We start from the raw sequence: 143,803 nt of genomic DNA, 5'->3' as shown, positions 1-143,803 counted from the left end.
GGACAACAGAGGATGTCATGGCTGGATGGCATCACCGACTCGATGGACATGAATTTGAGCAAGCTCTGGGAAATGGTGAAGGACAGGGAAGCCTAGTGTGCTGCAGTCCATGGGGTCACAAAGAGTCGGACATGACTGAGCAGCTGAACAACAGGCACTGATCTCAGGAACCAAGTACCCAAGTACCCAGGTCAAGGCCCAGCTCTGGCTCATTACCATTTCCATCTGAGACATTTGAGACACAAGAAAAGCTGCCACACTGCAGTCAGGGAGGGTGGCCTTTCAATTTACTCTGGTTCTTAGAGATCAAAATCCAGGTATTTCTGATACCTGAAATCTCAGGTTTCCAAAGACCTGGCTGGTAACCAGAGAGACCAGGTCTGGGAGACAGAAATACACAGAGCCCCTCTCTTCCACCCTGGCTGCTTCTGGAGCATCCTTGCAGTTGTTCATACATCCTAATCTCTACTCCCCACCTCTGGGGATCACTCCAACCACAACTTCTTCCTACACAAATACCAGCCCATGGAGTAAAAGCAGACACACGCACACACACAGTGACACTGTTCACAGGAGGAAAACAATAAGGGAAAGCTGAAATTAACTAAATGCCCATCACTGCACCATGGTACTTCCTTAAGAGGGATCTTTCTGCTGAATGAAGCAGATGTGTTGGTAACACTTAAATGGGTATATGAAACTGCTGCTGCTGCTAAGTCAACTCAGTCGTGTCCGACTCTGTGCGACCCCATAGATGGCAGCCCACCAGGCTCTGCCGTCCCTGGGAAACTAAATATAGTTAAATGTAAAGTATACCCCAATAAAGTTGATTTTATTATTAAAAAAAAAAAAAAGAAAAACTTTAAATTAAGAGAAAAAACTAAAATAGGCACAAAGCTTTAAGTTGCATGAACTTATTAGAATATCAAGAAACCGCAAATGACCTCTTTGCCCTACACCAGAGGACAGTGGTGACTACTAACCCCATGGAATGGTACAGAAGCAGGAAAGATGAAAATCCCTAGATTGACAGCAACACAGGCTACGCTTGGGATGCAAAGTGAAAGGCCACGGTAGACTATTACACCATTCCTACACTCAGATTACAACACACCCCTCCCCAGATGCACGCAGGGGAAAGGTAGCAATGGAAAAGCACCAGAACTTAGACTGGTAGACTCATAGCACCAGCCAGATTCTCAGAAAGGAGAACTCAGAACTCAGGAAACCCTGGGCCTGAGTGTCTAATAAGCTGCAAGCTTCCGTGGCACCCCCGAACTGGCTGAGCCACCCTGAGAAAAGGGCAGCCCAAGACTACTTCAAGCACACTTCTTTCCCCGATGCAGTGTGAAGAGGAGCGGGCCCTGTCGTGTCCCTGCCGCCAGCTGGCAGGACGACCTTAGACAAGTCTCTTTTTGCCCCTGAGGGACTCAGTTTCCTCAGCTATAAAATGGGCTTCCAGGCAGGGCAGTGAAGCGGCTTGGAGCCCATCAGACAGCCATGGGTTTTAGCAGCTTCCCCACTTCCTCAAATGTGGTATCCAGTGCTTTACCACTGGCGGGAGGTTACAGAGCAGCTGTTGCACGCCAGCTTCAGGCTAAGTCCCACAGAACCCTCCCGACATGCTGAGAGGTGATATCACAGTTATCTCCACTGTTCAGACAAGGGAGAGGTTCTCAGTCACGCAGCTGAGAACAGACCAAGCCAGGACCCAGACCAAGCTGTCTGATGCAAACACCTTTCACACTCCCTCGCCTATAGAAGGCCATCCCTAAGTATCTGCCGACTGTCCAACTTGCCCTGTGTTGACCTGCTTGGTGACTCCCATCTCTAGTGGGTCTATCTTATCTCCTCCTGGCCAGGACTCACCTTCAGTCCAGCACAAACACTAACCAAGAGAGCCACTTGTGGACTTCCCTGGTTGTGCAGTGGATAAGAATCCACCTGCCAATGAAGGGGACCCGGGTTCGATTCCTGGTCTGGGAAGATTCCATATGCCACGGAGCAACGAAGCCCGCGTGCCAAAACTACTGAGCCAGTGCTCAAGAGCCTGTGAGCTGCAACTACTGAGTGTGCGTGCTCCAACTACTGAAGCCCGCTTGCCTAGAACCCAAGCTCTACAACAAGAGAAGTCACCACAATCAGAAGCCCTCACACGGTGACTAGAGAGTAGCCTCACTCTCTGCAACTAGAGAAAAGTCCACACAGCAATGAAGACCCAGCAGAGCCAAAAATAGATAAATAAATAAAACTCTTTTTTTTTTTTAATAAAAGAGAGAGCCACTTGCATTCCCTACTTGCTGTGACAGATTTGCCTCTGACCAAGGGGAGCCACGTATGCCAAAATGTTCCCCCTAAAGATGCCTGGTGACTCCCTCATTAGAACTTCAGTCCTCTCGGGCAAGTGTCCATTGAAACATTGCTACTGGTTACCCAGCAGCGCCCAACAGCACCACTTAATACTGTGTGGTTGCGGGGAAACTGTCTTCCCTCTCTGAATCCAGCTTTCTCAGCTGTGAATATTAACTTCCTCACTGGGGTCGCCGTGAGGACTAAATGAAAGGATACATACAAAATGCTCACTACACCGCTGGGCTCTGAGTTCCGGGCCTACAGTAAGGACCCAGTCCAATAGTGGCTATCATCAGTATCACAATCTGCAAAATAAGTTAACTCTGTCATGGTGGGGGGTGGGGAGTGGGGTGGGTGGGTAATCAGATGGCACAGGTGAAAGGCTCAGCACAGCACTTGGCATGCAGTAAGTACCCGGTAACCATCAGAGGTCAGAGTGCCAAGGGGAGGCTCTTAACAGGAGGGGCAGGTCCCTTGCAGACGTTAGATACCTGCAACCTCCCGAACCTCCAGATTCTACTCTGGGCCAACCCTGCCCCTCAGCACCCAGAATATGAAGGGAGGGAAGATGTGGGCAGAAGCCTAGACTAGGGATCAGATATTAATCCTGCCTGTGCAGATCTTCCTCCTTTCACTGTGCAACCTTAAGCAAGTCGGCTAACCTCTCTGGGCTGCAGCTTCCTCATCTGTAACCCATGGGTTGGCGCAGGCCTGTCTGGTGCCTTCTGATTCAGCATTGCAGGAGCCTGACTCAGAGTCCAGCAACTGGCTCCAGAAGGAATTCTCCACCCACCTTTTAAAAATGATAATAACAATAGCTCCTGCTTGGAGAGCTTACTATATGCCAAGAACAAGGTGGGGCACTTTTAAATCTTGAGTGAGGCAGATGGAGAAACAGAGGTACAGGGAAATGGCAGGTCTCCTTTCAACAACCTCCCCCACCCCCTGGCTAGCCCAGCCAGAAGGAATTCTAGTCAACTCCAAGGAAACTCTCCCTCCCCCACCAGGAAGCAAACCCTTTCTGGCCAGAGCTCCAACCCAAAACTTGGTGTCACCGGGCAGGAAGAGATCTCAGGAATCAGCTCCTGCACACACACACACACACACACACACATACACACACACACACACACACACACACACACACACACACACCCTCACATATGGGGACATGGAGGCCCAGAGGGGACAAGGGTCCAGGGACCCCCTCTATAGCCTCTCTATGCAGATACCCTTCTCGGAAAATAGCTGTAAAGTACATCTCTCTAGATCCCCAGCTGTGGGCCCCTACACCCCCATCCTATCATTCACACACATCGGGGACAAAGGAAAGTTAAGTCTGGGATTCAGCAGCCACCAGAACCCCCTCCCCCTTCCTCTCGGCTCCTCTTTGTGTAGGGCAGAGGGGGAGGGGGCTGCCTGAATGAACCTCAGATTTAATGAAGGGAAGAGGGAAAGGAACGGGGGCCGGGAAAAGGAGAAGGGGCCTCCCCGCCAGGGTCTGGCTGACGCTCCTCCCCTCTGCCGGCAGCAGTGCCAACCCGGGCTGGCTGCTCCCCAGGTCCCCGAGCAGATGACCAGGTAGTCCCTCCCCCCAGACCCCACCTCCCTCGGTTCCTGGGTGTCCCCACCCAGAGTCGGGCCGGTGTTGGCAGTAACCCGCAAGACGGACTCAAGCTGGCTCAAGATCGGCTTAGAAAGGCAGAGAGGGTCTTCCTCCCCACCCCCAACTTCGGCCCTGGGGCCTAGGAGGGAAAGGTCTGGGGTTCACTGGAAAAGTGCCCAGGAGTCTGGCCTGAGCCAGGGACAAGGCACAGAGAGACTAACAGACCGGACGGGCAGACAGACCCTGGCGGGCAGAGAGACTCGGAACCGTGAAGACAGACAATGACAGATGTTATGAGGCTTCGGACGGACAAAGACAGTCGAACGAACGAACGGACAGATATCAGACACACACAAAGGGACAAACGAGGCAGACGGGCAGGGACAGACAGCCTGACTGACACACAGACAGACAGAGGACACCGGCGGAGAGGGGCAGGGACCGGCAGGCACACAAAGGGAGCGTCGGGGAGGCAGACGCGAGACGCACGGCCAGGACGGCTCCTAGTTGAGCCAACTGGGGCTGCAGCGCCCATCCCCGCCCCGGGCTCTGGGCCTCAGTCTCCCCAGTTCCCTGGAGGGGCGCCCGCCCAGGGCACTCCCTTCCCCCCGCCCCGGGGCGCCCCACCCCTTCCCCCGCGGTAAGCCGATCGCCGGACACCAGCCGTCTCCGGCGCCCGCGGGCCCGGGATGGGGGTGGGGGGACTCGAGGAGCCGGGGTACCCGAGGAGCCGGGGTACCCGAGGAGCGAGGAGGCGGGGTGCGGGCCCAGAAAGACAAGTTTGGAGGAAGGAAAAAGAAGAAACTATTTGGAGGAAGAAGATAGGACAAAAGTGCGAGCCCGAAGAAGGGGCAGGCGGCGCGGGCGGGCGCCGGGGTCAGGACTCACGCAGCTGAGCAGGGAGCAGGCGCCCAGGCAGGCCCCCATGTTTGCGGCGGCGCGGGGCGCGGGGCGCGGGCCGAGGGGCGCCGGCTCCTGTCCGGCTCCAGGCGCCGGGGGCTGGCCCCGCCCCTCGGCCCCGCCCCGGCCCGGCTCCGCCCCACCTGCCGAAACCGCTCACGGCTTTCCGGCGGTGTTCGGGGCCTCCCGGGACTCACCTGGGGCAAGTGCGCTGGGCGGGACCGTAAGGAAAGTGGGGGTACCGGGGATTCCAGCTGCCGCGCAAGCCGCGCAGCTGGACTCACGTCCGGATCCAAAGTGATGGTTTGGAAATAGGGACAGCTGGGTTCGATTCCCGGCGAGGCAGCAAACACGACCTCAACAACACTTCTCCCTACCCCAAGAGTTGGTCACACGGGACTCCTCGGCGTTTGGCATAGAGCCTCTGCCCAATACCGAAGTGTTGCATGATTGGACAAAGAAATGGGCAAGTCACTTCCCCTCTCTGAGCCTCAGTTTCCCCGTCTGTGAAATGAGGATACCTTCCTCAAAGAGCCAGGTGTGCGCTCCCCGCCCCGGCTTCTAGGACGCAGCCTCGCACGCTTTCATCTGTCCTCCCCTCCATCCACCTGCTCTTCAAGCTCGACTGACTCCTGGCTTGGGCCACGTGCTCCCCAGAGCCCCCTGCTCTTGGTGATTCATCACTCCCCAGGAACGCCCAAACCTGGCCCCCAGCTCAGGAGCTCAGAGGGATGAGTGGGTCCCATTCCTGCCAGACCATCCCGCAGAGAGGTGGGAGAAACCCAGAAGTAGGGCTCTGTAATTACACTTGCTTCACCCTCCAGCCCTCTCTCCTCACCCAACCACAGATGGGATAATGTTAGGGAGGAAATCTGTGTGCCTCGAAGCTGGCCCCGGGGTCAGAGATCTGGGCCTGCCTGCATCCTTGATGACTCACCGCGCGCCAGCCTGAGCCATTAATTGTGTTACAAACATACCCTACACTTTCCTTCCTCCACACTTTTGCTCACAGGCTACCCTCCCCCTGAAAAGTCCTTTTTATCCTCCTCTCAACCCTTCAAACTCTTGGTCCTATCCTGTATCTTCTTGGTGAAGAGGGCAGCCACTGCCCTGAAAACACTACCTGGCCCCAGTAGGGATAACTAGCCTCCTGCATCTCTAAAACATGGGACTCCTCTGTGGCCTCACAAATAACTAAAGTTACCACACAGCTAAGCTCATGACAAACTCTTCCACCTGTGTGCCGCGTGCTCAGCCTTGTCTGACTCTTTGTGACCCTGTGGACTGTAGCCCGCCAGCTCCTCTGTCCATGGGATTATCCCGGCAAGAATACTGGAGTGGGTTGCCATTTCCTCCTCCAGGGGATGTTCCAGACCCAGGGATCGAACCCGTGTTTCCTGTGGCTCCTGCATCAGCAGGCGGAACCTTACCACTGAGCCGCCTGGAAGCGCTAAACTCTCCCACCTACATGGTCCCATTCAAGCCCTCCAGTAACCCTGAGAAATAGATTAACTCCCACTTCATCCCATTTTACAGATGAGGAAACAGGTTCAAGGAAGTAAAGTGACATGAGAGATGTAAACGGAGCACTTAATAAAAATCAACTGGGACTATTGTGGTTGCTACTATTGCTACTCAAAGCCACACAGCTCAGAAGGGCAGCGCTAGAAGACCACCCAATCTGGCCCCAATCTCAGAACCCAAGGCCTGTCCCTGACATCCTACTGCCTCTGGGTGAAAGCAGATGTGACAATACCCAGTGTGCCTCTTTTTCTGTCTATTCATGTCTTCAGCCCTAGTCTGAGACCCTTAAGCGACTTTGAGCCACCCAAGGACTGTTTGATTCACCTCTGGTGGGTCCCTCCCCTGACCTGGGCACAGCACAGGGCCTGGCACAGTAAGGCAGTGAAAGGGCCCCAAATGAATGAACTCATTCTGAATGTTTCCCACAAGCCCAGTGTCCTCATTCTGCCAGTCAGCAGTCTGAAGTGAATCCTTCTCATGGACATCCACCCCAGGGTCATCTCCTTTTGACACTTCTGCCCCAAGGGTCAAATTTTCCATCCCTCAACCCCTCCCTTTCCAAGACCCGGTCTAGTAGAAAATGGCCAGTGGTCCAGTGGCTAAGATTCCGTGCTTCCAATGCAGGGGGCACTGGTTTGATCCCTAGTTGGGGAACTAGATCCTGCAAGCTGCAGCTAAAAATCCTGCATGCCACAAAGAAAAGATCCCACAAGCTGCAACTAAGACTCAGCACAGCCAAATAAGTAAATAAAAATATTCTCTAAAAAAAAGAAAAGGAGGTGGGAGCGGGGATCGGGATGGGGAATACATGTAACTCCATGGCTGATTCATATCAATGTATGACAAAACCCACTGCAATGTTGTGAAGTAATTAGCCTCCAACTAATAAAAATAAATGAAAAAAAAAAAAAAGAAAAGGAAGGCCTTCCCTGGTGGCTCAGTGCTAAAGAATCTGCCTGCCAATGCAGGAGACACGGGTTCAATCCCTGATCCGAGAAGATCCCACAGACCTCGGAGCAACGAAGCCCGGGCACCATAACTATTGAGTCTGTACTCTAGAGCCTGGGAACCGCAACAAGAGAAGCCGCCTAGAAGAGAATCCTGCTCACTGCCACCAACAGTAGCCCTGGCTGGTTGCAACTAGAGAAAAGCTAGCGCGGCACCAAAGACCCAGCACAGCCAAAAATAAATAAATATAAAATAAATCGCCCAAGACCTCAGCAAGCAATACCTGACACCCTGGTTCTGTCACCGCCTCTCATACCCTCTGCCGTCATGGAGGTCACTTCTCCTCTGAATTGGGCGTGATTATCCTGCTTAACCTCATAGAACAGTTGTGAGTGTCTGGAAAGCATTTTAAGAAATAGGCAGTCATCTGAAAAGAGGGAGGGATTAATATGCTTGCAAGTGTAGAGAGACAGCCCCTTCTGACTTTTTTTAGATTGAAACTTTCCAGAACAGGAAAAACAGAGGTCATGCCCTCACCCTACCCACGAGGGAGGCAAACTGGGCTCTCACATCCCTGCGTTGCCCTGCACAGAGGTGCAGACCCCTCCCCACCCCGTGCAATAAACTCACTGTGTTGCTTTGTCCTGGTGCCTCCTCCTCTGTCAGCCTCATCCTTCTCATCTGTAAAATGGAGATAATTGTTTCTGCTGCAGTTATCTCAGGGGACTAGTGAGGAGGTGGATAAAGAGGCTTCATTCCTCGGTATCCTGACCAACCCAACCACCCTTCTCCCAGTCTTAAATCTCTTGCAAGGGACCAGAATCACTCTGTCTTTTACACCTCCAAGGGCAAGATTGGAGTCAGCAGCTGTGTGATTCTGGCAAATCACCCATTCTCTTGGAGCCTCACCGGAGGGTTGGGATTCAGGATCACCTCAGCTCTTCCAACCATATAATGCCATGTAAACTATGTCCATTGAGAGAAAACTGCAGTGATCATTTGGTCCATCCCCCTGTGCCCATCACCCAGCCGAGACAGATGCTAAACTCTCCAGATCCCAAGGAAGCAGGCTCTGGCTTCTTGGGCCACTCACCCCAAGAGTTCTCTTATCTGATCTCACTGGGGCTCAGTTTTCAAATGTGCAACATGGGAATAATTCCCTGATCAAGCCCCTGGTGCCCCCTAGCATCCTCCCAACCATCCTTCCCATCTCTCTCACCATCCTCCCGTCCATGGGGACTCAGATGCACTCTGGCTTTGAGCCTCCTGTCCCCTTGCCTTTCGCTCTCTGCACTGGCCTCCACTTCCTGCTTCTGACCCATTTACAGAGCAGGGCTGAAGCTATTCCTTATGAATATTCATGTAGGTAATGAGGGCTTAGGATCTGGGGAGAGGCATTAACGAGACACCATCCACCTACTGTCCCCACACACAACCCCCTGTCAAGACTGCCCTCCCTCCCAACGGGTGCTTGGGAGTTTGAGGCAAAGATTGAAGTAACTGCAATAATAATATTCACAGCAACCATTTTTAAGTGCTTACAACATACCAGGCACCCCACTAAGGGCATCTCCTATAAGATGCTTTAAAGATGGGAACTATTTTCCCATTTAACAGATAAGGAAATCGATGCTCCAAGAAGTAACACTCACATAAGTCATATGTGAAACACACAGTGTTTACATGCAGAGCAAGGATGGAATCCAGGTTTTGTCAGACTCCAGAACTGGTACTCTTAACTTGTGCCACATATATGCTTGGGGCCAAGCTCAGGAACACATGGTCATGGGGCCACACCTGGACCTCACATTCCAGCAAATGTGCTCACAGTGGTCTTCAATGACCAAGGCTTTAGAAAAGGGCTCAGGTGCTGGAAGTAACTCCATCTGGATAATGGGAAGACAAGTAGACGGGTGTGAGACACAGTGTGTATTCACAGACCCACACACACAGTGTACCTGTGAGTCTAGAGGGTGTGGATGCAGGTAGAATGTGTTGTGTGTGCCTGACAGTGAGTGTGTGTGACACAGATGCCCCTGAGGTTGCCCGGAAATGCACCGTTCTGCCACTGTTGTTCCTTTTCCAATTGACCAGGGGGCCTGCTGGGTAACAGGTCAGGGCATGTGGTGTGGTCAACACAGTCCATGCCCTCCTGGAGCGACAGTCTGGTGGCTTTGTACCCAAATTTGGCTACACTGAAGAAGGAGCCTTTGTGGGAGGCCTTCTTCATGGGATGCGGCTGGAAGGTGAGGGACAAGACTGGGGGGAAAGCAGAAAAGTAGGACATGCCGGGAGAGGAGCTACTGGGGACCCCCTGACACTTGCCAGAGGTAAGGGACTCTCCGAGGGTTACAGGTCTGAAAAGTCTCTGGATGCTTCCCTCACAGATATCAAAAGTCTGCCACAAATGCACATGGAGGCACTGTGTGTGTGTGTGTGCACAGGTGATTATGTGTGCTATTTCTATATGCGAGTTCACGTTAATAAGGAGAGGACATGCTTGAATTAGAGAACATGGGAGAATCATGTGTGGTGTGTGTATATGGGTTTCACATGTAGGGGTGTGTGTGTGAGTGTACGTGAGTGTGTGGACAGCAAGGTCTATTAGTGTCAGGGAGAAGGGGGAGGGAAAAGAGTGTCATTCAACCCAGGCTCACATTCATGAGCCTCAAAATGCATCAAAAAAAGATGGATGGGTGGAGGGTTAGAGAGATGATGGACAGATGGATGGATGGATTCAGATGGACTGATGGTTGAATGGAAAGGGAGATAGATATGTGATAAAGCAAAGATTGCAAAATGTTCATTGTAGATTTCAGAAGGTGAGGATATCAGTGTTCACTGTACAGTTGTTTCAATCTTTCTGGATGCTTGAAATTTTTCATAATAGAATGTTAGAAAGCAATGTACACACTAAGAAGGCTGGATGTCGAGTTCCAGGGACTCGTGCACAAGATGGAAAGAAGAGGACTCTCATTGTACAATTTGAAACTGTTTCCCATCGCCAGACCACACAGGACTGTGAACTCATCTTTTATAATTCTTGCAATTATCTTATGAATCTCTCAGTTGCATTGGATTTGTGTGTTTGTGCATGTTAAATATATTAATTTATTAAATAAAAACGTGTGTAGCACACCACAACTGTGGCCAACCTGTTTCAGCATGTCTTCATGTTTAACTAACCAAGAGCCTCAAAAGTCAGGTTCGGGCCTCTCTTAGCCTGTGAGCGTCCCTGCTGTGCGGTGTGTGCATGTGGGCTTATGTGTGTGTGTGCATACAAGCACATGTAGGGGTGTGAGTGCACGTGAGTGGGTGAGGCTAACGCCCATGGGAGCGCCCACCCAGGAGCTCAGCCTCCTCAAAAACCCCCTGAAGCCAACACTGTTCCGGGAGAAGGGAAGGGCAACCACCAGCCCCAGGGCAGCCTTGGGGAGCAAGAACTCTGTCATCTAAGGCTTGGAAACGCTCAGGCCAAGTGGCGTCCCCTGGCCAGTGGTAGGAGTGTGGGCGGCAGAAGCTGAGGCATTTCCCCGGGAGAGCGGGGCAAGGCAGGGTGTCCGTCGCCCCCAGAGCGCCTCCCTTCCTCCCCACACTCTTGCTGCCTCCTGTCCAACCGCTCTTCCTCCTTTGTGCAGTGCCTGTAGGCTCAAAGGGTCAGCAGCTCCTATTGCACAGAAGGGGAGACTGAGGCCTGGAGGGAGCAGAGTGGCCCAGGCCACACAGCAAGGTAGCAGCAGAGTCAGAACTGAGCTCCAGCCTGTGTCCTGTTCTCTGCGCCACTGCTGGCCACCTTCTCGTGTCCCACCTACCGTAGGGGGAGAGGGGAGCGGCAGTCACTGTAGGTGAGGGTCCAGGCCCAGCAGACCCAGCATGGAAGGCCCTAGAACGCCCCCTGCCTGTGTGGATCACATACAGGATCCAGGAGGCCACGTGGGCACCAGAGACAGCCTGACCGGGAGGCTGGACTTGTGTGCTAATCCCAGCTCTGCCATAGACCCTGTAAAAATGGCCTGGGACAGCTCCCTGCCCCTCCCAGGGCCTCAGTTTCTCCTGTAAACTGCTCTAGGTGAGCTACAGCAGTGGTTTTCACTTATTTGGAAGCAGAACCTCAAGCAGCAATGTGAGTTGCTGCCCCAATCAATATTCAGGGATGGCAAATAGGTATCCAGCCAGTGGACCCCCTCATTTCCCCTCCACTGAGGAGCTAAAGGAAGTCCCACCCAATCACAGAACCAGGGGTTAAGAGATCAGGCTCCGGCACAGAACAAGGCTGGGCCACTTACCAGCTGTGCACGGCTCTCCAAGCCTCAGCTTGCTCCTCTGTGAAAGGGGGTTAAACAGTATCAACCTCCTAGGGCTGTGTGAGGTTAAATGAAATAAGTCACGGCCAGTGCTTGACACGTGAAGAACAGATGAAAACTTCAGGCAAGGACTTCCCTGGTGGTCCAGTGGTTAAGAATCCGCCTTCCAAGGCAGGGGATGTAGGTTCAATCCCTGGTTGGGGAACTAAGATCCCACATGCCATGGGTCAACTAAGCCCGAGCATTCTAGATCCTGCACCCCACAACTAAAGAAGCCCCTGCATGCCACAATGAAGAACCTGTGTGCCGCAATGAAGACCTAGTGTGCAACCAAAATTACACACACACACACACACACACACAAAACTTCAGGCAACAGTGGCTGTTACTACTAGTCACCCCCAGATGAGAACCATGCGTAAGCCAGCTGGTTTCACTGTGAGTTGTATCTGTTGTTCTGGCCCCAAAGCCAGTGCATTTTGCAGCTGCTACCCCAGATTCCTCAGCCTGCCTATCTCTGCAGCTGCTCTGGAACAGCTGGGCAGGCAGAGGCTGCTTTGAGGCCAGGTCTGGCCCTGGGGAGGGGAAGCGGAGGACACCCTGTAATCAGGACGGGCCATGGAGCAGGGTCTGGTTCATCCGGACGACCTAGCCTCCGGGAGGCCATCATTAGCTCCCCTGCCTTGCCCCAGGCCCTGACCCGGCTCCTGAAACCCCAGAGAGAAGATGACAGGTATTTAGTCAAAGCCTTTCATTCTCAGGGCCGTCCTCCAGCTGCCTAGGGACACAGGCAGGGGGGAAAGTCTGCCTGATGCCAGGGGCCTCACCCCACCAGGCAGCCATCAGCTTCAGCAAGGACGGGCGCTTGGAACTGGGAATCCTGCGATGTTGGAGCTGAAGGAAACTCAGAACCACATAAAGCATAGAAATACATACCGTGGAATATTATTGTCTCTAAAAGGAGGGAAATTCTGACATGCCACAACATGGATGAACCTTGAGGACATCATGCTAAATGGACACAAAGGACAAAGAGTATATGATTCCACTTATATGAGGTCCTTTGAACAGTCAAAGTCATAAAGACATAAAATGGGAGCTTCCAGGGGCTGGGGAGAGAGGGCAATGAAGAGTTATTTAAAACAAACAAAAAAACACATCTAGTGTCTGCTCTTATTTAACAAGTGGGGAAACCAAGGCTGAGATGTGAAAGGAACTTACACGCATGCACACAGAGGGTGAGTGTTGAGAGACGCCCCCTGACTTTCTGATTCTTCCCAGGCAAGCCCCACTCTCACCCCCATCCCCACCCCCAGCTGCCCATTCCAATTCCTAAACCTGACTGCAGCTTCCAGCTGGCTCTTTGGCACCCCTTCCAGTGCAATTTCTTCCATTAAAAAAAAAAAAATAACTTTCCTCCTTTACTCCAGGTTTTTTCCTCCCAGTTATAAAATATTCCTGTCCCACAGGAAAGAGGGACCTCATCTGTTTGTTTCACCCCAGGATCCCATCTCCCAGATTCGCATCAGGCAGGACATGACCCAGGTTGAACACATGAATTTTAGGAAATTGGGAAAATACAGGAATATTTTTAAAAAAAGAAATCACCTGTGGTCTCCCACCTTCAACATGCTTTAATGTATCTTATTCTTTCTTTAAATTTATCTTATTGAAGTATAGTTGATTTACAATGTTGTTTTAATTTCTGTTGCACAGCAAAGTGATCCAGTTATATATATATAGACACATTCTTTTTCATGTTCTTTTCCATTATGGTTTATCACAGGATATTGAATATAGTTCCTGATACTATACAGGCTTCCCAGGTGGCACTAGTGGTAAAGAACCTGCCTGCCAATTCATGAGACTTAAGAGACATGAGTTCGATCCCTGGGTGGGGAAGATCTCCTAGAGGAGGGTATGGCAATCCACTCCAGTATTCTTGCCTGGAGAATCCCATGGACAGAGGAGCTATACTATACAGTAGGATCTTGTTTCTTATCCATTCTATATATACTAGGTTGCATCAGCTAATCCCAAACTCCCAATGCATTCCTCTCCCATCCCCTTTCTCCTTGGCAACAAATCTATTCCGTGTGTCCGTGAGTCTATTTCTGTTTCATAGATAAGTTCATTTGTGTCATATTTTGGAGCCCACAGATGAGTGATATCATATGATATTTGTCTTTCTCTTTCTGACTTACTTTGCTTAGTATTATAACCTCTAGCTGAATCCATGTTGCTGCAAATGACATCGTTTCATTCTTTTTATGGTTGAGTAGTATTCTATTGTATGTATGTTCCACATCTTCTTTATCCATTCTTCTGTGGATGGGCATTTAGGCTGTTTCCACGTCTTGGCTATTGTGAATAGTGCCGCATTGAACATAAGGATGCATGTATCTGTTTTAATGTAATGTATCTTATTCTAAGCACTATTAACACTTGTACACAATTTTAAAGAAAGATCAGCACTCACTACATGAATAGTTTTGTGTCCTGACTTTTTCATGTACCATTTCACCATGAGCATTTTCCTGGTCATTAAGATGTTTTCTTGGGGAGAGACCATGTGGGGTCTGGCGGAGCTGAATTTCTGGCAGTCCTCCAGTTGGGGGCTAGGTTGGAACTATGGAGCTGCAAAAGGAAACTTTACCCTGCCTTGTGCCCCTGGCGGCCTGGGAGTGGAACCTTCCCCTTAACGTGCCCGCCTGTATGGAGCATCCGTTGGAGGCTGGGAGGTACTGGTTGGGTCGGGTGTTCCTGCTCCAGTTTCCAACTTGAGTTTCCAGCTTGAGCAGCCAGCTGCTGGGCTGGCTCCCTCTGGCCATTTATGGACCCTTGTACTGCCCCCAAGGAAGATTTCTACTTCACTGGAGTCCAGACAGAGGCCAGAGTAGCTGACTCACTTGATACCATCAGAGCCAGAGGTATGCTAGCGGCTTCCAGCTCAGGTGCTGTTGAATTGTGGGTACTGGATAAGAATGAGACATTCATCGGCAGCAAGTTCTACAAGTATAAGCAGATGACCTCGTGTCTACAGGGTCCTGGGCTGTGGCACACACGCTGTCAGAGGAAACAAAGACTTCTGCATCAAGATCCGGGACCTTGCTCAGCAGATGGTTCTGAATCCAGACCGAGTTCACTCTGGGCAGGTCACCTGTGTTGTGGCCTCTCCCCACAAGGACTCCATATTTCTTTTCTTTAACTATTTTTCATTTATTGGTAACTCACATCATTCTGAATAGAATTTGAAGCCTTGTTTCAAGCAGAATTAGAAGCCAACCCAGTAATAGTTGAGATTTATGATACGCTTACTGTGCTTTTAATTTTGGCCATAGATCAGTTTTGAGCTATTACAGAGAGAACTCTTAGTGTATTCATGATACATAGTAACTTTCATATTTCCCTTTACTCTAGCAAGGGACTCCGTGTTTCTTTCATGCAGTGAGGACAGTAGAATTTTACTGGGGATACCCCTGTCCCAAGGCAGCATCTACCTTCCTACCTCCCTGGCTTGATATCTTTGGCAGAGAGAAGTCTTTGTCTCCAGTGATAAGAAGCGATTGTTCCTCTTGTGGACACCAAGAGTGCAAGCTGTGTCCCCAGCACAGTTGCACACTCCCGGGGCATCACTGGGCTGGTATTCTCCCCACACAGGGCCCTCTTCCTGGCCTCTGTCAGTGAAGCCTGCTCACCCAGGCTGCTCACCTTTCCAAGGTGTTTAGAAGCTGAGCCCACAGAGACTTTGTGAGCAGTGCTACTTGGTCCCTGCTCAGTCACTCCCTTCTTACTGCAGTGGGCTGGGACCATCAGGTCACCCACCATATCCTGCCCACAGAACCCCTCCTAAGAATGTCGCCAGGTAGATTGGATTTTAGACAGAAAACAAATCCCCCATAAGTATCCACTCCCTTTGCCCCTGTCCTCTCAGCTTGTGAGACAACACAAGAGCCTTATATAGTATGTGATTTTTGTTTTTGTTTTGCGATTTATTTATTTATGGCTGTCCTGGGTCTTCACTGCTGTGTGTGGGCCTTCTCCAGTTGCTGTGAGCTACTCACTAGTTTCAGTGCTCAGGCTTCTCATTGCAATGATTTCTTTTGTTTCAGAGCACAGGCTCTAGGCACACGTGCTTCAGTAGTTGTGGCATGTGGGCTCAGAAGTTGCGGCTCCCAGGCTCTAAAGCACGGGCTCAGCAGTTGTGGTTCATGAGCTTAGTTACCCTGCCACATGTGGGATCTTCCTGGACCAGGGATTGAACCTGTGTCCCCTGCACTGGCCGGCAGATTCTTTACCACTGAGCCACCAGGGAAGCCCTGTATGATATGTTCATATCCCAGATCTGTGCAGTTAATAGGCATCATCTCTCAGACTGGGGGAGGGCTGGATTCTGGGGTCCTGTAGTCACAGAAGAAAAACATCCTTGAACATGGATATGTATGTGTATGGGTAGATACATAGGTTTTTTTGGCAGGGGAAATAAAAAATCCATCCTGCATCTCTCTCAGACCCAATTCCCACCCCCCCAAAGTCAGCAAAAGGGGTTTTGTTTTGCTAAATAAAAAGTTTTTTTTAAGTCAGACCTTTTTTTGTTTGTTTGCTCTGGCACACCGCACAGCATGTGGGATCTCAGCTCCCTGCCCAGGAATCGAACCCATGCAATCTGTGTTGGAAGCGCAGAGTCTCAACCACTGGAGCACCAGGGAAGTCTCAACAGAAGGTTTCTTTGCTTCATATGTAGATATGCATGAGGAACTGGCCATGTCTGGATGGGGTATGAGATGTAGGCACGCCTGGGTTCTTGGAAGCAACTCATAGACTACTCATAAAGATAGGAGCAACTTTGTTTTTTTTTTTATAGAGTCGAATTCAGTTCTATCACAGGCAATGCTTCCATTCACATTCAGCCCAGCTCACCTTGCAGAAGAGCCAGGACACTCACCACAGTTTTGCTCATCTCCCTGCTGTTAAACTGAGCCAGAAGTCTAGTTTCTGGCTAAATAAGAAGTTTGGCTGACCTGTGTAATGTCCACCCCTTACTCCCATGGAGTTCTGTATACCCTCAAAAGAGATGAGTGTATTTCTGCCACAGATGCCATTGAGAAAAGTTTCAGGATGGAGAGCTTGAAGGCATTTCAGTTAAAAACGGACACAGACTGCTCAGGAATGTCCGCCACTGCCTGGGCTCTGACCCTCTTTGCCTCTGGGCCTCTGCCTCTGGATACAGGAAGGCTGGATGCTATCTGGGGGGACTCAACAGCACCGAGAGTGATTCTGTCCATGGGTGTCCTTCACTCAGAAGTCACCGTCTCAGCAAGGCTCCTGGGACCACTCAGCTTAAAGTGGCCCTTTACTCAATCACTTTATTTTTTTTCATGATGTGTATTACTATCTGAAACTATCTTAGTCCCTAATCTGTTCCCTAGTGTCCTTTTTAAATGCATTTAATGTATCTATCTATTTATTTGGCTCACCTGGTCTTTGTTGCAGCGTGTGGGATCTAGTTCCCTGACCTGGGATCAAACCCAGGCCCCCTACATTGGGAGCTTGGAGTCTTAGCCGCTGGACTACCAGGGAAGTCCCCTTCACTTGTGTCTTGTTTGCCTGCTTATAAAACTAGCCATGATGCAGTTTAAGCCCCAGGACAAGAGGAACGAATGGACCACTGGCACCTAGCATGCAGCTCCACTTATCAAACATTCATGGACCGTGTGCCAGGCAGAGTCCCAGTTCCTCAGAGCACAGCAGTGAATAAAACAGACAAAAACCTTTACATGTCACTGGGGAATGAATGAATGAAAGGATGAATGAACTGGATGAATGAATTGGACGAATGAATGAATTCACCTCCTGTTGTTAGACATTTAGCTCAGTGCCCCTTAAACTTTCCCCTGATTTCCTCTCAGGAAATGTCTTTAAATTCTCACATTTGATCATTCAAATAAATGTAAAGTTTGCATTCTACACAGAGTGACCAACTTGTCCTGTTTTGCCTGGGACTTTTCTGGTTTTTAGCACTGAAAGGCTCATGTCCCAGGAAAACCTTTAGTTCTGGGCAAACTGAGACAGCTGGTCACCCTAACTCTTCATTCTAATATATTCATGATTTTTAAAAACAGTTTTATTGAAATATATTCCATATACCATAAAATCCACTTGTTTTAAAGTGACAAATCAGTGGGTTTTAGTACAATCACAAGTTTGTACAATCACCACCACTATTTAATCCCAGAACATTTTCAGCACCCCAAAAAGAAATCTTGTGCCCAAGAGTCCTTCCATTTCTCTCCTGCTTTTGGCCATTTGTGGACAACAGCTCCTCCTGGATAACGCCCAGGCTCACCTGCCACTGCATGGACTCGCTGATGGACTCACTGATGGAATCTGTGAATTCCATCACAGTCTGAGGGAATCACTAGTTCTCGGGGCCACCTTCCTGGGCACACAACCTCTGAAGAACCCCCTGGTTAGGAAGGGCCCCTCAATTAGTTTAATGCTCTGCTGTCCCCACTTTGAAATTCTGAATGGTTTTTTTTAACAAAGGGTCTCATGTGTTTATTTGGCACCGGGACCTGTCCATTATGTAGTCTGTCTGGCTTGTTTACCTTCCGCCTCTCACACAGGTTAACACACTCCTTGACCTCAGAATCTGCCCTATCCTCTCGTGCCCTAGTGCCTGGTGGAAGCTGAATGAATGACTACTCAAAATGCATGAATAAAATGAAAGAATCACGGGAAGAAAGGAAGGAAGGGGGAAAGAAAAAGAGGAAAAGAGAAGGCATGGAAGGAAGGAACGAACGAACGAAGAAAGAAAGAAATTCACCTATTATACCTTGAGGAATAAGGTAGGAGGAATTTTCAGTGTAAACAGAAGTCGAAAGAACATTCCAAGCGAGGGGACAGCGTGGGCAAAGGCACCCATGGGTGAAAATTCCCGGAGGGCAGGAAGGACCAGGAGGCCCTGGGAAATGTGGTTGCACTGGCCTCAGCTGAACCCCAGGATTCCGGGGGGGTGGGGGTGGGGGGGAGGCAATGGCTGCTCTCTGAAAGAAGCTCTTTCCCTGACTGGGGGCAGGGAGAAAGCCCTGGAATCCAGAAGAGGGGTGCTAAATAGTGCCTCCAGAGGGATCTCTCCTGTCATGGGTGGTTGGAGAGGTCAGGCCAGGAAGTCCAGGGGAGCTGGTGGGGGTAGCATGGCTCAAATCTAGGCCATCAGGGCTCAGTGATCTTAATGACTCCAATGGAAATGCCTTTGCCACCACTGGGACAACCTCAGGGCTTTGACTCAGGGCTCTGCACCTCTTGCCTGGTGCCCTAGAAGCAATAAGGCTTCTCCGGGCCCTGGGCCCCCAGTCCAGCCCACCCTTGGCAGCTAGATAGTCCTCAGGGTCCCAGGACTAGTGAGAGGTTAGAAGAAGCCTCGGCAGGGGGGCCCCAGCTGCCTGCAGGGGTAGGAGATAATGACCTCTTGGGGTTTATGGGCATAGAACTTGGCCCTGCCAAGCTCAAGAGAAGAGGCCCAGAAGGCTGCAACCCGCTTCCGCCCCACGGAGTTGAATATTGCCAACCTGGGTCCGTCTGCTCCTCCTCTCACCTCCAGACCTCGAAGCCACCGTGGCTTTCTTTCTGGCCCTTGATGAGTCAAGTTCATTCTCGCCTCAGAGCCTTTGCACTTGCTGTTCTCTCTCTCTGGAATGTTCTGGATCCCCCAGATCCAAGCTTGCCCGCTTCTTATCATTAGTGGGGTCTTGCCTCAAACACCACCTCCTCACTCAGGAACGCTGGAAGGGTCCACTCCAGCTGGACCCATGGCCAGCCCTTCTCCACTCCATGACTTGTTTAATTTTCAGACTGCCAGGCTCAGAGTCCTACCCCCTATTATCTACTAGCTGGGGCAAGTTACTGAACCTCTCTGCTTCTATTTCCTCATCTATAAAATGGGGGCAATAATAACACTTATGTCATTATGTTGTTGGAAGGAGTAAGTGAGATGCACAGGCACATAGTCAGATTCCCTAAATGGTAGCCATTGTGACCATCACTGTCTGCACGCCCCAACTCCCCCTTAGAGGACAGCCTGTGTCTGGCTTGCTCATAGCTGCAACCCCAGGGCCCAGAAGAGTGCTTGGTACAGAAAAGCCACTTCAGCAATAGGTTTTGATGTAACTGATCTCTTTGTTTCTCTCTTAATATTTTTCCCTTTTCCTATTCTCCCCACTCCCCATGCAAGAGAGGCTGTTAAGCAGACTAAAGGCCTCCCAAGGCTAGAATGAGAGGAAGGATGGACAGTGACGAGAGCAGAGATATCGTGGGTGCTGAGAGGTCCCTGCAGGTGGCAGCCAGAGCCCAAAGGAGGACCTACCAGAATGACCCCCAGACCACAGTGTGACCCCAACTCAGCAGAACGATTCTTGTGCCCTCCACAGAAAAAGTGGAGAGGGATGTTGGCCCCTGAAGGCCATTCAAAGCAAAAAAGGACAGTGGTGTCACCAAGGTGACCCATGCAGACTCGTGGCTGGGAGACCCACAGGCCTATCCAAGCCTTAGCTCTATGTACATTCCTCTCCCCAACACCAACTCAGACACAACCCTGGGCTAACGAAAGAGAAAGTTCTACTTCTCACACCCTGAGTCCTGGCCTGGCAACCATACCTGGCCGTCAGCTAGGAAGTTGCATCACTGTGGCTCACTGACCTCTCTGAGTCTCAGTCTGTCATCTGTAAGGGGGAGGCAGTTTCTCCCAGATGCTATTCAGTTTCCAGGCTTGATAAAAAGCGTGTAAGAACTTTATGTGCTATCTCATTTAAGCCTCTCAAAACTCCTGGGAGATAAGAACTACTATATTCTCCGCCTGACAGATAAGGGAACTAACGCCCAAAAAGACCTGTAACAAAACAAACTTGCTGAGGGGGTGGAGGGGCTGGTCTGGCTGGAATCCGCCTCACCTAACCTCAGGCCCACCCTGGGTAAGCAGAGAGTGACAATGTTTTCTAAACCACAAAGACCTGTGCCAGCGACAGGAGGCAGCGGGAGGGTGGGGTGGCCCCGTGCCGAGCAGGAAAGAAGCGGAGTGTGACTCAGCCCTGGCCGGTGTGCTGCAGGGAGACGTGCGGTGTCTGCCACTTGGGGGTGTGGCGCGGCCCAGCCTGGTCTGAGTGGTCAGCAAAAGGGCAGAGAAGCCTCGCCCCCTCCAGGCCCCAGTCAGCTGCCCAGGGAAGGCACCTGACTGGTCCCAGGAAGCCCGGGTCAAGTGCCAGCTCTGCCTCCGGCGCTCAGAGTGACCTCTGCAAGCCCCTCCTCCCAGAGCCCCAGTTTTCCCACCCGGCTCAAGTGCGCAAGAACCTTAGCGGGAGGCTCGGTGAGCTGGCCGCGCTCCTAGTTCGGCTCTCTATTGCCCCCTGGTGGACAAACTGATGCATGCTCCCATCAGTTCCCAGGTGAGAACCTGCAGAATCGCCCCTCCCCACCCTGACCCTGAGTAGGTAGAGGCGGCACCCACAAGTCTCACTGTCAAGCCTCAGAGGAAGGCAAAGGTCCCAGGGAGATCTGGATGGGGCAGGAGAATTCCCAGGCCCTGGTTCTGCTCCTCAATCGTTGTGTGAGCTTGTACTCACCTTCCTCTCTCTAGACCTGCTTCTCTCTCTCTAAGGACGGGAGTTACAGGATGAAGCCTGATTTGGGAAGCAGAAGGCTTGGTTTCCATCCTTCTAAGGAGCTGTGTGTGTGTGTGTACTAAGTCGCTTCTGTCGTGTCTGACTCTTTGTGACCCTATGGACTGTAGCCCACCAGGCTCCTCTGTCCCTGGGATTCTCCAGGCTGGAATACTGGAGTGGGTTGCCGCACCCTCTTCCAGGGATTCTCCTGACCCAGGTATTGAACCCTATTGAATCCGTGTCTCTTATGTCTCCTGCATTGGCAGGCGGGCTCTTTAGCACCAGCACCACCTGGGAAACTCTTAATGAGCCATGTGAGCTCAGGCAATTTCTTGCACTTCCCTGGGCTTCAGTTTCGCCATCTGCACAACAAGCTGATGGGACCAAATGGTCTCAGGACCTCTCTGGCTCTGACATTTAGGGATCTGAGTGGGAAACACATGTTTATGGAGATTAAAAGGAGGTGCAAGGGGCCCCAACGAGAGCTTCCTTGAAGGAAGGACTAGGTAAAAATTATCTCCCAAGGCTTATAGAGGGTCACATGGCATTGAATATATATTCAGGTTTTTTTAATCTGACATATTTACTGAAAAAACCCTCACCTAGGACCAGATCCTGTACTGGTCACTGGTCACACGATAGCATACAAGACAGACACAATCCTTGCGCTTGAGGAAAAATTCACAGTCAAGTCAGGGGCACTGATTAGTAAGCAAATATTCACACTCTTGTCTGAACAGGGACCATAAGATTATGGACAAGTCATAGCCATAGCAGTGTTGGAAAATGAAACATCAGAAGGGAGGTGACATGTGAGCAGGGTTTTGAAAGGTGAGGATGAATAAAACAGGTGCTGAATTCTAAAATTAAACAATTTTTCCTGTCACATTGGCTTGTGCAAAGATAGCCATCTTGGTGAAAATTCTGCTTTTCCTGGGAAAGAGGGACAAGCAAGTTGTTGACAGAGACAGAAAAATCTAACAAACAAGAAGGGCTTCTTCTCTGGGTGCCTAAGTTGAAAATAGGCATCAACAGACGGTGACAAGTGAAGTGAGTCTGAGACACAGAGTGGGATGCAGAGAGGGGCTGAGGTCAAGGGTCAGAGATGTCTGGTGAGCCTTAATAATAAAAGAGAAACCTCATATTTTGATTTGAAGGCCTCAAAATGGCCAAACCAAACTAGCTGCATCTGTGTGGCCTTGAATTTGACAGAGTCATTGCTTCCAGTTTCTTTCTCTGCTCCAAGGCACAAACCAGCTCAGATTTTCCAGGGTAAACAGCTTCACCACAGTCTGTCTAGTCATGGGGCCTCTTTTGTTGGCAATGTCCCATGGGATGTGTTTGGATGAGACAAGAAAAACAGTACACCAAACCGGCTCACACCAGCTCACAGGAGTCAGCTGCTAGAGTTTTGGGAATTTTGCAATTTCAGGTTGTTGAAGAGTCACTGTTTTAAAAAATTAAATGATAGGAATTTACAATTAAGAGATATTAAAATACAGATAAACAAGTTCCTATTGTATAGCAAAGGGAGCTATATTCAATATCCTGGGATAAACCACAATGAAAAAGAATATATATATATAAAATTGAATCACTTTGCAGCATGACAGAAATTAACACATGGTAAATCAACTACAATTCAGTTAAAAAGAAGAAATGTTAAAATAAAGATAATACTCAAAACTCATGACTTCCTAATGATTTTACTACACTTTACTGTTCTTTTAAGGTTATCTGCATCCACTGTAGCTGAATAGCGGAACTCTGGCATAAAGATGTACTTCCGCACACCTCTTTCCAAGTCGGCTTGGTGATTCATTACGTTGGTAACTTGAAGTTGGCCACAGTGGGAATTGGCAAATGTTACAAATTGGGACTTGATTTGCTGTTTTGTTGACTTTCTAGATTAAAGAAAGCGATGGACAAAATATTAACAGAAGTGCTGAAGCTGAAAGAGGTCTCGGTTTAATGAATGTATTTAGAGGGGACTGAGAGAGAGAGTAGTATAACAGTAGATCACATATCAGATTTAATGACAATAAATTCATTGGGAGGACAGTTAGCCCAGAAGACTAGAATGCAGCTCCATGTCAAACTGTGGTTGAATTGCAACCACAGGTTAACTAGACATATGAGAGTTCAGCAAAAATTAAAACCTGGAGAATCAATTGACTACATGGAATTTACAATCAAGAGTTTCTACACTGTGCTGTTATTTGTACATCGTGTTCTGCACCTCCATTTTATCAGTAAAATTTATAATAAACATATGTGTACATGTATATAATGTATACATTTGGATTTCTGAAGAACCAGTTGTCAAATATTTGCTGGCACACCCTTGGACAGCCCAAGTTTAATAAAGTTCTTTGCAAAGCACATTTCTGAAACTGAGCAAAGGGCTCGTGTGCCAGCAATGCAGAAAGACAAACTCTGACAGAGGAAGTCTGCTGCAAAGTGAGGGTTTATTTCAGGGCATCAAGAAGGAGGGGGAGACAAGACTCAGACCCACCCCAACATGGTCTTTGAGTTAGGGATTCTTTTTAAAGCGGGAGAACAAAGGCTGAGATTAATCATGGCCTAGTGAAGGTTCTTTGTGGCTCAGCTGGTAAAGAATCCACCTCCAGTGTGGGAGACCTGGGTTGGATTTCTGGGTTGGGACGATCCTCTGGAGAAGGGAAAGGCTACCCACTCCAGCCTCCAATTCTAGCCTGGAGAATTCCATAGACTGTATAGTCCATGGGATTGCAAAAGTCGGACATGACTGAGTGACTCTCACTTTCAGTGATGGTTCTGTAGCATTTATTAATTAATTGTAGTTTCGGAAGTCAAGATGTCTCCAGTTTATGATTATTTGACCAAGTGATCCACAGCTGGGGTGGAGGTAGGGGTCAGTTGATGCATCTTACCCTGGAAAAACAACCTAAATTTGTACATTAATGAGCATATCTTGTAATGGCAACTGTAGTACATTAACAAAATGTTATTGACGACAGCAGTTTTAGTCATCTGACTCTGGTTGATGAGTGTTCAATTAGCACAGGATTGAGGTCAGAGGTAACAAGAAAGGGAATAAAGTTTTGGATAGAGAGATTAATCATAAACTCGGTAAGGGAACTTGGCTTCATTTTCACTTGGGGAAGCCCTCTCCACAATCGGAAGCATTTTCAAGACAAAAGACAGATGACTTCATGCTTCCATTGGGGACACTCCCAGGACGTAGGGTAGCTCTGTGGCTTTGGGATCTGTCCTCTTCAACGACGACAATAAGACCAACACGTTCAGGGGTTTTGTGGTACTTTGCCATTTTCCAGTTTAAACTTAAATACGGCTATTTGACTGCACCTAACAGCCATTTCTCAAGCTAACTGACACGACAGCAGGAATTGTCCTAAGGATGAATGTAGGGGAGGAAGAGAAATTACAGCCATTAGCAGAAAGGGCAGTTCCCCTTTCCCTCCACTCATCCCTTGGAGGCTACGTCATCCTTCTCTGCCCCTGCACACAGCTTCCTGCATCTTTTCTTTGGTGCAAACAGCAGTGAAGGTGAAGGCAGCTGGTTTACAGTCTACAAGTTTACCTGTTCTTAGGTCAGAGATCATCCTGAGTGGGTTGACAGGCGGGGCCATAATTCTCAAAGGATCTGATTGGCTGGCTTGGAGCATGTAGGCATTCCTGGACCAATCAGTCAAGGCCAGGGGTATGGGTGGGCGTGGCCAAGGATTCAGACCGGGCCTAGAGGGCCACCCTGAGTGGGGAGGGTGAGGCGGGGCTGTGCAGACTCTCAGTGATGTTTAAGGAGGCCAGTTGGATGCCCAGGACTCACTGGCAGGGCGAGTTTCCCTTCATTCCAGTTCGTGAGAAAGTCTTCTAGATTAATTGGCCACCACGTGGGGTCTCCGATCCATGCATGTAACTGACACCATTGTCAGTGAAAATGCCTTCATTACATATATGATGTTTTTCTTTGCAACAAGATTTTAAAAAGGAGTAAGTCTCTAGCTCAGACATCTATATAGTGAGCTTGGAATAAAGACAGTCATCTCTATGTGTCTGCAATCTGGTGACCATCATGGGGCTTCAGGGGTTGTCCATGGATCCCAGTCAAGGTGATGCTACATCATAATCATCTTTTTTCTTCATTTCACAAGAGGCCCCAAGAGCCCTGGGTCCACAGTGCCTGGTACATTCCTAGTCCAGCACCATGGCAACCACTGACAGAGAAGGCTCTCTGGAGCAGCCAGCCAGGGTTCAAATCTCAGCCCCCTTACTAGCTGAGTGATCTCAGACAAGTGACTCAACTTTTCTGTGCCTGAATTGCCTTATATGTAAAATGGTGATACATGACCATACCTCTCATCAAATTGTGAGGACTGAATGAGTGAATATAAAGTGTTAGAAGTGCCTAGCACATGGTAAATGTTTAACAAGTGTTAGGTATTATTGTTACCAGCATTTCACCATCAGCTGTGCCCTTGCAGGCCGGCACACAGCGTGGGTAGAGGAGCTGGCTTTGCCCTCGTGTCTATCATTCACCCCCAAGCCCGCAGGCAGGGTGGTATGTGCAGGGGGGAGCTGTGTGGAGTAGGAAGGGTAGGAGAGATTATGCAGCCCAGATGAAGGGCGGCTGGACCTACCCAGCTGGGAGGGGCGCTGGCTCAGTGTGAAGCTCAACAACCCAGGGGCCGGTGTCCCTCGGTGGTGGTGGGTCTAGGCATGCAGCCAGCTTCCCGGGTGTGAGACCTATGTAGCCCAACAGGGCCCTGCACTCAGAAGGGCCTCACTTGCGGTTTAGTGCTTGGAATTCTTACTAATTCTTATTTATTTTTCTTTTTTAATTTTCTTAGCAACTTTTAAACAAGGGGCCCACTTTGCACTGGGCCCCACCAATTATGTCACCAGTCAAGGGTTGGGGGTATGTGAGCAGGCGTCTGGGTGCGTATGTGAGGTCACATGTGGTTGAGTTACTGACAGGTTCCTGGACTGTGTAATCTATAGCAACTGATAAAGAGGCCAGATGAGAAATGCAGGCAAAGTTTTACTGGGACTTGTGCTGCAGCAAGAGGGAGCAAAAACAAGAAACAGTTTCCTTTGCTCACTCCCTGAAGGAGGGCAAGCTGGTTCCTTAAATGGGGTGAGGGTAGGGGTGGGTTCATGGGTCGGGTCAGAGGGGTGGCTTGGGTGGTCTGCTCACCCCCCTTGGTGGTGCTAGTGCAGGGACCATGCACAACACCCTGCTTTTTGCTCTTGACACCTCAGATGTAGCAGCTGGGTTTCTGGCCTTTTTGTATCTTGTTTTTCATAATTTGCCCCAACTGTGCTTGTACACAGTTATTTTTAGTCTCTTACAGTTTGTATTTTTTCGCTTGAGGAGACATTTGTCCAGGTATAAGCACTGCAACAAAGGTTCCTGGTCCCAGCAGTGTGTGTCTGCGGTGTCTCTTCCTCTGGACTTGGGGACTAGAATGCTGGTCTTTGGGAGAATTTCAGAAATACACAAAAGAGCTACAAAAAAGATCTTCATGACCCAGATAATCACGATGGTGTGATCACTCACCTAGAGCCAGACATCCTGGAATGTGAAGTCAAGTGGGCCTTAGGAAGCATCACTATGAACAAAGCTAGTGGAGGTGATGGAATTTCAGTTGAGCCATTTCAAATCCTGAAAGATGATGCTGTGAAAGTGCTGTACTCAACATGCCAGCAAATTTGGAAAACTCAGCAGTGGCCACAGAACTGGAAAAGGTCAGTTTTCATTCCAATCCCTAACAAAGGCAATGCCAAGGAATGCTCAAACTACATTTTGAGTTTGATTGCACAATTGCACTCATCTCACATGCTAGTAAGTAATGCTCAAAATTCTCCAGCCAGGCCTCAACAATACGTGAACTGTGAACTTCCAGATGTTCAAGCTGGTTTTAGAAAAGGCAGAGGAACCAGAGATCAAACTGCCAACATCTGCTGGATCATCGAAAAAGCAAGAGAGTTCCAGAAAAACATCTGCTTTATTGACTATGCCAAAGCCTTTGACTGTGTGGATCACCACAAACTGTGGGAAATTCTTAAAGAGATGGGAATACCAGACCACCTGACCTGCCTCTTGAGAAATCTGTATGCAGGTCAGAAAGCAATAGTTAGAACAGGACATGGAACAACAGACTGGTTCCAAATAGGGAAAGGAGTACATCAAGGCTGTATATTGTCATCCTGCTTATTTAACTTCTATGCAGAGTACATCATGAGAAACACTGGGCTAGATGAAGCACAAGCAGAAATCAAGATTGCCGGGAGAAATATCAATAACCTCAGATATGCAGATGACACCACCCTTATGGCAGAAAGTGAAGAAGAACTAAAGAACCTCTTGATGAAAGTGAAAGAGGAGAGTGAAATAGTTGGCTTAAAGCTCAACATTCAGAAAACTAAGATCATGGCATCTGGTCCCATCACTTCATGGCAAATAGATGGGGAAACAGTGGAAACAGTGGCTGACTTTATTTTGGGGGGCTCCAAAATCACTGCAGATGGTGACTGCAGCCATGAAATTAAAAGACACTTGCTTCTTTGAAGAAAAGTTATGACCAACCTAGACAGCATATTAAAAAGCAGAGACATTACTTTGCCAACAAGGGTCCGTTTAGTCAAAGCTATGGTTTTTCCAGTGGTCATGTATGGATGTGAGACTTGGACTGTGAAGAAAGCTGAGAGCCAAAGAATTGATGCTTTTGAACTGTGGTGTTGGAGAAGACTCTTGAGAGTCCCTTGGACTGCAAGGAGATCCAACCAGTCCATCCTAAAGGAAATAGGTCCTGAATAATCATTGGAAGGACTGATGTTAAAGCTGAAACTCCAATACTTTGGGCACCTGATGTGAACTGTCTCATTGGAAAAGACCCTGATGCTGGGAAAGATTGAAGGCAGGAGGAGAAGGGGATGACAGAGCATGAGATGGTTGGATGGCATCACCGACTCAATGGACATGAGTTTGAGTAAACTCCAAGAGTTATTGATGGACAAGGAGCCTGGCGTGTTGCAGTCCACGGGGGTCACAAAAAGTTGGACACAACTGAGCAACTGAACTGAACTGAACAAGGAGGTAACCACCCCACCCCAGACACAGGGAATAGCCTGTCTTCAGTTTCTCCCTACACCCCTGAGCCCACACTCACGCCCCAACTTCTGTCTCTGCAAAACTCCAGTGTCCCACAGCACCCCTCCTCCCGCCCCTGCGGGAAGATAGGAAGGGCATTTGGACCTTCTAGATCACCAGTCCCAAGGAGAGAGAAGCGGAAGCCATGCTGGCTGGGCTAACATTATGCACCATCATCTCCACATATGTCACCTCTGTCCTCCCTACCTCCCCAGACCCAGAGATCAGGGAAGGGTCAGTCTCCCCATTTCCCAGGTTGCTCTGTACCTCTTGATCAGGGCTTCTTATGGAGCGAGGCTGAAACAGGCGATCAGGAGTCCCTGTTCTGGGTCTGGCTTTGTCCCCAACTCATTCTGGGACCCTGGCTGCCCTCCTGGAAACCCCAAAAAGTTGGATGTTATAACCCCTAAATTCTTTTCAGCAGTTGCATCTTACCTAAGTCTTGGGTTCCCATGGCCTGTGACAGCCACTCTCGGCTCTGCACAGTGGGACCCTGACCCTGGGCCAGCTCCAAACCCCTGCCCAGTCTGACCCAGACAGTCACTGACTCCTGGATCTGAGAGCACCCAGCCCCCTCAGACAGATGGGAAAGTGTGGTCCTGAGAGGGAATGTGGTGGCGGTGGTGTAGCCGCTAAGTTGTATCAGACTCTTGTGACCCTGTGGACTGTAGCCCACGAGGCTCCTCTGTCCATGGGATTTCCCAGGCAAGAATACTGGAGCCGGTTGCCGTTTCCTTCTCCAGGGCATCCTCCCGACCCAGGGATCGAACCCACGTCTCTTGCATGGCAGGTAGATTCTTTACCACTGGGCCATGAGGGAAGCCCCTGAGAAGAAATAAAACACACCAGTTTAGTTGCAGAGCCCAGGCTCAGAGTAAATCTTCCTGCCAGACCACCTCACCCCACCCCACCCTCTCCAAGCCTCTGATGCCACACCCACCATCCCTGCCTCGAATTCCAAGCAGGATTCCATCTCTCTTGGGAAACCCAGCGCCAACAGCACCATCTCCAGCCCCACCTCCATCTTTCCTCCAGTCACAGAGGGTTTAAGGACATCACTGCATTCATCCATCATCGTACAGATGGGGAAAATGAGACCTAGAGAGGGGCAATAGCTGCTCCAGATCACCAGTGGGGGTACCAGGAGCCTCCTGACACCAAATCTTGTGGCTCCCCTTTATTTCCCATCTCCTCATCTTTTAACGTGGGACTCCAGACCCAGTTAAGCATCCAGAGACCCTGGAATCCAAATCCCTCCCTCCAGCACAGGGACCCCAAGGGGGCAGGGAACACTCTTTTTGGGAGTGGGGCTGGGACGGAAAGGTAACCCGGGATGGGCTCTGCCTCTTCTTTGCCAAAACTCCTTAGACACCCATCTCCCCACCACCATCTCCGCCCCCACCTCCAGGCTGCAGAAAGAACAGGCAGGGTGGGGCAGTCAGCCCTTCCAGGCCCAGAGACCCAAGTGTCCACCCTGGCACTCTTTACATCAGCCTCCCCGGCCCCCTGGATGACATAAGTACATTCCAGGCCCCTTCCTGGCTTCCACCAGTTCAGCTCCCTTTCACTTGTTTCATCTCCTGGACTTCTACCTAAAAATTTGTTTGTAGTGTTCTCTGTTGTAAAATGGCTCTTAAACCACATTGCCCCCTCATGCTATTCAGATGGGGAAACCACTCCAGAAGGCAAGTGGTTTGTCCCAGGTCACAGAGCAGAGGGTGCCTTGCCTGGGACCCCGTCTGCTGCCTCCCAGGGCATTTCTTTCTGCCCAGGGCTGCCTTTCAGATCTTTCCCTAAGCAGAGTCTGGAAGCGTGTGTGTGTTTGGGGTGGCAGGGGGCAGGGGGGTGCATAGAGGGCTTCATGAAGGCCAGGGGTGGGTGCCGGGTCAACCAATGAACTCTGATAGCAGACTTGTTTTCTGTGGGGGACTATCAGTGCCCTGGAAGGGGACAGAGGGAGCAGTGAGGCACAGCGTCTGCCCTCAGCAAGCTCTGCATCTAGGCCTGAACATGGGGAACACGAGTCCCTCCAAAGCTAACTCTAGACACCTCCCCACTCACACTAAGCTTCTCATCCCTGCCCACGAGCCCTCAATCTTACCATCCTGCCTTTTTCCTGAAGTTGCTGTATCTTCTCCCCACTTCTCCCTCCCACCCCAGTCCTTCTTGGCTCTCCTCCTCTCCCTCCCGCATCAGCGTTTATCCCACCCTGGTTCACAGCCAGCAGCCTGGAAAAATAGAGCACAGGCCAAACAAGAGAAGAGGTAGGACAGGCAAGTGGCCCAGCAGGACCAGGCTGCAATGCCCCCACTTTCCAGGAGGGGGCGCACTGTCCTCCACAGCCACCCATCCCTCCTGGAGCTCAGCCCTGCAGGTGCAACCCAGATTCCAGAGCCAGGACCAACATCTCCTCTTCACAGTCTCGTGGCAGGAAGGCAGGGATAAGTGGTCCCCAGCTTCCAAATGGGAAGACCCAAGTCCAGAGAAGGGTAATGATGGCTGGACACCTGGAGTCACACAGCAGGGATGAGGCGGAGTCCACGAGCTCTGCTTCTTCAAGTGCCATGGACTCAAAACTACCTACCTCCTCCTGGTCCTGGCCAGATCTACTCCTGCGAGTGGGACTCCATGCTGGGATGCTTCTGGAGCTCCTGGGTCCAGGGGTAGTTTTTCTTGGCCCACATATTCTTGAATTTTCTCCAAGATTGACCTTTCTTTTCCCAGGACCCCCTGTCCTGCTCCCAGCATCCTCTGCCTCAGCTAAACCATGGGGTTTAAAGGGGCTAAATAGTCCTGGGTGCCCCAGATATACATCAGCCCCCAGGGGGATCTCAGCTCTGCCAGGGGACTCAGGCAGGACCTGTCCCCCAAACACTCCCTTCTCTTTGGCTTCTGCCAAAGACAGCCCTGAGCCTCACTATGTACCAGGCTCTGCTCTAAGACATGGTGTGTTAGCTCACTGAACCCTCAGGTGAGGCACAGAGAAGGCAAGTGACCTGCCCACATGGCCAGTGCGTGGCAAAGCAGGACTTAAAACTCAGGAAGTCTGATTTCAGAGAAAGACTGTTAACCACTGTGTCAGAGACCTCTGGCCCCCTGACACCCATTCTCCCCTTTTTCTAGACTAACAGGCAGTCCAGAATAATGACCACGTTTCTCAGTCTCGCTTGCACATGGATGTGTGGCTAATTTCTAACCCAGAGAGAGGAGATGTGTGTAGCTGCCAGGTCATGCCTTTAATTAGGAGAGGTGTGTCCACTCTGCTTCTCCCCTTCCGGCTGTCTGCCAGCATGGCTGAGCAGACCATGACGGCTGCCACAGCCTCCACATGAGTGCCAGAAAACTCTTCCCTTAATATGAGTCAGATCGTGGTGCTGCCCTGCCCCAAAACCTTCAATGGCTTCCCATTCTTTCAGAAGAAAAGCCACTTCCTCCATGATGGGCAAGACCTTCTCCTGCCTAGCCCTAAGCTATCCTCCCTTCCCAGATAAATCAGCAGGAAAATCTTACCCTAGTTTAACTCTCCGCACTTCCCCTGCTTTCCCACTTCCTCTCCCCACACCCGACAGACTCTAATGTATTCACCAAGACCCAGCCCAAAGGGTAGGTGGGTATCATGTATGCCAAGCCTTTCCAGGCCCTACTGGCAGAATGGGCGGCTCCCTCCTGTGGGTTCTCACGGTCTGTGTGCAGCCTGCTGGAATAGTGACAGTCTTTCTGTATTGTCATAATCTGCACATGCATCCACTTCTCCCATCTCTCAAGAATGAGAGTTAAGTCTGGGATATCTGTTGGTTGTCAGTGACCTGCACAGGTCCAGGCATCACACCAGTGGCAGTCAGGTTCAATGAGTGAGAGAGAGAAGGATACAGGGTGTGAGTGCATGTGTGTGGTGTATGTGGGTGCCCTGAGTTGGCTGAAGGCCCAGGCCACGGACACAAGGAGGACACCTAGTAATAGCCCTATCCCAAGCCCCAGGCCTACTCTTGCCTGGAAAATCCCATGGATGGAGGAGCCTGGTAGGCTGTAGTCCATGGGGTTGCTGGGAGTCGGACACGACTGAGCGACTTCACTTTCACTTTTCACTTTCACGCATTGAAGGAAATGGCAATCCACTCCAGTGTTCTTGCCTGGAGAATCCCAGGGACAGGAGAGCCTGATGGGCTGCCATCTATGGGGTCGCACAGAGTTGGACACGACTGAAGAGACTTAGCAGCAGCAGCAGCAAGCCCCAGGCCAGGCCTGGTGCCCAGATAGACTGACCCTGAGAAAGGAGATGGGGGCCCAGGATGGGTGGGTGGAGAGGTATGGCTCCAGTAGGCTGTGGCCCTGCTGTCCTCTAGGGTCTGCTAGCCAAGGCAGACGGGCCCTGCCTGCCTGTTGTCAGGCATCCTGGCACTCGGATTTCAGTGACCGCCCCTTCAGTGACCAGCGAGTATTTCAGGCTGGGGCTAAACATCACCTGCTCCCTTGGCCCCACAACTTGTAGGGCAAAGGGGAATCTACCAGTCTATCCACTAAGGAGGGGCAGGGTTGGGGCAGAGATGCTGGAAAAGTTTGTCCCCTCATCCCTCTAGCCCCACCTCACCCTCTTCCCCACTTGGACGTTCCCTTCTTGAACTACTGACTGCCAAAGGTTGAAGGATTAAAGAGATTATCTGGTCCAACTCCTACCATGGAGTTGGGGACACTGAAGGGAAAAGACTGGCCCAAGTTTGCAGAGCAAGACAGGGCAAAGATGGTCACAGGGAAAGGCAATGTAGAATAGTAGTTAAGTCATACAAACTCTGATGCTGAAGCTCCAATACTTTGGCCACCTGATGCAAAGAGCTGATTCACTGGAAAAGACCCTGATGCTGAGAAAGACTGAAGGCAGGAGGAGAAGGGGGCAACAGAGGATGAGATGGTTGGGTTAAATGGCATCACCAAGTCAATGGACACAAGTTTGAGTGAACTCTGAGAGGTGGTAAAGGACAGGGAAGCCTGGCGTGCTGCAGTTGATGGGGTCGCAGGGTTGGACATTACTGAGCAACCGAACAACATACAAACTCCGAAGAAAGTATGCCTGGGTCCAAACCCTCACTCTCATGTGTAAACAGGTGATGGGGAAAATGCACCTACATCCCTGAATTGTCGTTAGGGTTGTAAGAGCTGAAAGACAGAAAGTTGTTAAGTCCAGTGCCCGGCACTTAGTAAGGGCTGCACGGACTTTAGTGGTCATCTTCTGCACCACACTTTACAGCATACCAAGCTTCTCTACACCCAGTCTTGTTTCCCCCCTTCCAGCAACCCTGAAAGGTAGATATTACAAGCCCCATCACACAGAGAAGGAAACAGGCACAGACACTGACAGGCCAAGTTCACACAGCTGATACGTCTCAACTGCCCACCAGTGGTCTTTCCATATCCAGCTCCCCGCCTCTGACAGTTCACACACTGGTTCATCAAATAGAGATGACGCAGCGAGCTGGCCCTTGGCTCCTGACGCCTCCCTGGGCTCGTCTTACCCCTGCACTGGATGACCCCGGTGCAGGGAAGGCTAACGTGCTCATCTGACTTCCCTCCTGCCTCTGATCCCAGGCTTCTAATTCTTAGTCTTGCCACCCCCCACCCCAGAAGGGGAAACCGCTTGCCACAGGCTCTGGTCCTGGTCGTGCCCCAGCCAACCCAGCCCTTCCCACAAAAGACTCTTTCCTTTTCTTATCTGGTGTCTCTGTTCACTACAGACCCCAGGGGTGCTGCCCCTCGCTGACTCCCAGCCAACCCCAAGATCCCAGGCCCCTCAAAAAAGGCCCAGCCAGGCTGACAGCCTTGGCTCTGTATCTGCTTCCTGGAACATGCCTGGCCCCAGACTCCCGAGGCCAACAGCAACTCCCTGCCAGGCCCCCTGCCATGGCCTGCCAGCTCTCCTCACCTAAGAACACAATCCAGCAGTCACATGTCTGCACCAGCCAGGTTCACTGGGCCTCCTGGAGCTGCTGAAACTTCCCAGAATCTTGGGCAAGCTACTCCTGAATGAAGTGCACTTGAGGGAGTGACCATTGAACCACCTGTTTGGCGCCAGGTCACATGGCACATGGACACGACCCAGAACGCAGGGTGGTGTGAGGTGCTGTTTCGTAAGCACTAGGTTTACCTTTCTAATTATACTTTACTTAATCCAATCTTAATCATCTGTAATTTTTCAGAGGCACATTTTTCATCTGATAGAAGAGTAATCTGGGGAAGGAGCCAGGAGCAGGCCCAAGTCTGGGATCTGGTTTATTTCCTGGGAGCCTGCCTGTCCCCAAAGAGACTCAGGCTACATCTGTGTGTCCAGAAGGGCACTTCTCCCCTGAGAGGACTTGGGGCCCTACTCTACACCGGAAATGGCCCTCAGGAATGGAATGAGAAAAGAAAGAGGACAGGAGATGGGATACTTTGGCAGGAAGAAAGTTGAGAGCAGTCGACGAGGTGGGGGTGGGAGGGGGACTTTTCAAACAGAGAGAATACTGACGAGGACAAGTGGCTTTCTTTGCTCGAGAGAGCTCGTTTGTCTGCTCTACAAAGCCTTGCCCGTCCCTGCACCAGGCCCTGTGGGCACAGGGGGAGCCTTCACAGGGTTTCTGGTTTAACAGGAAGACAGTGTGTGTGCGTGCCACGTCACTTCAGTCCCATCCGACTCTTTGTGACTGCATGTACTGTGTCCCGCCAGACTTCTCTGTCCATTGGATTCTCTAGGCAAGAATACTGGAGTGGGTTGCCGTGCCCTCCTCCAGGGGATCTACCTGACCCAGGGATCGAACCCGAGTCTCTGATGTCTCTGGCATTGGCAGGTGGGTTCTTTACCACTAGCGCCACCTGGAAAGCCTCAATAGGAAGACAGGTTCTGAAGCAAAAGGATCCCATGAAATTAGGATAAGTGCTATGACAGGGAGGTTTAGGGCTTCCTAGAGGCAAAGAGAGTTAAGCTTAAAAGCTGAAAAGTGAACAGGCATTAACTAAAAGAACAGAGCCTGGGAGTTCCTTGGTGGCCCAGTGGCTAGGACTCCACACTCCCACTGCAGGGGGCCTGGGTTCAACCCCTGGTCAGGGAACTAGATCCCACACGCCGCAATTAAAAAAATAAAAATAAAAAAAGAGATCCCACAGGCCACAATGAAGACTGAAGATTTTGTATGCCTCAACTAAGACCGGGGGCAGCCAAATAAATAAAACTTGGGAAATAAAATAAAAAAGAGTAGGGCCTGGGATGGAAGAGTATTCCAGGCAGATAGCAAGAGAGAAACATGGCACCCCTTCAAGGCACAAAAAGGGCAGAGCTGCTGCGTAGGGGCCACAGCATGGGGGCTGTGGGGCCTGCCTCTCCAAGCAGGCTGAGAAGAGAAATAATTAACCTTTGTAATTGCATTCCCAATTCAACCCCAGAGTCCTTGGGAGGTCAGCTGGGTGGGGACTGCTTTTTGCATATGGAGAAAGAGACCCAGAGAGATGGTGATCTAAGCCAAAGTTAGGAGGTAAATAACAAGGGCAGGATAGGAATGCAAGCGAGTCTCACTCCTGAGACCCTAAAGCTGGGGAGGCAAACAGATTCAATCACTCACTCATGCGTTCATAGACTCACTCCCTAGTGTTCAGTAGTCATTCTTTCATGCCTACTATCTGCCAGGCATGCCTCCTAGAGCAGCACTTAAGTAATAAATTATGCTCATGAAACAAATGAGATAAGGCTAAAAGAGTTTGGGCTGATTCTACCAGCAACAGGGAGGACAGCCGGTTTCTGAGAAGCAAGAGTGACTGCCCTCCACCAGGAGCTGCATCCCATCCGCCCCACCCCACCCAGCCTCCCACAAGAAGAGCCATTGTTCTCCTTCCAGGGAGCACTCTGCCACAGGCAGCAGTTTCTCAAAAGCAAAGCAGTGTTGAGTAAACCTCTGTCTTCTGCCATCATTTGTTCTCTCAGACTCACAGTATCCAGAACTCTAGGGGAACGAGGAAGTGATTTCCCAATGACAGAAAGAACACTCCATTCCTCCCACCGTGGCAGCTGTCCCCCCGACACTGTGAGTTCAGGAAGTGCAGAGCTGTGGCTCTCCTGTCCCCCCTGGGTCCCCACTGAGCCCAGCACAGTGCTGGGCACAGGCAATGCTCAATTTATTTAGAGACAGACAGAAAGGTAGAGATGAGGAAACTCCTCTGCAGCATCTGAAGGCCCCCAGTGACATCAAAGAGGAGAAATAGATATATTTGGATCCTCTCCTATGGCTCTCAAAGAGCCTTGGTTTATTCTTGAGCACTGCTGGGTCAACTGCCCTGGGGAGGAGACCCAGAAAGGAGAAGGTGTGGGGGTGGGGTCACCATTCATTGTTACTGTGTGTGAGGCTTACCATCTGTTATTTCTTTCCATCCTCATGACAATTCAGAAAAGTAGATGGCCTCCCTCCATTTGGGAAGAAAGGAGATTCAAAAGGGGGACGGCACTAGTTCAGGGTCTCTAGCTAGTAAGTGGCAGGCTTGGGATTTAGGAGCCAGGCCTCTTCCCAAAGATACTGCTTCTGAACAGACCATGCACCAAGGGAGGGGCATGAGGGTGCAGAGGGAAAGTCTGTCTAAGACTCGATTTCGTGGCAGGCAGAGGCAGAGAACCCCACCACCGTAACTAGCCAAAGAGGAAAATTCCCAGTTATTGGGGGTGGGCTGAGGGCGGTCAGCATCCACAGACTTAGGCCCCGAAGGGGCAAAGGGAGGGTCTCCACGTCCCTGGGTCACTGGAGCCTCCAAGCTCAGCTTCTTTGGCCTCTACCTCTCGCATCTCTTCTGTGCCAGCAGCACATCCCCTAGCGGAGGCGTCCAGATGGCAGGGAGGGCCAGGGAACAGCTGAAGATGCTGAGTAGGCCTTCGTCGCCCGCCTTCCCATGGCCCCATGGATCATCCGGTGCTGCCAGCCCATCTCATTGGTTCTCTCCTGGTTACTCATCTCTCCTCTTCTCCATCTTTCCAGCCTGTGGTTGCTGTGGAAACAGAACAGTGACATCACTATAGGGCGAGGGCTGGGGTGATGCTGCTCTTGGCAGGGACTGGTGCCTGCTGCCTGCTAGATGTTAAATCCACATCTGGATTTACCAAGGGCAACAAAACGGGGGGACAGGAAAAGGGACAGGGCTCACACATTCCCTCCCCTTGTCCCGCTTTCCCCCAGTGTAGTGAGCACAAGAGGGTGGGGAGGATGCAGTAATGAGAGGGATAAGGAGAAGGCTGCATATACCTAGAAGGGAGGGTAAAAGTCATGTGGGAAGGAGACAGGGTGTGGCTTGGGAGTCAATTCCAGTGAGCCAGGTCTGAGCATGTGAGGTGTGGGGCGGGCAAAGATGGGGTAGAGCTGCGAGAATAATGGGTCTGGGGTTTGTCTAGAGTTTCTCAAAGCACCGTGCTGCTCAGCTTAGACAGGGCCCACGAGAGGATGCAAAAGACTTCTGAAGATCTCTAGAGCCCCCTCCTCACAGCTACAGCAGTTTCCAATCCTGTCTCATAAATAAGAAAACTGAGGATCGGAGAAGCAAAGCAATCTGCCTTGTGTGGCCTGGCAGGTCAGGAGCAGAGCTGAGAGCAGGTCTCAGGAGTCCAGAACTAACCATGGAGATAATAATAATTATCCTATAATGATAATAACAGCAGCAGCATTGAACACTGATTCAGTCTACCCTGCTTAGCATTTTAAATGTATTTAAGAGCCTCCAACACCTCTATGTGGTAAATACTGTCATTTCCCCCATTTTGAGAGGAAGCTGAGACTCAGTGTGGCTTAAGTGAATTGCCCACATCCACATAGGCAGCACCCACTGGAATCAGAACTGGAACCCAGTTCTCTCTGCCAGCAGCTGCTCACCCAGCCCCAGCTCTCAGCACTGCTTTATAAAGACCATGTAGGGAGAGCGCTCTGGCCCCTGGCTCTCCAGCACTCCGTGTCTGAGAGAGGAGGCGGCCCTGTGTCTAAAGGTTGTGACCTTGGGTTAGAAACCATCTCGATCCCCTCCTCCTCCTGCACCTGCTCCGGCAGTGAGGTCACTGGGGCTCAGTGCCCAGCCCTGAGGCCTGTTCCTGCAGCTTTGGCAGAAATAGGCCCGCTCAGTTCTGGCAAGTGGACCTGTCCAGCAGAACCAAGAACTTGGGGGAGAAAGGGCTCTTCCTCCCTGGCCTGCTTCCCAGAACGTTAGGGGAAGAGAGGCAGATGTTCTCCACTTCCACATAGAGAAGCAGAGGTCCAGGGAGGTGGCCCGCCACACTGTACGTGTGTGGCAGAGCTGGAGGGATCCCAGGGCTTCTGGGCCCCACCCTGCAGATCTCTGCTGGCTCAAGTGCAGTTGGGCACCATTCCCTTCTGTTTTGCGTTTTCCTTCGTAAGTACGTGTCATGTTCCCAGTTGTTTCTCCAGAGCCTAGCCCAGGGCCTGGCACAAAGTAGGTGCTTTAATAACTGTTGGATTAAAAAATGAAAGGGTTCCTCTAAACCTCAAGTCTGCTCCTTTGTAAAAGGGATAATAATAACACCTACTTCAGGAACTTGGTTTTAAGTTCAATAAGACAATGCACTTAAAGCCCCCAGCATGCAAAAAACAGCAACACAAGATGGATCTTACTATTAAAAGTGCTTTGGAAACTGTAGTGTCAAACAAGGTAGATGAATGCCAGTCTCTGAAAGTGCAGGCTGCCTGTGGAAGGCTGCCTGCCGGTGGAAGGTCAGAGAAAGGACGGCAGCTGGGGGCCAGCGGCAGTCAGGCAGAACGGAGCTGTCCTTGAGCCTTGAAAAGCCGGCTGGAAGGACGGAATTTCGGAAGGAGAGTGAGGAGGCAACGGCCGACCGACGGGAGCAAAGGCTCGGAGCTGTGCGCAGAGGTCAGAAAAGCCTGGCGCACCGGCAGGGTGGAGGGGGGAGCTGGACAGCTGGGCGGAAAGGCGCGCGGTAGACATTCCGCAGGGAGGGGCGAGCACGTGTGGGGCAGACGCGGCGCGACCGACAGGGTCACGCTTTTGCCGGGAGCGGGCGGAGGACACACGCTGCCCCTGGTACCTCTCCCCGCCATCGGGCAGAGTGGGGAGCCGTGGGAGAGCGCGGGGTCTGGGACCAGCTAGACCAGGCTCGCCATCTGGACTCCCCACTCACCGTCTCCTTATTTCCTGCGAACTTGTCAGCCCCACGCTGAGTCTTGGCTCCCCTCAACTGTAAAATGAAGATCGGGATGATGCCTGCGCCGCGAAGAGTCGGCCAGTGCTTTCCCGGCGTGGGCATCATGCCCAAAGGCGAGTTTCCTTTCTCCTCTGGTCTCTCATCTCTGTTCTGACCCCAAGCTCGGGGAGGGACCAGGGGACAGATGTCGGTGGCCTGCGCCCCAGCTCGCGGGCACCGTGCCCCCAACTGCTTCCTTCGCAGATTCCGAAGAGCGCCTTGAGGTCAGGGAAGGGAGCAGGGCTTACCAGCCCGGGGAAGGGACTCGGACCTCGGGACCCGCGGTGACGTAGGCAAGCTGGGTGACACCGGCTGCCCCTTCGCCCCTCGGAGCAATGGGGGATGGGCGACCAGCCCCGGGCGAGAGAGGGCCCGCTTAGGGCTTCCTATTTCGGGCGCGGGGGTGTGGGCCACGCCCCCGTCACGTGACACAGGGGCCTTTTAAAGCGGCAGCGCGGGCTGGGAGCTGCTGATCCCAGAGTCCTTGCGCGCGTTCTCTGTCGTCTCTTTTGCAACCTAGCCCAGCTTCACCATGGTGGACGCCTTCGTGGGTACCTGGAAGTTAGTGGACAGCAAGAATTTCGATGACTACATGAAGTCACTCGGTGAGGACGGCTCGGGATGCTGGGCTTGGGATGGATGCTGTGTTAGGGAGGGGCTGGCCGCGAGCCCGGTCGGAGCAGTTCTCTAGCCCTGGCTAGATCTTGCATGCCTGCTGCATCCCTCCTGGTCAACGTTGGGGAGCCAGGGGACGCAGATAAGGTGGCAGCCTGGGCTAGGGCATGCGAGGCCTGTTGCGAGGGGGCTTTTTTTATTTTTATTTTTGCCTTCCCGAGGCGCATGTGGGATCTTGGTTCCCCAATCCAGGATGAACGGTTGCCCCGCTGCAGTGGAAGCGCGGACTCCCAACCACTGGATCGCCGGGGAATTCTGGGAGGGGACTTCAAGGGTCTGAACTTGGTCAGAGAAATTCGCAGGCAAGGAGGCGCCAGGGGGCAGCTGTGTCGGTTGATGTTGGGGGGCAGGGAGGCACTTTCGAGGAAGTAGGGCTTATGATCTGGAGGTAGGGGTGTGGGTAAAAGAGGAGCACTGATTGAAGGTGAGGAGGAAGGAAAAGAAAAGAAGCTTGGGCAGTTTAGGAACTGGAAACTCAACCATGAAAGGGAATAGAATGGATGGGAAGTGTCCTAAGTAGGTTGTCCCCAGGAGAAAGATGGAAGGGGGAACAGCTGTGAACAGGCTTTGAGGAGGAGGTAAGATGGGCCTGCAGAGTTAGCAAGAACCCCTGCTCCTCTGTGTTGGGTTAGTTAGGGTAGATTGTTGCTGGAGGTTGCCCCCTTTCTCACCAACTAGCCTAGTGGTAGGGTAGGGAAAGAAGCCCCATCACCAGCTGCAGCCCAAGGATAACTGCTCATTGGGGAAGTATCTGGTTAGAGGGTGCAGCAAAGAGGCCTGGAGCAAAGCCAAGACCTAGTAATGGCAGGGAGGGTCTTTGGCCTAGGCGGGTGTGGTGCCAGGATGGAGGAGAATGAAGATTCAAAGAATCTTGCAGAGAGGTCCCCGTGCCTTGGTTCAACAGATGGAGAAGCCAAGATCCAGAAAGAGTAGAAACTTGTCAAATCAATTCCACAGCAGAGCTGATGTGAATACCTAGATTTCTAAATCCTAACAACTCAGAGCAGTTCCCACTATAGGCCCTGGGGGTGGGAGTAGTAAGAACTGCTTAATCCATCAGTGACCTCAGCCCTTCCCCTTCTGATATGAGCTAGAGGGAGAAGGTCATATCACTTCTCTGGAATCTCCAGCTATGAGATTATCCCAGTTCCCCAAGCTGGGATGGGGAAAACTGGAATGTTCATGGTTGAGCTAGGTTCCACACCTTCCTCCCAGGGGACGGCTGGATTATAGCAGTTAACCAAAGAGGGAGGGGGTGGGGGCTTGACCCCAGGCACTTCCACCTGTTCCTGACCCCTGAAATAAGGACCACAAGTGTTGACTTTTGAGGCCAAAGTGCTCAACTGCCCCTCTATGCTAAACACTATGCCCAGTGACTCCAGGAAGGCAATAATTCTTGGAGAAGTAGGAGGCCCAGAGCAGCTGTTAGGGAAGATGGGATGCCCAGAGCTAGCTCCACACCCCCAATCCCCCTAAGTCTCTCCCAGCAGACATCAGAACTGAAGACCTAGGTCCCTGAAGTGAGTTCCACCATCCTTACTACCCTTGATCTCTTATTTTGTCCCAACTTGGGTTAGGTCTAACAATCCACCCAGCCTGTTTGTTGTACAGATGGGAAAAAATGAGAAGCCGTAGGGGAGAGAAGACCCTCCTCAGCTCTCAGTAAATAGCTTCAGCTTCATTTCTAAGTAGAATCCATCTCTTCCCGAGTCTCCTAATTCTGTAACTTGTTCTTAGCTCAGTTCCTCACTGACTCCACAGTGCCTTCCTTCCTCAAACACTCCACACCTCTGGGTAGGTCCTAAGTAAACACAGCTCCTTGTGCAGTGACAAGGTCCTGCTCTGTGCTGGGGAGTGGGATTAGCCTGACTCACTCTGATAACAGGTGCGTGATCAGTCGTGTCCGACTCTGCGACCCCATGGACTGTAGCCCACCAGACTCCTCTGTTCTTGGGATTTTCCAGGCAAGAATACTGGGGTGGGTTGCTATTTTGTTTTTCAGATCTTCCTGACCTGGGGATTGAACCTGCATCTCTTGTACCTTCTGCATTAGCAGGCAAATTGTTTACCATGCGCCACCTGGGAAGCCCCTGATAACAGGGGGCAAGGCCAAATCCCTCAGTGGCCAGGCAGGGTGGGCCAGCAGCAGCACAGCTGCAAAGGGTGCCTGAGCCCCTCTTATGTTAAACCAAAAGTTCTCAGAGGACGAAGAGGCCCAGCCTAGTTAGTGTCAGTGATCTCAGGCACACTTGGCGGCCTCAGGACCTGGATGAAGTGCATGCTGGGAGACAGGATGGCCCAGGAGGAATAGTGAACAGTTTTGGAGCCTAAATTCAAATTTAGATAAACCACTGATCCTTTCACTTTGGACAAGTCACTTCACTCTCAAAGCCTTGTTTGTAAATTGGGGATAATAAAGCCAACTCTTCAGGGCTCTTATAAACATTAAGTAAAACCACCCATGTAGCCAGGCACATCCAGGGACTTTCCACCCACCACCTCACCAAAGCCTCTGCCCTTGGAGAACAGCTCAGCAGAGACCGTTGGAAGAGGAAGTTGGAGGCAAAAGGCCAGATACTAGGGAAACCACGACCGGCAGGGCTGTTTGTTCCACGCTCTCTGCAGCATTGGGGAAGCCTTGCTGAGGCCGAGGGGAGTCCCCACAAGAGACCTGGACTGGAGGTCTGACTGCCTACCACTTCAGGCCTCTCCTAAAACTGCACACTGAGACCAACACTCCCTCCTAGATCATGAAGAGGTTTTGAAAATGTCTTTGTTATCATTTATGGGGGATGAGCACCAGTGCATCTCAGAGCAAAAGCTTTCAGAAGTGGAAAATCCTTGTCCATAGGTTCCAGAAGGCAAAGTCCACATTTCTTTTCTTTCTCCCTCCTGTGCTTGGAAAGCTACTCAGATGCCCTGGACAAGAGCCTTGGGCTCCAGCCTTTTTAGCTGAGCAGTAAAGTGAGCTCTGCAGTCGAACATTCTGGATTTGAATTCCAGATCTGTGACCCTGGGCTTCAACTCACTCTCAGTTTTTGCATCTGTAGGGATACTAGCATCAGTCCTGCAGGGAGACTGGAAGGACTGAATGAGACTTACACATGTGGTTTTTACCACACAGGAGGCACTTAATGGTAGCTTATTCTGCTCTCAGCTCTGCCACTGACTGCTGTGAGGCACGCTTGTCCGTTAAGTTTCTTATGTCTCGTGGAATCAGCAATGTCTCTTTACTGCACAGAGCTAACGGGAAAAACTGAATTACAAAACAGCCACACAACATCTTTTGAAGGTTCTCACCCGCCTCTTCTCCCTTCCCCACATTCTGGTCTAAGAGTTGGTCACTGTACCTTGTACCTGGCCTCTCACTCCAGCTCATGCTCACACCCTTCCCTCTGCCCTCAGGTGTCGGTTTTGCTACCAGGCAGGTGGCCAATATGACCAAGCCTACCACAATCATCGAAGTGAATGGGGACACAGTCATCATAAAAACACAAAGCACCTTCAAGAACACAGAGATCAGCTTCAAGCTGGGAGTCGAGTTCGATGAGACCACGGCAGATGACAGGAAGGTCAAGGTGAGTTGAGGAAGGGGCCATGGGGGATTGGAGGCCCTGAAGGGGAATAGGGCGGCGCCCTATTCTTGCACCTTGAGGGGTGGGCTGTTGTGGGGGATTGAAGCTGGCCTGTGGAGTGCTGGGATGTCCCAAGTGTTAAAGAAATGTGAGTCCTGTCCTCTTGTTCTCTTCCCTCTCTTCTTGGGAAGCATCTACCTATTGCCTGTGGGACTGAATTGCACAGAGCCAGGATATTCTGACCTCAGAGTCTACACTAGCTCCAGCTGGGTGACCTTGCACATGGCCTGCAACGGCTCTGGCATTCCTTCCCCTTCCATAGATGGCGGGGAAGTTATGTGGACATGGCTGTGACCTCAAGTACTTTAGGAACAATGCCCAGAAGTCAGGGTCCTCAACTGAACAGGTGATCCTGGCTGCCAGGAGCCAAGGAGACAGCTGAGGACAAGAGGTGGAGACCTACTCGGATGCTTCTTCAGCCTCCACCTCCCGGGCTTGGTCAGTGACCCTGAGAAACCATTTCCAGTGTTGCCAGCCTACAAGGAAGAAAAGTTATCTTCTGGATGGAGCACTGTCTTTGGTGTGTGTGTAGTATCTTCTTGCCAAGCCTCCACCCCTCTCCTTCGAGGGAGGGAGAGGGCATCCACCTCCAGTCTCAGGACTTGTCTTGGTAGCTTGTCTGCAGGTGGCTGTCTTGGCTGCTTGCCTCAAGCCTCCCAGCCCCTGAGCCAGGCATGAAGAGAGAAAACAAAGGGGTTTTGCCCTTGACATGGTGTTCCTTTAGCAGTACCTTTCCACTACACCCTATCTCTTCTTCCTCACAGCTGCCCCCGAGGACAGGAGAGGGTCTAGTATCCTCCCTGTGGAGGAAGCTGGAGCCCAGCCCAGGATCACATAGAAGCTGGCAGCATAGAGGGGATGGTACTCCAAAACCACAACCCACCTTGGAGAGAAGTGCTTACCCTACCATATACCTTTACCTCCTTGAGCTAGCCTATCTTTTTGAAGGGCAAGAACCCCAATTAAACCCAATAGTAGTTCTCTGGGATGCCTCGGCTAAAAGTAACTTGCTCTGAATGGACCAAAATCTAGAGGTATGGGAATGAGGAGGAATGTGGTGGTAAGGGTGCACGTCTACCACCCCTCAAGCCCCAACCACATACACACAGCCTCTTTAGATCTGCTGGTCAGTCAGGGTCCCCCAGCCTGGCTTAAAGCCCCCAAATTTTTAGAGAGACCTGGGAAAAGTTGCCAGATGAGAGCCAGCTGATGTAGGCTGGCAGCACCCAGAAGACGAAGTGGACATTGACCAGGGCTGTGGAACACCCCAAGGGACCCAGTCCCAGGACCTGGCAGTTGATGCTTACTTAGCTGGAGAGGAGAGGTCACATGATATGGACCAAGGGGCATAGGAATACGGACAGGACAGTCTAATTTTCCAATACCTTGCATCCCCAAGGTTCTTTTAGACACTATGTGTGATCACCATCAGGGAGTCTCAGGATTATTCCTCCTCACCAGTTCTCCCAGGGATTAGGCTGGTACCCACCTCCTGTATCTTAGAGGAACTGGGGCTGTGGGCATCACCCAGGGTGTGGGATAAGTGCCCATCTTGAAGGCTGGTGGCACCTCTCAGAGCCAGACTGTCTGACTTCACTGTACTGCCCGCTTCTCCCTTCTTGCCCAGCAGCTGAAGGCCCCCCTTCCAGCCAAGCAGCAGTGGTGAGCTAGATGGCTCATGGGGCTAGGCTGGAGGTGGGCTGGCTGAGCTCTGGTTCTCACACCATCGATAGTTTGGATCAGAGGCTAAGTCCTCTGTGGCCCCGGTGACCAGACCTCTTCCTGCCCCTCAATCCTAGCTCAGATCTCAGCTCAGGCCTCTACCCTCTTTCCACAGTCCATCGTGACGCTGGATGGCGGCAAACTTGTCCACGTGCAAAAGTGGAATGGACAAGAGACATCACTTGTGCGGGAAATAGTTGATGGGAAACTCATTCTGGTAAGATGGATTAACTTTGAAGCCTTACCCAATTGGTTTCTACTATCCCTTCAGCCAAGCCTATTGTGCAAAGCCAAGGTCATGCCCTGTGACCAATGGAGGGTGGAGGCAGGCCTGGGTGGTATTAGGACTCGTAATACCGTGGCTTTGGGCTTGTACATGCCTCTGCATAAATCTCAGCTTATAGGGTACATGATTTTGGACAAGTCACCTTCTCCAAGTCCAACTGTAAAGTGGGTTCTAATAACGGCAACCTTGTAGGACTGCTGGGAAGTCTGAAGGAGAGAGTGGTTGCAGAGCACAAAGCCTCACTGGTGTGGGAGGACTACAGTAGGCACACTCTACAGCCTTCGTTTCATCCTCTGCATGGGCCCACTGCCTTGCCCAGGGAGAGGTAGAAAGCGTGGCCAAATGTGATTCCAGCCGTGTAGGAGAGGCTCCCATCTCCTAACCCTTTGGGCAGGGACAGGCTGGTGATGGGCTGGGCCCTGACAGGACAGTCCTTTCTACCTCATTCCAGGCTCACGCACCTCCTCTCACTGCTTTCCATGCCCGACCTATTCCAAGTACCTGACTGAGGCCTGGGCTGAAAGCAACAACCAGGCTGTCAGATCTGTCTGTCTAAGGACCTCACTCAAAGAATGTAGCCTTGACTGAACACCCCCCAAGGGTAGAGACAGCAGCCACTTGTGGTCTCTGCCTCCTTATCCTGTAGGGTCTCAGGTTTTTGCCTCAGCATCTTCATTGCAGACCTTCTTGGGTCAGTGTAACCTGCTCACTGCATTCTTGCACTCACACAGGGCAGGGGTCCCTGCAGTTTAGAATGAGGTACCTGGCTCTGCTGGGAATGTGATATACAGGACCAAATACTCGCTGGGCAATCAGGCGATGGTGAAACCACGGGCCTGGCTGTATGATGCCAGGCAGGATGATGGGGGCTCTGGCCTGTGGCCCTGGCACCACCCTAAGTTTGGGAAAGAATGGAGAATAGGTGGCCTAAGATAGTCCTTTCCCAAGAGTCTCTGGACATTTTTATTCACCTTTTTATCTACTATGTGCAGGCACCTTCTTAGGCACTAAGGATGGAAAGGAATGGTACAAGGGAAAGAGAAACACTGGGGTCTTGAAGTTGCCTCCTCCCTGAAAGCTCATTTTCCCAAATCTCTGCAAGAGGAATTACAATACCTAACTCAAAGACTTGGGTGGATTCCCTGGCAGTCCACTGCTTAGGACTCAGCCCTTTCACTGCCGTGGTCCAGGTTCAATCCCTGGTATGGAACTAAGATCCTGCAAGCCACGTGGCACAGCCAAAAAAAAAAAAAAAAAAGACTTGGTGTAAGCGTTAGGATAAAAATATCTGCCAAGTACCTGGCATATAAGTAGGTAGGCAGTAAATGAAAATTGTTAATACAGCAGCAGCGGGCTCTCCCCATCAGAATGGAGTGTCCCCAGTCCCTTCCATGCCCACACCCTTGCCCTAATCTGACTGTCTTTCTTCCAGACACTCACCCATGGCAGTGCAGTTTGCACTCGTACTTATGAGAAAGAGGCATGACCTGCCCTCTCCTTCCACTGACTGCTGTTCTGCCAGTTGGCTGCTCCTGGACTCGGCACCAGACTGCCTCATTTTCCTCCTCTGGCATTTTGTATAAATCCACCTTGACTGGGGAAATTCTCCTGGGGTCAGGTGGCACCAGCCTGGATCCAGTTCCGTTCTCATTGTGTCTGTCTGTTTTTTTAACTGCATCCAAAGGGTGCTCTGAGGTCAATAAAGCAGAGCCAAGGCCACCCAGTTGCCTTTCCGCCTTTGGTGACATGATTCTGGGAGTCTCAGTTTCTGTGTGTGTCAGAGAGTAGGCAGAAAAGACTGCTACTCAGGAAGCAGCATCGGATGAGACACTGAATGGACAGCCTAGGGACAGTGACAGCTGATCACCTCACACATACAAAAAATAAAACAGCTATACCTACACCCTGCCTTCATAGTGCCCCCCCACCCCCACCCCACTCCCAAGTCCAAATGAGCTAGTCCAACCTGGACTAATCACTCAGTGACAGGACTTCTGAACCATCACCCCTGGCCCCCCTGCACTGAATGCCGGGGGTCTGGACAGTTGCTCCTCTCTGTGGAATGCTGTGGTCTCTCTTCAAAACACAAGATCCAGGCTTGTGCCAGTGGTGGTGGAAGAAAACGCCCACTGGCCAAGATGACTGCTGAGCTTCTGCATATGTGCCAGGCCAGGACTCATGGTTACAAATTCTTACTGGTTCTCCAATCAGCCCTGGGGGAGAGGTCATCTGATCATTACAGAAGTGAGGGCTTATAAGTGATCTCCTAAGAAGGCTGTGACCTGCTAGTGCCTCTGGCTCTGTACCTTAGCTGGGCTGCTCTCCAAGGTCTAAAGTGACATATTAAATGTTTTCCTGTCACCTAATGCAGCCTCAGTGACTTTTAAGTCTGTAAGTTTACAGGAAGAAGGATTATACTAAAAAGGACTCTCAGCAAGTTTAAAACCAGACACACTTCCATTTAGTACCAGGAATTTAAGCAGAAACCTGAAATGGAACCAACTGACTCACACTGTAGTAAATACAAAGTAAAGCAATGATTTCGGCTTGAGCTGTCTGGTTCAGTGGTCTGGCGGAATGTCACAAACAAGCTAAGTCACTGCAAACAATGTTTTTCTGGCTGTGACCACTGGCTGTCACTTCTAACATAGCAGAATCATGTTGGGGGATGGAAAAAGTGAGCACCACTTCTTAGCGTGTTCTCCCTCATACTGCCAATCTCCCTCTGCCCGTGTGCTGGATGTAGCAGAGACCATCCACCAATCAGGCCAGGGTAGGTAGGCCAATAGGGAGGGGCCCATCACTCTGTTCAACTATAGCCAGACTCACCCCCACAGCAGTTCCTGTGGCTCTAGCCTGGACTCCTGTACAGGAACCTGGCTCTGGCAGTGGCAGCTGGAGAGGGTAATACGACCTCCTGCTGAATGAAGTTGGGTGAATGAATGGGTGAGCTGCAGGGGTCACTTGCAAAGGGACCAAGAGTGATCAGGAAACAACTCATTCAGGCAGATGCTTTTGATACCTAACTCCCAGACTTGCCTGTGGCACAAGGGGACGCCATCTCCCATGGGAGAGAAGAGGGTGGGAGGCCATATTCTCACACTGAGTCTTTCTAGGAGCCAGGGCTTCAAAGCACAGGCTCCGATTCCTTCTCTCAGCCACCCTCTCTACTCTCCACTCTCACTCCTTGTGCTTCTTCTTGTGCTTCTTCTTCTTTTTCTTCTTCTTTGCTGCCTTGCTGTCCTTTGATGTGTGCCTTGCCCTCTTGCCTGTATCACTCTCAGAGTCTGAGCTGTCAGAGTCAGATGACTTCCTGTCTCTATGTTTCTTTTTCTTCTTTTCCTGAAAAAAAAAAAAAATTAAGAACTCAACATTATATGTGTGTATTTGCTTTAAAAAAACATGGCATGTAATCATTAGGGGATAACAATAAATTAGAAAACATTTATAATAAAATAAATTACCTCTTTAAGTACTAACAAGAAAAAGTGCTCAAAACAAATGGAAAAGGATCAAGTCATAATGCAGTATGTATTCTTTTTTTTTTTTCGCAGTATGTATTCTAAGTGCCAAGGTATATAACATATATACATACATATGTAATATACATTTACATATATAAATTATAATATTTTGCACAGTAAATTATAATACACATATTTAACATATTTGAATATACTTAAAATCACAGAAAACAGTGAAAAGGACACAAACAGGCAACAAGTGTTAGCTTAGGAATGAACTGAATACAGGGAAGCTGGGGCCCTTCACTGTCCTTTTCCATTTTTCTTAAATAAGAATTTACTACTTTCATTTTTAAAAAGCACAATATATTAATGCTGAAAGTCAAGTCCTTAGAGATCACCTGGTCTCTCAAGAGACAGTACCTCACACGTCCGAGAATAAGAGAATAACAGATTGAGAACTCCTGACTCCCAGACTGGTTTCTATCAGACCCAGCTGCCCGGGGAAATAACCGCCATCAACTAATAAGGCCCTACCTGCTGTCCTTGAATATTTATCATCTCTAACTTTCACAACCAACCTTACAAGAGTAAACTGATATAGAACTTTCTCAACACTCCACCCACCCCACCATGCTGCCAAATTAACAGCACAAATGCACACAAAGAATGAGACACAGACCCACGGGCTTCTGTAGGGTACTCAGAGCAATTTTTAAGCACTGCATAAACTTTTCCTTGGATTGCAAATGTGTATGTTGCCTTGGTAAGGTTTCTAAGAAGAAGAGATTATGGGAGGAAAAAAGACAGTAGAAGAGGACAAGGCTGCTGCTCCTCCCATAGGCTCCTAGTCAGCATCCTGAGGGCTGTGAAGTCTACCTGACAGACCAGGTCTTGGGAGCTGGCTATGAGAAAACAGTGGACCAAACACAGAACCAGGTGTTAGACCCAGACTTGAGTTCTGGCTTTGCCACTTACATTACTCTTATGTAACCTTGGGCAAGTCATTTTACCTCACTGTGGCCTAGTTTCCTCAAATGCAAAACAGAGATAAGACCAGCACCTATGTCACACGGCTATGATGAAGATTTAAAGAGACAACATCTGTGGCTGGAGAAGCTGAAAACCACTTGCCCCTGATCACACAGGCAGGGTTGGGATCTGCATATAGATCATTTGACTGGAAATCTGAATTTTTCTCTGTAGCACATGGCCCTCTTCCTGTACAGTGATGGGAGGCCTCATGGTAAATGGTGGTCAGAACAACAATTTTGGAACAAGACAAAATTAGGTTCAGATTTCAACTCTGCCACTTACTATGTGACTTAGAACAAAAGACTTAACTTTTTTGAACTTAAGTTTTCTTTTCAGTAAACTACAAATAATAAATGCCCACTTCAAAAGATGCTATGAGGATTAAACATTGTAAGAACGGTCATTAACTATAGCTCCTGACACAGTAAGTACTCAGTGATAGCCAGAAGTATCATACTATTCTCTCAGAGAATTCCCAGGATGTTCTGACAGTCTAGTCAAGTATCTACAGCAGATAAGTCAAAGTTCTGAGAGAAAATTTTCGTTTAAAATTCTTTCTTGGAGTCTCCAGTGGAGCAGAGAGAGGGGAAGTTTGCCAGGCCCTGTTACCAAGCTGTTACCATGTTACCAAGCTGTAGGAACTGTGGCTGGGAGAAGCTGAGAGTCTGCAGATCCATGGTTTGGCTTATGGTGTTGCAATCTCCTGGATGGCAAGATCATGGATGCCAATCACAGGCTATATAGGCTTGGCAGCCTTGTTAGTTTCTGCCCCTCAGGCAGGACAGAGTCCTGGAAAAGTAAATAAGCAAGTGCAGAGTCTGGCACCAACTCCCCCAAGCCTGGCCCACCCTGGATAAATAAATGAGAAAGGAGAGTAATAATGCTACTTTACAACCAAATAGCACTTTAGTTTATCTAGCTTTCCACATCTCATATCTAGTAATATTAATCTGGTAAGGTCAAAATTCAGGAATTATTATTGCCATTTTACAGAGGTAAAAACAACTGAGAGGTGAATTGAGCTACACCAAAGACAAGAACAGGGCTTCCCTTGTAGCTCAGCTGGTAAAGAATCTGCCTGCAGTGCAGGAGACTCTGGTTCGATTCCTGGGTCAGGAAGATCCCCTAGAGAAGGGATAGGCTACTTACTCCAGTATTCTTGGGCTTCCCTGGTGGCTCAGACAGTAAAGAATCTGCCTGCAATGCTGCAGACCTGGGTTTGATCCCTGGGTTGGAAAGATCCTCTGGAGGAGGGCATGGCAACTCACTCCAGTATTCTTGCCTGGAGAATCCCTGTGGATGGAGGAGTCTGGCAAGCTGCAGTCTATGGGGTCGCAAAGAGTCGGACATGACTGAGCAACTAGGCACAGCACACACAGCAAAGACAAGAACATTCAACTTTCAAATCCAGAGTTTAGCATTATTTGTACTTTGCTTTCTCTCAATGATGAATGCTCAAAAGGAGGAAAGAGAACAAATCACTAGAGAACCCTGGCATACTAGAATGTGGCCTCTAGCTAGCAAGGAGGACTCAGGGAGATGGTCTTCTCGACCTCAGTCTTGACATAGAGGCTCTTTTGCACTTGACATAGAGGCTCTTTTGCACTCTGAACAAAGAAAATCTAGTCCTCCAGCAGGCTGGCACCATTTTCACTGTGTGTCTAATCTTCAGCTGGAGAAGAAAACTTACTTCATATGTTGTAGTTCAAGAGAAAAGTTGGGAATTGGGGTAGAGACGAAGATGGAAAGTCAGGGTAAAACTAGCTTCTGGTCCCTCAACTGCATTCAATGGGAAAGAGGAGCGTAAGATAAAGGGTAGTGAACCAGGGGTGTGAGCTCATGGCAGACAGGCCAGAAGGACAGGGGAAAAAAGGCAATGCTCAGAACCACTCTCAGAAAAGCACACACCCTGTACTATAGCAGTTAGTCCACCCACGTTCTCTATAGTTCTGGAAAAGGACAGCAGTGACCTAGTGTGAGATAAAAACAAAAACTGAGAAAGGGGAAATAACGGCAGTTAACACTTATTGAATACCTAGTTTTCTAGATATCGGGCTGGGCACTTAGCGTACGTACTTCATGACCTTCACAACAAACAAAAGTGGGTATAATCATCTCTATATTTTCAGGAAAGAAAATTCTAACTTCAGAAAGGTTTACTGAGATACAGTGCCTTGCCCAAGTGGTAGAACCTGGATTCAACTCAGGCTGGGCCCCAAATCAGATGTTCTTCACATGGCTTCCCAGCTGACTCACTGGTAAAGAATCTGCCTACCAACGCAGGAGATGTTGGAGACACAGGTTCGATCCCTGGATCAGGAGGATCCCCTGCAGGAGGAAATGGCAACCCACTCCAGTATTCTCGCCTGGAGAATCCCATGGACAGAAGAGCCTAGGATGCTACAGTCCATGGGGTTGCAAAAAGTCAGACACGACTGAGCAAATCAGATGCTCTTTATAGCTCTGTGTATATTAAAGGCAGCACCTAAATTAGCATTTTTTAACCCAAAGGCACTGATTAGCCAGAAATCAAGCAAACAAGCATATTATTCTTTTTTATTCTCTTTTTTTTTTTTTGGTTGCACTGGGTCTTCGTTCCTGCACACAGACTTTCTCAAGTTGCAATGAACAGGATCCGCTCTTTGTTGCTGTGCGCGGGCTTCTCATTGTGGTGGCTTCTCCTGTTGCACACAGGCTTTAGTGGTTGCAGCACAGAGCCTCATTAGTTGTGGTCTGTGGGCCCTAGAGTGTGTGGGCCCCCGTAGTTGCAGCTTGCAGGCTCTAGAGCACAGGCTCAGTAGTTGTGGCACCTTGGCTTAGCTGCCCACAGCATGTGGAACCTTCTGGGACCAGGGATCAAACCCATGTCCCCTGCACTGGCAGGCTGATTCCTATCCACCGTGCTACCAGGGAAGTCTTTTTCTATTTATTCTTAAGAACTATTCTTGAGAAAGCACTGGTTATTTATTCTCTTATTCTTGAGAAATGATTGATTCTCAAGAGAAAATTTGATTCTCAAACTGCTTCTCCAGGGTGAATTTCTGTAAAGTAGGATGGAAGGTGATTCCTGGTTAGAATTTGCCTATAAGCCCCACTTTATCAAAGCTGGAAAGGGTAAGACCGGAAGGAAAAGGTTTATTAATCAACTCACAAATATTTACTGAACTTTACTACCTACAAAGCATTTTAGAAAGCCATAGTTACATACAACGTTGCTTAGGAGATAAGAACACACAGATTTTTAATATAATTCAGACAAACAGAGTACCTTCTAAAACCATAGTAGCAGATGCAAAGTAAACACATTTAGTAGCTCAGTAGTAGTGACGGGCACCATTCTTCCAAACCTGAGCCAACCTCGTCAAACAAGGGAAAGAATAACTCCCTATAACCATACAGTACACTCATTCAACAAATATTTGTTGAGAACCTTCTATAAGCCAGGAATATCTACTAATTTGTCTCTTGTAATACTTGAATGACGTTAGAAATCAGGGATCAGAAGCCTTCAAGGTACACACTAATCAAGGAGAAACACTAATTAAGATACTAGGCAGTCAATGGAAGTGATGTAAGAAAAGAACAAGCAACATACCATGGACACATAAGGGAAGAAATCAATTATATCTGAGGAATTTGGAATGGTCTCATGAAGGATAGGTAATGTGTTGTACTTTATTCATTCATAGGATGAATATGGCTTTGGCAGGTGGGGTAGTGATGGTAATGCTGACGGAAGAAGGGAAGTGAGGGTCTTCCAGACAGAGGGAAGACAGATGAGGTAAATGCTTGAAAGATCCCATGTGGCTTATTTACCATGTACTGGGTCTCATCACTTCTTTCTTACTCAAAGACATCAGTCCAAGAATTGTCCCCTCTCCTCTGCATAAAATTTTCCTTTTTCAGTGGCTCATTCCCAGCAGTAAACAAATGTGCTCTTATAGTTCCCATTAAAGAAAAAACCAAAACCCTCCTAAGCAATTTTAACCAGGTTAAAATTGTTAACCTGGTTAACACCACTCTACTGAAACAGGTTTTGTCAAAGTTACCAATGATCTCCACACAGCCAAATTCATGATCAATCCTTAGGCCTCATTTACTTGATCAATCGGCTGCATTTGACGTAGTCTATCTTCCATAAAACACACTCCTCACTTAATTTCCACCACATTCTCTCACTCTCCACCAACCTCCCTAGCTGTTCTTTTTCAGTCTCCCTTGCTCGTTCCCTTGCTTTATAACCTCTAAAAACGGAAACACTCTGGGGCTCAAGTCTTCCAACCTGTTCTCTTCCCTACATTTACTCTCCAGGCAATCTCATATGTGAACTCAAATACCATCTATCTATAGATGGCTCCCAAATTTATATCTTACCTGAGCCTTTCCTTTGAACTCCAAAACTACACATCCAACTGCTCACTCTACACATCCATGTGTGTACATGATAGGCTTCTATGCCTCACCCCCTCCCAAACCTACTCTCCCGCCCCCAGTTTTTGCTCCCATTTTCATTGATGACAACTCAAACTAAACCCAACTGCTCTCCATTCCCAAACTTACTTCTGTATTCCTTCTCTTAGCTCAGTTAGTTAACCCAAAACCTTGCAGTCATCTTCAATTGTTCTCTTTCTTATCTCACATCTGATCACTCAACAAATTGTCAGCTCTGCCTTCAAGATATATCCACACTTCAACTCCCTTCTCACCACCTCCACTACTATCATTCTAGTCCAAGCCGCCATCATCTCTCATGTGGATTATTGATACTGTCTATTATCTAGCTTGCTACTTTCACCTTTGCCTTTTGACCATCTAATTTCCATACAGTAGCCAGAATAATTCACTTAAAAGAGAAGTCAGATCATGTCATCCCTCTACTCAAAACCCGTAATGACATCCATCTCATTCTAAGTGGAAGTTGAAGTCCTCATATTCTCATATAAGGCCCCGATTTCCTCTAGCTCATTCACTTCCTATACTGGCCTCCTTGCTGTTCCTTAAAAATGCCAAGTTCATCCCCAGTACCTGCTATCGTACTTGTTGAAGGGCTCTCTTACCACTTCTCTGAGTAGCTTGCTTTCTCACTTCCTTCAAAGATCAACTCAAATGATGCTTTATGAGAAAAGGCTGCCGTTACCATCCCGTCTAGAATGGGAAGTCACCTATTCCCTTACCCCATTCTACTATTCCCTATCTCTCATAACCAAATTAATTTTTATCCATAGCACCTATCGGGCTTCCCTGGGGGCTCAGACAGCAAAGAATCTCCCTGCAGCGCAGGAGACCCAAGTTTGATCCCTGGGTTGGGAAGATCTCCTGGATAAGGGAATAGCTACCCACTCCAGTATTCTGCCTGGAGAATTCCATGGACAGAGGAGCCTGGAGGGATACAGTCCATGGGGTCGCAAAGAGTCAAACACGACTGGGCAGATTAACACACAACACACAGCACTTATGACTACTTGAAATGTTAGTATTTACTTACTAAGTTCATTATCTGTAACCCTCATTAGAAAGAAAGTGCCATGAATTTTACCTGTTTGGTCACTACTGTACCTGCAATGACTTAGAACAGAGCTTGGCATATAATAGACATTCTTTTAATGAATGAGGTTGGAGTAGAGTGTGTGACAGAAGGGACTGGTAAAGAGATGACACTGGGATGTTGGACAAATTGTGAAAAGTCTTAAAGGAACTCAGACTTTTCCATAGAAAAAGGGGAATCATAGAAGGCTTTTGAGCAGACTACACTGGATGACCCTCTGTGCTCCAGCAGAACAGGCCCAGGACTGGCAACCTCTCTCGAAGGTAGGCACCAGAAGTTCTCTGGACAATAGAACAAAGCCAGCATTGCAGCCAAGGGATGGCATTTCTATTTCTGTTTTCTATATATAGTACAGCAGAGAGTAATTATAGTAGCCGAATCAGAAGAAAATTATATTCTGGATCAAATATAGATAAACTTCACTATAATAAGTGGGCAGCCTAACCCCAAGGTAAATGCTTCCTCATAATAGAGCCTGATTTAGAAAGACCCATGATGGCATATGATAAGTGAAAAAGGCTAGCAAAGCACAGACCACAGGTTCATGGAAAGAGTATCCAGGGCTTCACAATAAAAGCCTCTATTCCTATTTTACTAGCGTCTTCATGGCCCATTTCCATTTGCAACACAGAGCTTCCTCTTGTTCTAATTATGGCCAACAAAAATGACTTGCAATTTTCAGACACTGGGATGAAAACTGTCATGTAATGAATAGGTATAGCACTGAATTAAATCAATGCATACTAGATTTTTGTACAAGGCTTCCCTGGTGGTCCAGTGGTTAAGACTCAGCACTTCCACTACAGAGGGCATAGGTTTGATTCCTGGTTGGTTAACTAAGATCCCACATGGCATGCAGAGTGCCCCCAAAAAAAAGAAAAGGAAAAAAAATTAAGATATTTTATAAATTGTAAATACTAAACAAACGTAAGGCATAAAAGATAATGAAGGAATTAATGACAAGGCGAGAAGACAATGATGCTAGCTGTTTTCTTGGTAGAAACAATGGGCACCAAGGGGGAAGATTTTACAGTTTCAATTCCCTTAGAGCACTTTTTAATCAAAGAGGACTCATGAGTCAGAAGTTCATATACACAAAGGTACTTTAAAAAGTAGTAAGGTATGATGACTATTACTGCCACTGTTCACCAGACTATTTCTCTACTAAGTGAAGAGCAACGGAAGGTTGGATAACGGGTTGACTAAGCAGGTCATAAAGAGCCTCATACCTAGTAGATCCTTAATAATTATTTTGGAGAACTAAAATACACATCTCAAAGCAGCTTTAGAAACAAAGCAATAACTAATTGTACCAGCTGTATTAAGAAATGCAAAAACACTCAAAGACCCACAGCAGTAAGAAAACCACAGAACCATTTTAGGAATCTGACAAACACCATTTAAACTCTAAAAGGTTAAAAGAGAATGAAAAAAATCCCTGCAACATATAAACAGAATTCAGTTTAAAATCAAGCTCTACTAAAGAAGTAAAATTATCTGTCTATAGACATGATCTTTATGTAGAAAATCTTTAAAGATTTCACAAAAAATTATTAGAACTAATCTATGAATTCAGAAAAGTTGCAGGATACAAAATTAACATACAAGAATCAGTTTCTATATATTAACAACTAGCAATCCAAAAAGGAATTAAGAAAACAATTCCATTTATAATAGCATCAAAAAGAATAAAACTTAATCAGGGAGGCAAAAATAGTAATAATTCTACACTGAAAACTATAAAACAATGCAGAAAGAAATTATTCCAAGGCAAATAGAAGGGGAAAAAGTAGAAGCAGTGATAGATTTTATTTTCTTGGGCTCCAAAATCACTGTGGACAGTGACTGCAGCCATGAAATTAAAAGACGCTTGCTCCTTGGAAAGAAAACTATGATAAACCTAGACAGCAGAGATTAAAAAGCAGAGACATCACTTTGCCAACAAAGGTCTGTAGGTCTGTATAGTCAAAGCTATGGTTTTTCCAGTAGTCATGTATGGATGTGAGAGTTGGACCATAAAGAAGGCTGAATACTGAAGAATTGATGTTTTTGAACTGTGTTGCTGGAGAAAACTTCTGAGAGTCCCTTGGATTGCAAGGAGATCAAACCATTCGATTCTAAAGGAAATCAACCCTGAATATTCGTTGTAAGGACTGATGCTGAAGCTGAAGCTCCAATACTTTGGCCACCTGATGCAAAGAGCTGACTCACTGGAAAAGATCAGGATTCTGGGAAAGACTGAAGGCAAAAGGAGAAGCGGATGACAGAGGATGAGATGACAGATGAGAGAATATATCACCAACTCAATGGAGATGAATTTGAGCAAACTCCAAGAGATAATGAAAGACAGGGAAGTCTGGCATGCTGCAGTCCATGGGGTTGAAAAGAGTTGGACAAGACTTAGCCACTGAACAACAATAGTTACAGAAGAGAAGGGAGTAATAAGACAGCCACAGCCTCAGAGCAGTCCACATTCAGAGTAAAAGCAGAGGGCAAAAGAGAATCAAACAGTGAGATAAAGAAGGGTTTTTCCCAAAAAAATCAGATGTCCAGACCTAGGCCTGTGAACTTGGTACTCAAGAGGTAGAAGGGAAGCATGTATTTTAAAAATCTCTGTGGGCTGGGACTTCCCTAGTGGTACAGTGGTACCAGGATCTGCCTGCCAAGGCAGGGGACTTGGGTCCGATCCTTGGTCTGGGAAGATTCCACATGTGCCACAAATATTGAGCCTGTGCTCTAGGGCCCATGAGCCACAACTACTGAAGCCCACACACCTAGAGCCTGTGCTCAGCAACAGGAGAAGCCTCACACTGCCAACCAAGAGTAGCCCCCACTTACTGCAACTAGAGAAAACCTGCACGTAGCAAGCAAGACCCAGGGAAACCAAATAGTAAAAAAAAAAAGATTTTTTTTAAATCTCCTTGGGCTAGTTCAGTAGTCAGAATGTAAGTGAGAGAGGTAAGGAGGAAAAATGCACAGTAGTAGGGGGAGTGGGAGGAAGGAAGAGAATTGAGGTATTATAAGGCACCACAGACAGGACTTGGTGACTGATTATGTATGGGATAGAAAGGAGAAGAAAATTAATTGCACGTTGTTTCTTTCTTGGCGACTGGAAGGTTATGCTGTCATTAAAACTATAAATAGAAGGATAGAAGCAAGGGTTTTGGTGGTTGTGTTTTTACGGGGGTTGGGGTAGGAGGGTGTGTATGGTGAAAAGGGCCAAAGAAGAGCTAATGATAGCCGTGACAGGTAACATTAATTACAAACTTACTCATCAGCGCTTTGTATCTAATTTGAGGAGCTGGGCATCACTCTGCAAGGAGCACAGTTATCATAGATCACAACAATCCTACTTTGTCAGTTAAGGAACTGATGTTAGCAAATAGCACAGAAAGGTGTTATACTAGATCTGACTGGCTCCAAGCCAGAGTTTGAGGTACCACTGGGATATTACTTAGAGACGTCAAAGTTGTCAGGGCAGCTGAAGTCTTAGAAGGGATGTGATCACCCAGGGAAAGAATATACAGATTGATAAATTATCACCCACATATTGGGCTAATTCTTAATAATGATACAATGGGCCTTTTTCCTTGTCCAAAAATGAAGAAAATACTTAAATTTTTAAATAATGCCCACTGAGGGCAAGGACCTTATCACAGTTTTTATGTTCCTAGGTGTGCAATGCCTGGAACAAAATGACCACTTAATAAAAGTTTGCTAAAGCTTTAAAACAAAACCAAACCAAAGAAAACCCCAAAATTTAATAACTGGCCACAACTAAAAAAACACTACACTATATGAGAACAACTATTTCTGAGCTAATTATAGCATAGTTTTTTTTCCCATTTCCTCTCTGTGCTGTATGCTACAAATGCACTGGGTTTTTTTCTGCACTACAATAATGTCTGTTTTATGAATTATATAGATAGAAGACACAATTCAGTGAGACAGGCACTCTTATCCACTGCTGGATGCAAAATAAGTACTTTTTAGAAAGACAATTTGATAAGATGTATAGAGTCTTAAAGCCCTTATTCAGTAATCTTACTTAGGAATTTATCCAAAGAAAGGAATAAGAGACGTGGCCAAAGACTAGGTTGAAGTATTCAAAATATCCCACAAAAAATACAATTAAATAAACCATCATTTAGCCATAGGATAGAGTATCGTATGGTACTCTTAAATCAAGTTTTTTTTTTTTTTAAAACAAGTTTTTTAAAATACTTAGGGCTTCCCTCAGAGAAGGCAATGGCACCCCACTCCAGTACTCTTGCCTGGAAAATCCCATGGACGGAGGAGCCTGGTAGGCTGCAGGCCATGTGGTCGCTAAGAGTCGGACATGAGTGAGCGACTTCACTTTCACTTTCATGAGCTGGAGAAGGAAATGGCAACCCACTCCAGTGTTCCTGCCTGGAGAATCCCAGGGACAGGGGAGCCTGGTGAGCTGCCGTCTATGGGGTCGCACAGAGTCGGACACGACTGAAGTGACTTAGCAGCAGCAGGGCTTCCCTGGTGGCTCAGATGGTAAAGAATCTGCCTGCAATGCAGGAGACCCGGGTTTAATCCCTGGGTTGGGATGATCCCCTGCAGAAGGGAATGACTACCACTCCACTATTCTGGCCTGGAGAATCCCATGGACAGAGGAGCCAGGCAGGCTACAGTCCATGGCATTACAAAAAGTCGGACACAACTGAGCAACTAACACACACAAGAACACTTTAGGATATTAGAAAATGCTTTTGACAAATATAATGAAAAAAGTAGGATACAAACTATACCTAGCAAGATGATGATTGTGCGTTTATGTGTAAACACATACATATATATATGTGAAAATCATATCTATATACAATTACATAGAGAATTATATATTATATATATATATATTTACCTAGAAAAATATAAGAATATTAAGAGTCTCACTGGGTGGAAAGACTACAAGAGATCCTAATGTTCTTTATGTTTCTCGGTATTTCTAAAATTTCTGCACAAAGTATATTTTTATTTTAAAACTCAAAAAAATATGATAAATAAAAGCAAGATAGCACTCACCTTCTTTCTTTTTCTAGAAGAATTTCTTGTGGGGTCAGGCTTTTCAAACTCTGCTGACTTTGCCTCTTCTTTCTCCTCTTCCTCATCGGGTATCAGAGAGTACTTGGTCCCACCTGGTTGCATGAAACAATCCTTTGCAAAGTGGCCTGCAGAAGTAGAAAAAGTAGGGAGGGAAGATGCAATCTCTCCTTTAGCAGGTGGATCTTCCCCAGGAGCTCCTGAAGGGCTGGCTGGTTCAGGAGGCACTACTAAGTTCATTCACAGCAGTTGCTGCATTCAGAGAAGCTTGATGGCATTGCTCACTCAACCAGAGTCAGACAGGCAGCTGGTCCTACAGCTGTGGGAGATGCTGGCACTGCTTTGGAAATCGCAAAGAATGTGAGGATATAGGCTTGTGCTGCCCTCATTTGCAACTGGGTTCAGTAATTTTTAAAGGTCTTGTTGTTACTGTTTAGCTGCTAAGTCGTGTCTGATTCTTTTGCAACCATAGCTATGGACTGGAGCCCGCCAGGCTCCTCTGTCTGTGGGATTTCCCAGAGAAGAATACTGGAATGGGTTGCCATTTCCTTCTCCAGGGGATCTTCCCAACCCAGGGACGGGACCCACATCTTCTGCACTGGTTTTAAAGGTCTATTTGGAACCCATCTCTGACAGTGAAAGGCTGCTCCAGAGAGCAGAATATTTGCCAGAGGGAGCCAAGTGGCAGGCAAGGAGGCCCTAAAGGAAGACAGCTCTTAGGCAGCAGGCAGGAACACCGCACTCAAACTCAAGCCAACACATACAGAGCCAGCAAAGCCACCTAGGGGCCGTCAACAGTGACAGCCTGTCAGGTCCGGCAAGGCCTGAGAGGTCATCAAATCCAACACTGCATTTGCATTAGATATGAAGGCCCAGAGTAAAGAAGTACCTCAAGGTCACACAGACAGCAGCAGAACTAAAACTTACCCTGGGTCTCATGTCTCCCTGCCCTGTGCTCTTTCTGTTGCACCCAAACCAACCACCTTTGGCCTGCCTGGGCCAAACTCCAATTTTCATTATTCTTTTCTGCCTCATGTAACACCTGGTGGAAACAAGTTGAAGGTAAGAGAACCTCACTCCCCCTGAGTCTACATTACTATGAAGGGGCCTGTAACAGATGCTGGGCTTCCCTGGTGGCTCAGACAGTAAAGCGTCCCTGGGTCGGGAAGATCCCCTGGAGAAGGAAATGGCAGCCCACTCCAGTACTCTTGCCTAGAAAATCCCATGGATGGAGGAGCCTGGTAGGCCACAGTCCATGGGGTCGCAAAGAGTTGGACAGGACTGAGCGATGCCACTTTCACTTTCACGTTTAACAGATGCTACACAGCTGGTTTTATGTGAGCTTTTTGTAGGCCCTGCCTCAGGGGCACAAAGAATTTGATAAGATCATCAAAAAGCTATGTGTAAACTACACATTTTTCCCTTCCTCCCACTACATTAATGATAAATCAGGACAAACCCCCAACCTCAACCAGGGCACAAATCTGCTACCACTCGTAGAAAAGTCAAGAGAGCAAGGCAGATGAAAGGTTAGGGAGACCTGGTGACAAATTGAGGTCACTCTGAAAATGAGAAGATGGCAATCCCTCTCATTATAGCTCCAACAAGGGAAGTCAGGCTGAAAGAGATCTTTAATATTTGAGTAGGACTGGAGGAAACTTGAGGAAACAAAGCTAAAAGGAAGTGGCTAGCCTGTATTCTTTACTACGAAAAAAATATTGTACTCAGAACTCGTAAGTTATAGAGATAAAGGTAAAATAAGCAAGAAAGGATTGACTTGGATCCTTAAGGAATATATTTCCAAGTCACTTAATTTTTGCAACCAAACAATAATGGTCCTTAGAGATAAAATTTAGATTGTTGATAATAATCCAACACTCTTACCCCTCCTGTCATAGTATATGGGGGCCCTGCCCCGGCAGGGCATTGCCTGTGGAGAGAGGAGTAGTGGTAGTGGGGTAGTATCCGGCAGGGCCGCATTCAGAAAAGGAGACAGAAAAAGCAACAAGTCACGAACTCTGATGTGAGTCTAGTAGGGACAGCAGATGAATGAGCAGGGGAGGCCAACACTTGGCTAAAACCCAGGGAGCTCTAAAGGCACACTAGGGGGCCTCCCTCATCCTGTAAAGGGTTCATCCACAAGGAGAATAAAATTGAAGTGGCAGAGGCTTCACCTTACCTTTACAGCCACACTTCTTGCAGGTGGTGTTCAGGACAGCCTCAAGGGTGATCTTCTGCCCAGTGTAATCCTGGAAGGACCGCCTCCGCCTCTCTTCTTGCCTGTAATGAAATGATACTGACTGTTGGCCCTCTTAAGAGATGTGGCCAGAGATACTACTAGTTAATACTCTATGTTGGTTTTTTGTTTTGTTTTTGGCAGGTAGAAGGGAGAAAGGAAAAGCACTGAGCCTAAGGAGATAGGCAGTGAAAGCAACAACATGAACTAGACAATTTTTTCATTCAGGACAAGGCTCTGAATTAATTACTATGAATAAGACTAGATTTCATCTCACTGATGCACAGGGGATGAAGATACAATTACTCACCTTGCTAGGTCCCCTACAACCCTTACAAGGTCACTCCTGGGTGACCATCAAAGATTTCTTAGAAAATCAAGTCCAAATTTCTTATATGGGTATTTAAGGCCTTCCACAATCTGTCTCTAACCTACTTTTCTGGCCTCATCTTTACTTGTACAATATGCTTGAGCCAAACCACACTATTTTACCTTCCCCAGATGGCTCACTGCTTTTGCTTAGGCCCCTCCCTCTTTCTGAAATGCTTTTCTTCCCCTCTTTACTCCCACCTCACCACCTAACTACACCCAAATGTGTCAAGGCTCGGCTTAGTTATTGCTCCTCCTTCTATCAAATTCTCCTAAGTCCCTCAGCCAGAATTAATCTCTTTGTTCATGGTCCCATAACACTTTTTAAAAATTCTAAATATATGACCAAAGAATAAAATACACACAGAAAAGTACTCACAAGTATACAGCTTGACTGATTTTTCACAATTTGAAATATCCACATAATCAGTACTCAGAGAAACAGAACATCACCAACACCACAGAAGCCCTTCCAGCCACTGTGCCTCCTCCAAGAACCACCACTCTTCTAGTTCCTAACAGAATAGATTAGTTTTACATATGTTTCTAAGTTATATCAAGAGAATCAGAGCATGAATCCTTCTGTATCTGGCTCCTTTCACTGCTTTGTGAGATCCATCTAAGTGTTGTGTGTGGCTGTGGATCACTCATTCTCATTGCTATAAAGCATTTTTCTGTTGGCGAATATTTGAGTAATTTCTACTATGAGAGTGCTTCTGTGAACTTTTGAGCACATGTCTCTTGGTGAACTTGTATATGTACATGCATTTCTTTTGGGAAATGCCTAATTCCAGGTAGGAGGGGAACTACTGAGTTACAGGGCATCTGTCTCAGTAGACACTGCCGTACAGTGTGTTTACCAATTACACCGCTACCAGCAGAGCCGAGGCGCCCCAGCTGTCCCAGCTTTGTTACCTTTACTATAATACGCAGGACCTACACAGGGTATTCTTAAAAAATGTTTAATTGAAGAGTATCACCCCTGATCACTCTTCCTTTCAGACTCAAACTGCAGCCTATATACACTTCAATCCTAGCACATATCACACCACGTAGTTATTTCTTTCTAGATCCGGGCCCATTTAAAAAATATCTTACTTGTCTTTGTTTCCCTGGCACCTCAGCCCAAGGCTTGGCAAGCAACAGCATCAATGGATGCTTGCTGAAATTTCTTTGTCCTTTATCCAAAATATTTTTCTTTACCTGAATGTCTTTAACTTTGAACTCTGACTTCACCTAGGCTTTTCTAACTGTTCACTAGCAGGTCTCTCCAGAGTCCGGCAAAAGTAGGGAAATATTTTGCCAGAAGAGCCACATTACCCATAGCAATGCTGAATAATCAAAGCAGAACAAAGCTAGTCACTTCACAAATTCTAGTCAAGTTTTATGGGCTATGAGGGCTTAAGACAGGAAACAAAGAGGATCAAGATACTCCATATTCTGTCCCATTCATTCTTCAAAGTTCAGCTCAAATATCGCATCTTCTGTAAAATGCTCCCTGTTACCACAGGCAAAGTTAAATACTCATTTTATTTTACTAATTTGTTTATATTTTGCCTCACCGTCTATTCCACAACCTGAAGAGAAAAGCCAACTCATGGGAAAAGACCCTGATGCTGGGAAAGATGGAAGGCAAAAGGAGAAGGGAGCGGCAGAGGATGAAATGGTTAGATAGCATCACCAACTCAACAGACATGAATTTGAGCAAACTCCGGGAGATAGCGAAGGACAGGGAAGGCTAGCGTGCTGTAGTCCATGGGGTCACAAAGAGTTGGACATAACTTAGCAACTGAACAACAACAACTTTATCACAACCAGGGCTTGAAAGGTAAAGTCTATGTTATATTCTTTTCTATATCTGAGCAGACAGCACACCATCTAGCATATTGTTGTCCGGAAAAAAAAAAAAACACGCAAAGCTGTAAAGTTCTATAAATGTATGTCTGTACTGCTGACTATTTACGTCTGACTTTATGACTCTATGGCTAATGAGCACTTCAAATGTGGTTTGTGATTGAGGAATTAGATGGCAAACTTTATTTACTTTCAATTAATTCACAATTAAATCGCCTGTGTGACAAGTGGCTTACCAGTTGGGACAGATCACACAAGCATATGGTTTAAGTTCTAAAGTCTGTTCATATCCCTAGCTTGTGCCCTAGAAGAATCTTACTCAAATGATAGAAGGTCAGCTGTCTGGTATGGGTCACAGGAGAGGGTCCATTCAAAGAGTGAAGCTTGAGGAACAAACACCAAGGTGAGGAGCATGAAGAAGTAAATAGTGAGTTACTTACCTAGGGTAAAAAGTTTCAATTAGGTAAGATGAGTAAGTTCTATAGTCAACAATACTGTTAACAATACACTTAAATATTTGTTAAGAGGGTAGATCTCATGTTAAATGTTCTCATCACAATAAAATTAAATTTAAGAAAACAAGGCAGGTTCTTGGGGACATAACTTGAACAGTCACAAAAACTCCATTGCTTTCAGATGTCATTTGTGGAGTTCAGTTTCAAGTGGCTATGAGTTGCAGCCTAAGCAAACCCTCATTATAATAAATTCCAACCCGCTGTAGATTCAAACATACCATAAGCCAAATCATATCTCCCACCTAACACTCAATTCAACAAATATGGCACTCAACTCCCTTTCTGTCCTTATTGCCACCAAGCTAGTTTAGGCTTCAGTACATTTCACTTAAACAGCAATAACTCATTTACTGGTCTCCAGCACACATAGTAGGATTAATCTTTCATTTTTAAGTGTAACTAATAAGAGGCAAACACCGGTGCTAGTACTAATGATGTGATGAAGTATACTAAAGTGACAGGACATGGAAGAAAGAGATACATAACTGGACAACTACAGTGTGGTCATACATAAACGCTCTTTCTAAAGACTATACTATGCTGGTTGAACCCAACTGGAAACTGTATTTAGCCCTTTTCCATTTGCAGATTCACTTATTAGATGACCTTGTTAATATTCAATACTTTGGGGCCTGAGGGAATGAAATATAACACCGCTAGATTTTGATGGAGAATGAAAGGTAGTTGTCAAGCAGTGGGTAGCTGGAAACAACATGAAGATATTGAGCCTAACAGGGTGAAGCCAGAAAATGGGGTACCTGGAGAGAATCATCTACTCAGGAGTCTCTCCCATTCAAAGGCTTTAAAAACATTCATATTCTTTGACTGACATGCAAAGCTGTCCACAGTCTGACTCCAACCTATCTTTCAAGCCCTACATTCTTGTACCTAACAATACCCTCTTACTTCCTTAAACAAGACTCATAAATGTGCCACATGCTTTCCTGCCTCGTGCCTTTCCTGAAACTGTTCCTTCTTCCTGCAATACTATTCTTTCCCCTGCTGCCTGACAAAATCTTACCTATTCTTCAAGACTTAGCTCAACTGTCCCCTCTTCTCTGACCATCAAGGCCTGATATCAACTCTTCCTCTTCAAGCTATTTCCTAGAATCCTTCCTTTAAACCACTCTTTTAATATTTATTACATGTTGCCTTGTATCAAAGTTATTTGCACAATTACTTCATTACACTAGGCAGTACGGTCCTTAGACAGAAACCGTGGTATTGCCATTGTACTTCAAATAGAATAGGAGTCCAATAAATATTTGTCAAATAATAAGTAAATGGATACACTAACTAAACAACTACGATACATCAGGCATTATGTGAGATAAGAAAGATAAGAGGTGGCCTCTGCCTCATGGCTTTTATATAGTCTTTCAAAAGAAAGAGTGCGGGGGACTTCCCAGGTAGTCCAGTGGTTAAGACTCCATGCTTTCATGGCAGGGAGCATGAGTTTGATTCCTGGTCAGGGAACTAAGATCCCTGCATGGCATGCAGAATGGCCAAAAAATTTAAAACAAATTAAAAAATAAAAAAAGAAAAGGTATGATAATCTCAGATACTAGAGGAAAAATGAAGAAATATTTAAAAACAATAACTACAAGTAGTTGCTATATGTTAAATTTCTACTATAGATTAGACAAGAAAGTGAAAGTCGCTCACTCCTATCCGACTCTTTGTGACCCCATGGACTATACAGTCCATGGAATAGCCTTTCCCTTCCCTTCTAAGCTAAGGCTCTTTCTAAACAAGATTTAATTCAAACCATACCATCATTTCTATTACACCAAGATGTAGGTGCCATTCTCTTGGTACAGTGAAGATATACCTTCACTGAGGTTCAGAAAGCCTAGGTAATCTCTTCAGGGTCATGTACTAGCCTGGAGCAGAACTAGGGCTCTTTCTGATTCAAGTCTAACTCTAAAACCTGTCATCATTCCACTATAGTCTACAACAAAATACAAATAGTTTACAACAAAAGTTACTGTTCAGCCTTTTGGTCATTACTAGAAATAGCCCATACATAGAAACAAGTATAACATAAAACCAAGGGGTCCTTTCCTTTCGATTTTCTTCCCTCATTGTAAGAAAGAGATGCAGCTCTTTTATCTTGTTTTATATTTTTACCCTTATAAGAGTGGCTTTAGGAAATTTCACTGCTTTTTAATGTGTCTGTATAGTATAGAAGGACTCTTTGGAGCAGAAATAATTTATTACAATGCAATCAGTAAATATCACACTTAACATTTCTGAGCTCAGAATTATAAAAAATTTCAAATGTAAAGTATTTGTCAATAATTAGCCCTACCCAAAAACAAAAACTCAGCCCTTCAAACCTGTCAACATTTAGAGACTAAACTACAGTAATATGAAAAATTCTAAGTCACATGCAACACCTAGAAGCATCATGTGGGGAAAACAATATTAGTTTTAACATCAGAGAGACCTGGATTCAACCCACCATAACTTGTTGTACAATTACAGGCAAGTTATCACCAAGTATCAAGCTAGAAACTAAGAAAATAAAGTAAAATGGAAATAATGCCCACTTTGCAGGTTGTTATAAGAATTAGACACATTAATGTACATGAATCACCTTGCCTAAGTCTGACATATAGTATGTATTCAATAAATATTACTTCCCTTCCTTCATATTCAAAATTATTTTTTTTTCAGAACTATAAACATAAGGGCTTCCAAACACTGCATTGGCAAGACCCCACTCAAACAACACTTTTTTTTTTCATATTTAAAAAAATTAAATAACATTATGGCCACTAACAGCACCAAATTAGCATGAAATAAACAATGTGATATTTTATGTAAGAAGCAATAAAATAATGTCATGGTCAACCTGAGGATAAACATATGATTTTAGTTGGCTTTCTGAAACACTAAAAACAATTCATAAACCCCTCAGCCTCCTTCAAGGGATATTAAAGATCTAGGAACCCCTGATTAGAAACCACTTGTGAAGTGAAAGTCGCTTAGTCATGTTCAACTCTTTGTGACCCCATAGGCTATATAGTCCACGGAATCCTCCAGGCCAGAATACTGGAGTGGGTAGCCTTTCCCTTCTCCAGGGGATCTTCCCAACCCAGGGATCAAACCGGGGTCTCCTGCATTGCAGGTGGTTTCTTTACCAACTGAGATACCAGGGAAGCCCTAGAAATCACTGGCACACCCTAATTTTACTGAGCTTCACAGATACTGTGTTTTCTACAGTTTGAAGGCAACCCTGAATTGAGCAAGTCTACTGGCATTATTTTTCCAACTGTATTTGCTCACTTTATGTCTCAGTGTCAAATGAGGTAATTTGGCAGTATTTCAAGCTTTTTCATCATCATTGTTATTTCATTTGTTATAGTGATCTCTGATACTACTATTGTCATCATTTCAGCACTTTTTAGTAATAAAGTATTTTTTAATTAAGGTATACATATTGCTTTTTAGACACTGTGATATTGCACACTTAATAGACTACAATATACTTTTATATGCACTGGGAAATCAAAAAATTCATGTGACTCACTTTATTAAGGCATTTGCTTTATGTGGTGCTCTGGAACTGAAACCACAGGATCTCAGAGCTATGCCTGTATGCAAGAAAGATCCTGAGACAGCAAATTCCATGCATCACCAGATAGTATCCTACAGAGGAAATCTATTCATAAATGAAAAGTCAGAAGAGGCTGATTCATGTCAATGTATGGCAAAAACCACTGTAATATTGTAAAGTAATTAGCCTCCAACTAATAAAAATAAATGGAAAAAAAAAAAGAAAAGTCAGAAGAGCTAGTGAAAGTACGGTGTTGTGTTCAGGACACAGCACATCCCAAGATGCAGGAGTCTAAAACCCCACTGGAGTTGTCCCTCGTGCATGGTCTCTGCCTTTTTTCAGTCCCAGAGCTAGAGGAAAGGCAGTTAACAAGTACCTCATGATGAATGCTTTTTGGCTAACTGGTTAAAGGGCAGAAGCAGAAAAAGAATAAGGGAAAGGAAACTAAATCATTGACAGAGCACTTCTATGCTAGGAGCGGCATATTTGCATTTCATCTTAGTGTTATCTACAACACTTTCTGGGCTTCCTTGGTGGCTCAGATGGTAAAGAAGTTGCCATCAATGCAGGAGGCCTGGGTTCGATCCCTGGGTCAGGAAGGCCCTGGAGAAGGAAATGGCTACCCACCCCAGTATTCTTGCCTGGAAAATCCCATGAATAGAGAAGCCTGGTGGGCTATAGTCCATGGGGTCACAAGAGTCGGACACAACTGAATAACTAAGCATGCGCGCACACACACACATAACACTTTCTACCTCTAAAAACCAAAGATCACATAATTCATCAATATCACAGTCTATGAACAGTGGAGTTTCCAGGTGGGCCTGATTCACTATATCATTCTGTGGTTTGAAAAGTTATTTTAACCATTCCAAACCTTTTACCTACTCAATGATAACGTTGTTGGGATCAAGGTCCTTCCCAGTCCCTTGGTTGACAACCTTCATGGAGAGGGATACTTTTATCCTATCATTTTTCATCTGAAAAATACAAAAGCAAAATCGGCAAAAGCTCAAAGTACATCATTTGGACTGTTGGTCTAAAATTATCTAAGAATTGGAAGTTTTTATCATGTATCTAACATTGAGTTCCTCTAATGGTCAAGGTCCTGTGCTAGGGACATTTTGGGTACTAATAAGCATAACAGGCAAATTCTATGGCAAAGGCATTTCTGGAAATGGTTTTCTTATCATTCTTGACCCTCCTTAGGGGAAAGACAAAAATGATTGCTCAGAAAGCCGGGGCCTGTGTAAGTAACCAAGCAAAAATTAAGGCTGTTTTTTTTATATAGTTCAGTGTAATAATCGGTTCAGAGATCCATGAGCATAGAATAGATTTTGAACATTCCAGTGGACTAGATCTCCTTTTGGACTTTGTCTAAAAGCTTCTTAAACATGAAGTCAACTAACAGCATCTTTAAATATGAAGACAGTTGTTAGCCACATTGGTGTTCTTTTGCTTCCTTCAGCACTTGAAGGCCTCTACAATTTTGTGTCTTTATCAGTTACTCTCTTTGCCTGGAATATGCTTTTCTCAACTTTTCACATGACTGGCTCCTTTTCCTTTGGGTCTCAGATCATATACAACCACCACTCCCCCAAAAGTCTGTTTCTGACCATTTTATCTCAATCAACCTCCACATCATTTGACTCTACTACAGCACTTACTGTAACCTGTAGTTACTTTTAATTATTTTAGTTTGCTTACTTATCTCCTTATAGAATATTCTATACAAATTCCATAACCACTGAAGTCATTTATATCTGATTTACTAACTCTTGTATCCCTCAGACCTAGTATATATTAAGCACTCAAATACTGTTGAATATCTCTTTCAGGACTGTCTCCTCTGCCATTCTCGGGGAGAAGAGCACGTCTCAGTGTACGTGAACATCACTCCAGTGGTCTGAACAGACCCACAAACCCTCAAGTGAGCTGCTGTTAACAGGGTCCTACAGCATTTTCTCCCTTTCCCTCACATAGCACGGTGTCAGGTATTATGAAAAATGACTGTAAACTCTATGTTCTTTTTTGTTTTGGTCCAAATTGAAGTGTATTTGGAAGTTTTCTACTAAAAGACAGTTTCATAGATTTAAGTTTTCTTCTCTCTTTTTGGTTCTTCTTTTTTCCTCCACATCCATCATTTGGATGAACTACAGGGAGGGAAGTCTTATAGACAAGTACTTATTGGACCACACTTATTGTAGTTCACACTATCCTTCTGAGTTTGCATGACAGACAGATAGCCAAAAGGTTTAAATTCAGGTCAGATTATCAGACACAGTTAACAACATATACACACTCATGAAATATCACCATGAAAAACTTAGAAAATCCCAGCTTTACTTAATAGTTTCTAACCAGTTAAAGTTGCACAGAACTTTACCTCTCGGCCAATAAGCTTCACCCACACTTTGTCTCCAACATCTACTATCTCAGAGGGCTTATCCACGCGACAGGATGACATGTGAGTTCGATGGACCAGACCTGGGCACAAGAAGAAAAAAAGCAGTGGGCATGTCTGGTATTCATACTCTAAATAGCACAGTAAAGAGACAATGGGAGTTGGGGATTCACTGAAAAAGTTTTCATTAGTTTAAAACTGCAAATTAAAACAATTTGAGATGACTTTCTATACCTAATCAACTAACAAATATTCTTTAAAATAATGCTTAATTATAGAGTAGAGATGTAGAGATGTGATACAACAGGTATATTTATATAATACTAGTAAAAATACAAGTTGGTAAAATTCTTTGAAAACAAAAGGCATAAAGATGTTTATACCTTTGGTGCAAAAAAATACCACTGGAATTTTTCCAAAAGAAAAATTCAATAGAGGCAAAAATTTATGGCATATAAAAATACCTGCAGTATTATTATCTACAAAGGTTAAAATAAAAATTATGACAAAATGTAAATGACCAATACTTGGAAAACAGCTTCATAAGTTATGATAAATCTTTCATAAAAGAGTAAGCAGCCATTTAAATTAGTTATAAAAAATAATTATGTTAAGTGAAAAAAATAAAAATTAGGTTGCCATTTTTAATCTATTAAATTAGCAAAATATTTAGAAGAGAATAATATCCAGTGTTCATATAAATATAGTAAAATAAGAAATACTGCTGAAGCTAACATAAATTTTTAGAAATCACTTAGCAGTGGCTATCAAGAGTGATAAAAATATTTAATAAAATTAACAGACATCCTTTTCCTTGTCTATCCAAGGTCATTTTCTGGGAGAACCACCTTCCTTACATTCTGAAATAATCTGGTCAGTCCTTGTAGTTTGGTTGGAGCTGATCCAACCCCCAACTGTGGGGATATGACACAGGCATCAAGGTACTTCATTCCCCAGGCCACAGCAACTGATTGGTTCAGGGACAGATAGATACTAGCTAAATCAAATCTTTCTCAAGACTTTTGTCAGGATTATAAATTACAAGAAGTTACCAATGCCCATCTTTACCACCAGGTGGCAAGAGTCAGCCAGACGGAAGCAAAGAAGAGCCTGCATAAACAAGAGACAAAGCCCTGAAGGCATAAACTAAGCACCGGATCCAGCCCTGGTGGAAGCTAGATTTATTAATATCTTACACTGCCCAGGGAAATTAGCCAGAAATTTGCAAAATGTTTCTCCTGCATTTCTGTCCCTAGCAACCAAGAGTTCTAGTAATTAACTTGACCCATAATCACTTCTGAGACCAAGAAAAAAATCTTATACATAGAAAAATCTACATGTACCTAGAAAAGTGATTTACATCAAAATATTCAATGTATTTTTAAGACAAAGAAAAGAATGGAAACAACCAAATATCCAGCAATAGGGTAATGGCTAAGTCAACTACGGTACAGCTACTTGACAGTCCAATAAAAACAATGTTCAAAAGATTATGTAAAAATGCCTCAATAATTCATTCTCCTGCAAATATCTGAGTGCCTACTATGTGCCACTATGGCTTCCCTGGTGGCTCAGAGGTTAAGGCGTCTGCCTCCAGTGCGGGAGCCCCGGGTTCTATCCCTGGGTTGGAAAGATCCCCTGGAGAAGGAAATGGCAACCCACTCCAGTATTCTTGCCTGGAGAATTCCACGGTCAGAGGAGCCTGGCAGGCTACAGTCCAAGGGGTCGCAAAGAGTTGGACACGACTGAGCGACTTCACTTTCACTACGTGCCACACACTGTAGGAAACAGCATTTCTCATTTAAATAATGAAAATGCTTAAAACAGATTCCAAAAATTAGAAAGGAATAATCCAAAATGCTATACCAATGGTTATAGTAGGGTATAGGAGTACAGGTTAATTTTTATTTCCAAATGTTCTAATAATAGAGAAAACTCTATTCTGAGGGAAATGAATATAATAAATACTTATTCTGAATGAAAATAAACCTGGAATCTAAAGAAAAAATAATAAGTCAAAGATTTCTGTCCAAAAAACTTGCCATCCCTGAAGTTTCCTGAGAGAATTACTAACCTTCATTCTCAATCTCTCTCTCACACACGCACACACAAGTTGTCAGCACATGCCTGTAACAAAGTAACCGCCATCCGTGTCTGGAGCTCCTGTGGGAAGCCGCTCCTTTCTCTGCTCATGCTTCCTGGGTCTCTCAGACCTACTTCAGCTGATTCGGGAGGCTGACAGTCTATCTTTCAGTACTGCCAGAGCCAAAATGCTTTATATACATTATATAACCCATGTTTTAAATTTTAGACCATCATACAATCTTTAAATTGGATAAAATTCATGGATCTGGGATCTTTTCTTTTTCATGATCAAGTAATGAGCAGAGTAACCTAATTAGAAAACCCAGAGGAAATTCAGATGCCCTAAAGGAAAGGGAAACCTTTCATTTTGACATCTTTTTGGCTGCAACTGTCCTCTAATTCTAAACTTCACTTGTTTCCTGAACTGCAAATGGAAGTTGTGAAGGAAATTAATGGTGAACCTAATATACTTGAGAGAACATTTTCTTTCCTGAAACAGGTCTATTTATTGGAATACCACAAAGAAAAAATGAGTTAACCATTTGTTCTCCTATGTGATTCCAAAGTAGGATATTTTTTGGCCCAAGCATCTCTTAAATATGGCATTTTGCAAAGCATTAATAATGAAAAATTATAAACAACTTAAAATGATTATATGATACATGTGAATGATAAACTAATGCCATTTAAATGTTTACAAAAAGTACTTTAAAAGACAAAAAAATGTTTAACATTCATTAAGTGTAAAAGCTACAAAATATATACACAGGATATAATCTTAATTTCCATATGTTCATTTCTATGTACATATGTGACTATAAAGAAATCCAGTGAAATGTTAACAGCACCTATCTCTGTGTGGTAGTAATGATATTTGCTTTGGTAGGTTGTCTCTTATTATTCCATAAGCATGAATATTTTTAACCATAAAAAATGTTAACTATAAAAACCCAATATATATATATTTATAAACAAAATCTAAACATGATATGTACACTATGATTGAAATTATGTAAAACTATGTCTCATGGACACAGACGAAAAGGGAACATAAAAATTGTTGTATTAGTGTGTAGGATTTTTAGTTGAAACTTAATGGCTTATCTCCTTCGCTTATTGGGTGAATTAAACAAGAGAAATGGTCAAGCCCACAGTCTTGAATGTAAACATCAGGTAGGCAGTTGGATGTGTAAGTCCATAGATTAGAGGAAGGGTATAAACTGAAAATACAGTGTAGGAGTCTTCAGCATGCAGATGCTTATAAACCAAAATACATTAATCAGACTGTCAATTTAGTGATTGGTTCAGAGATGCACACAATTCACCAAGTTATTAACTTACAATAGAAGATATACTTTTCTTATACCTGGAAGGTTCCAAGTCCTTATCTGGGAAAACTACTCACTGACCCCAGTATCAAATACCTAAAAATCAGATTAATGATTGGAAATTACTTCAACACGGAATAAGAACAAAAGGGAAACAAACGTTTTGCGAGATGTTTCCTGTCCATGAAGGTTTGATGGACTTCCTCATAAAAGAATCCATCTCTCTAGTTCCTATCATCAGATTCATTTCTTCCTTAATAAGGTAGGAAATACTGCCAACTTCAGGCTCTCAGGCTTTCTTTTACTATGTTCCAGAGATTGAAATCTGCTCATACAATCTCTTCCTAGTAGAAAGATACAATCAATTAGATTTCAGTCTATTAAACTGCAATTTCATTCCAATTCTTTTTCCCTGGAATTAAACTCAGATTACCTTGTTGCGAAGTCTTGAATGTTCCCATCTCTTCAGTCACAGATTTATAGGCAATTACCTGGTATATTTCTATCTGTGGCTAATCCTATAGTCTGTATGGGGGATTCATCATTAGTTTCATTCTCAGCCTGAATTCTTGCTAAGTATCTCATTGTTAACCACACACACCACCAATAGTTGGATTAAGTATATATGGTCAGTCAGTTCAGTTCAGTCACTCAGTCGTGTCCAACTCTGCAGCCCCATGAATCGCAGCACGCCAGGCCTCCCTGTCCATCACCAACTCTCGGAGTTTACTCAAACTCATGTCCATCAAGTCAGTGATGCCATCCAGCCATCTCATCCTCTGTCATCCCCTTCTCCTCCTTCCCCCAATCCCTGCCAGCATCAGGGTCTTTTCCAATAAGTCAACTCTTCGCATGAGGTGGCCAAAGTATTGGAGTTTGAGCCTCAGCATCAGTCCTTCCAATAAACACCGAGGACTGATCTCCTTTAGGATGGACTGGTTGGATCTCCTTGCAGTCCTAGTATATATGGTAGGAAACCAAAATAAAACATGAGGCTCCCTCAGTTCGTACTGGATACCTCACTAGATACAGTATGTCCACGCATCCATTTAATCCTTCCTCACATTAGCCCTGTAACATAGGTTCACATGAGGAAATAGTCTAGAAGTAAATTGTCCAAAGTGACAAAGCTGATAAAGAACTGCAATTCAAATGTCTTTGACATTGATATTGATACTTCTCCATTATTTTCTTTATTATCAATGTTATCTTTTCAATTAAAAAGAGAAAGACGATCCGCAACAGTAGAAACACATCTAATTCTTTTCTAGCAGCCTCTAAAACAGAAATCAACAAAAATGCTTTGCTCATTGTGTCACATGGAGGAAGCAGGCTGTATCTGGATCTCTGACATTAAGTCATAAATGCCCAAAGGGCATATCAAGTCCATCACCATATTCAATAAACCCACTATGATACTTAAACAGAATGAGTCCCAACTGAGTGTCCGCTGGTAAAAGAAAAAAAAATTCTGACAACTTAGAAAGAGTTAGAATCTCAACTGCCATATGAAAAAAACAGAATTAGCCTATTACAGTTCCCTTAAAAATATCCTCCAAACTGTTTTAGGTTCACTATTAATTTTACAAACTTCACTGACAATAAAGGAAAGAGGTAAAAATTACAAACCATTAGAGGCCAGCTGCAGCCAAAAAACATCAAAATAAGGTTTCCTTTACCTCTGGGCATATGAATTTCCTCTCTAGACTTTCCAGGTTAAATTATTGAGCTGGTCAAAAAGTTCGTTTGGGTTTTGTTACAGAAAAACCCAGAATGAACTTTTTTGGCTAACTGAGTATCTTCAATCAGCGATTTACAACAATAATGTAAGCACATAAATTAAAGTGCTTGCACATCCTTTATCTTGTTGGTATTAGGGATTCATTCAAACATTTACTAAACACCCACCATACTATAAGCAAAAATGGATCCAAGGATGAGGAAGACATGATCCTGCCAGTCAAGAAACTCTAAAAATAACACACACGGTCCCATTTCACAGATAAGGAAACTAAGGCTCAGGGACTAAGCAACCTACTGTAGTCAAGAAGCTACTAAGTGGTAGAGCTAGGACTAGGATTTATTTTTTCATTTAATAAAATTGGCTGAACATCCCTTATATCTCAGGCACTGTAGCAGGCCCTGACTCATCCCAGTAGCCTAACTATTACACAGCTCAGAGGATTAACTGAAACTTCACTCATTTTACTACACTATATTGTAATTTCTTTACACCTCTTGACTGTGAACAATCTGAGAGCAGCAGGGACTATGTTTTCTTATCTCTGTTCCCACATAACACAGTGACCAAAACATAGAACTCAGTAATCATTTGTTAAACCTGAATTCACTGCTAAAAATATTTGCTCTTCTACCACAAGCAAGGCACTTTAAAAGTGCAACAATGAATAATCTCTACTCTCAAAATTTTGTAGTTTAGTGCTGGTGGGAAGAGGATAGTAGAGAAAGAAAGAACTTCATAAACATATAGGGCTGCACTGTCCACTACAATAGTCACTAGCTACAGATGTTTTAAGTTTGAATTTGATCAAAACAAACAAAATTTAAAAGTCAGTAGGCTACTGTATTAAACAACAGATGTGGTATAATATAAAAATATATTTGGTCTTTGTCCCTGCTCCCTACACAGAACTCTTAAAACTCTTGGAGTTCCCCTAGTGATAATGGTGTCTTTGTAATTCATAATAAGCCTCTTTTGATCATACTAGAGCTTATGCTAAAGAGGGGGCTTTTCTGTGGGGACCCTTGACAATTCTTGGATGGAGCTGTCACCAGAAAGACCAAGTGATGAAAGGATTGGAACTTTCAGCTCCACTGACCTCCAGGAAAGAGTGAGAGGGGCTGGAGACTGAGCTCTATAAAAACCCTTAAACAAACAAACAAAAAAAAACCCTTAAACAATGACAGCCAGAGAGTTTATGGGTTGGTGAACACATCAGCTTGTTGGAAGGCGGTATGCCAGAGGACATGGAAGCTCTGGGTACTCCCCACTCCTGTATCTTGCCCTATGCATCTCTGCTGTTTGGCTGTTCCTGCTTGCATTCTTTATAATAAACTGGCAAACAAAAGGAAAGTGTTTTCCTGAGATCGGTGAGCCATTTTAGCAACTTATCAAACTCATACAGGGGAGGTTGCGAGAACTCCTGATTCACAACAAAGTATTGACTGGAGACATATTTAATATGTCTTTTGTTACCCAAACATTATTGATCAGAAATGTTTCAATTCTCCAACCAGTTGGTGTCTGGAGAACTGGCCGGTGTTAGACAATACATCAGATAAAGGACATTTCCATCATTGCGGAAAGTTCTATCAGACAATACAAAAGAGGGGAAAGAAAATCTAGTTTAGATCTGAATACTAGGAAGCAGTCTTTAACTCAGTAGTGATTTAAAAACTCTAAAAATAGAAATTGGAGAAAAATAACTCAAATTAGAGTCTACCTTTCTGACAGATATTAAAATCTAGAGACCATTTATTTCATAAGTCAGTCTTTTCAGGACTGGACTTAATAATCTTCTTCCATTTAAGAGCAGAGAAACTACACTGTGGAAAAGTTAACTGCTCAAGTTACACAATGAACCTACAGAAATGCCCAGGATTAGAACTTGTGGAGTTTCCATCTAATGGTTTGGCTCCCTGAGCTCTCCCACCAAGACTTAGCACAGTTATCAGACTGACAGATTCACCTGCAAACTGGCAGCCACGATCTGACAGGCATCATCTGACAGGGTATGGATATAAGTGAGCTGAAGACTAAGTGCTGGAAGGTGACAGGTCTTTAATCCCCACACAGTCACCAAAGTGTCACATAAATGCTCAAGTAAGGATGGGACTTTCAGATATTGGTGGCTATGGCAAGTACACTGACAAGAAAATCTGTCTTCAGATCTAAAGAGGTGCATACCATACAGGGATAAGGATGAGTTTCATGTCACTAAATCTCAGCCAACATGAAAGGAGAAATTTTATTACAGATTGCCGATTGCTAGCTTGGAAACTATTAGAAAGCTATTTCTAATTAGCTAAGATGCAATTTGCAGCAGAGTAGTCTCCAAAGCTAAAGGCAAGGTCAGCTTTTATAAAACAAAAACAAAAAAAAATTTTTTTTAATTACAAATAGCAAAACTTCCTTTTTAAAAAATAATCTTATAGTATAGTTGATTTACAAAGTTGTGTTTAATTTTTGCTGTACACAAACTGTGACAGCTTCCTTTCCATCTCTCCTTTAGCAAACCAAGCTCCCCAGAGGTGACCACAGCTAATTTGTTGACTATTCTTTCAGACTTTCTTCTAAATAGATACAATGACACTTAAAATACATAAATATATGTTGTTGTGATTAAGTCACTAAGTTATGTCCGACTCTTTTGCAATCCCATGGACTTTAGCCCACCAGGCTCCTCTGTCCATGGGATTTCCCAGGCAAGAATACTGGAGTGGGTTGACATTTCTGCCTCCGGGGGATCTTCCTGACCCAGGGATGGAACACGGCACTTGCATTGGCAGGTGGATTCTTTACTACTGAGCTACCTCAGAAGCCATAGGCATATGTGAACATGCCTTAAAAGGGGGAGAGGGAGATAAGCAATTTAGAGTGATTGATAATAGGTTATTGTCACATAAGCATGCTCATGCTCAGTCGTGTCCAACTCTTTGCAACCCCACGAACTGTAGCCCACCAGGCTCCTCTGTCCATGGGATTTCCCAGGCAAGAATATTGGAGTGAGCTGACATTTTCTTCTCCAGGGGATCTTCCTAACCCAGGGATTGAACCTGGGTCTCCTGCATTGCAGCAGATTCTTTACCACTATACCACCTGGGAAGCCCGATAACAGGTACAGAGTTTCTTTTGTATGACAAAAATGGTATCAAACTAGATTGTGGTGATGGTTGCAAAATTCTGTGACTATACTAAAAACTACGGAACAGTGCACTCTGAATGAAATGTAGATCTGTGAATTATATCTTAATAAAGCTGTTAAAAATGTTACATAAATGGAACCATAATACAGGTAATCTTTTGGGATTAGTTTTTTTTCACTCAGTATGATTCTCTGGAAATGAATCTAGATCATTGCATATTTTGATACTTCATTCTCATTCCTTTGTATTGCAGGGCAGTATTCCACTGTATGGATATATCACAGTTATATTTTTAATCAATATCGAGAATGAGCATCTTCTAAGATATTTATTGTTCAACTGCTTTTTTTTCTCCTATGAATTATCCTTTCATATCCTTGGCCCCATTCCTACTTTCCTCTTTTCTGTTAGTCCTGTGTCAAATGGACTGCAAATTCTTTTTTCTCATTTAACTTTGCTTATGATGATGTTTGCAATTATGTTTTTTACTTTTATATAGTCAAATATACCTCTATATTGACTTTTATGTAGTCAAATACTCTTCTATATTTTCTCCTAATAATATATTTATGTACATCTTTTACATTAAGATCTTTAGTACATCTGCATCAGGAGGCCTGGGTTCTAGTCCTGACCATGCTATAACCTAGCTCAAACATTCTGAGCAGGTCACCATTCTACGGAATCTACTTAACACAATTATTTGGAGACACAAATAAAACTATAGATACAAAAAGGATTCTCTAAAAATGTTCAATAGATACCTATCAATTATGAAGAAAATTTAAAGCATTTTATGTATATAAATTTGTACTGGTTACAATACTATTTCCTTTCCCTATGCCACATACTAGAAAACTCACAATGTTGGTTTCAGAGAATAAGTAGCTTGCTCTCCCCCAAATCCTAGGTCCAAAGAGGTCAAGTGACTCAACCAGGATCACAGGAGAAACTTTGGGAAGAGTTACTTCTAGAAGTGAACACAAGTGGTTATGCCCCCTGCCCTCCCCAGAAGTCAGAAAAACACCATTCTTCAGAGTTAAGGCTTCCTAAAAATGAACTTTAATCAATTATCTGTATTTGTATCTTTACACTAGAAACAAAAACAAACTACTATCTGAAAAAAGTAGAGCTTATAATTAGAGGTGAAAGTAGACAGAGCCAAATGAGAGTGCTGAATTTCAAGTTATTGGTTCCAACCTTGCTTCCGACAGCCTGGGATTTTGATAAAGGCTCCATAGTCTGTGACCATAGCAACCTATAAAAACAAACAAAAAAAGAATCTTTGTCACACAAATGAGCTCTCTCCTGTAGAATTTAACCCATGAATTTTCACTTGGTACTGACTGCCTGTGTCTGTTGCAAAACTGCCTAAAAGTGATATTCTGTCAAACATTCTTTCTGTTCTTTTTGAGATTTAAACTGACAGGTATGTGTGATTCTAATAGAAACATTGGTGAGACTGGAGTTATGTCAGATGGTATGATAGTACTTGTTGTTCAGTCACTAAGTCATGTCCAACTCTTTGCAAGGCTTCTCTGTCCTTCACTATCTCCCTGAGTTTGCTCAAATTCATGTCCATTGAGTTTGTGATACCATTCAACCATCCCATTCTCTATCGTCCCCTTTTCCTCCTGCCCTCAATCTTCCCCAGCATCAGGGTCTTTTCCAGTGAGTCAGTTTATTGCATCAGGTGGCCAAAGTATTGAAGCTTCAGCTTCAACATCAGTCCTTCCAATGACTATTCATGGTTGATTTCCTTTAGGACTGACTGGTTTGATCTCCTTGCTCTCCAAGGGACTCTCAGGAGTCTTCTCCGACACAATTTGAAAGCATCAATTCTTTGGCACTCAGCCTTCTTCATGATCTAAGTCTCACATCCATATAAAGTTACAGTTTATATTATCTGGAATGGAGGTCCCCAATCCAAATAGAGAAGTTTAATAATTTGGGTTGGATTGTGTAAGACATCTCTTTTCCCTGAACTCTGAACCAGTAAGACCATACAGCTTGCTCTATTTCACTCCAAACCAGAGTCTTGGGTTTTATCAAGACAATTAAAGAAAAAGTCATTACACAGACAACATCTGACAGAACTTGAAAAGATATAATCAGAAAAAGAGTTGTCTTTTGCAGAGTTGACCTAAAATAGAGAAGTAAGAGGCTTGATGTTAGTCACTCAGTCATGTTCCACTGTTTGCAACTCCATGGTCTACAGCTCACCAAAACTGATGCTTTCAAACTGTGTTGCTGGAGAAGACTCTTGAGAGTCCCTTGGACAGCAGGGAGATCAAACCAGTCAATCCTAAAGGAAATCAACCCTGATTATTCATTGGAAGGACTGATGCTGAAGCTGAAGCTTCAATACTGTGGCCATCTGATGCAAACAACTAACTCATTAGAAAAGACCCTGATGCTAGGAAACACTGAGGGCAAGAGGAAGTAGGGGGCGACAGAGGATGAGATGGTTGGTTGGCATCACTGACCCAATGGACATGAGTTTGAGCAAACTCAGGGAAATAGTGAAGAGACAGGGAAGTCTGGTGCATGGTGCAGTTCATGGGGTAGCAAAGAGTCAGACACAACCTAGCGACTGAATAACAACAACAAAAGAGGCTTGATGGATCTATGTAATATGCAGGCCATAGGTAACAGAAACATAAGGCCCAAAAGCCTTGTCAAATAAATCATCATCTCAGACTCTACCTCTACTGCTGTCCTCCCCTCTATCCTCTAACCCCTGCTTCCAATTGTGGATTGGGATTAAAGTTGCCACTAAATACTGTACTTGTCACTAAATTCATTATTATTTATAAAATATTCAATACAATGTTACACACATAAACTTTGTTCTTTCCAGTGACTTTAAACTTAGTTGTTTCATCTTGGGCAATCACTGTTTACGCTTAAACATAACTAAAACAAGCGGAACGAAGAAGGGAAAGGGGAAGATAATTTTTGCTGCACCTCTATTCACTGCACTGCTCCTGCTAAGTCACTTCAGTCGTATCCGACCCTGTGTGACCCCATAGAGGGCAGCCCACCAGGCTCCCCTGTCCCTGGGATTCTCAAGGCAAGAACACTGGAGTGGGCTGCCATTTCCTTCTCCAATGTGTGAAAGTGAAAAGTGAAAGTGAAGTCGCTGAGTCATGTCCGACTCATAGCGACCCCATGGACTACAGCCCACCAGGCACCTCCGTCCATGGGCTTTTCCAGGCAAGGGTACTCGAGTGGGGTGGCATTGCCTTCTCCCTCTATTCACTAGCATATACTAAATACTCACTACATGCAAAACACTATTCAAAGTGCTTTACATAATCCTCATGACACCATATAATGTTGGACTATTATTACTCTCATTTGATGGATGACAAAACTGATGCATGGAGAGACCAAGTGTTCAAATACACAATGTTCAAAGCTAATAAGTAGCAGAGCTGTAATTTGAATCCAGGGAGTCCTTAATGACACTACAGCTGCTCATGGGTTCCCTTTAACTATAAAACTGTTAACAGCCAAAAGCAATGTGACATTTGTTATCTTATCTGCTCCTGGCAACAATCTTAGGGGTATATACAGTGGGCCCCCATGTTCCAGATGAGGCAAAACAGTTTAGATATAGGAAGAGCCCAGGCTTTGAAATGTAAGATGTAGCTTCTAATCCCAGCTCTGCCACTTCTTACCTGTGGAATCTTGAACAGAACTTGCTTTCCCATTTGTACTCATTTTGCTGCTGCAAATAACAAATCAGGTACTGGTACCCAGCATCCAAAGTACATTCAATAAATTGTAGCTTTCTATTAATTTAAAGTCTAAAACACTGAAGCACAAAAATGCGAGTGACTACTGGAACAGCAAAACAATTAGCTTAGATACAGTAGGCACAGAATCTATATGCTTTGACTCATAATCCAGTGCCTCATAGTCCACCAAACATTATCACTAATCACTTCAATGTTAGGATAGAGATAGATAAAAACTTCCACTCTCCTCATTCTTAAATGGGCACTTAAATTAACTCTCCAAGATATAGCATTAAGAATGGGTTAAGACAGAGTAATCGGGTGGAGAGGGAGGTGGGAGGGGGGATCGGGATTGGGAATACATGTAAATCCATGGCTGATTCATATCAATGTATGACAAAACCCACTGGAAAAAAAAAATAAAATAAAATAATAAAAAAAAATAAAAATAAAAAGCATAGTTTGGAATAGTAATAAAAGAAAAAGAAAAAAAAAAAAAAGAATGGGTTAAGAACCCAACATTTCTAAACTCCTGTTTTAAAATGACAAATATACTATGTTGGGGTAGAGACCAGGTATTCCCAAAGAAACAGGACAATGAGGCAAATACTGTACTTAAAATCAAGGCAAGGTGGGCTTTAGAGATTAGTTGATCCAATCCTGTCATTTTTCAAATGATGAAAGTGAAGACCAGAGACATGAAGTACTTGTCCAAGTTCACAAAGCAAGTTGTTCTCTGTAAAAAGGGCTGCATGGATAAAGAAGATAAAACTTAATATTTTTAGCTACAATAAAAGAAAATCCCTTCTTCTTTCTGGACCAACTAAAGGCACTCTGGCTTTTGCTCCAGGGTTCTAGATAGAGGGCTGAAATGCTTCATATTGTGAAACATTATTATTTAAGGGCATAATTATCTAAACAACTTAAAAGCAGCATCTGGAAATTGAGGCCCAAATCACCTTACTGCTGTAAAAACAGTATCACCTTTCAGTCCTGAAACTTCACTGTCACATTATGATCTTTTGTGGAAATATCCTAACAGATCTTAATTTGGCCTATCCCAAAAGAGAAGGTTAATGTGCTCCACAATGGATGCACTCAACTGTTTAGTTAGGAAAACACATTCCTGCCCATTTCTAACACCAGGTGTTTCCATCACTGTGTCTCTTAGGGTGCAGTCCGACTTGAAATTAACAGAATGGCGCCTGCCTTAGATGATTACACAGTCTGCCTGGTGTCCCAAGAACAATTAATCAAACAGTTCAGGGGAGAAAATTCAGTAATTATCTCAACTGAACTCAGGGCTTGGGTAAAATGAATTTATCACCTTCAGATTAGATGTTGCATCAGCCTTAAAAGTAGTTATTCCCATAATGTAAACGATGAATCTGAGGCTCAGAGACATAAGTTATCTGTCTAAAGTCACAAAGTTAGAAAGTATCAGGAACAGGTACAGAAGTTTTCTGAAGTTTTCTAGAAGTTTTCTAGTCCAATGTTATTTCCAGTTTACCAACACCAATCTTGCTTCAGCATTTCTTTGGTTATGGCTGGGTTAAACCAAATCCCAAATCTCATTGCTATGCTTGTACCCCCTACCATGCTTAATGGATTCTGGCACCAAGATGCCTCCCAGAGGACAAGAGAAGGATGAATATTAGCTTGTCAGCAATCCTGTCACTGGGCCCCCAACTATGCTGAGCCTGCTAAGAGAACTGCTAGAATATGGGCCACACCACCAGTTTCTTCAAAGCGAACTGATCCTAAAAGGCTTAGATTCAAATTTAATTCAAACACTTATTTACCAAGCACCTGTATGCAAGATACAACATAAGGCACTATGGAATAAAAAAAAGAGATGCTCAGTCTATTTTTAAATAAATTTGAATTAGTTACCAAGATACATAAGATAAACATAGCCTCTGCTCTCCAGTAACACACATTCTTGTGGAGACAGACATATACACAAGTAACCATAGTATAATATAAACTATAAATGTCATGATAGAGGTACAAATGATGGTAAACAACAAGTTTACCATCTACCTTCCTCCTATACTACCCAATTTAGTCAGGAGTTCTCTTTCGGATCTTTTGGTTCCACCACACGTGTATTGAACAAACCCAGCTGCAGACTTGAAGAACTTGATTTAGAACTTGCCATTTATTAACCATCCGGGCAATTATTTAACTTCTAAGAAGTTTCATTATCCATAAAAATGGGATTAACAATTTCTTCCAAGAAAGTCAATGACACATAACGTGTCAAAGTGCTGACATACATCAGGCTTACAAAATTTTTTTGAATTTTAATGTAAATACTTCTTTATAAACATTAGGCACTCACTGAATATTTGCTGGATGAATATTCTGAAAAAGTTTCTTCTTTTTAATTTATCATGAAATTGCTCTTTCTCTAATTCCAGTCACTTCTAGGCATTTTTCAAAATGTGTTCCTGAAATACTAGAACTATAGTTTTAGTATTACAACTATAAAGTTCTTTCTGAACATTACTCTAGCCCATCCATCCTTGACCAATAAAATATAAAACCTACACTCAAGCCCTGTCTCATATAAAAAGATAAAGGTTAGGAGCCACTTTATCGGAAATCTAAGTCAGTTTGTGGAAAGAGCTCCTCTTTCTTTTGTGTAATACCTGACAAGTGAGGCCTTCATGATCAGAAAAATCAGTTTTATCCCCTGAGCTACCATTTCTTCTTTTTGTGCTCTAGTATCTCACTGACCTCTGGAGATACCATAGGCCCTAAAGAAAGAGGACAGAGGTTCTGAAGAGCAGTTGTTTGCTATTTGTCAGAATGTTATCATCCTTTCTATCTTGACTTATACATTATAAGTTGGAATCCACTTAATAGAAGTCTAGAACCACATTTATCTATAATCAACCAATAGTCACATAGTCTGTCTTCAAAGGCCTCACATTATAAGGTGGCAAAACTTTTGTCAACCATAAAGTATGAATGCCATAAGAATGACATAGTTAAAATAGGTACTCATAAGACACTGAAAACAATCTCTTTTGCTTTGAAAGAAGGGAGATGACATTAGGGCTGAGACCTAAAAGATGAGAAGTTGGTGAGAAACCGGGACGGTTAGAGACAACTGCATGTACAAAAGTCCTGAGAAGGAAGCAGGCTTAAGAATGTTTGAAGCTATAAGGAACCAGAGTTAGAGTTGTTTTAGTCACTAATTCATGTCTGACTCTTTTGCAACCCCATGGACTGTAGCCCGCCAGGCTCCTCTGTGCATGGGATTTCCCAGGCAAGAAAACTGGAGTGGGTTGCCATTTCCTTCTCCAGGGAATCTTCCCAACCCAGGAATCGAATCCGCATTTCAAATCCCTTGGACAGAGGAGCCTAGGGGGCTAAAGTCCATGGGGTTACAAAAACATCAGATACGACTTCGCAATTAAGCAACAACAACAAGACAATGAATAGAGTGAAACAAAACAACACTGCCAGAGTAAGCAGAAGCCAAGTCAGGTAAGGGTCATAAAAACAAATTTGGATATATTTAACTGTAATGAGAAGCCAAGAGGAGCTTCAGGAAAGCAGCTTTGTCCAATCTGTTTTTAAAATGATATTCTGCTGGTTCATAATACATTGGAATAGCTGGATCCAAACTAGAAAGAATAAGCTGTACAGGAATTAGTGCTCAATGTATATTGTATAAATTTGTTGAAACCTTTTGGAAAAAAAAATAAATAAAATAAAAAAATAAAATGATATTCTGGGCAATTTCCTGGTGGTCCAGTGGTTAGGACTCTAGGCTTTCACTCCCAAGGGCTTGGGTTCAATCCCTTGTCAGGGAATTATGATCCTGTAAGCTGTGCAGTGTGGCCAAATAAATAAATAAAACGTTATTCTGGTTACAATGTGGGAAAACAGATGGGAAGGGAACTACAAAAGAAGTTGGGAACCCGGGAAGGGCTAGGAAAGAGATGAAAAACTTAAACTAATGGGGTGCCACAGGGATAAAGAAGTATGGACACAAGAGACATATTTGGGAGGCAGAAAGATAAGACTTGCTAATAGACTGGAGAGAAGAAAAAAGACCAAATCAAGTGAAGAAATCAAGGATGATGCCTACATTTCTAGCATGGGTACCTGAATGAATACTGGGTTCATTTGCTGAGATGGGAAAGATCGAAAGAACAGATTTTTTGAGAAAATCAAAAATTCAGTTTAAAACATAAATTAGAGGGAGTTCCCTGGTGGCCTAGTGGTTAGCATTCCAGGCTTTCACTGCAGTGGCCCAGGTTCAATCCCTAGTCGAGCAACCAAGATTCCACAAGACACGAAGCATGACCAAAAAAAAAAAAAAAAAAAATCCCATAAATCAGAGATGCTATGAGGTATCCAAATGAGTATGTCAAGTCTGTAGTTAAAAGTCTGGAGCTTAGAGGAGGTACATGTGGGAGCCAGATGTTCTATTATCCCTTCCCATTTAAGCTGTAATGTTCAAGGCATTCTCAAGTACTCAGGAGCTCCAAACCCCATTACTTTTCACCCTTAATCTATGCTTAATGTAAATGGTACATTTTCAAAGACAAGAGACTATACCTCTCCTTGGAAAATAGTGTAGAGAGCAGGCAAGTTCTCCATGGTCTCGGGTCTTCCTGAATTCATCCTTAATGCTCTATGGTTCCTCCATTTCTCTTCTGCTAAAGCTAACTGAAGTATTCTGTTACAAAGAAATAAAACAAGCAACAATGACAGACATATTTGTATTAAAAAAAAAAACTGTGCTGCTGATCCACAGGTTGTCCCTACAGAATAATACCATTAGAGTTAACACTATGTACTTTTACGTAAACCTCTTTTGTCCACTGTAATTATGGGGAATTTTGGAAACCTTGATCTTACTTCTTTTCAGTTTGATACTTACCCAAGGCCATTAGCCTATTATTTTTTAACCGTTATTACTGATACTCTTTTGCCAAGCAAAGGCTTTTGGTGGGGAGGAGGGCAGTGAACAGATCTGTAAAAAAAGGAATAAGAGTAATAAAAGCTAACATTTATCAAGCACTTACTATGTCCAGGCTCTATGCTAAGTACTGAACATCCAATATCTAATTTAATTCTCAAAATTCTCAAGATGTAGGTTCTATTAATTATCGTATATATGGATGAGATAACCAAGGCTTCCAGATGTCAACTTAATAGGTCTATGTCAAAAAGCCAGAAAATGGTGGAGTTAAATTCTGGCTGACATCAGAGTCTATGCTTTTAACAATAATGCTGTGCTGTGCTCAGTTGTTCAATTGTGTCTGACTTTTTGTGACCTCATGGGCTATAGCCCACCAGGATCCTTTGCCCATGGAATTTTCCAGGCAAGAATACTGGAGCAGGTTGCCATTTCGTACTCCAAGGGATCTTCTCGACCCAGGGATCAAACCTGCGTCTCTTGCATTGACAGGTAGATTCCTTACTACTGTACCATCTGGGGAGCCCTTTTAAAAATGATACTAGGCATTGAAATGACTACAAAAAGAGAGTATAGCTTACTTTTTTCCCTAGTGAAATTAAAAACATGTATGCTCATTTTAAAAGTTCATATAACACATTAATAATGAAGAAAAGAAAATCATCTTTAATTCAGCCTGATTTATATCCTTTCAGACTTTTTATATGTACAAATGGGTTTTTTAATGGAATCATGAAACCATTAATTAATCTTAATTAATAGCCATTTTATTCTATATTTTAATAATTCATACACAAATACACACATCTTTTTTTAATGCCTATATAATAATCCCATTGCTGGATGCACTGAACTTATTTATCTATTTATGAATCATATCAAAATGCAGATTGCAATTCAGTAGATCTAGGGTGGTGCCCAGAGAAGGCAATGGCACCCCACTCCAGTACTCTTGCCTGGAAAATCCCATGGATGGAGGAGCCTGGTAGGCTGCAGTCCATGGGGTCTCTAAGAGTCGGACACAACCGAGTGACTTCACTTTCACTTTTCACTTTCATGCATTGGAGAAGGAAATGGCAACCCACTCCCGTGTTCTTGCCTGGAGAATCCCAGGGATGGGGGAGCCTGGTGGGCGGCCGTCTATGGGGTCGCACAGAGTCGGACACGACTGAAGGGACTTAGCAGCAGCAGTAGCAGGGTGATGCCCAAGAAAGGGCATATCTAACAAGCTCCCAGGTGATACTGATGCTGCCAGAGTAGAAAGTCTCAGGACTCTGAAGTTGGAAGAGATCTTAGAGGTACTCTTGCTCAGCTTTCTGGTTTTAAATGGAGAGGAAACTAGCAACCTAGTGGCTCTTAGCCACGGCTCTTTACACTGCGGGATAAATCACTGCTGTGCTGTGTGTTGTGCTAGTTGCTTCAGCGATAAGTCGGACTCTCTGAGACCCCATGGACTATAGCCCACCAGGCTCCTCTGTCCATGGGATTCTCCAGGCAAAAATATTGGAAAGGACTGCCATGTCCTCCTCCTGGGGATATTTCCAACCCAGGGATCAAACGTGCGTCTCTTATGTCTCCTGCATTGGCAAGGAGGTTTTTTTTTTACCACTCGCACCACCTAGGAAGCCGACAGTGCAGTATGATCAGTGCTTAAAAAAAAAAGTGATTAGGTTTAAAGTATTAAGAAAACAAGAAAGAGAAGAGAAGCCTGGGGGAAACAAGGAAGTTTAAAAGGTGACAAGTAGACCTTTAAGAATAAATGGAAGTCCTCTAGCAGAGAATACTGTTTGTTGGCCTCAGTAAGCATGTTTGCTTCTTTGCGACCCACTAGACATTAAGACCTGAAACTCTATTTCCCTTGAGTTTTCATAAGCAAATACTTTGTCTTCTCCTGAACCCTCAGCACATCCCCATACTTCCAGATGATTACTTCAGGTCCTACTTTTGGAAAATCTTCCTGATTTACAATGACCATCCAGTAACTGAACAGTCTCACTTAAAACAAAAATGAAAGAAAATTCTGTCAGCCTTTCAAATCCTAGTTCTAAAACATCCCAACACCCAGGAACATCCCTGTCCTTGAGTTCCATAAGACAACTCACATCCTTATAATAAACTTGCCCTTTTTTGGTTAGGTCAGCCAGAGATGAGTTTTATTACTGATTTGACAGTTCCTGAGAAATGGCTGATAAATAGCTTAAATCTAAGCATCATAGCCTGATTGGATCCTGCCTCTTCCAATTTCCAAGCTATGCAGTCTCATCTCTAGTCCCTCCCTTCCCTCAGCCCAGCTTCCTCACCTCATATCCTAGAACAAAAGTTAACCTGAGGCCAATGACTCTATCAATAAACCTCAATTATCCCTTCAACTCTTGGACCACTACTGAGGTACAGACTCCATACAGGCATCAGCAGCTAGGACATCTAAATTAAATTCAAACAACCTACTGTATCAACTGTTCTTCTCTAAACAAAAGTCACAGAAAGAGCTATACAACTTTAAGTTATTTCTTACAGATTTTTGCTGTGATAAGAGTATGAACAGCTAAGCATAAAGCTCTCCTATTTGTTCCTTTTTTAGAACAGTAGCTTGAGAAACCCTATGAAATTCTTCAAGCAGGAAACTGGGATGCATTTTTGAGAGAAATCTTATTATACAACAGTAACAGGCTTACAATTTCAGGACTGTAAAGGGTTATCATTTTTTTAAATGGTATTTAGATTTTTTTCAAATTATATTCTGCAGAAACCTAGGGTTTTATAATGGTTATTCAAATGGAATACAAATTGGAAAAGAAGTAGAACTGTCACTGTTTGCAGATGACATGATACTATAGATAGAAAATCCTGAAAATGCTACCAAAAAACTACTAGAGCTCATCAATGAATCTGGTAAAGTTGAAGGATACAAAACCAATTTAAATACAAAGTAATATACAGAAATCTGCTGTATTTCTATACACTAACAATGAACTACCAGAAAGAGAAATTAAGGAAACAATTCCCTTACAATCGCATCAAAAATAATCGAATACCTAGGGAAAAAATCTACCTAAGGAGGCATGGTAGTTACCTAGAAGCTTCTCAATAACTCAAGTTCATTTTTAAAAAGTCTGTTCTGAGATATCTAAGGACCTCAGAAAAGTAGGACCTAGGCCAACCAACCAAAACAGAGTCTCCATACTAAAGATGAGGGAGCACAAGCAAAAAAAATCAGAGAGGTCCCACCCCGGCAGTTAGGAAGCAAGGAGCTTTGCCCCAGTAATTAGGTAGATGCTGATCATCTTTTTTATTTTTTTAAAATATTTATTTATTTAATTTATGGCTGTGCTGGGTCTTCCTTGCTGGGCCTGGGCTTTCTTTAGTTGTGGCACAGGCTTCTCACTGTGGTGGCTTTTCTGTTGTGGAACACCAGCTCTAGGGCCAGGCTTAGTTGCCCCACAGCATTTGTGAATTTAAGTTCCCAGACCAGGGAGAGAGCCCTGCATCAACAGGTAAATTCTTAATCACTGGACCACCAGGGAAGTCCTAAACACTTGATTATTGATGATTCCTACTGCCCTTCCAGCTTTGGGATGTGTTATGGTGGGGCGGGGGGTAGATTATAGGATGGGGCCTACTTTTAACAGTATATTCTGCTTTGATCTGGTTTACCTATTAAGCATTTTTTTTATAATGTAACATTTCATTTGGAAAAAAACAGTTCTGTTGCTTTTAAAAAGTTTATAAAACATTGAGATAGGTATAGTAGTCTAGTTCAATAGGACCAAATCTGTGGACTTAAAAGTCCTAGTAAATTGACAAGGAATGAGGTATACCATTTGGAGTTGCCTTGCAATAGTTCTAAAAACAGAAAATCTCCCTTAATTGTTTCATTGACTGCTTTAAGTAACTATGATAAATAGGGAAGCAATAGGGATCCAGTTATTTGCCACTTCCTTCCCAAAACAAAGGGCAGCAAAGAAAATATAGTGTGGGAATGGAAATGGGGACAGAAGGTGTAGCATGGGAATGGGAGGTGTAGCAGGGGAATGGCAGCCCAGAGTGAAGTTAGAGCCTATGCTGGGTGAAGAGGAAATTTGCAAAGAAGAGCAATCCAGTGTGGGGAGAAGCAGTATGATGAGGATGTCTGCACACTGGGGTAATCCAATGGAGCATCAGTGCCCAAAGATGGAAGAGCAAGGCGTGAGGATTCGAGGTAGTTAGGTAAGGTTAATTTTCTGATTTTAGAAGTTATAGTTACACAAAAGAATGTCCTTGTTTGTAGAAAAACTAATTGATGGGAGACGGGGCAACAGTCAGCAACTTAACTTGCAAGTGATTCATTAAAAAGTGTTTTTTGTACTGCACATACATAATTTTGTAATTTTTCAGGCTTTTTTTCATGTGCCTGCAATTGGGGGAAAAAATAACCACATCCTCTTCTCCTATCTCTCAAGCAATAAGAAGTTCATAGAATATTAAATTGGAAAGATACTACTATATAGCCACTTTGGAACTTGATTTCATGTGTCACCTTACTGATCTGGCTCAAGATTACAAAACCATGCATGATGGAGATGGGATTCAAATCCTATTTACTAATTTTTTTCTTTTTTTTTTTCTAGATTGTGAAATTCTAAGCATGCCCTTGTCTTGATCATCACCAGATCCTTCAAATCATCAGTGCTTATCACAGTATGGAGCACACAGAAATGTATAACTGTCAACTGAATTACTGAAGTACTTAATTTTACTTGATTTTACATTGTTAGTTAATTTATCAATTCAGCACCTTCATTGATTTTGTATGTCAGGCTCTGTGTTAGGCACTTCATAAACCTCCTTCCAATTCTTATAACAACTCTACAAAGTAGATATCTCCATTTTAAAGGAATGAAGTAACTTGTTCAAAATTCATAGCTAGGGTTGGTCATTCAGTCGTATCTGACTCTTTGTGACCCCATAGACTGTAGCTTGCCAGGCTTCTCTGTCCATGGGATTCTCCACACAAGAATACTGGAGAGGGTTGCCATTTCCTTCTTTAGGGAATCTTCCCAACCCAGGGATCTAACCCAGGTCTCCTGCATTGCAGGTGGATTCTTTACCACCTGAGCCACTACAGAAGCCCCAAAATTCATAGCTTGAAAGACACAAACTTTAGGCTGTGCCAAGAGACACACATACTTGCCACTAAACCATCCTTTTCATCACCACCTCTGTCCTCAGAAACTTCCTAGTCATGTAAGGAAGGATAATGGTGACCAATTACAATGCAGTAGATCAGTGCTTCAAAAAAGTGATTAGGTTCAAATTATTAAGTAAACAAGAAAGAGAAGAAGGGCCTGGGGAAAACAAGGAAGTTTAAAAGTTGAAAAGGTGACAACTGAGTAGACCTTTAGTGATAAATGGAAGTCCTCTAGCAGAGAATACTGTTTGTTGACCTCATAAGCGTGCATGCCTGCATACTCAGTTGTGTTCAACTCTCTGCGACCCCAAGGACCGTAGCCCACCAGGTTTCTCTGTCCATGGGATTATCCCAGTAAGAATACTGAAAGTGAAAGTCACTCAGTTGTGTCCGATTCTTTGCAACTCCATGGACTATACAGTCCAAAGCGGATTGCCATCTCCTCCTTCAAGGGGATCTTCCCAACCCAGGGATGGAACCTGCATCTCCTACATTGGCAGGCAGAATCTTTACCACTAAGCCACTTAGGAAGCCAACCTCCTAAGAAACCAGGACCTACTGACCTCTATTTTCTCCCAATCTATCAGCCTTCTCCTTTTTCTTCAGTTTCTTCCTTTTTCAGCTTAGATTCTATAGTCCATCATTCAAACAACAGCCTAACTTCCCTTTAACTCTGTCTTTATAGCTCACCTAACCAGCAGCACCTCTACGCTGATGGAATGCAGCAGATATCAGAACCCATTCTAACTAGGTTAAGCAGAAAGGGATTTACTGCCAGGTATTATGCGACTTACAAAATTACTGAAAGGGCTATAAGAAGTATTGGTAGAACTTCCCAGGAACAACTCCTAACCCACAAAACAACAGTTTTCACCATGATAAGAAAGTTATGGCTCTCACTACAGAAACTCACAGAACCAAAAAGCCTCTGCTTTATTTGTCAGCAAAACGGGGCACCTTTCACCCTCCTCCTCTCACTTCTAAATTCAATTCTCATCTTAGGTGCAAAGAAGTCCAGGAAATCTCTGGCTCTCAGTTCCACCAATATCCCAGTCTTCACTAGGCATCAAGCTGCCTTCCCCACACCACCACCCTCTCCAACCAGCAAAAAAAAACAAAAAAACAAAAAACAACCCTGTTATTGCCCATTAATCTTAAAGTAAAAGATACAAAGTCTGGCCTCTACCGGCCTCCAGCTTCATCTTGTACCACACTCCCCTTCATTCTCTCTCCTGGCTACAATGGCCTCTTTGTGCCTTTTAGTCATTTTTCTCGCATTTGCCACAGGACTTCTGCACATGCTGTTCTAGATGGAACATTCTGCCTTCCTCGCTTCACCCAACTAATTATAATTCTTCCCTGAGGCTATCAGTTCAGGCATATTTTCCTCAGAGAAGCCTTCCTGTTTATTCAGGCACTCATAACACCACGTACCTCTCCTAGGTAGCACACCGTACTTCACATTTCCTAGTGAGATCACAGGTGAGCATCTATTTTCCCCCAACCCCGGACACAAAGCTCTGAAGTCAGGGGCCATGTTTGGTTCACAGTGTCTCCCCAGCTCTCTGCATTAGTTGGACGACGGAGAAGAAGGCCTAGTTCACAGGTCTGAGTCCGAATTTCTCAACAAAACTGTACTCTGGAGGCCAAGAGTCGGACATTTCCTTCATCTCTATCTTTCTCAGGGACACTGAGGAGGCGCTAGTAAAGGCTGCAGAATCATGGCAGTGACAAGTCGGCCTCCTCAATCAGGAAGGACCCTGGCGGAGGTTAGGAGATGGGCCTTTTCTCCCTGGGAGCGCCTGGCTCAGGGCTCTGCACGGAAGGTACTGTTGAAGAAGTCAGCCATCGAGGGCCCCAGGCTGGTGCAGAGGCTCCCAAAACTCTTCTCCAGGCTAGAAAGGGAACCCAGGCTATGTGCTAAGTCGCCTCAGTCGTGTCCGACTCTGCGACGCCGTGGACTGTAGCCCGCCAGACTCCTCTTACCGTGGGATTCTCCAGGCAAAAACACTGGAGTGGGTTGCCATGCACTCCCCCAAAGGATCTTCCCCACTCAGGGATCGAACCCGCGTCTCTTAAGCTTGAAACTCTAGGAACTCGAGGCTCCCCTTTGCTCCTTGCAATCAAACCTGCAGCTGAGAAGGGCCAGCCTCAGACCACACAACGGAGGCGCCTCCTCCAGATCCCACAGCCACCCGCCCCTCGACCTTCCTTACACTCACTCGTTGTCAGCTTCTGGTCTTCCCCTCGCAGCATTGCACGAAACACCAAAACCCAGTCAGTGAGCTTCCACCCACAAGACACAGCGCGCCTAGGCGGGACTCCAGCTCCATCCACCAATCCTAAATTCGTACCCTAGTGATGTCAGAAAGAACTGACCAATAACAGGAAACTTCTCAGGGGGCGGTGCTGAGAGGTATATTGGAAGTCGATTGGGTTCTATCGGCCGGAAGTTCTACGGGAAAGACTAAGTCCGAGCCAATCGTGAGGTGCCTGAGGGTGTCGGCGCGGTCAGTGGCGGCCTGAGGAGAGCGGCAGCCGCCATGATAGAACAGCAGAAGCGTAAGGGCCCAGAGTTGCCACTGGTCCCAGTCAAGCGGCAGCGACATGAATTACTCTTGGGAGCCGCAGGGTCGGGCCCTGGAGCCGGGCAGCAGCAGGCGGCGCCGGGAGCCTTGCTGCAAGCGGTGAGTATAAGGAGCAGGCGGCCTTCGGCCCTCAGCTCATCTTCCTCTCTCTTCAGCGCTTGCACCTGGTGATCCTGCGCGGCCCTTAACCCGCACTCCCGAGCGGAGCGGGACTCTCCTTGGAGTTAAAGCAGAAAAACACAGTAAAGGCGGCGTACAGCCTGCGGTTCTCCCTGCGTTTCTCTATTTGACGCTCGTTTTCAGCGTCTTGACCGCTCTGTGAGGAGGTGTTAGAATTAAGAGTTAAGGATCTTGAGCTCAAAACCGGGATCAGGGTTTTGACTTCTTAAATGTTCCAGGGATCCAGTGTAGAATAAACGATAAACGTTCAGAAAACTTGGAAGATTGGATGGATGGATGGATGGATGGATGAATGAATGAACGAGGGAGGAAATGAATGCCGCTGGCTCATTTCGGGGACTTGGGACACTTGCTTTTCCCTGTGTTTCTCTGCACTGGTATTAGTAATAACCAAAGAATAGTTACCATCTGTTAAGCCCTTGTGCTGTGTAAATAAAAACTCCATTAATCTCGGTAACTTCCTAAGAGTTAGGAAATATTATTATCTTATTTTGTAGACGGGGAAACAAATTTATATAATAAGTGATAGGACTTCCCTCATAGCTCAGTTGGTAGCGTCTCCCTGCAATGCAGGAGATCTGGGTTTGATTCCTGGGTCAGGAAGATCCCTGGAGAAGGAAATGGCAACCCACTCCAGTATTCTTGCCTGGGAAATCTCATGGACAGTGGAGCCTGGCGGGCTACAGTTCATGGGGTCAGAAAGAGTTGGACATAACTGAGTGAGTGTCTAACACTTTCTACCACCTCCATCACTAGCTCCTGGTTTAAGCCATTATTATCTCATCCGGCATTATTGCTGTAGGATCCTAATGGTATTCCTGTTTCTGTTTATGGATGCTCAGTCTGTTCTCAACCCAGTAGCCAGAGGAATCCTTCTAAACATAAGATCATATTACCCCTGCTGAAAACTTTCCATGGTTTTTCACATCAGTCAGAGTAAAACTGAAATCTTGGCAATCTTTTGCCCTCTTTCATTTGACCTCTCTGATCTACCAATTTTCCATTGCTCACCTTTAACCAGTCACAGTGGCTTCCACGCTCCTGCTACAAAGTCTTTGCATTTGCTGTGCTCTCTACTGAAATACTCTTGTAAGTGTCCACATGGTTTACACACTCAGCTCTTGCCAATCTCTGCTCAGATAACACTTTTCCACTTTCCTGACCAGCCTATTTTAAATTGCCATACCCTGTGCTCACCCGCATCGCTGCTTTGTTTTTCTCCATAACACATGCCACCGTGTATATGTTCTACTTGTTTCTGCTCACCCTCTTTCCTTTCTGTCCTTCCCACTAGAATACAAGCTTCATTTTTTATTTTGTTCAATACTGTTTCCTAAGTGCCCGGGGCAGTATCTGATACAGTATTTCTTGAGTAAATGAGTAAGCTGGAAACTGCTAAGGAGATTTGCGGAGTACTAATAGTGTACTTCTGTCTGACAATAATATCAGCCCAGGTTTCTTTGAATTGCCCACGACTATGACTGTTCTTAATGTCCAAGACCGTAATCAAAACTACTTTCTTCAATAACCTGTACCTTGCAGGGTTGTTGGAAACCTTAGTTCAATCATTCATTCATTAAACCAACTAGAGACTGGGAAAACTGTAATGTTACACTGGTAAGGTTCCTGCACTACAGAGCTTTTCTTGTGGCAGAGCAGGGGAGACAAATTGTAAACAAATACATAAGAAACATAATTTCAGATACTGATAAGTTCTTCGAGGGAAAACAGTAGTGTTGATCAAATGCAAAAGAGAGGTAGGGTGCTGCTTGGGCTTGAGTGTTCCAGGAAAGACTTTTTGGAGAGAAGGCATTGGAAAGGAACCACACACAGAAAGATCTTGGGGAAGAGGCATCCTATCAGGGGCAACAAAAGATCCTGAGGCAGAAATAAGTTTAACATGTTTGAGGAATTAAAATTTGGCTATGAGAGAGCAAGTGAAGGAGGAGAGTTAGTGTAACAGACACTGGGAACTTCAGCAACAGAGTATCAGATCGGAGGCATAAGTTATATGAGAACACTTGTTATTCTCTAAATCAGGAGAAATACACTCCATCATTGTTTCCATTGTCTTTTCCTTGTACTCCCCATTCCCCAACTTTTCAGTCTCCTTTGTATATAATGACTACCCTGTACTTCTCTCATTTGTTCAGGGTCCTCCAAGATGTTCCTCCCTTCAAGCCCCAATCATGCTTCTCTCAGGACATGAAGGGGAAGTGTATTGCTGCAAGTTTCACCCCAATGGATCCACCTTAGCATCTGCAGGATTTGACCGACTGATATGTAAGGCATAATTTTTGAATCTGGAATAATTGCTCTCTGCCAAATACTGATTATTTTTTAAAACTTTCAGTGCTATAAAAGGTATCAGTCTAAATTGATCACATAACAAACTGTGTGGCTGATATGCTAAAAGAGAGTCATGAAAATACTGAATGATTTTGGGTGTAGAACTTAGGGTCCATGTGGTAAATACAGTAGGAGTTATATCACCTGCTGGAAAGTGAGCTCCTCTAGTTTGGGAATTTGCTCTTCATGGAGGCAAATCTCAAGCTGATTTAGCAAGCCTAAACTTTAAGATCTAAACTTTAAGGCTAATGAGAGTAAGGAGGAGAGAGAGAACTTTTTCCCCAAAGATATGAGGCTCTCTTGATCCATAGCCTCTGAATCTTAGCATTCAGGAAGGAAGGAGGAAATCCTAACAGGGCAACTCACTTGGATAATGTACTTGTCTCTTGGATCTGCTACCAGATTCTCAGCTTCTAGTCAGGAACACCCATTTGGGGAAAATAAGTAGAAATCATATTGAAGAAATCATGAGAAAAAGCAAAAAAGAAGGTAACAGAAACATCTGACACTTTTTCCTCTGGCATCATTTGCCACATTGTAAGATGAAATGGGTCCTTTGACTCTGTTCTTTTAACTGTGCCTCAGGGTGAATGATGTCTGTTTTGATTTCAGTTTCTAGTTCTGTGTTCCTTAAACTTACTCGTGGCCAAGTCTCCGGAAGGCTTAGGGATCTTAGCTGAACATACGTTAACTACTGATATACTTAATTTCATCAAACAGACTAGAAGCAGTTTTATCAGCAGGAAAATAACTCTTAAGTAGCTTATTATATATATAGTGTTCCTTAATAATATTCATCAAACTTCACTCTGTGTTGGACCAAGCCCCCTAAGAATTGGAACTGTCTCTATTCATTTACCTTATTTTACCCCAGCACTTGGATAGGTATTTAGTACATGTACACTAAGTAAATGTAGTATAAAGTCATTGCCATGTGACCTTCAAGTCAGTTGCAGCTTCTAGAGTTTCCCATAAGTACCATCATGTTGTAGTCTGCTTCTACTCACAGGAGACAACTAGCTGTGAGTGCCAACTTTTTTAAAGTATGGGAGAAAAATTAAGATTTAAAAAATTATATCCATTATCTAAAATGTTTTTATTTTATGAAATGTGAAAATGCTGCATTATTTTTGTTCTAATGTAAAGAAGATTGATATTGCTGATAAAATTAATAGTGTTTCAAAGGAGTATAATTTCAGAACTGTTGTTCTAGTGAATTCTTAAGTACCCTTTCAATGGCCAGTAATAGTTTTATTTTGCCTAGTAATGTTCACAGAACCCCATCTCCCTAACAGTGTTGTGGAATGTCTATGGTGACTGCGATAACTATGCTACATTGAAGGGACACAGTGGAGCAGTGATGGAACTTCATTATAACACCGACGGCAGGTGAGTGTTTCGCATAGTGGATGACAACTGCTTCTTATGTTAATTCTTCTTGGCGTCCTTTCATATTTAATCCCTGAATTTTCTCTTAGGAGCTTGTGCTATCAAAAATTACTGCATTTTGGACAACCACTTTATCATCCTATCACTGTCTCCCCTAGTAAAGTGTTTATTGTTCGATGTGAAAGTCACTCAGTCACATCTGACTCTGCGACCACATGGACTATACAGTCCATGGGATTCTCCAAGCCAGAATACTGGAGTGGGTAGCTGTTCCCTTCTCTAGGGGATCTTCCCAACCCAGGGATCGAATCCAGGTCTCCCATATTGCAGATGGATTCTTTACTGTCTGAGCCACCAGGGAAGGCCATTGTTCCATGTATGCATTTATAATATCTATCTAACATTCAACAGCCAGAAATTTTTTCTTTTTTAAGACATAAAATATAATTTCCTTCTGTAGAAATTAATTATTTTTCATTATAAAAGTAATGAAACAATCTGTTTCAAGAAAACTAAAAAAAAGGCAGGAAAATGACAAATTTTTTTTTGTCCACATTTTTACCATTCCAAAGATAATCACTGTTAATATTATGTTATATTTCTCTCAAGATTTTTTCCTATTCAAAATAGTTTGATTTTTATGTACGTATAAGAACTATTTGTGTAAGTTCCCTGGCAGTCCAGTGTGTAGGATTCAGTGCTTTCACTGCCATGGCCCAGGTTCAGTCCTGGTTGGGGAACTAAGGTCCTGTAAGCCATACAGTCAAAAAAAAAAAAAAAAAAAAGAGCTCTTATACAATGCAATCTTGTCTGCTGTTTTTTACCCTTAACATTATTCAACTGTCATTATCTGTTTTTTTGTGACATTTATTTTAAATATTTTATCAATTGAATAACTACAGATGATATGAAAATGTAATTCTACAAAGTTAGTTAATCCCATTCAGTATTTCAGTAGACATTTATTGTCTTACAGCTCCTATCTCTAAAAATTTTAGGGTTCCTTGAATGACCAGGTACATAGCCTTGTGTGTAGTTTTCCTGTTTGAGTAAAGAAATCATTATAAAATCCATCATAACTTAGAAGTCATTCTCAGAGGCAAAATAAAAGCTTTGATTTTTAGAGAAAGAGTTAGATTTACTGAGCCAGGAATTGCTACTATCTGTCTTACTTCTGCAACAGGGAGTGATTATACATTTTCAAGTGGAAGGATGTGTAAAGTGTAGTATGTCACAAAGAAGGGAAAGATTGAGAAGACTGCCATATTAGATGTACAATATGTCATGTGGACTGACAAATGGAAAAATTTTTTTTACATCTATTAGAGTAGACCTTATAACTGGGTCTAGACTGCCATTAGGATTTTGGTACATTGGGTGAGACTTTCCCGAGGCAGGTGCCAAGCTGTCAGAGCACAGCATGTTAGTGATCTTGAAGACTTGGGTGCATTTTGACAAGTAAGGAAGATAGATTGCTATTCCTTCTCTTCACTTTTTTTTCTTCCTCTTGCTTTCTAGTATGCTCTTCTCAGCCTCCACAGATAAGACTGTGGCGGTATGGGATAGTGAAACAGGCGAGAGGGTGAAAAGACTGAAGGGGCATACTTCCTTTGTGAATTCCTGCTACCCGGCCAGGAGGGGCCCCCAGCTTGTCTGCACGGGCAGTGACGACGGCACAGTTAAGGTGGGTGTTGTCTGTCTCCGTTGAGGGTTTCTGAGGTGACAAAATGTGAAACTTACCTTGTCTCCCCACCTATGCTATACCCTTCTCTCCACAACTTTGTTTCATCATACATTTCCAAAAACAGACACTCTTTAAAATACATTTCAGATAATAAGCAGTTGAGTTTTTTTTTTCCTTCTTTGATGAATCCTACAGACTGTTACAACCATGTAGAACAGTTGTTACTTGGAATAAAGTAGACCACCATCCAAGAATAACTGGATTCTTGACTTAGTGTTTACTTAATTATGTGACACTTTTCTGATCCTCAGTTTCTCAGTCTTTAGTGACAATAATATAAATTTCTTATAAGGATATTGTGAAATTTAAGTCAGTATATAAAAAGGTCAGTATATGGTTTTAGTTACAAAGGATGGGATGTTAAAGGTCATTTAACCCAATGAGTTCCAACCTTTGTGAATATCAGAATAACCTGAAAAACCTGTAAAAAATGCCCAGATTCTGGTTCAGTAGGTCTAGAATGGAATTTTTTTTTTTTTTTTTAAATAAAGACTTTTTTTTTTTTTTTTGGCCACACTGCGTAGCGTATGGGTGTGGGATCTTACTTCCCCGACCAGGAATTGAATCCTGGCCTCTTGCATTGGAAGCATGGAGTCTTAACCACTGGACCACCTGGGAAGTCCCAAGGCTTTAATTTTTAGAGTAATTTTGGGTTGACCACAAAATTTAGGGGAAGGTACAGAGATTTCACATTTAACTGCTACCCCTAGCATGCGTTGCTTCCCCTACCAGAATGATGTGTGTTTTACAGTTGATGGACCTACACTGACACATCATTGTCACCCAAAGTCCATAGTTTACATGAGGGTTCACTTTCAGTGTTGTACATTCTATGGGTTTGGACAGATGTGTAATGACATGTATCTGGCACTATTGGATCATACACAGTATTTTCAATGCCCTTATGGCAGAAAGTGAAGAACTAAGGAGACTCTTGATGAAAGTGAAAGAGGAGTGAAAAAGTTGGCTTAAAGCTCAACATTCAGAAAACTAAGATCATGGCATCTGGTCCCATCACTTCATGGCAAATAGTTGGGGAAAACAGTGGAAACAGTGGCTGACTTTATTTTTCTGGGCTCCAAAATCACTGCAGATGGTGATTGCAGCCATGAAATTAAAAGACGCTTACTCCTTGGAAGGAAAGTTATGACCAACCTAGACAGCATATTAAAAAGCAGAGACATTACTTTGCCAGCAAAGGTCCGTCTAGTCAAGGCTATGGTTTTTCCAGTGGTCATGTATGGATGTGAGAGCTGGACTATAAAGAAACTTGAGCGCTGAAGAATTGATGCTTTTGAACTGTGGTGTTGGAGAAGACTCTTGAGGGTCCCTTGGACTGCAAGGAGATCAAACAAATCAATCCTAAAGGAGATCAGTCCTGGGTGTTCATTGGAGGGACTGATGTTGAACTGAAACTCCAATCTCATGGGAAGAGCTGACTCATTGGAAAAGACCCTGATGCTGGGAAAGATTGAGGGCAGGAGGAGAAGGGGATGACAGAGGATGAGATAGTTGGATGGCATCACCAACTCGATGGACACGGGTTTGGGTAGACTCCAGGAGTTGGTGATGGACAGGGAGGCCTGGCGTGCTGCAGTTTGTGGGGTCGCAAAGAGTCGGACATGACTGAGCGAGGGAACTGAACTGAAAAATGCTTTATATTCTGCCTAGTCATTTCTCTCAACCCCAGGCAACTGCTGATCTTTTTACTATCTCCCTAGTTTTGCCTTTTTCAGAATGTCATATAGTTAGAATCATAAAGTGTATAGTCTTTTCATTTTGGTTTCTTTCACCTAGTAATACCATTTAAGATTCCTCTGTATTTTTTCTTTCTTTTTTTTAATTTCTTTGACTGCGTCGAGTCTTAGTTGCAGCATGCTATGTCATGCGGGATCTTTCCTTGCAGCAACTTAATACTTCATTTCTTTTTAACACTGAATAATATTCCTTTGTTGGATATGCCACAGTTTATCCATTCATCTACTGAAGGTCATCTTGTTTGCTTCCAAGTTCTGGCAGTTATGAATAAAGCTGCTCTATACAGCTGTGTAGGTTTTTGTGTGGACCTAAGCTTTTAACTCACCTTATATGGCTAGATAGCATCACTGACTCAATGGACATGAACTTGAGCAAACTCCAAGAGATAGTGGAGGACAGAATCCTGGTATGCTGCAGTCCATGGCGTTGCAAAGAGTCTGATATGACTTAGCAACTGAACAACAACAAGTGTTTAACTCCTTTGAGTAAATACTGAGGAGCACAATTGCTGGGTTCTATAGTAAGGGTTTGGAGAAGCAAATGACAACCCATTCCAGTACTCTTGCTTGGAAAATCCCATGGACGGAGGAGCCTGCTAGGCTACAGTCCATGGGGTAACAAAGAGTTGGACACGACTGAGTGACTTCACTTCACTCATTTCACTCACTTCATACTTATCCCTGGAGAAGGAAATGGCAACCCACTCCAGTATTCTTGCCTGGATTATCCCATGGAAAGAGGAGCCTGGCGGGCCATAGTCCATGGGGTCACAGAGAGTCGGACAGGACTGAAGTGACTGAGCACGCACGCATATTAAGGGTTTTGTAAGAAACTGCCAGTCTGTCTTCCGAAGTGACTACACCATTTTGTCTTCCTACCAGCATTGAATGAGCATTCCTTTGTTCCCCATCCTTATCAGCATCTGGTATTGTCAGTGTTTCGGATTTTGACCTTTCTAGTAGGTGTGTGGTTGTATTGTACTGTCATTTTACTGTGCATTTCTGCAATGATATATCATGTAAAATACCTTTTTTTCCAGTCTTATTGAGAAATAATTGACATATATAACTGTATAAATTTAAGGCATGCAGCAGGATGGTTCGACTTAACTTTATTGTGAAATGATTACCACAGGTTTGACCAGCAGCATCTGTTTTCTTACATAGATACAAGAAAAGGAAAAAATGTTTTTCTTTGATGAGAACTCTTAAAGCTCAGTTTTTGACCTGGTTGTTTGTTGTTGTTGAATTTAAGAATTCTTTGTACTTTATTTTAGATAACAGTCCTTTAACAGATGTGTTTTTTGCAAGTGTTTTCTCATAGTTTGTGGCTTGTCTTCTAATTCTCTTAACATTTTCTTTCACAGAAATGTTTAATGTTAGTGAAGTTCAGCTTATCAATGATTTCTTTCATGGATTGTGCTTTTTTTTTTTAAACATGTGAATGTACAGTGCCAGCACAACTTGTTGAAGTCATTTATCTTTGTTTCCCCACCAACCTTTTTTTTTTGGCTGAGCTGGATTTTAGTTGTGGCATGCAAGCTCTTAGTTGCAGCATATGGGATCTAGTTCCTTGACCAGGGATCAAACCTGAGTCCCCTGCATTGGGAGTGTGGAATCTCAGCCACTGGACCACCAGGGAAGTCCCCTTTGTTCCATTGTATTGCCTTTGCTTCTTTGTCAAAGATCAGTTGACTATGGGGGTCTATTTCTAGGTTTTTTATTCTCTTTCATTGATCTATTTGTCAGCTCTTTTGTCAATATTGCACTGTCTTGATTATTGGCTTTATTGTAAATCCTAAGATTGGGTAGGGTCAGTCCTCCAGTTTTGTCTTACAATATTGTGTTGGCAAATTGGGATGTTTTGCCTTTCCGAGTAAACTCCAGTTTGTTGATTTCCATGAAATAACTTGGTGGAATTTTAGTTGACACTGTATTGATCAGTATGATTGATCTATAGGTCAAATTGGGAAGAACGAACATCTTGATATATTGAGTCTTCCTACCCATGAACGTGGAATGTCTCTCCATTTATTTAGTTCTACTTTTATTTCATTCATTAGCATTTTTTTAAGTTTTCCTTATAGAACTCACACACGTATTTTGTTAGATTTGCACCTAAGTGTTTCTCTTTTTTTTTTGGATGCTAATATCAGTGGTATTGTGTTTTTAAGAATCAGAATGTTAAATGTGTTCTCAAGTGATCTGATATAGCAGGTATGACATTATGGGAGCCACTGATCTCCTCCAGCATCCTCACTTTATGAAGGAGGAAAATGAAGCCTAGAAATAGTAACTTATTTCAAGGGTACACAGGACACACTGCTTTGTACACTTTATTCTTTCCTTGGTACTAGTTTTTGACTCTGGGTTTTTTTAAATTAACGATTAAACAAAGGGATTTCAAAGGAGTACATGTGAAAAACCACACTAAACTTTTGATGGTTGCTTTTTTAAATGAATTTTCCTTCAATCTTGCCCAGCATCAGGGTCTTTTCTAATGAGTCAGTTCTTCATATCACGTGACCAAAGTAATGGAGGTTCAACTTCAACATCTGCCCCTCCAGTGAATATTGAGGACTGATTTCCTTTAGGATGGACTGGTTCGATCTCCTTGCAGACCAAGGGACTCTCAAGAGTCTTCTCCAACACCACAGTTCAAAAGAATCAATTCTTCGGCACTCAGCTTTCTTTATGGTCCAACTTTCACATCCATACATGACTGCTGGAAAAACCAGAGCTTTGATTAGACAGACCTTTGTCAGCAAAGGAATGTCTCTGCTTTTTAATATGCTGTCTAGGTTGGTCATCATTTTTCTTCTAAGGAGCAACCATCTTTTAATTTCATGGCTGCCATCTGCAGTGATTTTGGAGCCCCCAAAATAAAGTATGTCACTGTTTCCATTGTTTGTTTCTCCATCTATTTGGCTTTGTCATGTGTAGACATTGAAATCTCTGTTTCATCAGCTCAGTGGTTCACAAATGATTCAGAAGAAATATCCTTAATCACCTGGTGGGGCAGGGAAGACTCTGCCAGTCTTTGTGGATTGGCTGTGTGGGTGTGTAGGAGCCTCCTTTAACCTCTCAGCCTGACAGTTTATAACTCTGTATTAGCCTTCACATCCTCTTGTGGTCAGCAAGAGGTGAGAGGTTAGGGCCTTCTCAGGTCTTTCCTAAGCATATGTCCAGCCATGGGCATTCAGGTGGCCTCCTAGAGTTCCAAGTATATGTCAAACCTTTTCAAAGCCTTTACTCTCCAAACTCTCTCATTCCCCAGCTTTTCCTGTTTGCCCCAACTGTTATCCATTGCCTAGCCAGCAGAAGCTAATGTATTTGCCTTTAATTGTTTTAGACAAATGCCTCTGCCCTGGGAAAGTTCCACGGTAGGCAAAATAAAGTCAAGCCCTTTAAGTTAGGAATGTACAGTAGTTTCAACATTCTTTGGCATTGCCTTTCTTTGGGATTAGAATGAAAACTGACCTTTTCTAGTCCTATGGCCACTACTAAGTTTTCCAAATTTGCAGGCATACTGAGTGCAGCACTTTAACAGTATCATCTTTTAGGATTTGAAATAGCTCAGCTGAAATTCGAGTACCTCCACTAGCTTGGTTCGTAATAATGCTTCCTAAGACCCACTTGACTTCACACTCCAGGTTGTCTGGCTCTAGATGAGTAAACACACCATTGTGGTTATCCAGGTCATTAAGACCTTTTTTGTACAGTTTTTCTGTGTATTCTTGCCACTTCTTTTAGTCTCTTCTGCTCTGTTAGGTCCTTGCTGTTTCTGTCCTTTATTGTGCCCATCTTTGCATGAAATGTTCCCTTGTTATCTCCAGTTTTCTTGGAAAGATCTTAAATCTTTTGCATTCTGTTGTTCTTTTCTATTTCTTTGAATTGTTCACTTAAAAAGGCTTTCTTACCTCTCCTTGCTATTCTCTGAAACTCTACATCCAGTAGGGTAATCTCTTTTCCTTACTCCCTTGTCTTCTTTTCTCAGCTGTTTGTAAGGCCTCTTCAAGCAACCACTTTGCCGCCTTGTATTTCTTTTTCTTTGGAAAGGTTTTGGTCAGTGCCTTCTGTACAGTGTTACAGACCTCTGTCCGTAGTTCTTCAGGCACTCTATCAGATCTAATTCCTTGAAATCTATCTGTCAACATCCACTGGATCATAGAGAAAGCAAGGGAATTCCAGGGAAACATCTACTACTGCTTCACTGACTACATACGTTAAAGCCTTTGACTGTGTGGATCACAACAAACTGGAAAATTCTTCAAGAGATGGGAATACCAGATCACTTTACCTGCCTCCTAAGAAGCCTGTATACAGGTCAAGAAGCAACAGTTAGAAACAGACATAGAACAACGACTGATTCAAAACTGAGAAAGGAGTATGACAAGGCTGTCTGTTGTCACCCTGCTTATTTAACTTGTATGCAGAGTACATCATGGAAAATGCCAGGCTGGATAAAGCACAAGCTGGAATCAAGATTACTGAGAGAAATACCAGTAACTTGAGATATGTAAATGACACCACCCTAATGGCAGAAAGCAAAGAGGAACTAAAGAGCCTCTTGAAGATGAAAGAGGAGATTGAAAAAGCTGGCTTAAAACTTAACATTCAAAAAACGAAGATCATGGCATCTGGTCCCATCACTTCATGGCAAATAGATGGGGAAACAGTGGCAGATTTTATTTTCTTGGGCTCCAAAATCACTGGACAGTGACTGCAGCCATGAAATTAAAAGAAACTTGCTCCTTGGAAGAAAAACTATGACAAACCTAGACAGCAGATTAAAAAGCAGAGACATCACTTTGCCAACAAAGGTCCATATAGTCAAAGCTATGATTTTTCCAGTAATCATGTACGGATGTGAGAGCTGGACCATAAAGAAGGCTGAGCACTGAAAATTGATGCTTTCGAAGTGTGTTGCTGGAGAAGACTCTTGAAAGTCCCTTGGACAGCAAATCAAACCAGTCAATACTAAAGGAAATCAACCCTGAATATTCGTTGTAAGGACTGATGCGGAAGCTCCAATACTTGGGCCACCTGATGGGAAGAGCTGACTCATTGGAAAAGATCCTGATGCTGGGGAAGATTGAAGGCAGGAGAAGAGGGTGACAGAGAATGAGATGTTGGATGGCATCGCCGAATCAATGAACATGAGTTTGAGCAGACTCCAGAGATAGTGAAGGAAAGGGAAGCCTGGTGTGCTGCAGTTCATGGGGTTCCAAAGAGTCAGGCATGACTTAGCAACTGAACAACAAAAACTTTGAGTTCATGTATCAGGGAGCCACCAAACAGTTAAAAAAAAAAAAAAATTATTATTTTTTTTAATTTAAACCCACAATATTTTGAAAGTAAGAGTCATTCTTCTTCCTTGGGTACTTAGGAACCTATACTAGGAATGTAGGCTATTGTTTTCAGATCTATTGCTGAGTGAGGATGGAGCCAGGGTAAGTTAAAGAACTACAAAGCCCTCTTACTAAGACCCAGCTGGTTTTTATCCTCAGTGAGTGTTTACCTAGTTGCTGTAAACTTTTAGTTTCTAGAGTTCTGATGCAATTGATTCTGAAAGATTTTTTGCCAGTTTTCTGCTTTTGTAGAGGGACAATCTTTGGGCACTTTGTACTCTGCCATTTTCACTGATGTAACCTCGTCTCCATATGTATATATATTTTTTTAATGCAAGTTGTAGTTGAGTAATGAATTAAAATCTACAATTTGAAAACATTGGTCTAATATCCTTTGTGTAGAACAAATGAACTAATAAACATGGTGAAGATGTCCACTCTAAGGGCATTTAATTAACCGCATATATTCAAACTTTTAACAAAGTCTGAAAATACAACCAAAGTGATTTATTCCACCTGTATTCAGATACTTTGGCAAAATTATAGTCGGTTCTCATGACGTTGATGGGATATTCATTCAGACAAATTTCTGAACAGGGTACCTTTACAGATGTTTTCACTTCCACAGTTCTTAGATTTATGGGTGTACTGTGCAGTTGTTTCTTAGAGTGATGTTACTATAGACTCTCTTGTCCTCTTTTTCAGCTTTGGGATATCCGCAAGAAAGCAGCCATTCAGACATTTCAGAACACCTACCAAGTGTTAGCTGTGACTTTCAATGATACAAGTGATCAGATTATTTCTGGTGGAATAGACAACGATATCAAGGTATTTTAGATGTTTATGTTCTATTTACTTTTCACCTGTCTTCACTTACGGAGGTAAGTCTTTCCAACTTCCTAACTTTGCACTTTATACCAGCTAAGTAAAAGATAAATTAGAACTTGTTTTCTTTCTGTCTTTATTGACTTTCTAAGTCAGGGTTGCATTACAACTTATATGGTCCCTGCCCATCAGGAACCAGGCAGTTTATATGAAGTGAGAAGTCCCTGTGTGGGAACTCTGAAAAATGAAGAGTGCGTTCCCTGAGTGATGGCATTTGAAACTTGTTTTTTTTTTTTAAACCTGCATTGGCTTCATTGAGATAGCAGTAAATGAGTTTGTGAAACTGTAGAAAGGAAGTTTTGGTGGGGGTCCATAGCTAAGAATGTAAGAAGGTAGTGATGTTGAAGAAAAGAGGCAATAGACTTCTTGATAGTATAATATAGCTAAAGCTTTCAAGTAATTGACTTCGGGTCTAATCTTAGTTCTGCTGTTCTCTAATTTTTTGTGACTTCACACTAGTTCTTTAACTTCTTTCAACTTCTGTTTTATCATGTGTGTAGTAGGGATTAACTGTATCTATCTCATAGAGTTGTCATGGGCATTAAATGAGCCAAATGCATTAGAGCGCCTAGCAGAATTTCTGGACATAGCAGATGCCAGTAAATATGAAATGTGTGGGGGCAGGGGGAGGCCTATTCAGTTTGTCTCTGTTTCACTTATTGGCTTCCTTAGGTATTTCAAAGACTTTGACTTACCTTATGCTTTATCATGAGAGTAGTAATTATTGGGTAAATACTCAACTTCCTATGTTGTCTCTATCTAGAAATTGTACTGTATTCCCATCTCTCCTTGCCTCCTTTCTGTTACTATGGTTGGAATGTCCATGTATCTATAGTTCAGTTCAGTTCAGTCGCTCAGTTGTATCTGACTCTGTGACCCCATGAACCGCAGCACGCCAGGCCTCCCTGTCCATCACCAATTCCCGGAGTCCACCCAAACCCATGTCCATTGAGTCGGTAATGCCAGCCAACCATCTCATCCTCTGCCATCCCCTTCTCCTCCTGCCTTCAATCTTTCCCAGCATCAGGGTCTTTTCAAATGAGGCAGCTCTTCACATCAGGTGGCCAAAATATTAGAGTTTCAGCTTCAGCATCGATCCTTCCAATGAATATTCAGGACTGATCTCCTTTAGGATGGGCTGGTTGGATCCCCTTGCAGTCCAAGGGACTCTCAAGAGTCTTCTCCAACACCACAGTTCAAAAGCATCAATTCTTCGGTGCTCAGCTTTCTTTATAGTCCAACCCTCACATCCGTACATGACCACTGGAAAAACCATAGCCTTAACTAGACGAACCCTTGTTGATAAAGTAATGTCTCTGCTTTTTAATATGCTGTCTAGGTTGGTCATAACTTTCCTTCCAAGGAGTAAGCGTCTTTTAATTTCATGGTTGCAGTCACCATCTGCAGTGATTTTGGAGCCCAGAAAAATAAAGTCAGCCACTGCTTCCACCGTTTCCCCATCTATTTGCGATGAACTGATAAGAACGGATGCCGTGATCTTAGTTTTCTGAATGTTGAGCTTTAAGCCAACTTTTTCACTCTCCTCTTTCACTTTCACCAAGAGGCTCTTTAGTTCTTCACTTTCTGCCATAAGGGTGGTGTCATCTGAGCTTATTGGTGCATATCTGAGCTTATTGATATTTCTCTCCTGACAATAAGGGAGTCCCTTAAATGGAAAGATTTCAACCTTTCTTTCCTGTCTCTGGGACCTCATGCTGTCAGTTTTCTCAAATCCTATCCTTTTAACCAACTGTATTGCTTCTTATTAGCATTTCATCATGCTCGGGTCTTCTCTTGGTAGGGGAAAGAGTTTTCCTTCAGTTCCACATTGTCTTGTTATTGCCCTGTCAGTCTTCCCCTTTACAGCCAAACTTCTTTAAAGATGGTGATACTGGTTATGATCATAATACAGTTATCATCATCCTCTAACACTCAAGTGTGTCAGGCATTGTTCTCAATGCATGCTGTGCGTGTTTGTCCATAAGTCGTGTCCAACTCTTTTGCAAACCTATGGGCTAGACGCTGCCAGGCTCCTCGTCCTTGGAATTTTCCAGACAAAAATACTGGAGTGAGTTGCCATTTCCTACTCCAGGGGATCTTCCTAATGTAGAGATCAAACCCGCATCTCTTGCATCTCCTACATCAGCAGGTAAAGTGCTTACCACTGTGCCACCTGTTGTTCTTAGAGCTTTACATTATAATTATTTTAAGCCTCACAACAGTCCTATGAAATAAGTGCTATTAATGGGCTTCCCAGGGTCACAAAGAGTTGGATAGGGTTGAGCAACTGAGTACACACACAATGCCATTTTACCAATGATTCAAAACCCAGAGTTTGGGCCCAGAGTCTTGCTCTTGTTTCCTGTGAGATATCCCCTGAATATTTTCTACACTCACTGTCTTTAATGCCTTATCTACCTTTCATTTCTCGATTCCATGCCTCTTGACCACTGCTCATCAGTCTGGCTTCTGCCTCCATTGTTTTACTTACACTGCTCTTATCAAGGTCACCAATGATCTCCCTGTTACTAAATCTAGTAGATCCTTTTAGTCTTTGTTTTTTTTAAACTTGCTCTGACAATATACTTTCCTACCCTTTCCATCAGGCATAGCCATCAGATACCTCTGCAAGCTATTCTGTCTATGCATTCGTTAAATGTCGTTATTCCCCAAGGTTCTTTCCTCAGTGCTCTTATTATATGCCTTTCCCTGGGCAATTCCCATCTAATACTGTGACTCTAATTGTGATTTCTATGCAGATAACTCAATGTTCTCAACCCAGATCTTCAGCTCCAGACCCATATATACAGCCAGCTACTCAGCATCCCCATTTGGAGTACCTAAAAATTCACCATTTCCAAAATTCAACCTCAATGTCCCTTTTCCACCCTGTAACTCTTTGGAGACTACGGTCAGAACGTGGGTGCTTAATTAGATCACCTTAATAGCAAATATATTATTTCCGTGAGTGAAGTTTGGGAACCCACTATTATTAGAATCACTGGACAGCTTCTACACATGGAAGTGGATTAGTGTCATCTAGCCATGGTACTTTTCATACTTTTAAGTTAGTATTATAAAAATTTACATACTGTGAAATTAGATGCTCCCCAGTAGTCTAGTGGTTAGGGTTCAGTGCACTCACTGCTGTAGTCAGGGTTCAATTCCCAGTCAGGGCAGCCTTTCTTCTGAGCTTCCCAGGTGGCACAGTGGTAAAGAATCCTCTGCTGCCAGTGCAGCAGACTTAAAAGACACAGGTTCAATCCCGTGTTGGGATTCAAACCCGTGTTCCCAGGTTGGGAAGATTTCCTCAAGTAGGAAATGACAACCCGCTCCAGTATTCTTGCCTGGGAAAATCCATGGACAGAGAAGCCTGGCTGGCTACAGTCCATGGAGTTGCAAAGGGTTGGACACAACTGAGCGACTGGGCACACATATGAAATTAGCCTTTTTTTAGTATACATTTCTATGGATTTTAATGCTTATGCAGATTCATGTAACTACCACAGACAGGACAGAACAATTTGCATCACCCCAAAAAACTTTATAGTACTCTTCTGCATCAAACCCTTTACCCATTCCTAATCCCTCCAAACCATTGAGCTCTTCCTTGTCCCATAGTTCCTATTCCAAAATATCATATGAATAGAATCGTACAACGTATGACTGTCTGAGATTGACTTTTTGAACTATGAGAATTTGATCTTTGTGTATCAGCTGTGGGGATAGACTAGCCTAAGAATAATAGTCTTGTGCTAGTAAGTCCTTCTTACCACAAATAGTGTGGCTTATTCTGGGCTCTTTGTCTAAACTGTTTTGGGACCTTCTGTATTCAAGTATGCTTCCCTGGTGGCTCAAACAGTAAAGAATCTGCCTGCAGTGCAAGAGATCTGGGCTCAGTCCCTGGGTCAAGAAGGTCCCCTGGAGAAGGGAGTGGCTACCCACTCCAGTATTCTTTTCTGGAGAATTTCATGGACAGAGGAGCCTGGTGGGCTACAGTCCATTGGGTCACAAAGCGTTGAACACAACTGAGTGACTAGCACTTTAACTTTCATAAACAAATATCTTCAGTTGTACTAGAGTTCTGAAGGGACTGAGTTTCTTGGTTTTGAAGGTTTTCCATGTCTTCTCAGATACATATGTGTTATACCTTCTCTTGAATCAGTTTTTTCCTCACATAGCTAATCTCAGTCTTTGTTGATATATACCAATTTTGTTCTGAAATCCAAATTTATCTCAAATATGAGAAATATATAAATAGAGTCCTATGAGTGGAGCACTTAATGACACTTCATCATAGCCTTGTAGGCTTTTTTTTTTTATCTGAAGTATAGTTGATTTACAATGTGGTGCTAGTTTCTGGTGTACAATACAGTGTTCAGTTATACATATATGTTCTTTCTCATATTCTTTCCCATTATGTTATATTACAAGATACTGAATATAGTTCTCGGTGCTATACAGTAAGACCTCATTGTTTATCTGTTTTCTATATAATGTGTGTGTTAGTCACTCTGTCATGTCCAACTTATTGCAGCCCCATGGACTGTAGCCCAGCAGGCTCCTCTCTCCATGGAGTTCTCCAGGCAGGAATATTGAAGTGGGTTGTCATTTCCTTCTCCAGGGGATCTTTCCGACCCAGGATTGAACCCGAGTCTCCTGCATTGCAGATTCTTTACCGTCTGAACCACTAGGGAAGCCTGTGGGTGCCATGCCCTCCTCCAGGGGATCTTCCAACCCAGGGTTCAAACCCAAGTCTCCCGCGTTGCAGGTGGATTCTTTACCAGCTGAGCCACCAGGAAAGCCCAAGAGTACTGGAGTGGATAACCTATCCCTTCTCCCGGGAATCTTCCCGACCCAGGAATTAAATCAGGGTCTCCTGCATTAAAGGCAGATTCTTTACCAGCTGAGCTACCAGGCATATAGTAGTTTATATCTGCTAATCCCAAACCCCTAATTTATACCTCCCCCACTCCCTTTCTTCTTTGGTAACCATGAGTTTGTTTTCTATGTCTGTGACTCTGTTTTGTAAATAAGGTTATTTGTAGCATAGTTTAGATTCCACACATATGGGATATATATATATACACACATATATATGGCTAGTCCTTTGTCTGGAATCCCCGACATTGGATATTGCTGTGACTGACTTAGTGTTGTCTTTAAATATGAGCTCAGACATATCTTTTTTATTTTTTTCCAGCTGCCCTGGGTCTTTATTGCTGCACTCGGATTTTCTCTAACTGTGGCGAACAGGGCTACTCTTCATTGTGGTGCCCAGGTTTCTCATTGCGGTGGCTTCTCTCGTTGTGGAGCATAGGCTCTCGAGCGCATGGGCTTCAGGTGTTGTGGCCCACAGGCATAGTTTCTTCATGGTATATGGAATCTTCCTGGACCAGGGATCCATCCTGTGTCCCCTGCATAGGCAGGTGATTTATTTAGTATTTTTGTCTGTCCTGGACCTTCGTTGCTGCACAGGCTTTTCTCTAGTTGTGGCAAATCGGGGCTACTCTCTTGTTGCAGAGTGTGGACTGTGGGGCTCTTGGGCTTCAGTAGTCGTGATGCACAGGCTTAGTTGCCCCACGGCAACTAAGGGATCCCTGATCCCTTCCCAGATCAGGAATCACACCCATGTCCCCTGCATTGGCAGGTAGATTCTTTACCACTGAACCAACAGAGAAACCCAGCTCAGACATATCTTCAGAGAGGATTTCTGAGATGAAAGTAGGTTCTTCTCACTGCTATCCATCATATTACTCTTTATTTTCTTCTTAGCGTTGTAATTTGGATCATTCTTCTGTTTTTTTTTTCCTCTAGTTTTATTGAGATATAATTGATGTATAACATTATTTTAGATGTACAGCATAATGACCTGATGTATGTATATATCTCTGATATTCCTAACACCATAGCAGTTACATAGTAAGTGTTCAGTACATGTTGGCTGCCATCATCATTATTTTACTTTTATATATTATTAAAATATTCTATAGTTTAATAAGTGGAAATCTTTTTTTTAATTTATTTATTTTAATTGGAGGCTAATTACTTTACATTATTATAGTGGTTTGTGCCATACATTGACATGAATCAGCCATGGGTGTACATGTGTCCCCATCCTGAACCCCCCTCGCACCTCCCTCCCCATCCCATCCCTCAGGGTCATCCCAGTGCACCAGCCCTGAGCACCCTGTCTCATGCATTGAACCTGGACTGGCGATTTGTTTCACATATGATAATATACATGTTTCAATGCTGTTCTCTCAAATGATCCCACACACACCTCCCACAGAGTCTGAAAGACTATTCTATACATCTGTGTCTCTTTTGCTGTCTCACATACAGGGTTATCGTTACCATCTTTCTAAATTCCATATATATGCGTTAGTATACTGTACTGGTGTTTTTTTTTCTGACTTCACTCTGTATGATAGGCTCCAGTTTCATCCACCTCATTAGAACTGATTCAAATGTATTCTTTTTAATGGCTGAGTAATATTCCGTTATGTATATGTACCACAGCTTTCTTTTCCATTCTTCTGCTGATGGACATTTAGGTTGCTTCCATGTCCTGGCTATTATAAACAGTGCTGAGATGAACACTGAGGTACATGTGTCTCTTTCAATTCTGGTTTCCTTGGTGTGTATGCCCAACAGTGGAATTGCTGGGTCATATGGCAGTTCTATTTCCAGTCTTTTAAGGAATCTCTACACTGTTCTCCATAGTGGCTGTACTAGTTTGCATTCCCACCAACAATGTAAGAGGGTTCCCTTTTCTCCACACCCTCTCCAGCATTTATTACTTGTAGACTTGGATAGCAGCCATTCTGACCTGTGTGAGATGGTACCTCATTGTGGTTTTGATTTGCATTTCTCTAATAATGAGTGATGTTGAGCATCTTTTCATGTGTTTGCTAGCCATCTGTATGTCTTCTTTGGAGAAATATCTGTTTAGTTCTTTGGCCCATTTTTTGATTGGGTCATTTATTTTTCTGGAATTGAGCTGCAGTAGTTGCTTGTATATTTTTGAGATTAATTCTTTGTCAGTTGTTTCGTTTGGTATTATTTTCTCCCATTCTGAAGTCTGTCTTTTCACCTTTCTTATAGTTTCCTTCATTGTGCAAAAGCTTTTAAGTTTAATTAGGTCCTATTTGTTTATTTTTGCTTTTATTTACATTACTCTGGGAGTTGGGTCATAGAGGATCCTGCTGTGATTTATGTCAGAGAGTGTTTTGCCTATGTTTTCCTCTAGGAGTTTTATAGTTTCTGGTCTTATGTTTAGATCTCTAATCCATTTTGAGTTTATTTTTGTGTATGGTGTTAGAAAGTGTTCTAGTTTCATTCTTTTACAAGTGGTTGACCAGTTTTCCCAGCACAGTAAGTGGCAATCTTATGCTGGACATTTAGGCTGTTTTATGTGTCACTATCACAAATTATGCTGCTGTATGCAATGTATCCAATATATCTGCTTGTGAAGCTTTCCATATTTAATTACTTCCTTAGAATAGATTTCTAGATGAAAATCATTGTGTTAACAAATACAAGGATATTTCATGTTTTGGATACAGTTGCCAGATTGATGATAGCAGTTAATAAAGATGGTATTTGAAATTAGATTGCTTTAGTTATTTTATTTTGCTCCTGTAAAACTAAGGCATATGCTAGAGAAATGTGAAACCATCCATAGAATTTCAGTCTTCTCCCTATTTAACAGCATCCTGTTCTGATATGCTTAGGGGTGAGTAACTGTTCTTGGACCCAGAAAGACTCTTAATAGTACTCAGGCCCTCATAAGTTTCTTTTAAAAATGCAAAAGAGAGGCTCCTTTTCCATCAGAAATAGACTCAGAAAATGTCAAACCTGAAAGGGACTTTAGACATCTCATCATCTCTCTTATTGTACAGATGACTAAAGCAAAACCCTAAAAGGTTAAATGATTTAGCCAAGATCAAATAGTCTGTGGTAGAGCCAGGACTCACCAGAGGGCCTGTAGTCTTACAGCTCTATCATATTGCTTCTACTCAATTAACAAGTATCCTTTAAGCAGTCAGGGGCTTACCATCTTGAGCTTGCTTGACAGATCCCTGCACCGCCTTGCTGTGTTAGGGAGTATTCCTGAAGAGCCTGGTTTCTGTTAGCTTCTCAGTCTCTCAGAGAGCACTGCCTATTCTGGGAAAGGAGGAACAAATAGGGAATGGTAGCCCCTCTTAAAATCTGGAGTGAGCAAATTCTGATTATAGTTGTGAACAAATAACACAGTTCCTGTTGGGCTCTTGAGATTTTCTTCCTAGGTATAGGATTGTGGAGTCAGAGGAAAGTGAATAAAAGAAGAACATGTGCTTCTACTTGGTGGCTTGAAGATCTGGTTGGCATTTCTTATAATCTTGAGCTCTAGTCAGAATGGGAAGTCAGCTGGTGATTTCTTTTATTTTATTTTTTTAATGTAGTCCCATCTCTGTTCTCATCCTTTCTAATTATTTGGGCCAGAAGGCTCTTTCTAGAATCTGACCAACTCATTCCACTACTCTACCCTTCTGTGGCTCCCCAGTGAGGGAGGTAAAATCCAAGCCAGTCATTCAAAACCTTTCGTGAGCTGCCCTTTGCCTGCCCATCAACTCAGGCATTGTCTGCTTCCTCTCTGCCCGTTTCCCCACAACCCAGCAATTTTTTCATGTCGCTCTGCTTTCATGCATCATCTTTGCCTGGGAATAACCTTCTACTTTGTCTAAATAAAGAAGTACTTCTTGGGAATTCCCTGGCAGTCCACTGGTAAGGATTCTATTCTCTCACTGCCAAGGACGGGTTCATTCCCTGATCGGGGAACTAAGATTCCACAAACTGCGTGGCTTGGCAATAAATCAGTAAATTCTTTTTCCATTCCCTGCTCAAGTGCTTTATTCTTTGTGAAACCTTCCCTTTCTCACTCCTATCCATGTACCATGGCAACATTAATCCCTCTGCCCTCTTGGCTGTTGCCCCTTGTGCAGGCCTCTCCTCACTTGTTTAGCTCCTTGAGAACAGGAACAACATTTGTTTTATCTCCAAAAGTGCCTGCCACAATTACTGAACAGCTGATTAGGACATCTGCAAAATATTTTGCTTAAATTACTGCCCTACTCACTCTTCCTCTGGCAAATCCCAGATACATTTTGGGTATACAAAACAACGTGTGCAGGCCCCAGAGTGGAAAGTCTGGAAATAGCTCCCAAGTGCTGTGAAGGATGATGAATTTCATTCTCCTAAAGAGCTAAAGGTTTCAACAATGCCTTCTCTGAAGAGAGGGAACAATGGCTTGAACAAAAAACGTCAACCACTTCAAGCTTTCCTGATTATTGAGGCAGCAAACATCCTGACACAAAAATGATTGTGTATAAAGTATGTTGGGTTCCACACATGAATGAGTTATTGATGGGGAAAGTGGAGTTGTCTTGCCGTCTGTATTGCTTTGACAAACTCATTTCTAGATGAGGAAAGTGCCTTGCTTAAAGGGACAGGGGAATATTTAAGTTAGAAAAACTATGTGGCAATATTAAATCAAATTTGGATGAAATTTTGTATAATAACAGTGACCTTAACAGAATTGCTGTTCTTTTTCCATATGACATTCCAGACTATTTCTATTGCCTTTAATGTATTTCTTTTATGTAATTATAAATAACTGTTTTATATTTTCCTTATTTGCTTAATAATAGTTTATTTATAAACATTTTTACATTCAATCTTCAGAGTGTTTTTAGGATTTGCTTAATAATAGCAACCAATTAGAGGGCCTGCTGTGTACCAGGCATTCTATCTGTAATCCTCACAAAAGCCCTAAGAAGTAAATGTTATCCCTATCTTACAGACCAGAAACAGGCTCAGAAGGGTTAGTGGCCCAATAATATAATACATAAGTCTTTAAGTTGCAGTGACTGGTTCAGTCTGGCCCTAAATCCTCACTCACTCCACTCTGCTCTTCAAACTCTAGCATGAGAGCTCTTAGTGTTAACAGTGTGTTTATGAGCCATAACTTAATAAACTATTTATTTTTTTCTGTTTGACATTAGGTTATTTTCAGCTGAACTGCTTCTCTTACCTTTGCTAACCAGAAAACCATGAACTTACAGTTTATTTTTCTTTTAATAAATATGCTTTTCCACTGTATATTTGTGTGTATATGTATTATGACACTAAATGAACATTTTTAAACCTCTGTTTTTGCATATTACTGTTATGTATGCTTTACATGGAATCAAAATGCCTTTTTCAAATGAAGTCATTTAACTGTTTTTATATAGTTGTTTGAAATAGTTTATTTCTAGTTGCAAAGAATCATAGATTGTATTTTAAAAGCTACTTTGTTTCTTTTAATTCCTAGTACATTTTGTTATGAATTGAAAATAACCTCTTTAAATCCTCTTATATTTTGTTAAACTTAATATTTGACATTCATTAGTTTATATTTTTCTAGCCAAACTTAGTAACTTTAACTCTGTTTTTAGAAAGACAAGAGTTTTTCCTTCTTTGATAGAAATTCTGTATTTTGTGGTAAAGTAGTGCTTGGCCTAGAGGCAAATTAAGAAGGGATACCAATTTTCCCAGGCAGTTGACTCTTTAATAACTCCGTTTCTTTGCTGTTCACTGTTTGATTTCTGGGAGTGTCACGTTGTTTTGTTTTGTAGGTCTGGGACCTGCGCCAAAATAAGCTGACCTACACAATGAGAGGTCATGCAGATTCAGTGACTGGCCTGAGTTTAAGTTCTGAAGGCTCTTACCTCTTGTCCAATGCAATGGACAATACAGGTAACTTTGGAAAGGAAAGCTCTCCACATCAGTCTCTGTAGACCCTAAATAAAATGGGCATTAGGTGCTGGGAATATGTGCTGGGGTAAAAGAGAGTCCAAGGAAAGAGCCCAGGATGGCTTGCAGGTGTCCACCAGGGCAATTAGGAAAACAAGTTGTAATAGAAAATGCTTTAGAAGAAATGGTCAAGAAGCCAGGATGAAAGTCCCAAATCTTCCATCTAATCCCTGAGCATCTTTACACATAGCATTTGTTCTTTCTGGGCATCAGTTTCTAGACTGATGATGTAAGAGAATTAGATTTTACTTTTCAAGCCCATTTCAGTTCTGGTATGCTATGAATCCACGGCTGTGGATTCAAGCATTGCACAAAAAACTCATAGAGATTAGTTTATTGAGAAAGATGGATGAAGATCCCCATCCAAGGCAGTTCTCTAGCATTTTCAGAGAGTACCAAGCTCAGATGATCACAAACCTATTGATATCTCAGTTGTACTTTTTCTGCCAGTCTGTCTTCCCTCCCTACTCCAAAAGCATTGATGTGACGAGAGGTCCTCATTAAAACACCTCAATATTCTGGATTTACACTAACACACTTGTCCTTTCTTCACTTGTTTTTGAGTTGTTGGGTGGGAGGATGTGTTTTCCATAGCAGAAAAGGAAAATGACATCTTGGATTATATGCTTAATATTTTTTGGAAATGCCTCTCTGGTATACTAAAATGTTTTCACTAACATTTTGTAATGAAAACTGCCTAACACCCAAAGTGAAGTGGAAGTCGCTCAGTCGTGTCCAACTGTGCAACCCCATGGATTGTACAGTCCGTGGAATTCTCTAGTCCAGAAAGCTGGAGTAGGTAACCTTTCCTTTCTCTATGGAATCTTCCCAACCCAGGGAGTGAACCCAGGTCTCCCACACTGCAGGCAGATTCTTTACCAGCTGAGCCACAAGGGAAGCCCAAGAATACTGGAGGGGGTAGTCTATCCCTTCTCCAGGGGATCTTCCCAACCCAGGAATCAAACCAGGATCCCCTGCTTTGCAGGCAGATTCTTTGCCAACTGAGCTATCACGGAAGCCTAGCACTCAAGGGTTGCTCAATAAATATTTGCTGAATGAATAAACTTCCTTGCCTTCTGGCTGTATTCTCATCTGAATAGCAAACTTTCATGTGTAGTTTTGCCTTTTTATGCCTATTTGACTTCAAGGATTGTTGGCTTTTTTCCCATACTCAAGCAAAATGACATCACTCAAATTTCACTGTACATTTAGCTTTAGTTAACAGCAGCTGTGGCCACTGCTTACTGTGGGTATTTATATCCTACTTCATTAGATTTTCAATTGTCTAATTCTAGCATTGTTTGTTATAAGGAAAGGGAAAGAAAGAAAGAAAGTGAAGTCACTCAGTCATATCCGACTCTTTGTGACTCCATGGACTGTAGCCTACCAGGCTCCTCCGTCCATGGGATTTTCCAGGCAAGAATACTGGAGTGGGTTGCCATTTCCTTCTCCAAGGGATCTTTCCGACCCAGGGATCAAACCTGGGTCTCCCGCCTTGTAGGCAGATGCTTTACCATCTGGGCCACCAGGGAAGTCACTATAAGGAAAGGTGAGATTCCCTAAATGGTTATTAAAATAAAAACAAGAATTTCTCGTTATAGGTATATAATAAAAATTACAAATTCTTTTTGTTTATTATTTATCGCTGCCAGTCTTAAAGCCCTTTCATGTATCATCTTATTTGACCTTTAAAATATTCTTATTTTTTAAAAAAAGAGCAAGTGGCATTCTCATTTTACAAAGGCACCCAAAGCACAGAGAATCTCACTATTTTCCTGATATTTTCCCCATATATATATAGCAGAGCTAGAATTGGATTCAAAGTTCACTTTTTCTATATTGGCCTTGTTTACAATTAAACTGTCAGATTTTCCTGTGAGCATAATTGGAAAAGTTTAGTCCTGAGTTTGATTTTTATAGATTGATTGTCACAGTAGTCAGTGGTATTTAGATTGTCATGTTGAAATTTTGCTAGATGTGACTCAGGATTGGCAGAGGAATCATTTGCAAAATGTTTTGTTGAAATCAGTATCACACTCAACTACTTTCTGTTGCAAATCCCCAGCAGTGTGTTTGACATTTTCCTTTCCTGCCTTCTCAGTTTTCCTCTGTGTCTTTAGTCCCTGTTAATGGAACTTGGATGCATTTCATTCCCATTAGAAAAAGAAAAAAGGCTTATCAAGTAGTATTGTACCATGTTGGTCTTTCTCCACCCAGGAAATAGCATCTGTCATTGACATGATACTGATTTCAGCTGGGTTCTCAGGTATCTGAGAACTCAGATATCTCAGGTATCTGGGTTCTCAGGTATCCCACTGTCTGATAACTGTTTTGTTTTGTTTGTTTGAATTTGCAGTGCGGGTCTGGGATGTCCGGCCATTTGCACCCAAAGAGCGATGTGTAAAGATATTTCAAGGAAATGTGCACAACTTTGAAAAGGTGAGTGCTGCATAGTAGAGGAATTTTACTGTCCATTTGACTGAAAGAAACATTTAAGATGATGATAAGGATTTAGAGAGCAATAACGCTACTGAGAAAGAGCAGAATTCCAGTAACACTGTTGTCCATCAAAACTGCTCTTGCCAGAAATAAAACTGACAGCAACATAGGCAAGAAGGCAATCACATAGGCGGATAATGATGGAGTCCTCAAATTTAGGACTTCCCACTTCAACAGGATGCTTCTGTCTTCTTAATTTTTTGGGAACTTTGACTCTCACAGGTCATTGTTCCATATGGAACTCAGACTCCCATGGCTGCTACCCAGATGACCTCCCTCACCCTCCCAGTGACCAGGTATTAAAGTCCTGAGATACATTCCTTCCCTCAGTAAGAACCACAGGCCAAGCTCTGAGAGACTGAAAATTTTCCTAAACTCTCAGATGAGCTCTTCAAAGCAGCTTTTCCTCCAGACAGTTTGTTAATATAGACTAATGTTTTCCTTTTGAGAACCCATTAAGGTTCAGTTTCACTGAATCTTTTATTTGATTTAAAAATCAAAAAATTTTATTTAAAGATAAATCAAATTTTATCTTTTGTTAGAATTGATTTTATTTTTATTTTCCTTCAAGATAAGCAAAAAATTTAATGAGGATCCACGTAAATGAGCAAAAGAAGCCCCCATTTGTAGCAGAACAAAATTGTATAGCCAGGTCCACTGTTAATTTACTGTAAATTAAGCAGTTTCTCAATTGGTTTTTATATGGTTTGAAATATATTAAAATCGGCTGTCTTGGGCCACATAGTATAAGACAATTGTTGATTATATGTCGCAGAGAATACTCCCCTCAAGAGGGGGAATTCTCTAGCAGTCCGGTGGTTAAGACTCTGCACTTCCACTAAGGGGAGCACAGGTTCATTCCCTGGTCAAGGAACTAATATCCTGCAGGCCATGCAGCACAGCCCCCAAAAAACAGAAAACAAAAAACTGTACTTAAGAATTTAAAATCTCTTAGTGATGCTATAGTCTAATAAAGAGGGGTACATACATTTGGTACATTATTGTATTCATTGGATTCCTGCCTATTCATCATTACAGAATCTTCTGAGATGTTCTTGGTCACCTGATGGAAGCAAGATAGCAGCTGGCTCAGCTGACAGGTAAGGATTACTGAACGTGAGGTAAAGAATGATGTAGTTATGCAGGTATCTTCTCATGTTTAATACATTAAGTGCCAGAACTGAGCCAGAGCAGACATCGAGTTATAGCTGTACTCAGAGATGAAGCTGTATGTAGTGCATTCTGAAGGGTTTAGAGATCATGTGGACAAATACATCATTTCTACCCTCTTTGGATACATTTTAAACCTGGAAGATAAACAGGGTTTTTTTGGTTATTAGATTGCCTTTGCCAGTGAAATAAAATTCAGACTCCTAATCTGGCTCAAGTTCCCTTCATGAGATTCTTCTGCCATGCTTCAGTTCATTCACATACATGTTGTGTTATTACTTACTCCTCCCCCACCATCAATCACCACAGTGCTTCACTCACATGGAACTTCTATTCTTACATCCCTTCTGCCTCCTCCATTATCCAAACTCCTATATCTCCCTAGTAATCTACCTATATTGTATCTATAAACTTACCTGGCCCTCTCTCTCCCTTACCTGTTGGGCATTACTAATTGCTCTTTTTCTGGGTTGTAGTAACATTACATACACCTAACCTTTATTAGCAGTTATTGCATCTTACAGTAAGACAAACATAGTGGGGCAACCCCTACTAAATTATTTGCTCCTAGAGATCAGGAGATGAATCTTACTCATCTCTGAATCCAGGGCAGTGCTTGACCTATCCTAAGCAATATTGCATGAATGAATTCCTAGCTCAAGGATGGTCAGATTTTGCCATGCATATCAGCTCAGCTCTTGGTAATAGCCGACTATGTTGCGGATGATTCAGAGCTGGGTCTGAGTTCAGTGGAAAAAGTGTCAGGATTGCTTGGTGAGGCTGTGGCGGAATGTGGGCTAGATATTTTCCAACATCTGAGCGACTTCACTTGCACTTTTTACTTTCACACATTGGAGAAGGAAATGGCAACCCACTCCAGTGTTCTTGCCTGGAGAATCCCAGGGACGGGGGAGCCTGGTGGGCTGCCGTCTATGGGATCGCACAGAGTCGGACCCGACTGAAGTGACTCTGCAGCAAGCTGAATCAATTTAAACTGCCTGAGGAATTAAATGATGAATCAGAAACAGAGAAGGTAGAGAATTCTTCATTTGGTATGCCTACAGTGACCTTATTTGGGAGGGGGTCGGATGTTGAATAGGAATGTTCAAGTGCCCAGGCTTTTGGGACACAGTGTGGGATGGATGGTAAATAATGACGAAGCCCTGGGGACTTACCTGCAGGCCCAGTGGCTAAGACTCTGCTCCCAGTGCAGAAGCCCGGTGTTCAATCCCTGGTCGGGGAACTGGGCCCCACATGCCACAACTAAAGATCCCTCGTGTCACAACTAAAACCTGGCGCAGCCAAATAAATAAGAATGACTATTTTATTTTAAAAAAAAGAAAATGATGAGGCCCTCAGATGGCAGACTCCAGGTTTAGCTCCCATTGGAAAATGTTGTTAGCCCTCTTCTGCTTAACCCCATCTTTCTCCCAACTTAGAGATTTTCCTGCTACTCAACGAAAACAGGCATCATCCTATAAGCAGTAAGCCTTTCCCAGGCTAGCTTGGGCTTTCAGCATATTCCGGAGTTTTCTCCTACTTGGGGCTCTGGCACAACCTTAAAGAAGCCTCACTTTGATCTGTTCCACACCTGACTTGTGAACAATTCTAAATATACCCGGAGATTCCAGAATCCACTTTTTTTTCCTGGCGTGTTTAACGCTGGGGGAAAATGGGTAAATATTTGAGTATTTTATGGCAGGGGAAAGGACCCAGGTAAAACTGTGCCACATTGCTGGTTTGAGTCCTGATGGTTTAGAGGGTGACCTTGAAGAGGGAATCTAAAGGATTTTCAGTTGCCAGGTTTCTAAAGAAGACCTTGAAAAACAGGCCCACGGCTCAGCAGTGTTACATTCTGACAGAGTAAGAACCATTCTAAGTATTTGTACATGATTTTCAGCAGAGATACATCTTTCCTATATGATTAAGCTTTTAAATGATATCTACCTATCTGTTCTGAGCAGTTTGTTTCTGACATTGGCTCTTTCTAGCTTTCAGTGTCCTCTCTCCCCTCTTTCCCTCCCCACTGTTCCTTTAAACCTTGCATGTGGAAGCATGGCTCTGGTCTAGGGAAAAGCCTGTCTGTCTACCTGCTGAGGGTTGGCCACATTTCACAGGCCACCTCACCAATTAGCCTCAAGTCAACAAGCACTCTGTTACATAAGGAGCCTGATTCCTGCCGAATGTTGCCATCCCAGAATAAGGAGAGGATAAGGCCCCTCTAAATTTAGTATCTAATTGGCAGCCATGGAAAGTGAGGCCTTAAAGTAAACCCTTGGAGATCTGGGCTTCTGCTGGCTTTTATGTGCCTGGATAATGTATCCTTCTCAGAAAACTGCTTTTCAGCTTGGCCTGAATTTGGCAAATTTCCCCTCCCTACTTGCAATTCACCTAGCTCCTCCTGTTCAGATTTGAAACCTTTGAAGAGTTCCTATCAAGGACTATGAAATGACTGGTCAGTCCTTGCTGTGAGTGATTTATTCAGTGTATTGATTTCATGTGATTCTGTTTTGATAACAATTTATTTATTCATCATAACAATAGCTATCATTAATTCTGTGTGCTGGGCACTTTACATACATTATTTCATTATTTCTCTCAACCAAACTGTGAGATCAGCATTGTCACCATCATTTCTCCATCATTTGTCTAAGAAAAGAGACCCTCAGAGAAGTTAAATAAATGTCTAAAGGCTACGTAGCTATTAAATAGTTGAATTGAGACTTGAACCCAGAACTTAACACACTTTTTCACTATGCCACATCACCTTAGCTGGATTAATGAGGACAGTTAATGTGTCTGGCAAGAAAGACAGTGGGGGAAACCTGAGCATTAGAGCCAAGGAGTCTGTAGACAGACTGGGTTCCCTCTCTTCCACCTTGCATGGAGTTTTCATTTAGCTCCTGTGGAACCTAAACCTTGTGAGCTACACTGTAATTAAGAAGTTCTTTTCTTTTCTTTTCTTTTCTTTTCTTTTTTCTTCATTTTAAACTAAAAATGTAATGTTCAGAACTAGGCATTTTATAGTCATGTACTGATGAGTGTACCCTTTTAGGTGTTGATTGAACAAAACAAATATGTGAATAATTGGTATAACCTGTTTGAAAATCATCAGCTTTTTAACTTTACCAGCAGATTTTCTTTGCATGGTCATGTGAAGATAATATCTATTTATTTTACCTTCAGCTTAAAATGACCCAAGCAAGGCTGATGGTCAAAGAAACTTCTTTTGGCAGGGGTAAAGGGAGTGAGAGGTGGCAAGGGACACAAGGCATTTGAAGATGGTGAGAGAAAGGAGAGTACTGGAATATATATTAAGAATGTTAATTGTAATTCTGCCACTGAGCCACTGATGAACTGTGTAACCTTGGAGAAGTCACTATACCTTAGTTTTCTTTTCTGTAGAATAAGTTGAAGCTAGCTAATATCTGTTGGCCCTTTCCCATGCTAGAATTCATTATTCTTTCTGCCCATGAGTTCAGTGTAAGATCTGGATCGAGTGTATATTTGGGTTTTGTTTATATAATGCAGAAATTTCCTGTCCCTTCTCTGGATTTTGTGATTTGAATACAATACTAAGAAGTTCAGGTCAATCTACAACCTGGTCTCCCAACCTGCCACGAGTTAGATTACTTTTAGGACATTCCTAGGTATATATGAAGTTAACTACCCACTAATTATATTCGGTGCTCTTTTTTATTTAAAATATTTATTTATGGCTGCATCGGGTCTTAGTTGCAGCCCTTGGGATCTTTCATTGTGGCATGTGGGCTTTCTAGTAGTGGCATGCAGGCTCAGTAGCAGCAGCATATGGGATCTTAGTTGCCTGACCAGGAATTGAGCCCATGGTCCCGGCATTGGACGGTGGATTATTAACCACTGGACCACCAGGGAAGTCCCTGGGGGCCCTTTAAAGATTTCTGTGTGGGAGCTGTAAGAAGAACCATTTGTCTGTCTTCTCTGTGATCTTTCCTACTTTAGAAGCTTGTGTTGGAAAATGCTGATAATTTAGCTATTCCTGTTTCTCCACTCAGTTGCTCATGGGCAGGATCCTTGTTTGTAATCTATATTCCTAGTTTCTAAACATCAGAGCACAGTTCAGTAAGTATGGAGTGACTAAATAAAAGGTTGCTTCCACTCCGCTTAAAAACCATACTTCTTCCTTACCCTCAGTTCCAGGATGCCTTAGCCTTGCTCTTCATGATATTTGCAGGTTTGTCTACGTCTGGGATACCACAAGCAGGAGGATTTTGTATAAGCTACCGGGCCATGCTGGCTCCATCAATGAAGTGGCTTTCCACCCCGATGAACCCATCAGTAAGTCTGTCCTGACTGGGAGTTTACTTGCTTCAGGTCTATGATTCAGTGATATAGTTGGATAAAAGAATGATGTTTCTTAATGTTCAGATATAAACTGGAACTTAACTTACCTTTTATTGGCTAGCTAAGCTAAATAATGGGACTTGAATTTTTGAGAAAATATAACTTTTTCCAGGGCTAAGAATAAAAAGCAGAAGCATATTTACAAAATTACTGGCATAGACATTGATTCTTCTCTTCTAGAATGACTGAGGTCTTTTTCTTAAGGCTTGACTGACAAGGAAAATCAAGATTTAGACCCGGATAATGTATTTCCCATAGCATGGTCCACCCTCATGATTTTGAAAGAATTCAGATTGAAAAGCCAAGCTATAGTTTCCTGTGAATGGTGATTAGGAGGAGGGGAATTTAAGCTAAATCCAGTTGCTCTTTTATACCAAAATTGCCTCTTGACATAAGAGCCCTTAAACACCAAGTCTCCTTGAGCCTTCATTATTTCCATTTATCTTCTCTGTTCTCTTCACCTCAGTTCTCTCAGCATCCAGTGACAAGAGACTATATATGGGGGAGATTCAGTGAAGATATGGAATGAAAACTCTACAAGACTACTTGACCCTGAGACCTCAGACAGCATAAGTGGCATCAAATGATGTCCAAGCCAGCATCCTCCCTTCAGATGAAGATTGTTAGCAGCAAGAAATGAGGAGGAGGTAGCCATGTTCCAAACCACCAGTGTCCCAGTTCACCAGGATGACTAAGGCAAGCTTCCAGTGGCCTCTTAAAACCACCTGCCAGATTTCAGGGATTGTTTGATTTTTTTCCTCTTTTTTTTTTTTAAAAATAAGGTTTCTTCAAAAGGACAGACATTGGTTGGTTCATCATTTCCTGTTTGCTAATCCAGGCTGAAGACAGGGAATGTGACTGAAATGTATTTGTCGGGTTTTGTTTTGTTTTTTTTTTTAAGTTCAGTAACTTGTATGATATTTTCTTTCTTTGTTTCTCTGACTCATTTTGTATTAAAAGCCAACTAGATGTCTTTTTACAGGAGCCATGTGGATTGAATTTATTGCTGTCTTTTCTCTGAGGCTTGATCACTGTAAATCTGAGAGCATGGTGTGACCAGGGGATACATACAACCCACTTAAACTTCCAAGAAGCTGAACATGGTCTGTGTCTACACTGCCAAAAGCACTTTTCTGAACAGCAATCAGCAGTCCCTGCCCTCAGATTTCCTGAAGTGGGCAGATTTGCAGCATTCTCAGCCGGTAGCAATAGCATTGGCTAGAATAGCTCAATTCAAAAGGAATATGAGAGGACCTCCCTGGTGATCCAGTGGTTAAGAATTCGTCATACAATGCAGGGGATACTGATTCCATCCCTGGTCTGGGAGGATCCCACTTGCCATGGAGTAGCTAAGCCCGTGCACCACAACTACTGAAGCCCACACACTTAGAGCCCATTCTCCACAAGAGAAGCCACCGCAATGAGAAGCCAGTGCACCACAACGAGAGAGTAGCCGCCACTCTCTGCAACTAGAGAAAGCCTGCTGTAGCAACCAAGACCCAGTGCAGCCAAAAATAAATAAATCTTTTTTAAAAATTGGTGCTACTGAGCCATGACATTGTCTAAGGCTTAGTTACTTTCTACCCCCACAGCAGGTTACTGCTGTCTCTGGATGGCAGGGTGACTATGCCCAGCACACAAAAACCAGCACTAATGAAGCCCATCTGGCACTGGGGACTGGAGTCTTCTTTTCTGAATCTCCTGTCTCAATATAGAGGTCTTCACACCTCCAGCCTGTTCTGAACATGTTTGGTTTTATACTTATAGCTCACAAACTGAATCATCTGTTTACCTTAAGTTAGAAAGAGGATGGACGTTTTTTGGGATCTTAGTTCCCCAACCAGGGGTTGAACTCATGCCCCCCTCCAGTGTCTTAACCACTGAACCACCAGGCAAGTCCAAGAAAGAGGATGGTTTTAAGTGAGCATATGTTCAAGATTTAACTCATTAATGAAGCAACCAGCAGGGTGATAAACCTGTCAAACCAATTACTTCTAATACAGAGAATAAAGTACACTGGAAACAAACTACTGTTTCTGAGAGTTAAGGGGGTTTCACAGATTATGTGATTATGCTTAGGTTGGGACTTAGAGACTGAGGAGTAGGACTCTGCCAGGTGGGCATGAAACATGTGCATTCTAAGAAACAGCAGGCACAAGTTTGAAAGATTGGTGTATTTTATGAACCAAAAGAGCTTCAGCATGGTTAGAGGTGGGGAGCTGCAAAATTAAGTAGGAGCCACATCCTGAAGAGCTTGTACTTCGTGTAACTGATCTTACAGGTTGAGGTTTCCTCAAGTGTATTCCACGGAACACTGTTTCCCGGGTATGTTAGAAACATTGGGGCATAAAGATGCCATGCTCAAATGAGTTCAGGAACACTTGGGTAAATAAAGTGAAACAGGTTTCTTGACTTCAGGAATGCTTAGAATGTCTATTAAGTACAGAGGGATTGTCAAAAGGAACAGTGACTCAGATTTCAGATGTAAGCAATAATTATATGTATGGTTATGCCTTTTGCCAGACGAGACTTGGCCAAAGATGGCTTGCAAGCTACTTCTCACACCTCTGTCACAATCACAGGTTACTCCCTAATCCCTTATAGATACCTCGTCTTCATACCTCAGAATTACTTCTCTCAACCCACCTTCATCTTTCTTGACTTGGGATAAAACAAGACTTGAACCTTGACAGTGCTCTTTTAAAAGCCTACCAATCCCTTGAGACGTTGGCAGTGATTGGGAAGAACCAAGGACCTGGCAACTTCAAGGGCCTTCCTCTAACTTTAGCCTCTTTGCTCCTCCCAAGAGCCTTCTTCAAAGGCTGGGTCGAAGCCATTAGCAGGAAACAGCAGCACCAGTTAAATTTGTAGGGAATAGGCCCTAGCCTGGGGAATAAAGTTTGGAGCGTAAAACATCCCTAGAGGGTGCAAATTATGTTCTCACTTTGGGAGAGATGGATTGCTCCCAAATGAGTAATGGCATCTCTGGTTTTCAGTTAATTTCCCTTTATGACTTCCACAGTCTTTGGCACTTAATACCACTGGCACTTAAGGAGCCAAATCTTTTTTTTCACTGGGTGGTTAAATTTTGTGAGTTGAATTGTCAGGGAGGTGGATTTGGACCGGTTAGGGCTCTTAACAGAGTTGCTTCTTCACAACAAACCAGAGTTATTTGTTTCTCCTGATAGACCTAAAATCTGCTGCTTGTTAATATCTCAAGGTGTGTGGATAGGAAAGTGAGATAAGAGAGAGCCCTGAGCACTTTGGGGCTGCAGGCAGTTGAACCTAAGGGACAGGCCGTTTGAGTTAGGACAGTATTTCGCCTTACAAGAGATTTTAGCTGCATCCCAGGACAGAAGGCGCCAGACTTAAAAAGACAGCCCCTGTTGCCTGTGGGACCAGATAAAGCCAGGTCTGACTTCTGAGCCTACCCTCTGCCCTCTGGTCAATTGTCTCTAAGTTGCAGACCCATAATGATCCTTCTTCAAAAAAATAGCCCTGGACGGGTATCCAGCCTCTCCACACCAACTCTGAGCTATCTCAAACTCCTCCTTTCTTCTAGGCTTCAACTTCTTTTCTTCACTTGCCTCCGTAACTCACCTACACTCTTAGATTCTTCTCTAATTTATATCCTCTAGAGCAGTAGTTGTCAAGTCTGCACAATTTTGCTGCCCAAGGGACATTTTCAGTGTCTGGGGACATTTTCAACCATCACAGCTGGAGGGACACTGCACGTCTAGTGAGTAGAGGCCAGAGATGCTCAAAGAAGTAGGTGCTTGGGACTTCCCTGGCGGTCCCCCGGTTAAGAGTCTGCCTGCCAAAGCAGGGAACATGGGTTTGATACCAGGTCAGGGAAGATTCTACAGACGGCGGGGTAACAAACCTGTGCACCGCAACTACTGAGCCCTTGTGCCTGGAGCCCAAGTTCCACAGGAAGAGAAGCCACTGCAATGAGGAGCCTGGGCAAAGAAGAGTAGCCCTGACTTGCCAAAACTAGAGAAAGCCCAAGGAAGACCCAGCACAGCCATAAATAAATATGTAAGTATATAAATAAGTAAATGTTTCATTTTTTTAAAAGAAGTAGTAGGTGCTCCAAAATGTCATTAGTGACGCTGTTGAGAAACCCTGCTCTAGAGCCATGATTCTCAAACTGTGGTCTCAAACATTAACATCAGCATCTCCTGAGAATGCACTAGAAATGCAGCCTCAAGAGCTCTGCCTCAGACCTACAGAATCAGAAACTTTAGGGTAAGAAGGTGTTCGGCAATCTGATTTAACAAGTCCTCCAGGTGACTTCCCTGGTGGCTCAGATGGTAAAGTGTCTGCCTACAATGAGGGAGACCCAGGTTCAATCCCTGGGTTGGGAAGATCCTCTGAAGGAGGAAATGGCAACCCACTCCAGTACTCTTGCCTAGAAAATCCCATGGACGGAGGAGCTCGATAGGCTACAGTCCATGGGGTCACAAAGAGTCGGACACAACTCAGTGACTTCACTTTCACTTTCACTTTCCAGGTGATTCTCTAGTGGTAAAGAACCCTCCTGCCAATGTAGAAGACATAAAAGAAAAGAGTTCTGTTCCTGGGTGGGGAAGATCCCCTGAAGGAGGGCGTGGCAACCCACTCCAGTATTCTTGCCTAAGGAATCCCCATGGACAGAGGAGCTTGGCTGGCTACATTCCATAAGATTGCAAAGAGCAGGACACGGCTGAAGCCACTTAGCATGCACACACCAGGTGATTCTGATGCAAGTTTGAGAACCGCTGCTGTAGTCTCAGAAACTTTTCCTCTTTCCTGGGAGAGCCATCAAGACTTCTGTTTACTTAGTGATAGTTGTCTATGTAACTATGTAACTGTTCTTTTTGGCTTAAGTGGTTTATCTCACTTGTTACATCTGGGACAAAGCTTTCAAAGAACAGGAGTAACAATAACAACTAAGACCAACCAGCTGGTAAGTGGCAAAGCCAAGACATAAATCCAACTGGAAATCTTACCTTATCACCACAGTGTAGGCCTCGGTGACTTTTAACCTTGAACGCACATTAGAAGCAACTGTTGTTCAGTTGCCCAGTCATGTCTGACGCTTTGCAACTCCATGAACTGCAGCATGCCAGGCTTCCCTGTCCTTCACCATCTCCTGGAGTTTGCTCAGACTCATATCCATTGAGTCGGTGATGCCATCCAACCATCTCATCCTCTGTCGTCCCCTTCTCCTCCTGCCTTCAATCTTTCCCAGCATCGGGGTCTTTTCCAGTGAGTCAGCTCTTCACATCAGGTAGCCAAAATAGTGGAGAGTCAGCTTCAGCATCAGTCCTTCCATTGAATATTCAGGGTTGATTTCATTTAGGGTTGACTGGTTTGATCTTGCTGTCCAAGGGACTCTCAAGAGTCTTCTCCAGCACCACAATTCAAAGGCATCAATTCTTTGATGCTCAGCCTTTTTTATTGTCCAGCTCTCACATCTATACACAACTACTGGAAAAAGCATAGCTTTGATAGTACAGACCTTGGTAGGCAAAGTAATGTCTCTGCTTTTTAATACACTGTCTAGGTTTGTCATGGCTTTTCTTCCAAGGAGCAAGCGTCTTTTAGTTTCATGGCTGCAGTCACCATCTGCAGTGATTTTGGAGCCCAGAAAAAATCTGTCACTGTTTCCATTGTTTCCCCATCTCTTTGCCATGAAGTGACGGGACCGGATGTGTGATCTTAGTTTTTTGAATGTTGAGTTTTAAGCCAGCTTGTTCACTCTCCACCTTCATCAAGAGGCTCTTTAATTCCTCTTCTCTTTCTGTCATAAGGGGTGGGGAATGAGTGAATTTAGTTCAGGTGACCATTATATCTAACTGTGGACAAGAATCCCTTAGAAGAAAAGGAGTAGCCCTCATAGTCAACAAAAGAGTCCAAAATGTAGTACTTGGATGCAATCTCAAAAACAACAGAATGATCTTGGTTTGTTTCCAAGGTGAACCATTTGATACCACAGTAATCCAAATCTATGCCCCAACCACTAATGCCGGAGAAGCTGAAGCTGAACAGTTCTATGAGGACCTACAAGACCTTCTAGAACTAACACCAAAAAGAAATGTCCCTTTCATCAGAGGGGACTGGAATGTAAAAGTAAGAACTCAAGAGATACCTGGAGTAACAGGCAAATTTGGCCTTGGAGTACAAAATGAAGCAGTGGTGGTGTTGGTTTAGTCACTTAAGTTGTCTGACTCTTGCAACCCCATGGACTATAGCTCGCCAGACTCTTCTGTCTATGGGATTCTCCAGGCAAGAATACTGAGTGGGTTGCCATTTCCTTCTCCAGGGATCTTCCTGACCCAGGAATCAAACCCAGGTCTCCTGCATTGCAGGCAGACTATCAACTGAGCTATGAGGTAAGCCCAAAATGATGCAGTTTTGCCAAGAGAATGTGCTGGTCATAGCAAACACCCTCTTCCAACAATACAAGAGACAACTCTACATATGGACATCACCAGATGATCAATACTGAAATCAGATTGATTATATTCTTTGTAGCCAAAGATGGAGAAGCTCTCTACAGTCAGCAAAAACAAGACTGGGAGCTGCCTGTGGCTCAGATCATGAACTCATTATTACAAAATTCAGACTTAAGTTGAAGACAGTAGGGAAAACCAGTAGGCCATTCAGGTATGACCTAAATCACATCCCTTATGATTATACAATAGAAGGGACAGATTCAAAGCATTAGATCAGATAGAGTGCCTGAAGAACTATGGACGGAAGCAATTTGTGTGGCAATGATCAGTGATCAAACTGTAACATTGTACAGGATGTGGCGATCAAAATCATCCACAAAAAAGAAGTGCAAAAAGGCTAAATGGTTGTCTGAGGAGGCCTTACAAATAGCTGAGAAAAGAGAAGCTAAAGGCAAAGGACAAAAGGAAATATACCCATCTAAATGCAGAGTTCCAAAGAATAGCAAGGAGAGATAAGAAAGTCTTCCTCAGTGATCAATGCAAAGAAATAGAGGAAAACAATAGAATGGGAAAGACTAGAGATCTCTTCAAGGAAATTAGAGATACCAAGGGAACATTTCATGCAAAGATGGGTACAATAAAGGACAGAAACAGTACGGACCTAACAGAAGCAGATGATATTAAGAAGAGGTGGCAAGAATACACAGAAGAACTATGTTAAAAAGGTCTTAATGTCCCAGATAATCACAATGGGTGTGATCAATCACCTAGAGCCAGACAGCCTGGAGTGAAGTCAAATGGGCCTTAGGAAGCATCACTAGGATTAAAGCTAGTGGAGGTGATGGAATTTCAACTGAGCTTTTTCAAATCCTAAAAGATAATGCTGTGAAAGTGTTGCAGTCAATATGCCAGCAAATTTGGAAAATTTAGCAGTGGCCACAGGACTGGAAAAGTCAGTTTTCATTCCAACCCCAAAGAAGGGCAATGCCAAAGAATGTTCAAACTACTGCACAATTGCACTAATTTCATGTGCTAGCAAAGTAATGCTCAAAATCTTCAAGCTAGACTTCAATACTATGTGAACCTAGAACTTCCAGATATTCAAGCTGGATTTAGAAAAGGCAGAGGAACCAGAGACCAAATAAGCTGAAACTTACAAGTTTGTCCAGGAAGCAGAAGTTGATCCACTGTGGTCATCTCTGTCTGATTGACTATTGGGCAGAAACAGTCCTTTGTACAGAAAAATGACCTGTGAGTTTCCTTCAAAGTATAGCATCCAAAAGTATTAGAGCCAGAAAGGACCTTACAGGTACTTAGGTCATCTTATCCAACCTCATTTGCAGAAGAAGAAACTGAAAGTATATCCTTTATACAAGGTCACATGCGAATTAAGTTAGATGTTTTGTTCATTCAGGAAACATTAATTCAACAGGCCTCTGTGGTGGGCCCTGTGCTGTGCCCGGAGAATACAGAAATGACTGAGTCATAGCCTCATCTTTGAAGACTCACAGGGCAGAACAGTGGGGAGAGAAACAAAAATCACGGCTTCTCAAAAACTTATCCACATAAATGCCTTAATGGCAGAGGAGAATGAACTGGAGCAGGAATGAAGAACTCCTAAAATTAACAACTTTTAAATTTCACCTTGAATCTACAAAAATGTTATGATTTCCCCCCTCCACTTTTAAAAAAGTTCCGAACATAAAAATTGAAATATTAACATAGTATATATGTACGTTCCACCTAGATTCAATAATCTCTTCTGGTAGCTTTGAAATATATATACTGCCATGTGTAAAATAGATGGCTAGTGGGAGGTTGCTGAATAACACAGGGAACTCAGCTTGGTGCTCTGTGACAACCAAGAGAGGGAGAATAGGGAGGGGGTAGCTCAAGAGGGGATATATGTATACTTATGACTGCTTCATGCTGTTGTCCCAGAGAAGCCAAAACAACATTGCAAAGCAATTATCCTCCAATTAAACAAATTTTTGAAAAAAACTTTCAATGACTATTGAAAGTAAGATGCAGTCATCATAATTCTTTACTCCCAAATATCCCTAAATACTCCAGTAGGTCTCTCCTGAAAACATTCTCTCTCATAGCCACAATACAATTACCACCTCTAAGAAAATTAACAGCAATTCCATAATATCTAATGATCATATTAAAATTTCCCCATTAAAGTATCTTTTATAGCTAATTTTTCAATCTAGAATCAATCAAGTTTTATGCTTTGGGATATTCTATCTCTCCAGTGCCTCTTAATCTAGAACATTCCCCTATATTTTTCCCCCAGTGAAACTGACTACTTAAATGTATATGATTTTGTATGCTGCTTCATAATATAGCTGTGCTAGTTGGACAATAATGAATGTTTCAAATGAGGAACCAAGTGAAACTGGTGCCCCAGGAAGATGTGCCCCATTTACGTGAGTTTTGTGTCTTCTTGTGTTCTTGTTTTAGAAACAAATATAAATAAGAAATTCAAATTCAGTCTCATACATATTGTCAGAGGTATACCTGCAAACTAGGAGGCAGTGGCTATGGAGAATTTAGACAAGGTTTTACTGAGGAAATGATGCTTTAAGTGAATCTTTTTTTTTTTTTTTGCTTTAAGTGAATCTTAAAGGAAGATGGGAAATTGAGGGAGAGAGATCTGAGAGGGGGATTAAGTACTGTCTGGGCAGCAGACAACAAACTGGTGTGATCAGAAATGACACACAGCACGTGGTGATGGTAACAGTTTATTTGGGGAGTGACAGATGAGTAGAAATCTTGGAAAGTGTTGGAGTCAGGTTACAAAGAGTCTAAAAATCAAGTGGGCAGCTTTGGGCTTCATTGTATGGAAAGGAAACCAGCAAAATTCTCTTGGTACTCTGCATAGGAGGTCAGCCACTCCTGAGGCTGCTTTTGATTCTGGTATCACCTCAAAGTGCAGAGCCAAGACAAGAGGATTTTAAGAAGGCAGATTTACACTCAACAAAGAAAGCAGCTGAGTCAGATCACACACAGAATGGTGGAGAGGTCCTCCGCTCTGGAGTGTACAAGTAGAAGCTGGGTGACCATTTGACAGGAATGTCTGTGTTGTATTGATTTAGATGGTTAGAGCTGCTCATCAGAATCCCTGGGGAATATATTCTTAAAATACCTGTAACCAGGTCCCACCTGCAGAGATTTTGTTGGAGTTGAGCTGGTGTGGGGCCCTAATCTAGGTGCAGGTGATCTGCACACTAGTATCTGGGAGCCGCTCGGTCAGAGGACCACTGTGGTCCTTTCTAACTCCACTGTTCTGAGTTTACATGCTGTTTACCTAAGATGGTAATTTTAGAATTCAGGGAATTGTTTGCGGTGAAAGGATGTCTGGTTGAAGGCTTATGGAAAATGATAAGGGATTGAGAATCCCATCAGAGCATTTGGGACCTGCAGGAGGGGCCAGGCCTGAGCTGACCCTGTCTGTTTTCCTATCCCCAGTTGGCCCTTGGGCAAACCCAGCGCAACGTAATAAAGGCCCAGGGTATTATGGGGCCGATTGGAGAGAGCCTCCTGCCATCTCTCAATGTCCCCAGCTCAGCTGGCCTGAGGGCAGATTTTAACTGAAAGCCCATGTGGCCTCGAAAGGCTAGTGAAAAGGGAGATTAGTCTTGGCTGTTGGCAGATTCTGTCCTAGGCATTCTGGGCCCAGACAAGGAAAGTCAACTTTCTAAAGGCTTTACTGCCATCAGAGCTATTTAGGATTTCCTGACCTAGACTGTGCCTGTTCATATACAAGCTGTTCTTCCTCTTCCTTTTTTCTCAACCATTCTTTCCTTTCAAAGATTTTTCTTTTTTCCTCCAACCAATTTCCTTTCAGGTAATTTCCTTTCAGGAAATTGGAAAGGAGTGGTGATAGGAAGGAGGCAACAGGCAGTAAAAAGTATGTGTAGAAATCAAAGGGAAGGGACCATATCTCCTAAACACAACTTGCTGTTAAACACTTCTGTGTTGGGACTTCTTTTTTGTCTAGCAGCCCACATTTCAGGCATCAGCTTTTCTCGAAGTTTTCCATCACTGCCTGTACCCAAGCAGAGTACCCAAGCATTTTTTCCACTATTAATTTTCTGTACTTCATTGGCACTTTGCTATTCTGTGTATCACTCATAGCAATCTGTTTATTCGTCCGCCTCACCCACAGGCCCAAGAGTCACAAACTCAGATGCCATCAGGGCCCAGAGAAGAAAGGCAAATGGGTGAAGCTGCTGGGTTTAGGGAAATAAGTATTGTACAATGTCACGCTGTAGGCCAGTGTGCTAACTCTCCAGCCTTTAGCCCAAAGATTGTCAGGGGCAGCTACCCCATTCATCTTTGATTCCACAGTTCCTAGCTCAGTGCCTGACACTGTAATGGAAATGACCTGGAGTTCTTGAGATACAACTCTGCCTTAATGTGCTGTGTGACATAATAGAACTCACTCAACCTCTCTGCTCTTCTGTCTTTCAGGTTCTCCATTTGGTTTTTTTTGCCAGCCATGTGGCTATGCAGGATCTTAGTTTCCTGACCAGGGCTTGAACCTGGGCCTAGGCAGTGAAAGCACAGAGTCCTAACCTCTGGACTGTGAGGGAATTCCAGGGATCTCCATTTCCTCATGTCTTACCTCTTTGAAAAAGGCATTTTGCAGATCATCTCAGCCAGTGGATTTTTCACTTGGTTCCTGACAGACTTTGGCTTGGGTGCTGATCTGGGGCCTTCACAAGATGAGAGAGCAAACCGAAACAGCAAGCTGCCAGTCCTCTTTCTCCACACACCAGAGGGCTCCTGCATTCTCTCTCTCTCTCTCTTTTTTTTTTTTTTAGTTTTAAAAATGTATGATTTCTTTTGAAGAGAAGAGTCTGCTGCTAAAAAGTATGGAAACCATAAGGAATGCAATACGTTCTGCCTAGATTCAAATCCTGATTCTTCCACTTTCTTGTTGTATCAGGCAAGTGATCTAACCTCTCTGAGCCTCAGTTCCCTCTCCTAGAAACTGCAGGTGGTGATAATAGTACCCATTTCGAAGAGCTTCTGTGAGGTTTAATGAGTTAACTCATGGAAGTGGCTCTGAACAGTGCCTGCGCAGAATGCTTGAGAGGTGTCATATTGAGGTCTTCATCCCTAGTCCTGGCACAAAACTTGTAAAACTCTTGCAGTGTCCTCAGTGATAGGGAGAGTCTCTTCTTAGTCACAAGTCCCTTTTGATCACACCTGAGTTTATTCTAATGAGGTGACTCAGGATGAGACCCGTAGACAGACCAGAAAGACCAAGTGACTAAAGACGGAAATTTTAGCCCCTCCTACTGAGCTCCAGGGCTTCCCTGGTGGCCCAGATGGTAAAGTGTCTGCCTGCAATGCGGGAGACTTGGGTTCGATCCCTGGGTCAGGAAGATCCCCTGGAGCAGGAAATGGCAATCCACTCCAGTCCTCTTGCCTGGAAAATTCCATGGACGGAGGAGCCTGGTGGGCTACAGCCCATGGGGTTGCAAAAAGTCGGACATGACTGAGTGACTTCATTTTCTTTCCTCACTGAGCCCCAGGAAGGAGGGCAGTAGTCAGTGACCAAGCTCAATAACAGCTCTTGAACACTGAGATCCTGAGAAGTTTCCAGGTTGTGGAATCAGCTGAGAAGGTTGTGCACCGCAGCTCCACAAAGACAGAAGTGCCCAGGACCCTTCCAGACCTCACACTACACACCTTTTCATCTGGCCGTTCGTTAGTATCTTTTATAATAAACCAGTAAAAGTAAGCAAAGTGCCTTTCTGAGTTATGTGCACTGTTCACAGACAAATTATCCAACCTGAGAAGGAAGTCCTGGGGGGACCACTCTATAGCTGGTTGGTCAAAAGTCAGGATGGCTAGAGATTTGCAACTAGCCATCTGAAGGAGAGGCAGTCTTGTGAGACTGAACCTTGATGCTGTGGGTCTGTGCCAACCTGGGTAGTTAGTGTCAGAATTGAATTGTTGGATCATCAGCTGGTGTTGGAGAATTGGTTGGTGTCAGAAAACACCCCAGAAGCTGTAATTAATGAGCATGTTCTGTCCTCTAACTTGGAAGGAAAAATTAATAGCATTTCCTCTATCATATGAGTGAACTTTCTCAGAAAACTTCAGAGTTTCAACCCACAAAGGGATGAATGGTGGAAGATTGAGATACGGCATCTAAGCTTGGCTTAGTTCAAGGGAAGAATGTAGCACCTCAGAAATTTCCTCACTTTAGCTGCTCCTGATGCATCTCTCTCGGGGGCTGACCATGATCCTGCCTTCTCACTCCGGAAGTGTGGGTATATTCTGAGTCATCTCTGTCCTTTATTTCTAAATCCTGCTTCATTTCCTCCACATTCTTTCCCTAGTCCAAGGGTTAGTCATCTTTTGTGTCAATTACTCCAAGCCCCTCCTGACATCATCCTCAGCTCCTAACACCCCCAACTTCTCGCCAAAGATGTTTCTGTCTCTACAATTAGATTGCCTTCCCCCTTAACATCCTGGACTTCCTGGTGGTAAAGAGCATGGATATGCTATGGCCCAAGGCAGAAATATTCTTTCACCATGTATTTACTGACTCCTGACACGATCCAAGCTCTGTGGGCTATAGAGATAATTTATGACATAGTCATGGTTCCAAATAACAGCAAGGAGAGATAAGAAAGCCTTCCTCAGTGATCAGTGCAAAGAAATAGAGGGAAATAATAGAATGGGAAAGACAAGAGATCTCTTCAAGGAAATTAGCAATACCAAGGGAACATTTCATGCAAAGATGGGCTCAATAAAGGACAGAAATGGTAGGGACCTAGCAGAAGCAGAAAATATTAAGAAGAGGTGACAAGAATACACAGAACTGTACAAAAAAGATCTTCATGACTCAGATAATATCGATGGCGTGATCACTCACCTAGAGCCAGACATCCTGGAATGTGAAGTCAAGTGGGCCTTTGTTCACTATGAACAAAGGTAGTCCAGATGATGGAATTCCAGTTGAGCTATTTCAAATCTGTGTAAGTGCTGCACTCAATATGCCAGCAAATTTGGAAAACTCAGCAGTGGCCACAGGACTGGGAAAGGTCAGTTTTCATTTCAATCCCAAAGAGAGGCAATGCCAAAGAATGCTCAAACTACCACACAATTGCACTCATCTCAAAATTCTCCAAGCCAGGCCTCAACAATACGTGAACCGTGAACTTCCAGATGTTCAAGCTGGTTTTAAAAAGGCAGAGGAACCAGAGATCAAATTGCCAACATCGCTGGATCATCAAAAAAGCAAGAAAATTCCAGAAAAACATCTATTTCTGCTTTATTGACTATGCCAAAGCCTTTGACTGTGTGGATCACAATAACCTGGAAGATTCTGAAAGAGATGGGAATACCAGACCACCTGACCTGCCTCTTAAGAAATCTGTATGCAGGTCAGGAAACAACAGTTAGAACTGGACATGGAAAAACAGACTGGTTCCAAATCAGGAAAGGACTACGTCAAGGCTGTATATTGTCACCCTGCTTATTTAACTCATATGCAAAATACATCATAAGAAACGCTGGGCTGGAAGAAGCACAAGCTGGAATCAAGATTGCCAGCAGAAACATCAATAACCTCAGATATGCAGATGACACCACCCTTATGGCAGAAAGCAAAGAAGAACTAAAGAGCCTCTTGATGAAAGTGAAAGAGGAGAGTGAAAAAGTTGGCTTAAAGCTCAACAGTCAGAAAACTAAGATCATGGCATCTGGTCCCATCACTTCATGGCAAATAGATGGGAAAACAGTGGAAACAGTGGCTGACTCTATTTTTCTGGGCTCCAAAATCACTGCGGTTGGTGACTGCAGCTGTGAAATTAAAAGACACTTACTCCTTGGAAGGAAAGTTATGACCAACCTAGACAGCATATTAAAAATCAGAGACATTACTTTGCCAACAAAGGTCCATCTAGTCATGGCTGTGGTTTTTCCAGTAGTCATGTATGGGTGTGAGAGTTGGACTATAAAGAAAGCTGAGCACTGAAGAATTGATGCTTTTGAACTGTGGTGTTGGAGAAGACTCTTGAGAGTCCCTTGG

At 44.0% G+C, this 143,803-nt stretch overlaps 4 protein-coding genes, 1 long non-coding RNA gene and 1 pseudogene across 6 annotated transcripts in view; 3 read left to right on the top strand and 3 right to left on the bottom strand.

The window, feature by feature from the left end:
• Positions 1–4,946, bottom strand: part of SERINC2 (serine incorporator 2) — a 16,021-nt gene extending 11,075 nt beyond the window's left edge. The window contains exon 1 of the mRNA XM_061148427.1: positions 4,847–4,946. Coding sequence (XP_061004410.1) covers positions 4,847–4,885 — 39 coding nt within the window. The 5' untranslated portion in view covers positions 4,886–4,946. The remainder of the gene's footprint in view (positions 1–4,846) is intronic.
• A 9,319-nt stretch (positions 4,947–14,265) lies between these two features.
• LOC133060481 (methylosome protein WDR77-like) lies at positions 14,266–21,051 on the top strand (annotated as a pseudogene).
• A 15,623-nt stretch (positions 21,052–36,674) lies between these two features.
• On the bottom strand, positions 36,675–40,033 carry LOC133060728 (uncharacterized). The gene is made up of 2 exons (XR_009693820.1): positions 39,584–40,033; positions 36,675–37,434 (listed from the first exon to the last, which is right to left on the bottom strand). It is a non-coding gene; the product is annotated as an uncharacterized LOC133060728 (long non-coding RNA).
• A 58-nt stretch (positions 40,034–40,091) lies between these two features.
• FABP3 (fatty acid binding protein 3) lies at positions 40,092–47,714 on the top strand. The gene is made up of 4 exons (XM_061148426.1): positions 40,092–40,251; positions 43,727–43,899; positions 45,794–45,895; positions 47,397–47,714. Exons 1-4 carry the CDS (start codon positions 40,179–40,181, stop codon positions 47,448–47,450), a joined length of 402 nt encoding a protein of 133 aa, XP_061004409.1. The 5' UTR covers positions 40,092–40,178; the 3' UTR covers positions 47,451–47,714.
• A 1,250-nt stretch (positions 47,715–48,964) lies between these two features.
• ZCCHC17 (zinc finger CCHC-type containing 17) lies at positions 48,965–96,480 on the bottom strand. 2 transcript variants are annotated; one of them, XM_061148425.1, is made up of 11 exons: positions 96,387–96,480; positions 96,157–96,305; positions 88,640–88,760; positions 84,677–84,809; positions 84,002–84,051; positions 81,519–81,576; positions 72,001–72,101; positions 70,503–70,594; positions 63,258–63,358; positions 61,061–61,206; positions 48,965–49,306 (listed from the first exon to the last, which is right to left on the bottom strand). In XM_061148425.1, exons 5-11 carry the CDS (start codon positions 84,032–84,034, stop codon positions 49,145–49,147), a joined length of 693 nt encoding a protein of 230 aa, XP_061004408.1. In that variant the 5' UTR covers positions 84,035–84,051; positions 84,677–84,809; positions 88,640–88,760; positions 96,157–96,305; positions 96,387–96,480; the 3' UTR covers positions 48,965–49,144. The 2 variants fall into 2 exon arrangements, 1 of the variants encoding a protein (XP_061004408.1); XR_009693819.1 differs by lacking the exons at positions 48,965–49,306; positions 84,002–84,051; positions 84,677–84,809 and adding an exon at positions 62,006–62,120 and having other exon boundaries at positions 61,089–61,206.
• Positions 96,481–96,657: 177 nt separating this feature from the next.
• Positions 96,658–130,283, top strand: SNRNP40 (small nuclear ribonucleoprotein U5 subunit 40). Its single transcript, XM_061148424.1, has 10 exons — positions 96,658–96,857; positions 99,092–99,221; positions 100,583–100,676; positions 102,195–102,360; positions 110,234–110,356; positions 121,075–121,195; positions 123,609–123,691; positions 124,790–124,851; positions 129,135–129,238; positions 129,771–130,283. Exons 1-10 carry the CDS (start codon positions 96,714–96,716, stop codon positions 129,818–129,820), a joined length of 1,077 nt encoding a protein of 358 aa, XP_061004407.1. The 5' UTR covers positions 96,658–96,713; the 3' UTR covers positions 129,821–130,283.
• The last annotated feature ends 13,520 nt before the right edge of the window (positions 130,284–143,803 follow it).

This window comes from Dama dama, chromosome 8 (assembly GCF_033118175.1).
Source record: "Dama dama isolate Ldn47 chromosome 8, ASM3311817v1, whole genome shotgun sequence".
In the NCBI taxonomy this organism is placed as follows: domain Eukaryota; kingdom Metazoa; phylum Chordata; class Mammalia; order Artiodactyla; family Cervidae; genus Dama; species Dama dama.
The sequence above is the reverse complement of the archived record's forward strand: the minus strand, read 5'-3'. Positions and strand labels throughout refer to the sequence as shown.

Excerpts from the sequence above, each read along its gene's own strand:
- SNRNP40 (XM_061148424.1), top strand. The coding sequence starts at position 96,714 with ATGATAGAACAGCAGAAGCGTAAGGGCCCAGAGTTGCCACTGGTCCCA. Across the intron at positions 100,677-102,194 it reads CATTATAACACCGACGGCAG|TATGCTCTTCTCAGCCTCCA; the intron begins GTGAGTGTTTCG and ends CTTGCTTTCTAG. Across the intron at positions 124,852-129,134 it reads GCAGCTGGCTCAGCTGACAG|GTTTGTCTACGTCTGGGATA; the intron begins GTAAGGATTACT and ends TGATATTTGCAG.
- FABP3 (XM_061148426.1), top strand. The coding sequence starts at position 40,179 with ATGGTGGACGCCTTCGTGGGTACCTGGAAGTTAGTGGACAGCAAGAAT. Across the intron at positions 40,252-43,726 it reads TGACTACATGAAGTCACTCG|GTGTCGGTTTTGCTACCAGG; the intron begins GTGAGGACGGCT and ends CTCTGCCCTCAG. Across the intron at positions 43,900-45,793 it reads CAGATGACAGGAAGGTCAAG|TCCATCGTGACGCTGGATGG; the intron begins GTGAGTTGAGGA and ends CTCTTTCCACAG.
- ZCCHC17 (XM_061148425.1), bottom strand. The coding sequence starts at position 84,034 with ATGGGAAAGCAAGTTCTGTTCAAGATTCCACAG. Across the intron at positions 81,577-84,001 it reads TTCTGTTCAAGATTCCACAG|GTTGCTATGGTCACAGACTA; the intron begins GTAAGAAGTGGC and ends TTGTTTTTATAG. Across the intron at positions 63,359-70,502 it reads CCCAACAACGTTATCATTGA|GCAAGAAGAGAGGCGGAGGC; the intron begins GTAGGTAAAAGG and ends ATTTCATTACAG.